Genomic DNA, 144,179 nt, shown 5'->3' on the forward strand with positions numbered 1-144,179 from the left:
TTGTTTCATAATAAATAAAAAAAAAGAAAAACGTACAACATAAATTAACAATAAGTGTCACAGCTAAGTAAGGTATACATTCAAAGAACCACTGTTAACATATACAGAAAAGACGACATTTAACGTAACAATAAGGATGTTAATTACAAAAATAAATAAAATCTCCATTGCATTGTGGGACTGGTGGGCCTGACGTCACGTATGCTTGTTTTCGTCAGCATTAGCAGCTAGCTTTGTGAGCGATCACGTAAATAGTTACACGGCGGTCCGGCCATATGCTGTCTGGGCTTCCTGTACATTACAGTCAGCTTTAGTCAGTGTAGTGTTCTCAAGAATCAGTCTTGAACTGTATGGATCCATCCATTTTCCGCACCGCTTTAGCCTCACAAGGGTCGCGGGCGTGCTGCAGCCTATCCCAGCTGACTCTGGGCAAGAGGCGGGGTACACCCTGAACTGGTCGCCAGCCAATCGCAGGGCACATAGAAACAAACAACCATTCACACTCACATTCATACCTACGGGCAATTTAGAGTCTTCAACCAACCTACCATGCATGTTTTTTGGGATGTGGGAGAAAACTGGAGTGCCCGGAGAAAACCCACGCAGGCATGGGGAGAACATGCAAACGCCACACAGGCGGGGCCGGGATTTCAACCCCATTCCTCAGAACTGTGAGGGAGATGTGCTAACCAGTCGTCCACCGTGCAGCCTTGTTCTGTATTTCTGTTTTTCATTCACTTTTTTTAACAATCGATCAGCACACAACTAGCATCTTTTCGACGCGAAACTACATTCTTCTTCGTGTACATTTCTTTGACTCTTTTTGACATAATATTTTACACCGTGCCCCATTGTGTTCCGTCTGAGATTTCACTGTTGGATAAAATTGTAGTACCTTTATTAAAAGATGACGAACTTGTGTTCTTCTTTTTTAAAATGGTCTCATGTTTTTGATACAAGAAATGCCAAGTTTAAATTGAACTCTATGTATATTTGTGTTTGAAATTGCCTCGCTACACGTTTGTCGACAAGAAAATTCAGTTTCTTGCTTTATGCACAATGTGATTATATGTTGATTATATAAAATAGGAAATCAATTGGTCATTCATTATTAAGTAAAAAGTGTCATTTTCTCATGTGTATTCATAATTGCTCTTTAACCAAGCAAAAATATATTTTATCCTTATACTTGATTATTCTGATAGAATTTTCAGTAGAATACTCAATTACTAATTGCAGCACTACTGAATGCCAATTCGTATTTGTGACAGATCTGTTTAATGTTACTTCAGAAATAAAGTAAGTTAGTTGTTGCATGTCCTCACTGGGTGTGTGTCCCCCCCATCCCATCCACAAATAAGAACACAATTTGACTGTTTTAATGTTACATGTGGTCAAATATATAGAGTGTCTAACTATTTATTGCTCAGCTGTGGTTTGCACCCATATTCCCCTTGTCCGTTCGATCGGCCTGTGTCTCCTAAAAACCATTTCTGTCCAGCTGCATTTTCAATAAACATCAGAATAATTAGTTTTTAAAATAAGCAGGTGGAGTATTTCAAACATCCCTGTTGCACAGCTAAACTGTTCCAGCGCAAAAGGTATACAGATCCACCATTCTGCATTGCCATGCAGTTGAACAGGACAGGGTAAAAAAAAAAAATTAAGTGAGAAAAAGTAAGTCATAGCATAGCATTTTCATAGAATAAACTGAAAACCTACTATCGATCGGCTTAAGGGGCTATAAATAAAGCCCCCCTTGACGATTGGCTTTGAAGGTGCAAACATTTTGATCAATCTCCTAGTTTTCTTATATGCACTTGTTCATGAAATTTGTTTTGATAAATAAATGTGGATTTTAAAATATATTAAATATGCCTCACAGTTCTGAGGACGCGGCTGCGTGGGTTTTCTCCGGGCACTCCGGTTTCCTCCACATCTCAAAAACAGGTTGATTGAAGACTAAACTGACCGTAGGTGTGAATGTGAGGGCAAATGTTTGTTTGTTTATATGTGCCCTGCAATTGGCTGGCAACCAGTTCAGGGTGTACCCCTGCCTCTTGCCCGAAGATAGCTGGGATAGGCTCCAGCATGCCCGCGACCTAAGTGAGGAGAAGTGGTAAAGAAAATGGATGGATGGATACACAGTAAATGCAGTATTTAATACATACATATTAATTAAATACTAATCCATCCATTTTCTGTAAATATTAAATATATTAAAATGTTTTTGTTTTTTGGTAAAATGACTCAAAACTCCAGGTGTGGGGCCTGCGACTTGACCCGGAACTTGCATGTCTCGATTTGAGAATTGAGTCGGGACTTCCCTGTCTCGACCTGGGACTTGACTCGGGACGAGGGCAAAGACTTGAGACTTACAGTACTTAAGAAGAAGAATCATCTTTTATTGTCATGAACATGCATGCATGCACACGAAATATGTTCTTTGCATTTAACCCATCACAGTGAACACATACACATGTTAGTGGAACACACTGGAGCAGGGGGCAGCTGAAGCACCCGGGGAGCATTTCGGGGTATCAGTGTCTTGCTCAAGGACACCAGAGCTGTGCGTCTGGGGGATGTTGGCAGATGGTCCAGTCGGGGTCTTGAGCCTAGGTCCCCCACAGTGACAGGTGACAGGTGATGATCTTAACCATTGGGCCACGGCTGCCACTTACAGTGACTTGCAAAGCAATGACTTGTTCCCACCTCTGCCATTTGTCCATTTCAGGTAAATTTAGGAAGAGCCTGCTGTTTTTTTCTGTCCCCACCCTCTTTCAAAATTTTACTCACCCTCCTTCAAACCTCTGTGACTGTTAAAAATCTACTAACCTTGTTTTTTTTTCTTTTGCATCCATCACCCCACCCCCACTGACCCACACATAAAGTAATTTCACTGCAGTTGTGGTTATTGTTGGAGCCTGCCCCTCAGCTGGTGGCAGCTTGAGGATTAGGGCATAGTTGAGCGCAGACACAGCAGGATGGCACACTGAGTCATGAGGTAAGATACCGTGGAGCATTTTTGTTGATATATAAAATAAATCGAGGGTATGTTTGCATCTCTCAATTGCAAGTATCTCTGTGTGTGTCTGATGTATTTTTTCTTGGTGGAACGGGTGCACCGTGACCCCAGGCCCTCTACTTGCTCTTGCTTGAGGGGTTGTGTTGTCTTCTTTGGCCAGGCTCTGTGGCATGGACATCACCTATGAAAGGAGACAGGTTGCAGTACAGAGTTTTGCACTGCAGCCTGACATTTTGACATGAAAGACCTGGGTGATTTTGTCAACGTTGTAGCATCGTCCATGAACAATGACTTCTAAACTACCCCATCTTTTGGTTGAATAGAAATTTGGAGGTAAGCGGTGTTAGAATTAATTCTAGATGCATGTTTCTTTTAATCAAAAGGAGTGCATTGAGATTCAGTGATTAATAGAGCTCCAGTCAATGATTGTGAAAAAAATTATATATATATATATATATATATATATATATATATATATATATATATATATATTTTTTTTTTTTTTTTTTTTTTTTTACCCTAACCCTTTGCTAACCACTATCCCAACCCCTCTTTTTTTCTGCTACTTTCTTTCTCAAGTGAAGCAGCAGAAGTCTTTGTGACATTTAAATCACCCTCTTCAAGTACCTCTTCATTTCTTTTCCAAATCTTCTAACCTTCTAGCTCAGCTTTGGCTTTTATGTTCATACTATATGCAACTGTTTAGTATATCAGTTCAGTTTTTTAAGATGGCAACATGCTCAAATCTACCGTTCCCCCTTCTTTCTTTTGTTGGATTCTTTTTGCACCACTGGTTGTGTGTGGCGTGCATGTGAACGCATACACAACTTTTGTATAAAAATGTCATAAATTGCAAATTTGGTAGACTTCCACATTGAGGAGAGACTTTTCATAGAGTACAAAAAAACAAAACTTGCACGTGGTCTATGATCCATCTTGGTGAGTAGTCCACCTCGCTGTTTTAAGCAAGCATTGCCTGTTGGATATACTGTATTCTGAGATGAAGAATGACAACTTCTTGATTGTATGTGCAAATATAATTCCTTCCTGTATTTAAAACCAGCTGGCCAGGTGTTACACCATTTACTGTTTGGATTTGCGAATTCTGTCTTTGTTATCGCCGACAAGCTTGATTGCTTGAAGCGTGAAGTTGATATACAATTAACCCAAAACTATTCCATCATAAAACAGATTTGCTGTACAAGGAATGTTTTGAGTAACCTTTTCAAAATGGAAGTGTTGAGGAAAACGTTAACTATTCTTAGTTGTGCAACGTTAAAACACATACTTACTCTTAAAGATCCACCAAAGACTCAACCAAAGACCAACTCCAACGACTATACACAATGGGGCACTTTGCCTAAAATAGGGGCACTTCTCACCAGCCAACACACCCTCAACCCTGCCCCATTCCGCGTAGCGTAGCTTGTTGTCTAACTGCATGATGCAGCGCTGATAGAAAAGGGCCAAGGAATTACTATTAAGTAACTCGAAAATTCCGGTGAATGGCCATATTCCTGTTGTCAGCGCTCGTTAGTTATATAGTGTGTGTCTGGGGGGGGGGGGGGGGGGGGGTGACAGAAAGTATACACCCCTGCCCACTGTCGTCATGGGGCTAGTTTTCTGCCCCGCCCCAAAAATCCGTCCAACTGAGATGGTGAATAAGAGTTTTAATCGATATCTCAACAATTCCGTTCTAAATTGTTCCCAGTCTATGCATGTTTTTAGCACTTACCTTCAAACACATTTAATGTATTTAGAAAGAAAACATGCAAATGACTTTGGTGCAACCTTAAGCTTTTGACAAGCCTTAATGTGGAGAGGGACAGACGGCTCACTTTCGGATTCAGCCTTCTGTTCCTCTTCTTAGAAGATACTAATGTTTTGTAGCTGTACAATGTGGAAATCCTTCAATACATATAATAAGGAAATCATTAAACTGGGATTTGCTGTACGGAATGTTATACAAACCCAATATACTGTAGATGCATCATAGGCACACACAATTTATCTAAGGAGAATGGGGGCGAATCACTAAATGAGGGTTTGCTAAATTTTGTCACTGATGGTGTAGCGTTTCATTCGCCTGTCTTCCGTGCAGTCAGTGTGTGTTAAATGTGAGTTTGAAAGGTTGTTTCTCTCTATATGTGCCCTGTGAATGATTGGCGACCAGTCCAGTGTGTAGTCTGCCTTTTGCCCGACGTAAACTAAGATCAGCTCCAGCTTCCCATGACAGAATAATGGCTAAACAAAGAAACACAATCACATATTGATTAGTCAACCAGTTCAGGGTGTACCCCGCCTCCTGCCCAATGATAGCTGGGATAGGCTCCAGCACGCCCGCGACCCTAGTGAGGAGGAGCGGCTCAGAAAATGGATAGATGGATGGATATTGATTAGTTAAAGCATGTCTGTGAGTTTTATTTTTTATTTTTTTTTTTTTAAATCACGTGTGGTATTTGTATACAACAAACCCTGGCTCACAAGTGACTTGAAGGACCTTCTCAATCAAAAGAAGAGGACCTCACATCTGGCAATAAGGATACAGCGCCAACTCAAGGTGAGACCGAATGAGGCCAAGGACTCTTTGGCCCCATCCACACGGAAAGTTTCCTGTAAACATAGAATTGTTTCAAGAAATGTATATGTCCACATGAAGACGCTGAAAAGCTGTCACATATACAGTATATATGCCAGGCCTGAAAAGCGCTGTGACGTCACCAAAATGTGGAAGTCACCAAAAACAGAGAATAAGAAGCCCACAATTGTTGTGTTGTTGTTTGGCGGTGTTCCCGCGAGAACTGGCACAACATGTCATCGTCTCAGCAAAAATGCTTATGTATTTTTAACATGGAAACACGAGAGCAGCATTTTGAGATCTATCCACTCTGGGGCATGGTTTAAAACATTTTTGAAACCTTTCGGGAACCCAAAATACCAACTCGGTGTGGACGAAACGTCAAAAAAAAAAAAACTTTTTCGGATAGGTACAGAGCATATTGTTGCAAGATGGCGATCAAACTCCCGTAGAACGACATCAAAGAGGTGTGGAGATGGATGAGGCAGATCACAGCCCTGAACACAAAGGACCTTCGAAAGCAGGTGGGCACTCTGGACAGGGCTAATCAGTTGAACTGCCTTTTTAAACTGATTCAGTTCTGTACCCCCTGCTGTTCCTTCCCACCCTACCGTGACACCCCCCTCCCCCCTTCAGTCTCCACTGCAACCACCACACTTCACCACACCCCTGATTAACATAGATGACAACCCCCAACTGCTTTCTCCTTCTCTGGATTAACATGCCCTCATATGAGAGTGAAATCTGACCAGGTGGGAAGACAGCTGGAGAAACACGACCAAAACAAGGCTGCAGGAACTGACCACATCAGTCTAGGGTCATTTATGTCTTTTGCCTACCAGCTGTTTGGCCCCCTGCTTTGGATATTTAACCAATGTTAGTCTGATGAAGGAAAAAATGCCAGTGCTATGGAAAAACTCCTGTCTAATACTAGTTCCGAAGAAAGCCACCTCATTTGGTGTCAACGACTACAGACCTGTTGTGCTGATGTCATATATCATGAAGGCAAAGGAGAGTCTGGTTCTGGTCCACCTGCAACCACAGGTGAAACCTTCCCCGGATCCTCTGCAGTTTACCTACTAGCATCATTTTGGTGTGAATGATGCTATCATCTATCTGATGCATCATGCTCACTCACACTTGGATGATAGAGGAGGTACTGTGAGCATCATGTTCTTTGACTTGTCTAATGTATTCAATACCATCCAACCTTTTCTGTTGAGTGACAAGCTGGATGGGTCATCATGCAGCATCTCCTGGATCACAGACTACTTATCAGATAGACACCAGTTTGGGTGCTTGGGAAGCACCCTATTGGATGTTGTGATCAGTGATTTTGGACCACATCTCCAGTTCTGTTCACCCTGTACACCTCGGACTTCCGCTACAACTCTGGGTCACGCCACCCGCAGAAGTTCTCTGGTGTCTTTGCGCTGGCGCAATGTATTACGAATGGACAGGAGATGGAGTGCAGAGAAATGTTGGACATCTTTGTGGACTGGTGCAGAAGGAATCATCTAGTCCCCAACACTAACAAAACTAAGAGGCTAGTTAGGGACTTTAGAAGGACCAGGACCATCACACAGCCCATTACCATCGGGAGGACATTGAGATGGTGCAGCAGTACAAGTACACTTGAGCAATTGACTGGAATTGAATATCAACATGGATGCTGTGTACATGAAAGGAATAAGCAGAGTTCTTGAGGTAGTTCATTCATTGTGTACAAGAAGATTTCAGAGATGTTCTACCGGTCCATGGTAGCAAGGGCCACGTACTTGCTGTTGTATGCTGGGGTAACAGCTTCAGTGCCATGGGCGCCAGACACAAACTAATTGAGGATGCTGGCAACAACATGAAACTCTATCATGGACAATCCTTCACATGCTATCCACGAAACTCAGCAGCAGCAGAGGAGCTCTTTCAGACTTGACTGACTCATTTAGCTTTGCTGCCGGAAACAACGGTTTCGATAATATTTAATACCATTCACTTATCACTTATTATACCTATGTAACAAATCTGCACAGTGTGTGAGAAAAATACTTGTGCAATAAATGTTATACATATATGTGTACAATAAATATTAAATGTATTAATCCCTGATAGGACAAGCTGAAAGTCACAACAGCAACATAAGTACGATACACTGTCTATGTTGCTATCCATATTTAAACCTCTCAATTTGTACTCATTGTTCAAATATGTTATTTAATGTGCAATATTATGCATACATGTTATGTATATCAACAATTTCATACACTGTATATATTGGTTGGATTATAATTCATCACTGTATTGTGATATATCATTGCCAATGTACTTCCCACTTTGCACAAATATTACTGTAGCATAAGACTATTTATCCATCCATCCATCCATTTTCTACCGCTTATCCGGGCCGGGTCGCGGGGGCAGTAGCTTTAGCAGGGACGCCCAGACTCCCCTAAATAGTCTTTAATAAATAAAGACTATTTATTAATTACCAAATACAATCATCGTAATCATCAGGCTTTTTTTCTTGCTTAAATTAGATTTAAGTTTATTTTAATTTCACCTCAATGCTGCTGTTGTATTTGTTCTTACTTTGTTGGTTGTTTCTATATTATTCATTCGAGTGTACAGTATGTGTGAGAATTTTGCTGCTGTGACAACTTTATTTCCCTCACGGAGGAATACGTATGTAAAAGTATCTATATGTCTCTCTATCTAGCCACTGACTTCCCTGGCATACTTTTTCCGGCTATATATTATTGTCAAATACTTCAGATATCAGATAAATTTGCGTTTACTGAGTGGGATGTGCAGCAGAAATACTCAGCTTGCTGGTGAATTGCCAAAGTTTGAATTTGGCCACAAAAGTAAAAATCCCTGGACATGGCAGCCTCACTCTAACGCTAGCGCTATAGCTCTGTTAAGACCTCCTCCACACCCATATTTTATAACAATAAATGACCATATTTACTTGAAATGCATGTGTCACTAGGATTACCTGTAATGTGATCTTCAGGGTACAGTAACTATGATGAACTACCACCAAGTATCTTGACGTTGCTCACGTTATTGCTTTAGTGTTTTGCTGTTTTCATCACCACAAACAGAAAATCATAAGGTTTGTGGGGTTTTGTGACAAGATTAGCGTTTCTTTTCCTGGACACAATGAGTTCCTTTTTGTCTCTTAAGGGTCAGGCCTTACCCATCTTGTATACACAGTGAGACTATTGGACTGTTGTTGCGACACTTGGCCATTGTGGAAATAGGGAGTACCCACTCCCCAACCTAAAGGGATTAATACCAACCACTCTTCGATTCTGAGGTGTTTCGGTAGTTTTTTATTTAGTGTACATGTAGTATTTTGTTTAAAAAGTGACAACTTCGCATTTGCACACGCATTGTAAGCACAGTGCCATTGGTGCATATTGATCCGCAACCCGTTTGTGTCCATGCGGCCTATTTGTGAGCCACAGCTTATCACACGTCTAGTTGTGTCACAATCTTTCAGTGCATGAGATGCTTTGCGTCTGTGTCAGAGTTGTATGTGTGTCAGTGTATGCGTGTCTGTCGGTGTATGTGTGAATGTGAATGAAGTTTATCCCCACTGGCCCAGATGCAAGCTAAATCATCATCACCAGCGGTGCTGTGCAGTACAGCTAAGCTGGAACATTTGGCACCAAGTCAGCAGTAAAAGAGAAAAAAAAAGGAAACGGACAAATACAGGACATTGAGTTGAGGTATTCAAAGGAAGTGGAAGTTGGACCCAGGAGCAGAACAGTAGATCTTCATCTGGCTGTTTGGATCTTGGTGGTGGCGAGGACAGGGCGTCCGTCCCTCTTGGTCTGATCACTCACTCCTCATCAGTGACATGGAGCCGTGTGACGACGAAGAGGAACTTGGGGGGTTAACCAATTTCAAGTGAGTCCTAACTTAGCTTTACCATTTTGGAATTTATTTGACTCAAAGCTCCCTCACTGATTGACACCTCATATCCTTTCCACGTTCCCTCTCTCTTGCTCTTGTTGAAAGTTTCTCATGTGATTGTGTGTGTGTCTTTAAATTTGCTGACTTTTGGGAGGTGGGAGCGGATTAGTTACGTGATTCTTACTGTCAGTTTTCCTTAAGTACTCCATTCCTTAATGAGAAGTACTGGGGAAGGTTTTTTGTCATATCTGCATCAAAGCACACAGCATCACTGTGCATCATGTCATTGTTAGGAATGATAATACAGCACAAAGTGTGTGCTCTTTCCAAATACTGAGTTGGGATGCTCCACCAATACTACTGAGGCTGTGGCCATTTGATGAATCTTGTTTTCTTATTGTCTGTGGTCTACCTAAGCTTATTGTGCTTGTCATGCCATATGTCACGTGGATCGTGGAATTGTCATGCACGTGAGTGTTACATAAGCCTGAACAGGCTCCAAGATGCAATGCAAACAAAGTTCTTGTAATTGCTAAACGTACTCTGAGATTGGTGGCGAAGGGGGTGTCGATGGGAAGTGTGGTTGCTTGTGTCTTTGTAAGTATATTGTTACTTTGCACATATTCAAACGTATGTTCATATGCCTTGCAATGCTTAACCAGTTTAGTTGACCACCTGTCATAAAATTAAAAGGAGACCCATCCAGCATCATGAAGTGCTTAAATGCACACAGAGTTTCAGCGTGTGCTTGACGTTTTACTATTTCGAACATGGGAATTAGGAAACTTCACCTTCTAAGACCCAAATTTGAGCGGGTTTATTGGATCTGCTTCTGAGAAGTCACAAATTAACCAAGCATAACATGCAACCACTAAAACAATTTTCTATTCAGTGATGCAAGCAAACAATTTGACATCTTATTCAAAGAATAACGGTAGTAGTAATAATAAAATAATAATAACTACCGGTAATCAATATATATAATAATTATATTTTATTTTATTAATTTTTATTCTCACTAATAATAGAGCTTCTACCTCCTGGTGTATGACCCATTTGAGACATCAAATGTCAGAAATGATGCAGTTAATTTAGGCATCTGTGCCATAAACAGTACTTTGAGTCATCATCTAATAAATGTTAATTACTGTAATAATTTATACAGTTTGTATGGATAATGTGCAAACACTGCATTGCATTCAGTGTTGAGATTCTTTTGTCTGTAAATAAATCTCACCAGAGAATTTCAACTTGAATTGTTTTAATGACATCCCTCTCTGACTGTAGGGTGTCGGGCTTGCTGGGACTGATTATCATTTGGCGTTACAATCCACCTGTACACACACAGGTGCACAAACAAAGTGTACAAACCTTCAACAGATTTACCAAAAAACAGACTTCTGGCAAACCCGACAAACAACACATGCTGCTGTCCCTGTAAGATTCAACCTGCCTCAGCTCCTCTAAATTAAATTAAAGCTTAAGTTAACGTATAATCATTACACATTTTTTTACCCCTTAGCTTGCCTGCATGGATTGCAGCATGTTTTTCCGACACAGAGTGTAGCTGTGGTTCGCAAGAAAAGTAAAACACAAAAAAACAAAAACACTATACATAAACAAAGCTTTATTCTTTCTTGCTTTGAACCTAATCACGAAGCCCTGCAGAATCTGTTGGTCAGCAGTGGTCTGTAGGATTGATGAGGCGCCAGATCGCAGCATCATTGTCGAAGGATTACAGCAGTTGGGCGAGAGGTCATTGGCCAGGAAACATGTGGCCCAAAAAGCAGAGAAATGAAATTGGTGCAACTGATGCGGTGGAGCTGAGTCTGTGTTGGAGAGACGGCAGGGCTACTTCTTTTTCAATCTTGCCACCTGCTGTCATGTCTATTCTGTGGCATCAATACTCCAAATATTTGAATGTTGACTCAGCAGGAGCTCCTGTGTCCCCTTTAGACTTTTAATGCAGTAGCTGAACAGTTGGGAAACCTCCATAATATACTATACAGTATATACAGTAGACAAAAGCATTGGGCACACTATTTAATCAATTAAAACACCCCTATAAACACATTTCTATGGTTCTAACAATTTGGTGACGGTTTTTTTCTTGCGTGACTGTGCAAGGCATGCTTGGATACGTTTGGTGTGAAAGAACCTGAAAGTCCTGATCACAGCCCCATCAAGCACCTTTGTTTTGGAATGAGTTACCGTTGGCGATCAGCGAAAATTTACGGTCTGCACCCCCCATAAACCCCCTTCCCTCCCCCATTGACGATATACCAGGGGGGCCGCCATCTGGGGGCGTCGCAAAGGGCGCTGTTCAAGCCAGCCGCGACTGGTTGGCATCAATGCTTCAAGGGGAAATTGCAGTCTAACTGCAAGCAAGATTTGAATGTAACCTCACATCACTAATCGCTCACATGCTCAAGCGCGATTCTCAAACAAGGCCATTCATAATGGCATGCAGTTACGAAAGTGCGTAGTTGTGGTATTCACAGAGAACACTGTCCAGGTTCAACAAAATAACAGTGCTAACAATACTAAGCTAGCACTATAACTGTAAGCAAACCCACATTAGCCACGGCTGCTAGGCTGGTAGCATGGCATAATCGTAATGGAGTGTTACTATGACACTAAATGTCATCAGTTTTTTTTTTTTTTTTTTTTTTTAAATGTACAATCAGTTAAAAATCAAAAAGGTAATAGATGCAAGTGTCGAGCAGAAATGTTGCTTATTCCACATCGGTTCTGAATCCTCTCAGGTACCTGAGGTCCCTGCCCCACTGGTTCTGTTTGCTATAGTGTTATGCCCAGTTGTTGGCAAATGAGGGATGGGGGATGGGCTTTTTCTATGTTTTAAAAAAAAAAACATTCTGGAGGTGGCTATTCCTTCAGCAAAGCTCCTGAAGCACTGTGTGCCCACTCTGAGTGTGCCTGCGAGTGCATGGCAAATGATTAATACCTCGTCAGTCACCCCTACTGAAAAACAAAAACAAAAAAAAAGTAACCTCTACTGTCTCTGACTGGTTGTTTTTCCTCTGGCGTGGTTTCTTAAAAATCAAATTAGAGGTACAAGATGATGCAAGAGAGGGCTGATTTTTTCCCCCAAAGCTCATTTTACTAATGGACTGCTATCAGGTCATACATACAGTTTTAACAAATATCTGCCTCACAGTTCTGAGGTCCCGGGTTCAAATCCGGCTTCGGAGTTTGTTCTCCCCGTGACTCCGTGGGTTTTCTCCGGGTACAACGGTTTCGTTCCACATTCCCAAAACATGCATGGTAGGTTAATTGAAGACTCTAAATTGCCCGTAGGTGTGAATGTAAGTGCGAATGGTTGTTTGTCTATGTGTGCCCTGCGATTGGCTGGAGACCAGTTCAGTGTGTACCCTGCCTCTTGCCCACAGTCAACTGAGATAGGCGCCAGCATGCCCACGACTCTAGTGAGGATAAGCAGGTACAGACAATAGAATGTAAAATATTGAAGGCAATGTATGTAAGAACAATTTAAAAACAATGACCATTTTAAAAAAGGACAGTGTATTCGACTTTGGCAGTAGTAATAGTTTCACTAGGGCAAAAAATATCCATATAATATGCAAAGATACAGGCATTTGATTATTCAAGTACAAACATTCAAGTGATCAGGATTACATAAGAAAAAACGACGTGGCTCAGAGATTGTTATGTCTTTTGTTCAGGAGTCTGATGGCGTCGTGCAGTGTTCTATTTTATGTACATAAATTTTGCCCCTCTGTCCTTGAGAGATGCAAATTTCTCAATGACTGTATGGTTAAAGTCAGGGTTGTTTTTGACAAGATTCTTCTCCATCGAGAGCATGGCCAGTGCATTCAGACGATTCTGTGACACTGTGTTCCTGAGGAAGGTCTTGATTCTCTTCAGTGTTGAGAGACACCTCTCAGATTTAGCTGTGGTCATCGGAGTTGTGATGAGGATCTTAAGCAGAGCCATTGTTTCTGAGAAGATGTTCTGAAGGTTGTTCTCCATGAAAAGCTGCGACAAAGCTACAGCACCACTGCAATTCTCTGATCATTTCTGTAGTTAGAGTCAGTTCAGTTTTCAGCCTGTTCTTGTTCAGCAATAGCTAAGCCTCCTTGGTGGTGTTAATTGCTGCCTCAGGAAACTGGCTGTGGTATTCCTGAAATCTGGCTGCCCTCAGCAGTGAAGCAGTAATCAGATGCGAAGCCAAATCTTTCTCTTGCAAGCCCCATCAATCCATCCTTCCATCCGTCTATCGTCGTCACATATGATCATCTCAAAATTACGACGGTGTGTGGGGTGGAGCGGTGGGTTGAGACTAACTGCAATGGTTGCCTGTTTAATTTGTCTCTCGTTTTAATGCCACTCATTATAACAGTCATGGGCGCCACGGTGGACGACTGGTTAGAGTGTCTGCCTCACAATTCTGAGGACCGGGGTTCAATCCCCGGCCCCGCCTGTGTGGACTTAGCATGTTCTCCCCGTGCCTTCGTGGGTTTTCTCCGGGCACTCCGGTTTCCTCCCACATCCCAAAAACATGCATGGTCGGTTAATTGACAACTCTAAATTTCCCGTAGGTGTGAATGTGAGTGCGAATGGTTGTTTGTTTGTATGTGCCTTGCGATTGGCTATCTATCTATCTATCTATCTATCTATCTATCTATCTATCTATCTATCTATCTATCTATCTATCTATCTAGCTATCTAGCTATCTATCTATCCATCCATCCATCCATCCATCCATCCATAGCATTGTTCCCCACTTTCCTGCCAAATAGCATTACTATGATTAAATACATTTTAAAGACTTAAACTATATATTTAAGTTCTATCTCACCTCTGTAGCTATCTTCTGAAGATCACCTGGGCCCAGTGTGCAACGTTTCTTGGCCTGCTGCGATACACCACCTCTATGTTCTCCAAAGAGAGTAGGGACGGAATCTCTGGACAGAAGCAGAAGAGAAAAGTTAAGCTTTAGTTTCCAAGTAAAACAAGAAGAAATGTGAAGCTGTCAAAGCATCATAGGGATTAACACAATGTCAGTCATATTAAGTAGCACAACCTAAACATGTATTTATCTGATCTTTTGTCTGTTTTCTGTGAACGTCTGCAGAATTTCCTGAACAAAGATTGAATCAATGGTCCGCTTCTGTAGCTGGCTGTAGAAAATGTCCACATGAGGCATGATGAGATGGAACTGTTTAAAAAAGAACCTGAAACTGTCATCCTCGAGTAGTCTCACAAATCCTCTAGCTTCTCTCACAGTGGTGGGATCCAACTCTCCTGAGTCCCTGATGGTTCCAAAAAAGGTCTTCTTAGTGCTCAAAAACAGTGTTCACAGTTCAGCTGTTGAAGTTCCACCTAACTGTGCTTGTTCTTGGGAGTCTGTGGGCCACCACGCTATCAAGCACACCAGTTCTCTAAGGAGATCTTGAAAATAAATTTCTGGGATAAGTTACAACCCCAATTCCAATGAAGTTGGGATGTTGTGTTAAACATTAATAAAAACAGAATACAATGATTTGCAAATCATATTCAACCTATATTTAATTGAATACACTACAAAGACAAGATAATTTAATGTTCAAACTGATAAACTTTGTTTTTTGCAAATAATCATTAACTTCGAATTTTATGGCTGCAACACGTTCCAAAAAAGCTGGGACAGGTGGCAAAAAAGACTGACAAAGTTGAGGAATGCTCATCAAACACCTGTTTGGAACATCCTACAGGTGAACAGGCTAATTGGGAACAGGTGGGTGCCATGATTGGGTATAAAATGACCTTCCCTGAATTGCTCAGTCATTCACAAGCAAAGATGGGGCGAGGTTCACCTCTTTGTGAACAAGTGCGTGAGAAAATAGTCCAACAGTTTCAGGACAATGTTCCTCAACGTACAATTGCAAGGAATTTAGGGATTTCATCATCTACGGTCCATAATATATGAGCATTCCTCAACTTTCTCAGTCTTTTTTGCAACCTGTCCCAGCTTTTTTGTGTTGCAGTCATAAAATTCCAAGTTAATGATTATTTGCTAAAAACAATCAAGTTTAGCAGTTTGAACATGAAATATCTTGTCTTTGTATTGTATTCAATTAAATATAGGTTGAATATTATTTGCAAATCATTGTATTCTCTGGAGTTTGCATGTTCTCCCCGTGCCTGCGTGGGTTTTCTCCGGGCACTCCGGTTTCCTCCCACATCCCAAAAACATGCATTAATTGGAGACTCTAAAATTACCCGTGGGTGTGACTGTGAGTGCGAATGGTTGTTTGTATGTATGTGCCCTGCGATTGGCTGGCAACCAGTTCAGGGTGTACCCCGCCTCCTGCCCGACGACAGCTGGGATAGGCTCTAGTGAGGAGAAGCGGCTCAGAAAATGGATGGATGGATGTATTCTCTTTTTATTTATGTTTAACACAACGTCCTAACTTCATTGGAATTGGGGTTGTAAGTCACATGCTGCATGTTGAGGTTTATTTGGTGAGCATAGCAATGGACATAGTGAGCGTTCCCATATATATCCTGAACCTTCTTTTGCACACCACTTGTGGCTCCTCTCATGACATCATATGCTTGGGAAAAGGAACTTTTTCTTTTGGTCATCAGGGAGAATGGAGCTCCCAGCCTATCCAAAGTGCTGTGGCAATTTAATCAGGTGTGGGTCTTTGCAGAGGTATGAACTAAAAAAACTCCTCTCTTGGACATGATGGCCTCTGTCCGTGTAGCTGACCATGATCAGCAGTTGACACTGAGTGGAAATGTCCATTGTTTCATCAGCCTGAAAGGCAACAAAATCTGCACTCCTGATTTCTTCAGTGATGCAGCCTCTTCAAACTGACAGCATGCCCTCAAGGAGTTTAATCTGTACAGTCTTAGATGTTCCCTTAAACACAATGACAGTCTGCTGGTGCTCGTGTAGAACTGTATCCAGTGATGCCACAATATCCACCAATCCTCTAAAACACCTGGATTTTCTGAGCCTTCACCTTCATCAAATGCACCATAGAACTTTACACAGTCTTTTATTTTAGATTTGTATTTGTCAACCTTCTTATTGTGGTTATGGATCCCTATTATTTAGCCTTCATCAAGCTGGGAATAAGTGTTTACTTTTCCAAACATGGATAGAGACAGTGAATTTGCCGTGTGGATCACAGAAGGTTCATGCTTTTTTGCCATTTCAGCAGTCTTTTAATTCTGCCATACCTGTTCTTGTCCATGCGGGCTCCTCACATCCTGACGACAGAATAAGTAGGCAGGGGAAACAAAACCAAGCATTCATCTCGCTGCACGCCTTTATATTGGCCTAGTTGCTAAACCACCTCCTGGAAAAACACCTCTTGTATCCTCCCCCTCTGTCTTTCAACTTCTGGTTGATTTTAATGTTCGGCTGGTCTTTAACGTTGAGCTTCGGTTGGTACGTTCTCCTCTCAAAATGTGTTGTTTTAAGAGACTTCACTGAGTTACTTAGAGTCTCTGCCGCAATTTTTCAAACTCTGCAGCACGTAGCTCCCCTCTGAGGCTCCAATGGCCACATGCTGAGTGAGTGAGCAAGAGAGAGAGAGAGAGAGAGAGAAACAGAGAAACTGAGAAACAGAGAGAGAGAGGGGTGGGGGATCCTGAAAGACTGGAAATGACATCGACTGACGCAGTCCATTTATGGCGGATTGCATTTCTTTTTAAGCCCATTAAACATTAAACGGGCGGTGGAATGCGATGCCCTCCCTCAGCAATATCTCTTATATTACACTAGGACCCAATGCACATGTCATACATAAGTTTTAACGAAAAACATCTGAGCGCCCCTACACCAGTAGTTACATGGTAGAACGAGACAGCAGCAATAAATAAATCATTTTTATTCTTCATGAACGGCATGCAATTTATCCTGCTCAACTAAAACTCTATCCATCCATCCATCCATCCAATTTCTGTACCACTTATCTTACTATAGGGTCACAGGCGTGCTGGAGGCTACCCCAGCTATCTTCAGACGAGTGGCGGGGTACACCCTGAACTGGTCGCCAGCCAATCGCCGGGCACATATAAACAAACAACCATTCGCACGCACATTCAAACCTACGGGCAATTTAAAGTCTTAAATGAACCTACCATGCATGTTTTTGGGATGTGTGAGGAACGCTGGCATGGGGAGAACATGCAAACTCCACACAGGCAAGGCCGGATTTGAACCCAGGTCCTCAGAACTTTGAGGCAGATGTGCTAACCTTATTCAAGGTATTGACTCAGCTAACCGGTAGTGGGGCCCACTAGCGCCCTTATTGACTAGCCGCCAGTGATTGCTATCATATAGGCCTGCCGTTGCGCACCAACATCAACACAACACAACCCCAATATCATGGTCAATTGCTAATTTATTACACTGTCATTGATTAAAATGGTTTCACACTGTGGCCATAGATATGAAAAGGTAGATACAACACGCCCTTTTTGAGCTGCGTGCTTATGGTGACGCTAAGATAGGAGGGTAAAGGCCTTTTGACACTGCACTTGGCAATGCGAATGCCGGCCTTGACTTTCCCATTAATTGTGTATGTGCTTAGAGGGCAGCAGCGTGGTTTGCCGTGTTACAGGACGGCACAGCAATGCAGAGGGCGGCTGACGCTCCGCGGCATGTCTTTGAATAGAAAAATGTTCTATGTCCTCACTGACCAGGCTGACTTACTGAAAGTGCTCCTGCGCAGAGGAATGAGACAGTCACCTCTGACAGAGCCTCGAGTGACACGCTCAGAGCTGTTTCTTTGGCTGATGAACTCAGCCAGAGGAGCTGGGGCCAAATCATGCAGTACTTTATAAATCAAATTTAAATCTGCAAATATGTGAAGACGGTCCCAGTTTAAAAGACTGTATTTTTTTTAAAATTGCACAGTGATGATAGTGCCTTGGTTTTTTATCCATCACTTTAATTACTTGTTTGTACAAAACTTCCAATGGTTTTTTTGCATTCTGACCAGCCTGGGACCAACTGGTTATGCAATAGTTAAAGTGACTAAGAATCATCGAATGCAGGGTAATTTTTGCAGCTTCAGTTGACATTTCATTCCGAATTGCACGAAAATTTGCGAGGTTTAATTTGATATTTTTACACAATTTGTCAATATGGGCTTTAAAGGAAAGCTGTGAATCTATTATTAACCCAAGATATTTGTATTGGCTGACAATTTGCATTTTTTTCTCCATTAACAAGTATGTCGGGGTCAGGTGATACTCTATTTGTTTTAGTGAAATACATGCCTACAGTTTTAGAAACGTTTAGCTGTAGACAGCACTCCTGCAACCAAGTTGTGACACAGGACTGAGAGTATCCAATTAAATTACTTTCATTTGCAAAATATACAAACTTTCAATCGAGGGCCACTTTCAAAAACTAACAGCTGCATATCATATTTCTTATGTATCTATACATCGGACTGCTTGGACTATTTAAATTTTAAAACTTGTTTAGAATATGTGTACTAGATTTCAGATGCCGTCCCTGTTATACTGCACATTCAGTTGTGCTGATGTTGTGCATGTGCAAAATGCTGTTCCTGAAAAAGCTGACCACATCATTGACCAGCAAGGCGGTTGCATCAATAGCTTGTTCGCACATGAACTCGCACCAGAGTATGTTTGTGAGATGGCACATTTTATTGACAAGGCACCATCGTGTTTGCGTGGTCAATAGTGTTTTTGTTGTGTACGCCTGGAGGCTAATGGAGGCAAATGATTATTATCTCAGAGGGCAAAACTAGTAACCACATTAATATAAATGTCCATGAAAAGAGCTACTGTTGAGAGAGAAAAAAAAAAAAAAAAAAACTGGTGTAGCACAAAGTGAGCATTTGTAATCCATTGCCTACTTTCACACATATCAGCTATGAACAAAACAAGCTTATTGGGGACAACTGCTAAGCGACTTAAATGCAGATTTGACAGTGATCCAAACAAATCATTGAAATTCATGTATGACGTTAACAACTCTGTGTTTCACAATTTGCAATGCCATATGCAATTTAACGTTCACGGGTGGTGGCACCTGAGTCCTTCCTTATTTAAATGCATAAGCAGATGGTTGAGACTCAAATGAAGAACTCAATGATTTATATCAATGATGAATGTTGAGCCTTTACCCTAGGTGCACTGAAATTTGAGGTGGAATGGATTAGAATATAAAACATACAGTATCTAAATTTGCATAATAGATTTCGAGTTTAGTAACTTTAGTAACATTAATTTTATATGCATGTGTGGGTGCTTGATGTTGGGCTTGTAAAATATAAAACTGTATAATAAACTAACTACTGACAGTCGTCTTTGCATGCAGGTTAAGCGTTTTTGTTGGGTGTCTGTTTACAGCGTCCAGTAGGCTTGCCTCGATGACCCTTCTAAAAAGCTCAGGAATGCAGCAGATTACTAATTTTCTCCTAGTAGACATACAGTATCACTCCTGCTGCTTCCCTTTCCTGAGGAGGGTATTTAGCAAGCTGACAGCAGGGGGTACAGTATGAGGTAGAGCAGAGAAGCAGTAAGCTGATCTGAGCTGGTCAATGGGTAATATTCAGACTCACATATTCATAGAAAACATACAAACTGAATACTCTTGGATTTGTTGACATAGGGCTCTAATATATGAGGGGGCATTAGGGACATTATTCGGGATTAGCTCTCACACTTACTATTCAAATCCTCTTTCACACACAAACTACTGAAAGGCTCTCATATACACAACTCAAACACTCTCATACACACAAGTCTTGCTCTCATAAAGACTACTCAAACACTCTCATACACACGAGTCTTGCTCTCATAAAGACTACTCAAACACTCATTAACACAACTCAAACACTCTCATTCAGACGAGTCTTGCTCTCATAAAGACTACTCAAACATTCTCATTAACACTACTCAAATGCGTTCACGCGACCACGTCAATCAAATTCTCACACACGTCACTGACATTCACGAGTTCATGTCAATCATGCTCATGCACACGTCGATTATGCTCACACGTGAATAGTGTAAATCTTTTATTAGGTAGTTCAATTCAAAAATTTCAATTATAGAGATGCACTGCACATTGCTCACACCCAAGAGTGAGGTATTTCATATTTAAAATATGTATGATTTTGAGGATTATAGCACATAGCAAATAAAAAAATTCCCCATATTGAGAAACTAAAATAACGTCAAACGAAATAGTGAATTAATTCAAGAAATAAAGTGATTTTTAACGTTGCAATGAGGCTGGAATTTGCGCACTGAAAAGTACTTCAGTTTTTAATCACTATGAGTACTGAACTATATTCAAATTTATTGAGATGTACCTATATTAAAAAAAGTCATGAAATATTTGACTCTGAGTGTGTTTAGTCTGGAGTGCAGATCTATGACACGAGTTTCACTACGACAATTAAATTCCTTCATTCCCTTTGTCCATCTCATTAGGCGCAGGGGAGCTTAAATGAGACTATACGGCCATCCTGCCTGTAACGAAGTTGAAACTCTGTCTTGAGTCCAGGAGTAAACACACGTCCACTGCGCTTTTACCCGAAAGGCACATTTATTCGGCACCATCCGCGTCCGGTTAATGGCGTCTTGCTCTTGATAGACGAGCCAGCCTAGCCTGTCATACACGACACGGCTTCTGATTGGCCGACCATTACGTCATATCCTACAGCACTTACACATTAAAAGCAGGCATTTTAAATCAATGAGGAAAAGCGTTATTGTAACACAATAATCAACAAGTATATGACATATATACATTATAAATATATATGTATGTACTATACAGTATAATGCGATGTAACGCTACTGCTTAAGTTAGGCTTACTATTGTACTTTATGGCTGCTGGTCAATGCCATATTTTATTTTGAAACCACTTCGTTTTCAACTCACACGCTCACATAAACATGTCAAATGTCTACACACATACAGATCAAATAAGCTTGCATAAACATGTCAAATCTATTCACATACCATCCTCAAATGCATTCATAAAATATACTCAGATCCTTTCACATTTCCATCGTAAATGCTCGCATACATACTTGTGAAAAAAAAAAATCTTGGGAGATTTCTTTTAAGATAGATAGCTAGCTAGCTAGCTAGCTAGCTAGCTAGATAGATAGATAGATAGATAGATAGATAGATAGATAGATAGATAGATCGATCGATCGAAGCCGTCCTGATGTCTTCCTCCATGGCCTCACCGAACTCCTCCCAACGGGTTCGGGGGATTGCCGCCACGACAGGCACCAACCACCTTACGGCCACAGCTCCGGTCGGCTGCCTCAGCAATGGAGGCGCGGAACTTAGTCCACTCGGACTCGATGTCCCCCGCCTCCCCCAGAACATGAGCAAAGTTCTGTCGGAGGTGGGAGTTGAAACGCCTTCTGACAGCATAATAATAATAATAATAATTGTAGGCCACGGTGGCCGACTGGTTAGAGCGTCAGCCTCACAGTTCTGAGGACTGGGGTTCAATCCCTGGCCCCGCCTGTGTGGAGTTTGCATGTTCTCTCCCGTGCCTGGGTAGGTTTTCTCAGGGCACTCCGGTTTCCTCCCACAGTGCGAATGGTTGTTTGTTTGTATGTGCCCTGCGATTGGCTGGCAACCAGTTCAGGGTGTACCCCGCCTCCTGCCCAATGATAGCTGGGATAGGCTCCAGCACGCCCGCGACCCTAGTGAGGAGAAGCGACTCAGAAAATGGATGGATGGATGGATGGATTATAATAATATTAATAATAATACAATGTGGACTCAATCAGAATTTCGATAATGAGTGACAGGAGCAGAGATGCACATGCTGAGGGAGGAGGGGCTAAATTTAACTTTTGGACATGTACATCTACGTAAGTTCCTTTTATCATCACAATTTCCATTTAGCCAGTGGTGGTTTGGTCAGGGGCTGACCCAGAGAATATTCAGTGGAGTGGCTTGGGTGAGACCAAGTGTAATTTTCGGGGTGACACATAACGCTTTACGTGTATACAATAGGCAGGGGGAATAATTCAAGGATTAATTAAGGCACCTACACATATACACTATAATGCTACATTTCTTAAAAGTTCCGACAGTAGTGGAATTATCAAATACATATTCAATGTATCAGTTACTTGCAATTAAGGTAGGAAGCTTGCTAAGTAGAGTAAAAGATTCCCAACCTTCTGCATTACCACTAGTCTAGTCCAGACTAGTGTACATATTTAAATTTATTTTCCAATGAAAAAGCAGGGACAAATGGTAGACAAATTGCAAACAGCCTTTGGCGCCGCGCATTGTTGTTGTTGTCATCATGGTAACGGGTGTATCTGGTCACGTTGAACGGTGACATGTTTTCTGGTTCCGCCTCTCCGACAGTGTTTATTTGACAAGATAAAGCCCAGTGATCGTTAAAGACGGGATTCGGTGGTATCGGAATACACGTCGTGGAGTGTTGCCACTGTCTGCCCAACATATGGCAAGATTTGATGGCGGTAGTCTGACATAGTGCAATCGTGAAAGACCAAATTTGTCTTGTTCTCTGATCCAGACATTACATACATGCCTGTTCCCATTCTTGCACCCTGCCTTGTTTCCAACCCCCCTTTCCCTCCTCACCCAATCAGATTAAGCCACGGGGTAAAGTGAGAGATTCCTGGCAAATTATAGGCGGTGCAGGAAAGAACTCTCATTGTTAGAGCAGTTGCCAAGTGTGTGCGTGCATTGTGTGTGCACAAAATTGTGGTGACCACCTTACCTACTGTCATGATGGAAAGGTATGTGCCCTGTTGCATGGTTCGATATCAAGCAAATGTCTTGGATATCATTTCAATTCCATCATCCTTGGCCTCCTTGGACATCAGTATAGGTTACTGCTGACAGACAGGGCTACAGAAAGTGATGTTATGGAACAAGGAGATTTAACTTTCTTAGCTTGTGTTGATGGAGTTCTAACTCCATTGTCACACACGTTGCGTATCTGTCAGTGCGTTTAAATGCACACATAATCGTGTTACTGATAGTTTGTTCTCTTCTATGTCTTAGACTATTCTGTGAAGTACCACGAGTTTACATGCACTGGGTGTATTTTGATTTTTGGCCAAAATGTCTGCCTCTGCAACACAAGGTGGTGATGATGCTTCTTTCAGCTTGCTGAGCTGTGGGGATTTGTTGTTACAGTGATAACGTTACAGCTCTACTTATGTGCAATAACGTCGCTTTGCCTTATCTCTTGTGGTAACGGTGATACTCAAGGGCATAGAAAAAGAAATGCAGTCCTCCAGGGATGGGCGAGTGTACCGATACCAGCTATCGGTATCAGGCTTATTGCAAGATGTCGGGTACTCGTGCAGGCTGCCGATACCAGCCACAAATACTTAAAAGACCTCTCAAATGCTGTAAACATTGGCACTTAAAATATTCCATAGTTCCCCACCCACATTTTGGTAAAAAAAAAAAAAAAAAAAACGACACATCAGCCAGTGACGTCAGCAGCGGAAGACAATGACATTTCTTCATTTAACTACTTTGTATTCTGAGGTGTAATTGTCACCTATGTTTGAAAGTCTGAATTTCTTTTCAGACGGTAACGAATGAAAATAGTGCGGTTAGATACATTTGAGTAAGCTTGTTTTTAAAAAATTGATTGCTCTAATGCATCGCCGCAGAAGCGAGGCAGTCCATGAGGTAAGGGCATGGAGATTAATTTCCGCCTATATACACAGGTTTTTGTCAGTTAAATTTTATTCAATGAATCACTAATGGCTCTAAAACCTTTGAAAAAGAGTTTAGAAGATGACATGACATAAGTGTTTTCTTTTTAAGGCTTTTTATATGGCGTTGATGTCGTTTGACTGCGGCGGTCTTCGATGGGCAAAGCAGGCTGGTCTGTTCGTACCATAATAATCGATGAGGCCATAATAAATGATATATTAATTTAGCAATTGAACATAATTTTAAGGTCCTCTTGTGTTTATGTGAGTGTGCAATGCTAAGCAATATAAGGTATAATACCAACTTCAACAAAGCGGCGTTTGGAAATTCAAGCAAGATGTTGTTTTTTCTTTTCCTGAAAAGTTGTCATTTTGGAAGTGGGGGGATTCCGCTCGACAGCACCGATAGATAAAATATACTGTGAGGAAATACTGCCACTTTTTAATATAGTACATTCCTTTGTCCACACCGGCTATGCATCGAATTTGGTTTCCAGCTCCATCGCTGATGTCACACCAAGACATGGTTGCATATCAATTTTGGTGATGAAAAGGGCTGTCCCAGGGCAATTAGTTATTTACAGATTGTTCCAAAACAGATTGATATTATTGGAAATGATTGCCAATTTTATTTTCCTGAGCAAAAAATACATAAAGAGAACGTGTTAATTAAATATAGGCCATCTAGAGGTCCTAAGGTCCTTTAAGGCAAAGGCAAAAAAAAAAACAACAACAAAAAAAAAACATCTGACTTTGAGTAAGTTGACAATAGTAGCTAAACTACATCATATTTCCAACTACCACTGCAAAATGTATTGGACTAATGGAGTGACAACCATGTGATATTACTATCATAAGTGAACAATGTATACTATATAAACAATATACTGTATTATAGTTTCAGATATGGTCATTGTTCTCCTCAATTAAATGTATTATTATTCTTTTTTCATTTATCAAATACTGGTACAAATTAATTATTTCAATATATCACAACAATCTGGTTTTGTAGAGAAAATAACCTACACTAACATTTCTGGCAAACATAACCCAGTGTTATACTCTCATTTTTAATCTGCCTTTAATCTAGTCTAAATTCGCTTCACACCCACATGCACACATGCACTGTTTAATTCTATTGCTGCCAAAAACATATTGCTAGCTAGTGCTATGTTGGCTGTTGATGTTTGCTGACTGAGTTGTGATAATTAACTTAGCTGGGCATTGTTGTGTTAATGCAAAATATCTGAATGCATGTCCTTACATTCCTTTTGGACATCTTGGATGTAGAAACACGCTTCCTTTTGGGGTTGTACATTAAACACCGGAACGTACGTATAACTGTTCTTTGAATGTGAGGACTCGGTATGTCACATGATGTTCATAGTTTATAATTCAAAATTTTGAACTAAGTTCACTGTTTCAAAAGTTAGTTAGTTATACTTAAAATACTGGTATTTCACATCCTCATTGTTGCCGCCCATTCAGTCCACACTAGTAGCCAGCAGCAGCTTTTACCCTATAATCTCAAAAACAAGAAAAAACTTGTTGCTTAAATAGTCCTTTTTAAAATGAGGAATTAAAACAAAAACAAGACTTTTGTCCTTAATGTGTAAACATAAACACGCAACACAGTATGAGAGAACGATTGTGAAAGGACGTTGATAACTTTGCATTCCTTGCAGCTCTGGCTGACTATATTGACAATATATTTTATCATCTATTCTTATATTACGAAACAAAATAAATTCCATATTTTGACAGTGTGATCACACAGTGTTTTATCTATAGTTTTCTGATATAAATAATAATTTTCCTTGTAATCAATTTTTCAATGTTGTACATGTACTGCAATACAAAATAACCATCCATCTATCCATCCATTTTCTTTACCGCTTATCGGCCAAAGAACACATTTACTACAAGGTACCGAATTGTTGAAACAAATTTGTGACGGGATTCGCCAGTCATTAAGCCTTTTTTTTAAATTATTATTATTTTTGTCAAACTAGGTGATCATCTCACTAAACAAATGTTACCAAGAGTCTTGACTGTCTGCAAGTGCCAGTGTCTCTTTGTTTGAGTTTTCAACACAGATAAATGTACAAATAGTGTAGACAAGCACATTGCTTTAGTGTTCCCCACAGACTGAGAAACATCAGCCTTCTTGATTTGTTTTGGGAGCTGGCGACTGTTTACAAGCAATCTACCAAAATCTACAGGATGTGTCTCTGAGTTGGTCCATATTGTGTCAATTACTCATTAGCTTTGACTTTCTGTCACAGGCTATTAGCTCAGTGTGAGTTGGAAATTAAAGCAAAAACTTCTAAAATCATACAGTGTATGCCACTTTTTTTCTCCGTGTACTCAGATTTCCTCCCATTTTCGAAAAATGTGCATGGTAGGGTAAGTGAAGACTCTAAATTGTCCTTAGGTGTGAATGTGAGAGTGAATGGTCGTTTGTTTACATATGCCCTGTGATTGGCTGGCGACCACTTCAGGGTGTATACCTGCTTCTCGCCACTCCGATAAGCTCCAGCAAACGCGCAACCCCAGTGAGCATAAGCAGTACAGAGAATGGATGGATGGACGCCAGTTTAAGGGCAGTTTTGCCAGATTAATTATTCATTTTCCCGTTGAAATAAAAAATTGGAGTGGGACAGATAGGTAGGTATATATATATATATATATATATATATATATATATATATTGAGAGAGAGAGAGAGAGAGAGCGCGTGTGTGCTGAAGCAAGCCTGACTAGTCAGAATTTCTTGACCTCGCACACCAGCTCAGGCTCTTTCCCTGCCAGAGAGGTGACATTCCATGTCCCAAGTAGCTAGCTTCTCTTGCCAGGGATCAGACTGCTGTGGTCCCTGCCTTCAGCTACCACCAAGCTCACACTGCACACGGCCCCCTTTGCACCCTCCCACTGGTGTTGAGCCCATGGGAAGGGCCACATTGCCTCTTCGGGCCTTGCCCGACCTGGCCCTATGGGTGCAGGCCCAGCTGCTCGCCATCGAGTTCCACAACCAGGCGTGGCTTCAGAGGTGGGCCCTGGTGACCCGTTTCCGGGCGAAGGAAAACTGTCATATTATTGGCAACAGTGCATTATAGGGGTCTTTTGAGCCGTACTTTGTCTGCTCCCCCACTGAGGACCTGTTTTCCATGGGTGACCCTACCAGGGGCATAAAGCCCCAGACAATGTAGGATCATTGGGACACACAAACCCCTCCACCCCGATAAGGTGACGGCTAAGGTAGGGGTCATTTGGAATTGTACAACAGATCTATAATTGGATACATCACTGGCAGATTATTAAATTATGAAAAAAAATCTTTTCAATTAAATTATTTAATTTGTTTGATATTTTTATGTTTGTGTTTCAACAAGTTTTCACTTTTCCATCCCTTCCCCTCCAGATGTATTGGAACAAAGAGGTCTATTCATTTATTTTTGCTGTAGACATTTGGATTTTATATCAAAAGAGCAATGTTAGACATGATATTGTGGCGATGTTGCAGTTGACAAGACAGGAGTCGAAGATGAGTTGACTCGACTGTTTACTCTCCACTTCACAAAAATAACAATTGATAATGGCTTGATGATGTACTATATGTTTTTGCTACGTAACCCACAACCAGACTAACGCCTCCAAACCCGGAACTGGAGGTATGAAATTACTCCGTCTGAACATATGGTCACACTAGACAAAAGCAATTCTGAGGCCTTATCCTTGGTTGTTAAATCAATACCTCTCTCAAAACCTCGTCTTTTCTGACTTTTTTAGGCAGATTTGGATTAATCTCTTGCATTGGCTATCATAACATAGCTACTATTTCACTGTGTGTTATGAATCTCTGAACGTGACTCGATTATGATGCTTATTTTGTTCGACATGCACCGCCTTGCTATTCCAAAGGCAACAGAAAAGAGAGATGTGTACAGAAGAAGGTTAATGATTATATGCACACGTCAACCATCACCAAGGGGTTGAATAGCTTCATAATATCAATGCACAGCACTCTCTCTCACTGTCTCGCTCACACTTACGTTAGTTACATTGTGACCTTGGGTTGTATTATTATTCATGTGATGTCGCTGTCCACTCCCCACCCCAGCCATCTGTCCTCACTGTAATAAGTACCACTGGTTTAAATCAGCCAAGTAGAGGGATGGCACAGCAATCTTGACAAATAAAATAATTGTCCCACAAGCAAGCCAATCAGGAGCATTGACTTTAAAAAATACATCAATAGAACAGATACTATTTTGTGTTAATATCAGGAAAAGCAGATCTTAATTTTAAGTGTTTTAAGTGATCTTAAGTGTTCAAAGATGACATCACACACCTCACAATGACAAAGTAAAACAACATTATTTTTCCCAAATGACAAATTTGTAATGAAAAGATGTTATGCTTATGTGTAATTATAATTGTAAGCATGAAGCTAAATCAACATTAAAAAGGGATACATATAATTCTAATGTTGCATTTGGCACAGGTTGATCTTTTTTAACTCAACATCAATTAACAAAACAAAGCATTTGATAAAATAAACCATGAAATATTAATCACCAAATTAGAACAATACGGAATTAGAGGACTAGAGTGGGTGAAAACTTGATTGGACACTGCATGTGGGTGTCACAAGGGTCGGTGCTGTGTCTGTAATTATTTATCATGTACATCAATGTCATATGCAAGACATCACAATTACTCATTCATGTTATCTGCATGTGACACAAACATATTTAGTGCAGGTGAAAATGTACAGATAGATAGCATTACTTCAGAATTGCCCAACATCAAATACTGGTTTGACAGAAATTAACTGTCATTAAATTTGACCAAGACAAAAATTATGGTGTTTGGGAGCAAAAAATAAATAAATAAATAAATAATCATCAACCATGAGTACTGATAGAATGGTTGTTTTGGAAAGGGTGCATGAAATCACATTCCTTGGAGTGATACAGAAAACACAAATGCACTAAAATATCTAGAAACATCTTTTTAATGACCAAAAGTGAAATAATTTTTTAGATAAGTCACTCCGCACTCCTAACCTTATCTAAATTACTGCGCAGAGGTTTGGGGCAATACATACAAGAGTTTGCTATATCCACTTTTCATACTGCAAAAAGCGCCATTAGAATAGTCCATAAGGTAGGTTAGGTAGGTAGGTAAGGTAGGTTAGGTAGGTAGGTAGGTTGAACACACTAATCAACCTTTGGTAAATTATAAAATCATTTTTAAAAATGATGTTGTAGAATTTAAAATAGCACAACTTATTTACAAAGCAAGGAATAATTTATTACCAAGCAATTTACAGATATTTAAAGAGAGAGGGAGTATGGATTAAGAGATATGGCAAATTGTAGGATACCAAAATGCTGAACCACAATAGAGAAATTCTGCATAGCAAATAATGGAATGAGACTATGGAGCAGGCTGAGGGTGGAGCTAAAACAATGTCCAAGCATCAACCAGTTCAAAAACACACACAAAAGACCTTTCCCAAATATGAGGAGGCAGTCGTATGACTATAACTATAAAGCCGATTAAATGTATTTATATAGCACTTTTCGTACATTAAAATGCAACACAAAGTGCTTTCCAGAGATAACAACAACCCAGAGAAGTAAAATTGCAAGAAATTTACAAGAACCCACTCATCCCATCCCCGCACACACACACACATACACACAGCACGCTGTGATTAATAGTGTAGAGATAGCAAGGCACTGGGTAGTCATCATCCATCCATTATCTGAGCCACTTCTCCTCACTAGGGTCACGGGTGTGCTGGAGCCTATCCCAGCTATCATCGGGCAGGAGGCGGGATACACCCTGAACGGGTTGCCAGCCAATCGCAGGGCACATACAAACAAACAACCATTCGCACTCACAGTCAGTCACACCAACGGGCAATTTAGAGTCTTCAATTAATGCATGTTTTTGGGATGTGGGAGGAAACCGCAGTGCCCGGAGAAAACCCACGCAGGCACGGGGAGAACATGCAAACTCCACACAGGCGGGGCCGGGGATTGAACCCGGGTCCTCAGAACTGTGAGGCTGACGCTCTAACCAGTCAGGCCACCGTGCCGCACAGCAAACACCCACTATGACGAAATATACATTTAGCACATAAAAAAGACGAGTATGAAGAGTCATTGAGCAATGAATGCATACCACAAGTGTGGTGATACTGATAAAATGGCAATTGTGCAAATGATGCAGTCCTCAAGCAATTTTGAGCAGTTTAAAGTAACCAATAGTGCAATGATTGGGTACAGTGATGATTGTGCAAATGTTGCAGGGAATTCTCAAACCCATGAGTGGCCAGTAGTAATCAACAACAGAATGCAAATAGTGTAGCATGATTGAACAGTGAGTGTACGAATAACGAAGAAGTGTCCTGACAGAGATGTGCAAAGTTGGCAGCATGTTGCAATGAAATTGTAAGTTAACTCTTCAAGAAGTCAATGGCAAGAGGGTGCAGCGTGCTAAAACAGTTAGTATACCAATCATGTAGAAGTGTCCCAACAGAGTAAGTTAACTGTTATGGATGGATGTTTAAGAAGTTTATGGCAAGAGGGAAGAAGCTGTTGGAATGTCTGCTAGTTTTAATTTGCATTGTTCGATAGCGCCAACCTGAGGGAAGGAGCTGGAATAGGTGGTGACCAGGATGTGGAGGGTCCAAGAGGATTTTGCGGGACTTTGTTTTAGTCCTAGCAGCGTGCAAATTCTCAAGAGTGGGTAGGTGGGTACTGATCCGCAGCCTTGACTCTCTGTTGCAGTCTGATTTTGTCCTTGTTTGTGGCAGCACCAAACCAGACTGTGAACACAGAACCGATTGAATGACTGGTGTGTAGAACTGCCTCAACAGCTCCTGTGGCAGGGCGTGCTTCCTCAGAAACCGCAGTAAGTAATCCTGTGCTGGGTTTTTTTGAGGATGGAGTTGATGTTGGTCTTCCACTTCAGCTCCTGAGAAACTGTAATTCCCAGGAACTTGAAGGTCTCAACAGTTAACACAGGGCAGCTGGACACCATGAGAGGCATCTGTGGTGAGAACGAGGAGGAGAGTTTCCTGAAGTCCACAATCATCTCTACCGTCTTGAGCGTGTTCAGCTCTAGGTTGTGTTGGCCGCACGACAACTCCAGCCGCTCCACCTCCTGTTGATACGCAGACTCACCTCCGTCTTTGCTGATGACTGTGATATGATCTGCAAACTTCAGGAGTTTGACTTTGATGAGTGTGTTGAGGTGCAGTCATTTGTGTAGAGAGAGAAGAGCAGCGGAGAGAGGAGACATCCTTGGAGGGCCCCGGTAATGATGGTGAGTGTGGATGAGGTGGTGTCCCCTAGCCTCACGTACTGTATCCTACCCGCAAGGAAGCTGTAAATCCACTGGGAGATGACAGGTGAAACGTTGAGCTGGAGAAGCTTTGAGGAGAGGAGTTTGGGGATGTGGTGTTGAACGCAGAGATGAAGTCCAAGAACAAGGTCCTCGCATAGGTCCCTGTGCTGTCGAGGTTTTCCAGGATGAAGTGCAGTCCCATGTTGATTGCATCATCCACAGACCTGTTTGCTAAAGAGGTAACTGCAGGGTGTCCAGCAGGGGTCCTGTGACGCTCTTGAGGTGGTCCAGCATGAGGAGTGTGTAAACACCGGCAAATATAAATGAAGCAAACTCATGCAGCGAGTAGAATGACTTGCAGTTCAAAAAGAGTGACTCCAAGTCCGGGCTGCAGTGTGTGCTGAGCTTCGTGACGTCAGTACACCATTTTTCGTTGATGTAGCAGCATAATCCGCCACCTTCCGCCCCCAATAGCTCTGTGTCGTGGTCAGCTCGCTGAAGTTGGAAGCCGGGCAGTAGTACGGTGCCATCGGGGATGCGTTCAGAAAGCCCAGTCTCCGTGAAGCAAAGGGCGGCAAAACATGCAAAATCTTAGTGGTCCTTGCAAGGAGATGAAGCTCGTCCATGTTCTTGGGTAGAGTGCGTCGATTTGCCAGGTGAATTGATGGGAGCGGCATTTGAAATCCATGCTGTCGGAGCTTAACCTGCACTCCGGTATGCCTTCCTCTGTGACATCGTCTTTGTCTTCTCTGTCTTCTCCATGCGCCTTAGAGTGGCGTCACTGTACTCGTTGCACCACTCGTGAGTAACTCCGTGAAAAACTTTGTTGATTTGTGAAAATTGGCAGAAAAAGGTCTGGAGGTTGCTCCCCAGTCCTCAGCAATTCTTCTGTCGTGGAATTAAGTTGCCTCATGTCTCCAAAGACGAATGAAAAGGACAAAATCATGGTCAATACTAGAGCGCACATTACCGATAGGGTTGGGCATTGTTTGAATTTCAGCAATTCCGGTCCTGATTCCGGTTCCTCATTTCGACTCTGGTTCCAGACGATTCTCGATTCCGATTATCTTAAGGGGTTGGTTCCAAAAAGTTTGAATGTTTTAAATCAGGGGTGTCCAAATTATGAACATCCATTTTCTTAGCAGCCTGCAGCATCAACTAAAATGAACATTTGACGCAGGGTTCTTTATAACCAGTATCAATATCAAACCTATGAGCTAGTTATATTATATTTAAAAGCACATCATACTACACATCGCGAAAGCATCCTTTGCACAATATAATCTTATTGCACTGAGGCGACTGGTCATGCTTCAATGCTTCTATATCAACGAAAAATGGTGTACGGACGTCACGGAGCTGAGCACACACTGCAACCCGCATTTGGAGTCGCTGTTTTTGAACTGTAAGCCATTCTACTCGCCGCGTGAGTTCGCATCATTCATCCTGGCTGGCGTGTACATCCTGCCTCAAGCTAACACGAACACCGCACTGCTAACGCTCGCCGAACAAGTCAACGAAATTGAAAAAAAACACCCGGACTCACCCCTCATTATTCTCGGGGACTTTAACAAAGCTAAACTCAACCACGTACTCCCTAAATACAAGCAGCACATCGACTGTCCTACCAGGGAAAATACAATTTTAGACCACTGCTATACCATGCTAAATAATGCATACCGTGCCGTACCTCGTGCAGCTCTGCGCTCGTCTGATCATTGCTTGATTCACTTAATACCAACATACAGGCAAGAACTTAAATGCCCAAAATCTACGGTGAAAACAATGAAAAGGTGGACCAATGAAGCAAAGATAAAACTTCAAAGCTGTCTAGACTGGGTGTCTTTGAAAATTCAGCTGGCAGCCTGGATGAATATACGGACACTGTCACATCCTATATCAGTTTCTGTGAAGATGTATGTGTACCAACAAAGTCATTTCGCACATTCAACAACAACAAGCCGTGGTTCACTGCCAAACTTAAGCAGCTTCGCCAAGCCAAGGAGGACGCATATCAGAGCGGGGACAGGGCCCTGTATAATTGGGCTAGAAACCTGCTGACTAAAGAAATTAACATTGCAAAGAGGAACTATGCGGCAAAGTTGGAAAAACAGTTTAGCGCTAACGACTCTAAATCAGTCTGGCATGCATTCCAATCGCTGACAAATTACAAGCGATGATCCCCCCAAGCTGAGAACAATAGCACACTAGCCAACGACTTGAATACCTTTTACTGCAGATTTGAAAAGGACACTTTCACACCCCACACCCACCCAGCCGCACCACCGAGCACTATCACACCTCTGACTTCTGTGTTAAGGATGTGAGACGCATCTTCAAACAACAAAAGATTAACAAAGCGGTAGGCCCAGACCATGTGTCCCCATCCTGCCTCAAAGTCTGCGCGGACCGGCTCGCTCCGGTCTTCACACAGATATTCAGTAGATCTCTGGAACTGTGCGAAGTATCATCCTGTTTCAAACGCTCCACCATCATTCCAGTCCCCAAGAAACCTACAATCTCGGGTCTAAATAACTACAGGCCTGTCGCCTTGACATCTGTGGTCATGAAGTCCTTTGAACGTCTCGTGCTGGACCACCTCAAGAGCATCACAGGTCCCCTACTGGACCCCCTGCCGTTTGCCTACCGAGCGAACAGGTCTGCGGATGATGCAGTCAATATGGGATTGCACTTCATCCTAGAACACCTCGACGGTGCAGTGACCTACGCGAGGATCCTGTTCGTGGACTTCGCCACTGTAATCAGCCTCATCAAGGACGATGACGAGTCTGCATATTGAGAGGAATCAACATTGTCCCAGATTATCGCACTACTCGCTTGAAGTCTCGGCGCCCTTTGCACAATGGTCATTGCACCGGACTATTGCAATATCAGTCTTTCAAACTGCTCTAAGTGCGAGAGGACTTAAGAGGAGGAAATAAGAGGAAATAAATAAATAAATGTACCGGCATTACCAGATAACTAGCAACCCTTTATTGCTCAGTGACTGTTTTTTGTCAATGTCTTTATGTCTCAAAAGTCTGTTGTCGTACTACAGCGGCTCCAACTACCGGAGACAAATTCATTGTGTGTTTTTTGGACATACTTGGCAAATAAAGATGATTCTGATTCTGATTTATTTTAACAAAGTTAAGAATCACTTTTGTTCGCCGCCACTGTTTGGCACAAGCACGTCTTTGTGTGCGTTCTTCTTCGTTGGTTTTCGCCACTTTCTTCTTCGGGGTCGGCGGACTGTAGGGATCGAAACTTGGAACCGAATTTTTAAAATTTGAACCATTGTGGGAGAATCAAAATGTTAATCCCAGTTCCAATGGGTTCTCGATTCTCGATCCCCAACACTAGATACCTAGGTAGATACCACCCATGTAGGTGCCATCTTGGTTAATTATTTATTAATTTTAATTATTTAATAATTGTATTTAAAATGTTTTTAATAATATTCGTTAATAATAAATGATAAAAAAATTCACATTTACTTTTTGATTGCATGTTTACAAATAATTGTGCCTACCCACTAATCAACTATCAAGTGTGAAATTATACAACTAAGTAAATTTTTTTGTCATGGTTATATCCAAAAATGTGTTGTTCAAATGTTCCACTCAGTCTTTGTCTCAGTTGTGACATGACAAGTGACCTGCAAGCAACTCTAGCAACCCGGGAAACCAAAATATTGCTTGCGCTCTCACCAGGACGATGTCTCGGAGAAATCTCCAAACAAAGTGACAACCAATTCACCCGTAAGTCACTGATATAGGCCTACATTACAGCTGTAATTCATCCATCCATCAATGCATCCATCCATTTTCTGAGCCGCTTCTTCTCACTAGGGTCACGGGTGTGCTGGAGCCTATCCCAGCTATCATCGGGCAGGAGGCGGGGTACACCCTGAACTGGTTGCCAGCCAATCGCAGGGCACATATAAACAAACAACCATTCGCACTCACATTCACACCCATAAGCAATTTTAGAGTTGTCAATTAACCTACCATGCATGTTTTTGGGATGTGAGAAAACCCACGCAGGCATGGGGAGAACATGCAAACTCCACACAGGCGGGGCCAGGGATTGTACCCCGGTCATCAGAACTGTGAGGCAGACGCTCTAACCAGTCGTCCACCCAGCTGTAATTCTTTAAATAAATATACAACTTGTGTTTTTGTACGTGTGTGCGTGTGTGTGTGTGTGTTTAAAAATACAGTGATGGAAATTTAATATTGACTGATAGTATAGAGAGAGCGAGACATCGGTTTCTATGTGTAATTTACTAATGCAGACACACAGACTTAATAACAGCTCGCAAGTCAGATGATCTCATTTCAAAGTACTTTTAATGTATGGTCTAGGCATTTAATCAAATTTTAATCGTAATTTCAATTATGGCTTCACACAATTATAAAAACATTACAATTGAAGAAAAACGAATAATGTGTGGCAGGTGCAGTGCTTGTTGCGTGCAGGTGCATAGCTGCAGGTGCAGCTGGAGCTTGCCTCTCACTTGAGAGTTCGACAGCGAAAAGAAATTAATATTTATTAAGCAGTCAACTCTTTTGCTGTCAAACTCTCAAATAGGCAACTTGTCCTTAAGTTTCACTGGCGTCCGTGCTCCGGTGCCTGAGCACGGACACCGGTTAAGTCCGCTATAATTTTAACATCCATAAAATCCAAAATACTGGGTCGTTGTTTTGATATTTTCAGAGGTTGAAGTGGGCATCAGTAAAGATGTCCACATACATGTCGGTGATGATTGATCGCAGTTTTGTGACATTAAGCAACATTAAGCTTTTTGTCTCGATTAAGCGTATGGAGAGAAAAATGGTTAAAATCCCCAATATTGGTGTGGTCGTTCTGATATTTTCAGAGGTTGATGTGGGCATAAGAAGAGATGGCCACATAAATTTGTGACGATTGATAGCAGTTTTGTGACAATAAGCCACAGATGTCAAACTCAAGGCTCGGGGGCCAGATCCAGCCCACCATATCATTTTATGTGACCAGCGAAAGCAAATCATGTGTGTCAACCTCCATCATTCTCATCATTCTCCATCATTCTCATCATCAGGATACACCCTGAACTGGTTGCCAGCCAATCGTAGGGCACACATAAACAAACAACCATCTGCACTCACATTCACGCCTATGGGCAATTTAGAGTCTTCAATTAACCTACCATGCATGTTTTTGGGATGTGGGAGGAAACCAAAGTGCCCGGAGAAAACCCACGCAGGTACGGGGAGAACATGCAAACTCCACACAGGCGGGGCCGGTGATTGAACCCCGGTCCTCAGAACTGTGAGGCAGACGCTCTAACCAGTTGTCCACCGTGCCGCGCTATATATATATAGATATATATATCTATATATATATAGGTAGATAGATAGATAAAAAAAATCTTGGGAGATTTGTTTTAAGATAGATAGATAGATAGATAGATAGATAGATAGATAGATAGATAGATAGATAGATAGATAGATAGATAGATAGATAGATAGATAGATAGATAGATAGATAGATAGATAGATAGATAGATAGATAGGTAGGTAGGTAGGTAGATAGACAGACAGACAGACAGACACAGACAGACACAGACAGACAGAAAGATAGATAGATAGATAGATAGATAGATAGATAGATAGATAGATAGATAGATAGATAGATAGATAGATAGATAGATAGATAGATAGATAGATAGATAGATAGATAGATAGATAGATAGATATTTGAATATGACTGATGACTGAACAACAACCATCATTAATTTCTTTATGGTTATGTTTTCCATCCATCCATCCATCTTCTACCGCTTATCCGAGGTCGGGTCGCGGGGGCAGTAGCTTTAGCAGGGACGCCCAGACTTCCCTTTTCCCAGCCACTTCATCCATCTCTTCCGGGGGGATCCCGAGGCGTTCCCAGGCCAACCGAAGGATGTAGTCTCTCCAGCGTGTCCTGGGTCGGTGGGACGTGCCCGGAACACCTCACCAAGGAGGCGTCCGGTAGGCATCAGAATCAGATGCCCCAGCCACCTCATCTGGCTCCTCTTGATGTGAAGGAGCAACGGCTCTACTCTGAGATCCTCCCGGATGACCGAGCTTCTCACCCTATCTCTAAGGGAGAGCCCGGACACCCTGCTGAGGAAAATCATTTCGGCCGCTTGTATCCGGGATCTCGTTCTTTCGGTCACGACCCACAGCTCGTGACCATAGGTGAGGGTAGGAACGTAGATCGACTGGTAAATCGAGAGCTTCGCCTTTCAGCTTAGCTCCTTCTTTTCCACAACGGATTGATACAAAGTCCACATCACTGCAGACGCTGCACACTCGGCTGCGAACTGCTCCAATGAGAGTTGGAGGTCACGGCTTGATGAAGCCAACAGGACCACATCATCTGCAAAAAGCAGAGATGAAATACTGAGGCCACCAAACCGGACCCCCTCTACGCCTCGGCTGCGCCTAGAAATTCTGTCCATAAAAGTTATGAACAGAATTTGTGACAAAGGGCAGTCTTGGCGGAGTCCAACCCTCACCGGAAACGAGTTCCACTTACTGCCGGATATGCGGACCAAACTCTGACTCCGGTTGTACAGGGACCGAACAGCCCGTATCAGGGGGTTCGGTACCTCATACTCCCGAAGCACTCCCCACAGGACCACCCAAGGGACACGGTCGAACGCCTTCTCCAAGTCCACAAAACACATGTAGACTGGTTGGGCAAACTCCCATGCACCCTCGAGGACCCTGCCAAGGTTGTAGAGCTGGTCCACTGTTCCACGGCCAGGACGAAAACCACACTGCTCCTCCTGAATCTGGGATTCAACTTCCCGACGTACCCTCCTCTCCAGCACCCCTGAATAGGCTGAGAGGTGTGATCCCCCTGTAGTTGGAACACAACCTCCGGTCCCCCTTCTTAAAAAGGGGGACAAACACCCCAGTCTGCCAATCCAGAGGCACTGTCCCCGATGTCCACGTGATGTTGCAGAGGCGTGTCAACCAGGACAGCCCTACAACATCCAGAGCCTTGAGGAACTCTGGGCGCATCTCATCAACCCCTGGGGCCTTGCAACCGAGGAGCTTTTTAACCACCTCGGTGACCTCAACACCAGAGATAGGAGAGCCCGCCTCAGAGAACCCAGAAACTCTGACAGGGGATTCCCCTAGACGTTCCCAGCAGACCCTTACAATACGTTTGGGCCTGCCACGTCCGACCGGCATCTTCCCCCACCATCGGAGCCAACTCACCACCAGGTGGTGATCAGTTGACAGCTCCGCCCCTTTCTTTACCCGAGTGTCCAAGACATGCGGCCGCAAGTCCGATGACACGACCACAAACTCAATCATCGAACTGCAACCTAGGGTGTCCTGGTGCCAAGTGCACGTGAGGACACCCTTATGCTTGAACATGGTGTTCGTTATGGACGAATCCATGACGAGCCCAGAAGTCCAATAACAGAACACCGCTCGGGTTCTGATCGGGGGGGCCGTTCCTCCCAATCACGCCCTTCCAGGTCTCACTGTCATTGCCCACGTGAACATTGAAGTCCCCCAGCAGAACGATGGAGTCCCCAGCGGGAGCTCTCTCCAGCACCCCCTCCAAGGACTCCAAAAAGGGTGGGTACTCTGAACTGGTGTTTGGTGCAGAGGCACAAACAACAGTCAGGACCCGTCCCCCCACCCGAAGGCGGAGGGAGGCTACCCTCTCGTCCACCGGGGTGAACCCCAACGTACAGGTGACGAGCCGTGGAGCAATAAGTATACCCACACCTGCTCGGCGCCTCTCACCGTAGGCAACTCCAGAGTGGAAGAGAGTCCAACCCCTCTCGAGAGGACTGGTACCAGAGCCCAAGCTGTGCATGGAGGCGATTCCGACTATATCTAGTCGGAACTTCTTGACCTCACACACTAGCTCGGGCTCCTTCCCTGCCAGAGAGGTGACATTCCACATCCCTAGAGCCAGCTTCTGTAGCCGGGGATCGGATCGCCAAGGTCCCTGCCGCCCAGCTCGCACTGGTCGGCCACCGCCCAGCGCGCACTGCACCCGACCCCTATGGCCCCTCCCACAGGTGGTGAGCCCATGGGAAGGGGGACCCACGTTACCCTTTCGGGCTGTGCTCTCCTTCGAGCCCCAACTCCAGGCTTGGCTCCACAGGGGGGCCCCAGTGACCCGCGTCCGGGCAAGGGAAACCTGAGTCCATAATTTTGTGCTTTGTCTGATCCCTCACCTAGGACCTGTTTGCCATGGGTGACCCTGCCAGGGGCATAAAGCCCAGACAACTTAGCTCCTAGGTTCATTGGGACACACAAACCCCTCCACCACGATAAGGTGACGGCTCAAGGAGGGGTGGTTATGTTTTGTTTAATTATAATGCTTTTCTGAAATGCTTGACCGTTTAATTTGAATCCCATTAAAATGAAATTAAATGTGTTTCGCCTGGCCCTTCATATTTTCTTTAAAGAATTGTACACATCTTACAAATTCTGCCTGGGTAATCAAACATATGAGCACAACTCATTCTCATTTACAAAATAAAAGTAGGGCTGTGAATTTCAAAATAAGAGCAATTAAATAAAAATAAAGTATTATGTGTTCAAATAAAGTGCTTAACGTCAGAATAATTATTTGAAAAAACAAACTAAATACAGATAATACTTAATGTTTTGATAATATGGGTAGAAGCAAAATCATGCATTGTAAAAATGCATAATACATAGGTTGAAGGGTTTTCCAGAATTTTGAGGTCAACTTTGGGGTTGCGCATTGTACATGGGTACGCATTATACATGAGAAATTACGGTATGTATGTTATAGCAATGTGTCCATTGCATGCACTGGATGTACATATCCGCACAGTAGGGGTGATGTAGCGCCGCCTCAATGAGGGAAAATACAATCAATGCTTTTACTGTCTGTCAGGCTTTAACCTAGCTTTTTTCTTCCAAAGTAAAATTCTGATTCAGGGCTAAAAACAGCTAATCATCATCATGGTAATACATAGCCCTTCTCTCATTTGGCCCACCCTGCAGTCGACGGGGTGAGTTGAGCAGTGACTCATGTCAATGAGACATAATAATAGCTTAACTGCAATAGAACAGCTTATTTCAAGAGGGCTGTAAAAAGAAGATAAGTAAGTAGTAATTATTGATTCTTAGAGTATTTTCAGAAAAGCTTGCCATTTTACGTTGTCCATCCTCCAAGCTTTTTGACCAGGGAAGCGTTATAGTGTGCATGTGGGTAGCTTGTCTGCCTCAGAGTCAAAAGCATCTGATCCGGGTTCAAATGTCAGCCCAAGCCTTAATGTGTGGATCTTGCATGTTTCCCTTTGTTTCTGTCAGTTTTCTCTGGGTACTCCAACTTTCCTCCCACTTTCCCAGAACATGCATGTTAGGTTAATGGGCTTGAAATACGTCAAAACTTTTTCCAGTTTGCGTTATTCTACATACCGTGTTTACAGGACTATCACTGACATACATCATCTTTGTAAAGTCCTCCTCCAAAACGTCGAGCACCAAGTTAGAGAAAAGCTTTAATGTATTCCTCTTCTTACAGCTGCAGATATGAAGGCTAAAGTCAATATTATTCCTCATGCCTGAATCAGACTACAAGACAAATTTGGGCTTGCACTATGTCAGACTACTGCCATAAAATCTTGCCATATCTCGGTCAGACAGCGGCAATACTACACGACATTTATTCCGTTGAGGTCTAATTGCACAACACACATTCCAATCTTTTACGATCACTGGGCTTTATCTTGTCAAATCAAACACTGTCAGGGAGGCATGACCAGAAAACGTGTCACCTTTCACCACAACTGGATACAACCGTTACTACAGCGACAAGAAGTTGTGTTCAAACAATGGATCATGGGTGCTCAAGAGATGATGTTTTGGGCTAGCCATTCAAGGACATACTTTTAATACGATAGGGCTCACAAGCAGGCAACAAAATCCTATGTAGCCTAGCAAGCTCGTGCTAGCACTAAAGTTTGGACGTAAACATGCCATTGTTCTGTCGAATCATACTTTAAAGCTTTGGTAAACGTTGACTCGTGCATCGGTGGCCGACTGGTTAGAGCGTCTGCCTCACAGTTCTGAGGACTGTGGAGTTTGCATGTTCTCCCCGTGCCTGCGTGGGTTTTCTCCGGACACTCCGGTTTCCTCCCACATCCCAAAAACATGCACGGTAGGTTAATTGACAACTCAAAATTGCCCGTAGGTGTGAATGTGAGTGCGAATGGTTGTTTGTTTGTATGTGCCCTGCGATTGGCTGGCAACCAGTTCAGGGTGTACCCCGCCTCCTGCCCGATGATAGCTGGGATAGGCTCCAGCACGCCTCCTAGTGAGGAGAAGCGTCTCAGAAAATGGATGGATGGATGGATGGATGATTCGTGCATGTGAATAAATGTTGACACAGGCACCCAAGTATGTTGACAATGGCAAGCACGGAAGTCGATGCGGCGGGCGCAATACACAACCCTACTGGTCGATGTCAAGGTGTGCTGTCGGAGCGTTGTCGTTGATATGTCACACTACACAGAAGATATCCAAAAAAATTAAACATGCTACACTTTTCATTTTGGGGTCATTGGGCTCTTGTATGGCCAAATTGTTTATGTTCATGGATTATCCATCCATCCATTTTCTGAGCCGCTTCTCCTCAGTAGGGTCGCGGGCGTGCTGGAGCCTATCCCAGCTGTCATCAGGCAGGAGGCGGGGTACACCCTGAACTGGTTGCCAGCCAATCGCAGAGCACATACAAGCAAACAACCATTCGCACTCACAGTCACACCTACGGGCAATTTAGAGTCTCCAATTTATGCATGTTTTTGGGATGTGGGAGGAAACCGGAGTGCCCGGAGAAAACCCACGCAGGCACGGGGAGAACATGCAAACTCCACACAGTCGGCACCGGGGATTGAACCCAGGTCCTCAGAACTGTGAGGCTGACGCTCTAACCAGTCGCCCACTGTGCCGCCTGTTCATGGATTATGTCACACTAAATTTTGTTGTTCCCGACAATCTGGGAAATCGCCTGCGATAATTTATCGGGACAATATTCGGGCGAAAAACTAGTAGTCTGATCGCGGCATAAAGTTGTGGTTATGTTAGATATAGGTTATCAATATGCAAATAAACACCACCGGTTAGTGGTAGAATATGCGAGTGCTAATGTGTTAATTTTAATAGCCTATGAAAATTTGAGTTATTTAAACTGAAAATATCTTACATTTTGTTCTATGTGTATTTACAGGGTAAGTGGCTGGACTTTCTGCTTCAGATCCATGAAGAAGCACATAAAACCTCACAGTCTAAACATAACTTAACATTACCATTGCTTAATATTGCTTAACATTATGGGCAGCTTTTTCCCATTTTACCTTGTATAGAATATAATATCGTTATCGTATCCGACAAATCTTTGTAATCCCAAATTTTAGTTAATTCTTTGTTCTTGTATTTCTTTTTTTCTCCTCATAATTTAATATTTTCATGAAGGTGCCGACAGAGCAATCCATGTAATCATGAGTTTGTTCAAAATCACAATGGAACGACAACAACTATATATCGATATTTTGTAAGACTCATACTTGCCTCTTTACTCAAAACTATGAATACACGGCTGTCATATTAAGCAGAGCTGGAAAAGGTTGAGCTGATAAGCAACAAAAATGACGTCATAGCAAAGAGCCCATTGTAGACTCTAATTTGCCCATAGGTGTCAGTGAACCAGTCTAAATGATTGTCTGTATCTGTGCCCTGTGAGTTAGGATAGGTTCACCAGTGACCCTGGACAATATTAACAATATAACATGGATGCATTGCATGATGTGTGGGTGAGAATGGTTGAATCAACTCTGCTGGGATGTTTAAGGCTTAAAAGGCTGTGCAATGGCTATTGTAACAATAATTGCCTGTGGAATGTTCAAAACAGGTGTTTGATGAGCATTCCTCAACTTTCTCAGTCTTTTTTGCCACCTGTCCCAGCTTTTTTGGAACGTGTTGCAGCGATAAAATTCTAAGTTAATGATTATTTGCTAAAAACAATAAATCAGAATCAGAATCATCTTTATTTGCCAAGTATGTCCAAAAAGCACGCAAGGAATTCGTCTCCGGTAGTTGGAGCCGCTCTCGTACGACAACAGACAGTCAATTTACAGAACACTTTGGAGACAGAAAGACATTGACAAAAAAAAAAAAACAGTCACTGAGCAGTAAAGGGTTGCTAGTTATCTGGTAATGCCGGTAAAAAAATAATTTTTTTGACAATTGTGCAAAAAGATGCAGAGTCCTCTAGTACTTAGTTTATCAGTTTGAACATTAAATATCTTGTCTTTGTAGTGTATTCAATTAAATATAGGTTGAACATGATTTGCAAATCATTGTATTCAGTTTCTATTTATGTTTAACACAACGTCCCAACATCATTGGAATTGGCGTTGTACAACCATCCATCCCAAAGTGGCTTTTACGTGTTGGAAATAAAACGACAACAACAAATTAAATGATTAAAAAAAAAAAAGGACCCACGGTTATTCGTCTCTCTACTTGTGCTTCAGAAATCTGTCGTCACACACACAAAATTATGAAAGGAAAAGGTATTTTCATGTCTGATGCACTGGCAAGTCTTTTGTAGGTGTGTGTGTGTGTGTGTGTGTATATATATATATATATATATAAATGTGTGTGTGTGAGTGTATGTGTGTGTGAGACGCCACTGAAGGGACAAGTTTCCTTAAGGAATCGTGTGTGTGTGTAGGTGTGTGTTTTCTCCAGGCATGATGACGACCTGCCTCTTACACATATATTGCCTTTTATCAGCATACAGTAAATGTCTTCAGGGCCAAGGTTAACTTTTATTTTTGCTAACTCAGCACATTAATGCTACATTTGTCAAGACATGTGAGCTCATTTGGTAGGTGAAAGGATTCCTGTCTATCCGGAAGTGGAATGCAGGTCGAAAGAAAACCATTTTGGACATACACTCAAAGGCACCTACAAAACCTAATGATATCTAATTTGAGTGCCATATCCAAATTATGTCTTTCCAAAGATAATAAAGCTAATTTTTGTGAAGTGCCAACTACATTTCTGGAAACTTTCCGTAAACCTTTCATGACACTCCAACTTTTGGAAGTACTGTACTCAAACGTTAAACATGGTTGGTTAAAAATTGACATTGTGAACAGTACTTTAATTAGGTTATTTCATTAAATAACAAAAAACCCTGAATGTTCTATATTCCCTATGTTCATAACTTCATATGCAATAATATGACCTCAATGTTGCAGGATTTTACAAAAGGTCTGTACATCTGATGAAGGAATGTGCAGCATATGCAGGAAGTGTGTTCGCATTATCTCTGCAGTACATTTTTTGATGTGTTTTTGGCATAACGGATGTGCAGTGGAATGTAGAAATTAAACATTTGCATAAAATTTGATTGTTTTAAGCAAGATCATGCAGCAAGATGTTTTTTTTCCCCCACAGAAATTGAAGTTTCCAGTTTTGATTGACTTGTATTAATTTATTGTTCATTACTTTGCTTGTGGTTGCAGTTTGCAGTTATAGCTACTGTATTTGACTGTATGAATGGCTTTACTGCATTTATGTCTCATTATTACTGTATTATGGTTGTTAAAATTAACAGCAACCTGCAGCTCTGCAGCATCTGGAAATAGCATCATTGTGTTGTTTCTCTCTTGATTGCGTGCATCACTGGTCTTAAATAAATTGGCTGGAACAGTGGTGACAAGACTAGTGATGTGCTAGCTAAGAGATTATTAAGTAAGCCTGTTTGTATGTATTCCAGTTTAGCCTTTTGCGATTTGCACATGCATATACTCAAACAATTAAATATTCTATTTGAGAATCCATTAAAGCTGATTTATTTCGGTATGGCAGACATTTTCTTTTGATAATAATACATCACAGTTGCATAGCTCTTTTCTAGGTACTCAAACATGCTTAACAGCCAGCTGACGACAAACGCAAAACAGTCATTTTAAATGCATGAAATGGAAAATGTTTGAATATTTGAGGATCAAGTCAGCAGAGGTGAGCTGGAGCACGGGAAAGCATGTTTAGCTTGGAAGCGGGACTTGTAGATGGTGAGTAAGACCTTGAAATTAGGGCTGAGGGGGAGAAAAAAGTCGAATAACTCGGCTACTTCAAAAATGCTCGACATAAAATTTCTGCCTCGAAGCTCCACCAGGACCAAAAATAATTTAAAAAGTTCTGCCCAGAACCATATTTGCACCGCCGGAACAGACATTTATTGCAGACGGACGCAATGTTGGGCCAATGATAAACTTTGGCAAAAAATGACAAAGGAGCATCTGTAAGTGATTTTTAAGACACTGTTAGATGTGTAATGTAGAATTATAAGTATGAGTTAACAGAATGGTGGTTTGTGTTTTTTTGCTGTGTGGGTGATGTCCTCTGTATTGACGGCAATCTGTGGGCACAGGTAAGCATCCATTGGAGATGGCAGGGTAGGAGCAGACTGTTCCAAGCAGTAGTGCTTCGTGGGGCACATCACAAGGCTGTTCAGCCACAGAGTACGGAGGGAATTCAGATACAGGTGAGCCCTACCGGCGAAGCTAGCTTCTGGCTAAATAGTGGCGAGGCAATAAGCTGCAGACAGCTAAAGGCTGTTTAACTACTGCTTTGGGGTTGTAGTGTGTTAGATCGAGCAAGCCGAGTCTGACAAATTGGTTTAAAGTCATATGAGATCATGAGTAAATCGCTAAAAATAGGTACAAATATTTATTTATTTATGTTATTTTTTACATTTTTTTTATTTATTACCATGGGTGGACAACTGGTTAGCACATCCACCTCACAGTTCTGAGGACCTGGGTTCAAATCCGGCCTCGCCTGTGTGGAGTTTGCATGTATTTTTCCCGTGCCTGTGTGGGTTTTCTGCGGGTTCACCCACATCCCAAAAACATGTACGGTAAGTTAATTGAAGACTCCAAATTGCCCATAGGTATGAATGTGATTGCGAATGGTTGTTTGTTTATATGTGCCCTGCGACCGTTCGGGGTACACCCCGCCTCCCGCCTGCAGTTAGCTGGAATAGGCTCCAGCATACCCGCGACCCTAGTGAGAATAAGCGGTGTAGAAATTCGATGGATGGATGGATTTATTAGCACATAAACACACTCAAAAGTATTGAAAATTGCTACCATTGAGTACCGGTATCAATTCCCCAGTACCATACCGGTACTATCCCTACTGAAATGATTGTGATGTGTCGTTGGATAAATCTAACATCACTGTATGCGTGCAGCATTTCTAGCAAGCGACGATATATAAATATTGACTTTGATCAAGTTAATTTGGTTTATTAAGTAGTTAATGAATATTTAGGTTGAAATGTTCAATTCCTATGGATTTAAGGCCTAAACAGGGTAGCTTTGTCAAATTTGTGTTAGATTTATGATGGGCTGCTGGACGCAAAAAGTTTGAGAACCCCTTACCGAAAGGGTGGAGGTAGCATTTGGTTGACTGGTCAACAGAAAATCATCACTTCCATCTGACACCTGGAACCAAAATGTGTTAACAGCAAAGAAGAAATATTGAATGCTGGATTTTCTCTACGGAGCTGTTGAAGCTGACATGATGTCGCATACAGATAGCAGACCTTAAACTGATTGGCAATTTTCCAACATTAAACAGCTGCACTTACTGTACTGTACTTTCTCTTTCACTTGATGGTAAAAGTCTTTTTTCAAAGACATCTATCGAAGACAGAATGAATGCTTGCATGAGTCATGTGACGTCTTGCAAGCTCACTTAAACTATACTGGAGAAAAACACAAAGAGTCAGCTATTGCTCTGCCAATCACCACTCTCCTCATGGCTCCCCCACAGAGTCATCGTCTTATTCAAGCGTTTGATGCAGTTTCATTTACCCCCCAGCCATCTTTCATGTTCATTCCTTCATCTCAAAGCCTCCGTCCTCTGCTTCCCTCTCTGGCCTCCAAAGGGACTTGTGGCTCAGCACAGCCGGTAAGAGAAGACCAAGCCAGAGAGCATCCATCATGCATTCAACCCTATCTACTCCTTCCCTCTGTCCTTCCCTTCCTACCTCCTGTTCGGTCCCATCCCTCGTCCACGCTAGTTCTCTCCCTCCTCCCTTTTTGCTGCACCTCCCCACACCCTGAGATGGAGAGCACTCACACAGGCTCACTGCAGCCAAACTATGCAAGATGGGATGCAGCAGAAAGGGCTCAGAGAGACGGGACTCTCTTTCCTCACTAAAAAATTAACAGCAGGATTGGGAATTTGGATTTTCAGTGCACAGGACAGCAAATTCAGCCTCATCGATCTTCTGAGTTTGTCCAAGCTGTTACAAGAACTCTTGTCCTTCCCAAAGGCTTTTGTTGACTATTGATATGGATCCGGGTTGAAACTGTGGGAGGAATTTGGATCCGGTTTTTAGCATCAGAATGTGGAGCGTCTGATTTTCGGGACATATCGCATGGTAGCAGGACCACATGGATAAGTTTGGGTTTTCCAAGATGCAAAGTTCCTCTGGGTAAGTGTGTCTTTGGTTTTGCAGCCAAGTCATTTATCACATGCAGGTAGTTGTTTAAAAGCTCATCACACCTCCAAGGAACAGCCCCATAATTGTTCCAATGTTGAGAGAAAATTGACCAAGGAACTGATGGTAATGCTGTGTCAAGCCAGAACAAGTACAATTCTACCGTTGAATAACATCCATCCATCCATCCATTTTCAACACCGCTTATCCTTGTTAGGGTCGCGGGACGCTGGAGCCTATCCCAGCTGACTTCGGGCGAAAGGCGGACTACACCCTGAACTGGTCGCCGTTGAATAACAAGACACTTTTATACACTTTTACTTTATACTATAGCATTTTGTTATGCGTGTTGTGCACTTAGACACATGGGGCCTTAAGCAGTATTTCCAATAAACTAATTTGCTCTTAAAGCAATTCACAGACTCATTAATGTTGTGTATGTTTTAGGATTTTAAGTGTGACATGGTTGAGCAATAATAATAATAAAATATTGATAGTGTGTCTCCAGTTCTCCGTGTCAATTTTACGGTTGTATAATATTAAATGATTTAAATTCAAATGACTGGATTGTATTGGGCGGCACGTGGACGACTGTTAGAGTGTCTGCCTCACAGTTCCGAGGACCGGGGTTCAATCCCCGGCCCCGCCTGTGTGGAGTTTGCATGTTCTCCCCGTGCCTGTGTGGGTTTTCTCCGGGCACTCCGGTTTCCTCCCACATCCCAAAAACATGCATGGTAGGTTAATTGACAACTCTAAATTGCCCGTAGGTGTGAATGTGAGTGCGAATGGTTGTTTGTTTGTATGTGCCCTGCGATTGGCTGGCAACCAGTTCAGGGCGTACCCCGCCTCCTGCCCAATGATAGCTGGGATAGGCTCCAGCATGCCAGCGACCCTAGTGAGGAGAAGCGGCTCAGAAAATGGAAGGATGTATTGTATTGTAATGTATTGTTTTATTATTATTTTGATTATTTTTTTTTTACCAATACAGTACATTATTTATGTGAATGTTTCTTAAAAATAGTCCAAGTGTGATTCATCTTCAAGTTGTTAACCTGTGTCAGGAATTTCATTTCCTCATTGATTTCAAGCATGTAATAGCTGATCCTCATTAGCAAAGGTGAGCAACATGTATGTATATGTATATACATATATGTACTGATTGAGGAAGGGGCTCAGTCAATGTTTTCAATCGCACACACAGAGAAAAAAACAACTATAGGAGCCCTGAGAAAGTCTGAGGGATAATAGTAAAACCACTAAATACTGTTTTTGATAAGTCGACGCACACCTTGGACTGATCAGCAGTCAATCACAAGACTGACACACAAAGACAAACTGTGAGAGAATGCTGGAGTACTTGGATAGAACCCACACAAGCACCGGCAGAACATGGAAACACATCCCAGAATGACCCATGGCCACGGTGATTCATCCCTCTTGTGATGTGAGCTAACAGCCAACAGCCCTTTCGCTGTCAAAAGCCAACCGCTTCCTGAAATGTGACAAAATCGAAGGCCCATTGAGAGACTCAGCCGAGCAATAATGAGAGATTCGGACAAACAATCCCATCTCGTTGTGGTTTTATCCTGTTTATCACAGTTTACGCACAGTTCACATTCATTTATATGATAATTGCATGTCCTCACATTAGTGACGCTGCTCATTGCAAAGTCCTGCATAGTTGTATAATCACATTTTATGTGCTTGGCTTCCAATTTCCAAGAGTTGCATATTTCATCGTTGCGCTATAATGCTTGTCATAAAAACAATTATTCAATGACAGAATGTGAAATAACAGCATACAGATACCAGAGAAGTGGTATTGTTGGCAGTTGCTTGGCTTCCAGATGGCTATTATGTTTTTTTTTTGTGCCTTGTTTTGCATATGGCACACAGGCCAAATGATCCCTCTAAACTTTAATGAGTAGTTGCAGCTTCTTTTATGCTTGTCGCATATCATTCAAGCGATAGCCAAGGAAGCGAGCAGGACCGATGTGTGGTCCTCCGCTCTTACTTTGTCATTGCCACCGGATCCATTGTCAACTCTTGAACCCGCTCACAGAAAGCCAAAAGGCCACATTGGTGTTTGCAGTGGAAGAAGTTCGACTGTATTGTGTTGGCATTTTGCTGCAGAATCAGCCCAGCAGGCCTTGTTTGTGCACTGAATAACAGATTAAGGTAACGTGTGCCAGATTTCCCTCTGCTCTATGCCATTGCATGCTGCTATCTCTGAGGGTAAAGTTCCATTGTACTCAGAACCATCTGACCAAATAATATTTAGAGTAATTACTAGTATGGAGTAAGTCAGAACCATTGTGGCTTTAAGTGTGAAGATACTTTTTGCACAATTGGTTGAACCCAATGTATGTAGTTTATCTTTAATATCCTAGGATTATAGGGGCTGTGCCCAACAACAAACAATCAAAACATTAGTTCTCCTTCACACCCTCAAAGTAAAGACAAAACGTTGAAATGTTGAAGTATTGTAAATAGTTGGGAAGATGAAACATACCAAGCATTAGATAAACTTCCTAAATCGCTATTTTTTTGCATTCCAGTTTGGAGAAAGTCAGCTAGCATTATATAAAACCGGTGTAGACATGGTGGAAAGCAAATACTGTCCATGGATATCGAATTGCCATAAATTCATATCGTTTTTCCTCACATAGCCACAACTGCACTGTATGCATGCGCAGTGTGTCACTCAATATTTCTATCTACAATTTGTAACCCTTCAAGAAGCACAGTGGTCTTGATTTGAAATGGGATAATCCTCCAAAGGGATTTGATTTGCAATAATTGCAAGAGGGCTGCATGGTTTTTTTCATTTTGAATATGAAATATCACAATTTCTCGCTTTGTATGCATCCTCCGGTTTGATCATCTGCTTTTTTTTTTTTTTTTTTTTTGATTCAGCTATTAAACCTAAACACATTTTCTGAACCTTTTTCATTATTATTTCTAAAGCTCTTTTATTTAAAAAATGTTTTAATTGTTTTCACTGGTCCTTAATTGTCACTACTGCCCATGTTCTGTTATGTATGTCCATAAATCCAATCATGTCACACACCAGACATTACTGGAGAGGTGTGCTTTGTGCTTTTTCTTGCCTTTGACAAGAGAATAAATTTGATCTTTTATCCAAATTCCTTTATACATTTGTAAAGATATGAACCTACTACTATGGTTTTATATACAATGATGTCATCTCCTAAACAACTCTTTGATTCCCGATGACATTCCTTCCTGCAAATCAGAAAATATGCCAGATGACTGGAGATTGGGAAAATATTTTCTGGTTAATGTGTGTCACCTTTAGAGGCATAGACAATTTAATACATAACCCTTTGCTTTAGTTTTTTATTCACATAAACAACATTTTCCCTCATGCTTATGAGGGAAAATAGAGGGCAACCAGTAATTGCTCCTCGCAGCTTCTACTTGTTCAGTGAAAAAATTGAATTGCAGCCATATGGTGCTTTGACCTTCAAAACAAATTATTTTTAAGTCACTGAATCAATGTTCTTGAAATGCATAAAAAATTCAGACAGCTATGGCCAACATGAAGAGATATTGGAGGAATTCATGCAAGAGTACGGTTAAAACCACTTAAATAAGAGCATACTCAATAATTGATTACTTTAGCTTGGTTTTACTACACACAGTAAAGTTGGATGGAATGCAAGAACGGGAGAAAATATGCATCTTTTATAAAGTCTCCTACACTTGAAATTGCGGCTAATTGATCAAACATAGTCTTGCCAGTCATCATTAATTCATCAATGAGTCAGTGTTATTTTAGTCACTGAATTAATTTTGCGCTAACTCTAAGTCTGTTTTTATGGTGATGGTATTATTACCAAACAATCAGATTTCCTCATTTCCAAAATGTCATCACACCTTGATACGGGAACATATGAAAGCAGAATTCAAACAGAAGTGGAGATAGTGGCTTTTTGCTAAAGACTGCAGAGGGCGAACAGCAAAATTCAGTTTCATTGTGTTTGGTTTGGTAATATATAGCTGACTCGAAAACAAAATACGGTATATACTCTCTCTCTCCTCTCTGTCTAGCTACCCTAACCCTAATCATGAACTTATTCTTCCAACAAAGTTATTTCTTTCATTGTCTAAAGATAATGGAGAGACAGAACACTAAGTCAAATGTCATTTGCTGATATTCAGCAGGCATACCGCAAGGCTTGTTGACCAGTTAGTTCTGCTCCAAATACCACCATAGTATACTGAAGTGTAGTAGGCATCCACCCATAAACCTGCATAAAGTATGCACAGATTATGCATATGCAACCATTTGGTTGAACGATTAACAATAACGGGTAAAGAAAATGAGCAGCGGCATATTTTTTCGTGTGTTTGTTCGCCCACATTGTGGTGAGCACCAGTATGTGAAATTAACAGTGGACACTGAAACTATGCAAATACCAATGAATTGCCTTTAAACCTGCAGTATGTAACTATTTTCCCTTTGTTAACAAAAAGTCGTTTTCACCCAAGTCACTACTAGAGGAGATGACACAATGCTGATTAAGCCTATCAGCCCATCTAACATCTTCCTGTAGTTCAGTATTTGAATTTTTAAATTTAGTGAATGCCCGATTCATTTCCCGCACTGGCTCCCTTGGTGGCGCACTGAAATGATGGCACAGAAATAATGCATTTTACCTAGAAATAGTCGAAGCGCTGCCCCTTGTCTTTTGTAAAAAGCTCACTAAACATATTATTTTGTGTTCCTGTAGCAGAAAATAATCATACAATAATGACTCTAGAATTGAAAACAACAATAATAATAATTGCCGTGAACAAACAAAACCTCTTTCCGAGGAGGCCCTAGCTGCCCAACAAGGTGCCTGACGTAAAAAATACTCACACCGGACAATGCATGCACAAAACGTAGCAATAATAGTGAATTTACAACAATAGCCTCTTCTAAATAATCAGTCCCCCACTCCCACTGGCTGTCCTTCAAAACATGATAAAAATATTGTAGAATGTTGTAGAATCATCACAGACAACGGGACCCCACGTAGAGTTCTGAGGACCCAGGTTTAAATCTGGCCTCCCTTGTGTGGCGTTTGCATGTTCTCCCCGTGCCTGCGTGGGTTTTCGCCAGGTACTCCGGTTTCCTCCCACATCCCAAAAACATGCATTGTAGGTTAATTAAAGACTCTAAATTGCCCGTAGGTGTGAGTGTGAGTGTGATTGGTTGTTTGTCTATATGTGCCCAGTGATTGGGTGGTGACCAGTTCAGGGTGTACCCCGCCTCTCGCCTGAAGTCAGCTGAGCCAGCACACCCGCAAGCCTAATGAGGATAAGCGGTTAAGAAAATGGATGGATTCTACTATGCAAGAATCAAACTCAAACAAAAGTCAAACATGTCTTACTGTTAATATCCTAGTTGGTTTGTTCCCCTTATTCAGGGATTGCATACAATAATTCACCTTTGCCTCACTTGCACAGTCATTCTTTTCATAAAGTTTGTTTTAATTAATTTAATTAGATTGTGCAGGTTAATATTATTGTGGGTGGTGTGTGAATCAAATTCAACCCCACACCAGAACAGCCTTATCAGCCTTTTTTGTTTTTGTTTTGTTTTAATCTGCCAACAACGCTGTTGTCGGGTAAAGTGGTTGCATGAGTTTTACTTGAATAAAAATAACCTTTAGTGCAAATTTGCGCACTCCGTGAGCCACAGATTTGCTGTCATGTTTTGAGCGGCTGGGCGCAGACACACTTGTCTTTCTTGAACCGTTCCAATTGACCAACTGGTCGATGCCTGAGTGCCATGACGTCACAGGAGTGCAGGCAGTCAACCGGCAATTAACTGGTGGGGAAACTAGCTGCAGACGTGGTACAAAATCCACAAGAAAATGGCGGGGAAAGGCAAAAACTGTAAAGTGAATAAACACAGCCATCCATCCGTTTTCTATACTGCTTGTGTTAAACAGGCATATTATGGCGCCGGAGCCTATCTCAGCTGTGAGCAAAGAACAGACACCCTGGACTGGTCGCCAGTTAACCGCAGGGCACACAGAGACACACAACCATTCACATTCACATTCACCCAGTCACTCACTACGCTGCCTATCAGCAAGTCAGCAAGGGGATCATTAAACGATTGTTTAGCTATGACACAGCGATCCTTTTTTTAAAAACAAATATTATTCCTCATCCGTCCAAATGCCTGGTGTGGTTTATTTTCCTCAACGAGGTAGCATGCCTGCCTCACATACCCGCATGTTAGGTTAATTGAATTTGAAATCGTCCAAAAGTAGCAATGTGAGTGCGAATGTTTGTTTGTCTATATGGTATATATATTTTCATAAAATTTGATCAATAACGGTAAAGAAATGGCTCACTGAATTTTCTAAAATCTATTAATTTTACTGATATGAATATTTGAATTATTGGCAGTTTTTATCATTCAAAAGGTCAAAAAAATATATAAGTAATATTTTTCAAACTTTTAATGCCAAACTGTTTTTACCGTTAGGTGTCCAAAACATGTTTTCTGAAGATGCTAATTAAATTTTTGGATATACTGTTTAGGATTTTTCTCTTGCTTAATATGCCTTTTCCATGAAAACTAACACAAATGCATCTTAGTGTCTTCCTAGTGTGTGTTCATTTTTTTTTTGGGTTATTTTACAAAGGGTCCCTCTTAATAATAATAATAATAATAATAATAATAATAATAATAATAACAATAATAATAATAATGAGGATGATGATGATAGTAATAATAATAATAATAATAATAATGCATACCTCTTATATAGCGCTTTTCAAGGGACTCCAAACGTCAATGCCACTGGAGAGAGCCTCATTATGTTGTTGCAATACACCAGGGGGCTCTGTGAGCTGAAGTGCCAGGATGAGGCAGCCATTTTGCATTCACACAATAGCAGACAGCAAAATAAATGGTGTTATTTCTGAGATATTAATGAATATGTATGATTTTTTTAAAGCGTTGGAACAATTGCATGTCTTTATCATTATTACAATTACATAAAGATTGTAATGCGTTGAATGAGTAGTTAGGATAATTTATGCACTTCTAGTGCAGAGTTTGAAGGGCAACACCATTTTTATGAAGCTGTTTATGTCTTTACCCTGATGTCGTTACTGTTATGCAAGAAATTTAATGAGGACAAACACTCTAGAGAATAGGTATCAAACAGGTGGCCCGGGGGCCAGATCTGGCCCACCACATCATTTTATGTGGCCCGCGAAAGCAAATCAAAATTGCTCACGGTGTTCTGGTGTAATACCATTGAGATAGTTGCAGGCATTTTTCTGTTACCAATCCCACTTTGAAAAGAAATGTAATAGTCGAAAAACATGTTTTTATAGGCTTCTGATTTCAAAACTGGTTATTCATCAATTTGTTGTGTATACTGAATGTAATCACAGTATATGAGGTAATCTTTCATTTAAATAGGTTCACAGTCGTAGCGGCCCTCCGACGGAAGTCATAACTACGATGTGGCCCGCGACAAAAATGAGTTTGACACCCCTGCTCAAGAGAATAGATGGATAGCAAACTATTGAGGAGCTGGGCAATGCTGCGTTCAGTTTTCTATCCATATAGAAGGGCTTTGGTTCATGTTGCCCTTTTATCACTCATGCTGATCCTGTCAATTCAAGTCATTATAAAAGACCAATATGCAGCATAGTTTCAAATCAATCCATCCATCCATCCATTTTCTGAGCCGCTTCTCCTCACTAGGGTCGCGGGCGTGCTGGAGCCTATCCCAGGTGTCATCGGGCAGGAGGCGGGGTACACCCTGAACTGGTTGCCAGCCAATCGCAGGGCACATAGGAACAAACAACCATTCGCACTCACAGTCATGCCTACGGGCAATTTAGAGTCTCCAATTTATGCATGTTTTTTTTTTTGGGATGTGGGAGGAAACCGGAGTACCCGGAGAAAACCCACGCAGGCACGGGGAGAACATGCAAACTCCACACAGGCGGGGCCGGGGATTGAACCCGGGTTCTCAGAACTGTGAGGCTGACGCTCTCACCAGTCGGCCACCGTGCCGCCAGTTTCAAATCAATCCGAAATTAATTATCCAAAGGTTGCCCGCTTACCATCCCACTACCTTTCCCAACGCCTCACCTTTTTTTTTGTTGATTTTAAATGCCAATCATAGAGTAGAGATGCAGGCCTGGGATACTATATTGTCAGTTGCATTATATAACAGGGACACAGCGACCTTATGTTTAATCAGGCCAGCCTGAAGATTGATGCGGCTGACGCTGAACTTATTGACACAACCGTGACCTGTCTAATTTTTGGCTGTGTGTCAGACAGGGCGTGTGTTATGTTTCCCTGCATTGACTGGGAAAAGCAGCGGGCGAGCATGGTCCTGGTCCGTGGTCCTGAACGGATGCCTCAGTGCAGCATCTCGTTTGCCTAGCATAATGTCTGTGTTAGGAAGAGCTTTTTATCATTAGCTTTTAATTGATGATTACATCGTCGTTACAAGTGATTGGGTGGATTTACGTAGTATTTGCAAAAGTAATGGAACACTTGGCCTGAATAAATTTGACAGCGGTTTACTAAGAGACCTAGTCCCACCTCTGACTAATTAATGAAGTTATTATAGAGGATCTTCAGCGGATACAAAAGATGTACATTTCATGTGTAGTCCGTCAGAGTTGATTTAAGACTTGATAGCACAATGCAGCCATAAAATAGCAGAACACTCCCTCAGGTGATAGACTGTAAATAGCAGATGAAATACTAGTTTGCTATTCCTAGACGCTTGCATGGGATATGTAATACTTTATAGAGCCTCAATAAAAATAATATTTGACAGTAAGAATTCATATGCAAATGTGGTTGTGGTAAGGATGAAGTTCAAGATTTGTCTTAGTCATAAAACTGCCCAACATTCATGCTCATTTTTGGCTGAAAAACACAAGGTTTTTATTACTGCATGTGGTGTGAGTTTCCAAAGCCTCTTGCAAATTGAGTTGAGAAACATGTGCACAGCTTCTCTTAGTCCGTGGTTGTTACTCAAATCTTTCTGTCCCAAAAGATGCTTACCGAGCACGAATGAATGCAGCTAACAAGAAAGTTGGTCCATCTGTGTGAGTGCATGTAAGCTAAGTACAAACAGGAATATCCTCACATACCTTTGTGTGTTTAATCCCCTAAAAGCCAAAACATGTTGTTGGCAGGTAGCAAAGCTATATAAAGCGGGAGCACTCAAATGGAACTTTTAACAACGTCCTCCAATGATTCATTCATGAAGACATGATGGAGGTGTAGAAGAACAAGATGGGATGGTGAAGGGCTAACAAAAGGAAAGCATGTAAGAGAACAAAAAATAAAGCTTTTATCTTTTCATTTATTTCATTGTGCAAAGTGAATAGAGGTTTTGCTAAAACATATTAGTTTGATACAGTTAGGTGAAAAAGTATTTGAACAGCTAAATGATAGCTTTTCTCTTATTCTATCACTTTGTCAAAACACAGTGGATGGTTTTTTGATAGAAAAAATGTGACAAAGGTAAATCATTTTAAAAGTTGTTCCAACATTTAGAATTAGAATTGATGTGACATGTAACCTGTACAAAATTGAATTTGTAAAAATCTTTTCAAGATCGAGAAGTAAAAATGAACAACTGGAATAATGTTGTTGCACAAGTGTGCACACCGTCATATAAATTGGGATGTGTCACATTCAAATTCAAATTAAATGGGAGTCAGCACACAATTGCCTCCATTTAAAGTATCTCTGAAGAACAAAAAATAAAGTTCAGATGTTCAAGGAGGCTTTTCCTTAATTTGTTTTTGTTTTGTAGCAGAAGCTTGACAGTTTTTGTGCTTCTGCTGACTGCAAATCTGAACTGTTCATAATTCCCCCCAGCTGCCAAAAACAGCCCCAAGGCATGATGCTGCCAACACCATGGTTCACTGTTAGGTATGGTGTTCTTTTGGTGATGGGCAGTATTGTGGTTGCGCCAAACATACATTTTGGAATTATGTTCTATCTTCGTTTCATCAGACCATAACAAAATCTCCCAAAGACGTGGGAAAATGTGTGTGTACCACTCCAACTGGAGCAGTATTGGCATCCATTTGGAGATGTTGTAGGCAGACAGTCATACAGAGTCGACTTGATTGAACAGATCGGAGGCCAAACTCTACTTGTCTTTTGTTTCTTATGGCAACAGGCATGACTGCTTCCTCTGATCAATGGCTACTCTGCTTTAAGTGGCAACGTGACAAGGTTAGGTTAGATAACTTTATTGATACCCGAGGGTAGATTTGGTTGCAGCGAGATGGCTGCTCACACATACATAACTTAAACCATTAATAAAATGAAAAGATAGTGACATAACAATGACAACAATGCTTAAGACATTGAAAAAAAATTGATAAAACCAAAACTCTAAATCACAAGAGCAGAAAATGCAATACAGAATAAAAGCTATCAGAATAAGTAAAATAAATACATCGATTCAGAAGGCAGTAAAATCATAAGTTAAAAGTTCAGTCCAAACCACGGTACAACAGTGTCCTAATTACTGTTTCGTGTTTTTATGGCCGAGGGTAAAAAACTGCCTCTGTTTTGTATCTTTGCCATCTTTTGGTTTTACAAACCGACATTTTCTACCTACGGCCTGAGGGAAGATGCTGAAATTCTCCATTTAGTGAGTGTGAGCCATCATCAAGACACCAGGCTGTAAGATAAAACAGATTCAATGAAACAGCGGTAGAACATGTTTAGCAGTTTGCAGTCAATGTGAAAGGAGGACAGTTTACTCAGACAATGAAAATGCTGGTTCCCCTTCTTATACAATATACAGCTTCGCAATTCGCCTCATAGTTTAGCTTATTGTTAAAAATGGTCTTAAGGCATTTATAATTTTCCACACACTCCACTGTCTGACCTTTTAAGATGGTGAGTAGCTGAGCCCTGAAGTCAATATGCATGTTTTTTTGTTTTGGAACCTTCATCTGTTTAAAAAAAAAAAAAAAAAAAAAGGACCACACCAGTCAACAAAGTCCTGGACAATGAACCCATGGCCTGTTTCGTTTCCTGGTAGCAGGCTAACTATGTCAGATTCATCTGCATATTTAAGAATAAAACTGTGGAAAGTGGCCGCCATCATTTTGGAATTTTCTAAAAAAAAAATAATAATTATAATAACAATGCAATGAGCACTTTCCAAACACCTCTAAAATCTTCCATAACAAATAAATTCCCGAAGAAAAATCGATTGCTGAAGTACATGACCTATTCTGCTACCCACACTGCTCTTCTCACCAATAATGTTTCATTTGAGCTACTTACAATAAGTCCAGTTTTTAGGATTTTCTGTAGGCGATATTACACTAAAACTTTACCAAAAAAGCATTTTTTTTCTGTCACAAAAAAATTTATATCTTGCCAGAACGCATCATCCGATTTTCAAAATTCTTGCTGCATTGTACTCAGGTTGAAGTGGCTGTTCCAGCCAGACTTAGCATGTAGACAGCCTGTCATTTTTGGCAAATCTTGCCACATTGCTTCTTTAAGGCCTTGAGGTATTCTATATTGAATATAGAGCCAGATTCAACTATGCATTTAATCTCTATATTTAAATTTGTGTCACAGGAATTCTAGTTATTTATTAGGAGTACTTTTATGTGACTGACTTCAAATTTCTGTTGGACAAAAAAGTCTTCAAATAGCCCTGTGCGCATTACATCTCATGACAATGTGTTTTTTTAAAAATGGGTTACTAATACTTTTGTTCTACAATTCTGCCTCGCAACAAGAAAACAAGCAAGTGTGTGACATAACAAGGAAAAGGTTCTGTCAGGCTGTGTCGCTTCAAGTTCGATATTTATGAAAAACAGACATGCAAACACCAAAGGCATGAAATTTCATTTTTCACTATTACAAACTTCAAAGGTTAATTCCAAATGCATCCTCGAGGAAAATATGAAGTACAATATTTTTCTGTTTTTATTGGCCATTTCTTAATTTGAAGTTAGTTCATTCTGTGTTGTGACATAATCCCTAACATCGCTCTGTCGCTTAATACATTTAACATTAACATCCGTAAACTAATTAGATAATTGTAGGCGCGTTTCTTAATAGCGGATCAACTCTTGTCGTCGATGTTACGTGTGCTTCGCAGTTCCGTTGGGACCACAACCAGGGCCGTGACCTGCAGCACCTCAACGTGGAAATACAAAAGACCAGTGCAACAAATATGACACGGGCTGATTTGATGAGCAAAAATGTTGCTTAAAAGTAAGAGTGACAATAGAGGATGTCCGTTCCAGAGGTAGGTAGAGTAGCCAAATATTTTACTCAAGTAAGAGTACCGTTACTTGAAAATAATGTGACTCAAGTAAAAAGGAGTCCTCAAAAAAATTACTTGAGTAACAGTAAAAAGTACACAGTGAAATAATTACTCAAGTACTGAGTAAATAGTGAGTAACTTCTGATTTTTTTTAACCACAGCATTAACATCAATAAATGTGTGTGTGTGCGTGTGTGTGCGTGTGTGTGCAGTCAAAGGTACAACAACACATGCAATTTGTTTTGTAAAGTTATAAGTGAGCTGAAATATCCACGTTTGGGCAGACAGTGTCAGACAAATACTACAAAACATGAAAGCTGTTGTTTTGGCTCGTCTAAATGTAAACAAGAGGAGCGCGCCGTTGTCTTCATGGTAACGACCACCTTCCCAAAATGGTGGCCACTTAGGCACGACGATCAGCTGGGCTGGCTTATCTCGTGTTAATACCCATGCCTGGGAAGCCCAATGGAAGACATTGTGTGAGGTCATGTGACTTTCTTGTGTCATTTGATTGGTGAACTAGACTTAAACGTCACTCGCGCTTAAAATGGATTGGCGCAAACAGCGCTCGATGCGGAAGTCGAAGTCGTAGTCTCGTGCACGAAATAGTTGATAAATAAGCAATAATTGATAAATAAAAGTTGCGAGCGACATTTAGATCATTGTAACGGAATAAAAGTCCCATTACTTCGAAACAGCAGACGCAGCGGAAGTGTTTTTGCTGGTCTCGTCAACTCCTGTGACTTACCCAAATTAGGTCCCGAGCGCAAAGGTGGAACCTCAGGCCAATGCGCTCGCATATTGGTCCGCCGCGGAATGATATTCAGAAATTACATATGTGTGTGGATGGTGGATGTGTGGAATGGATCTCGTTGGCAGGAGTACGAAACAGCCAAACAACTGTGACCCCCCCCCCCCCCCCCCCCCCGCTAATTTATTTGTATGTTTGCATTTTAGGTCTTTAGTTATTCACAGGGATCACATTACCACCACGTCATGTATTTACAGTATATATTGGGCAGTCCACTGAACTGAAGCCATTTGCTTGTTGTAACACTCTCAAAATAAACCCAAATTACATTTTAAAAAAAATAAAAGGTAACAGGACTGTGCTGAGATTTTAACCCTCCAGTCATAGTTGAAATACCATCAATTATACAAAAAAATAAAATGAGCCTTCCCATAGCCTGCAGAGGATCTGAATGATGCAACTTCCTGAGGATCATATGACTTGTGGAATATTCAAAAATTTTCAAAAGGATAAGACATTAGGGTAACGACAAAAAAAAAAAAAATCCGGTACATGACTAAAGTGTAACTGTAGGCTAAATTCTTCTTCTTTTTTCATTTTTTTAAAGAAACTTCATAGTTGGGAGAAGGAGTAACACAAATATGTAAAGAATATAACATTTCGAAGGTATTTCAGTTATATACATATCCTAAAATTAGATCTTATTTTAATTAATATAACATTTCGAAAGGATTGAAGTTATATACATATCATAAAATTAGACGTCCAATTTTGTATATCTACAGTGGGTACGGAAAGTATTCAGAACCCCTTAAATTTTTCACTCTTTGTTACATTACAGCCATTTGCTAAAATCATTTAAGTTCATTTTTTTCCTCATTAATGTACGCACAGCACCCCATATTGACAGAAAAAACTGAATTGTTGACATTTTTGCAGATTTATTAAAAAAGAAAAACTGAAATATCACACAGCCATAAGTATTCAGACCCTTTCCTCAGTATTTAGTAGAAGCACCCTTTTGAGCTAATACAGCCATGAGTCTTTTTTGGGAATGATGAAGTTTTCCACACCTGGGTTTGGGGATCCTCTGCCATTCCTCCTTGCAGATCCTCTCTAGTTCTGTCTGAGCACTCTGGAGAAGGTTTTCGTCCAGGATATCCCTGTACTTGGCCACATTCATCTTTCCTTCGATTCCAACCAGTCTCCCTCTCTCTCCAGCTGAAAAACAAACCCACAGCATGATGCTGCCATCAGAATCAGAATCATCTTTATTTGCCAAGTATGTCCAAAAAACACACAAGGAATTTGACTCCGGTAGTTGGAGCCGCTCTAGTACGACAACAAACAGTCAATTGACAGAGAACACTTTTGAGACATAAAGACATTGACAAAAACAGTCACTGAGCAATAAAGGGTTGCTGGTTATCTGGTAATGCTGGTACAATTATTTTTTTTGGACAATTGTGCAAAAAGATGCAGAGTCCTCTAGCACTTAGAGCAGTTCGAATGACTAATATAGCAATAGTCCGGTGCAATGACCATTGTGCAAAGGGCGCCGAGACTTCAAGGAATGTATGCAGTTTAAAGAGACTAGTAGTGCGATAGCGGCATGGTGGCCGACTGGTTAGAGCGTCTGCCTCACAGTTCTGAGGTCCGGGGTTCAATCCCCGGCCCTGCCTGTGTGGAGTTTGCATGTTCTCCCCGTGCCTGCGTGGGTTTTCTCCAGGCACTCCGGTTTCCTCCCACATCCCAAAAACATGCATGGTAGGTTAATTGACAATTGACATGTGAGTTTGTTTATATGTGCCCTGCGATTGGCTGGCAACCAGTTCAGGGTGTACCCCGCCTCTTGCCCGATGATAGCTGGGATAGGCTCCAGCACGCCCGCAACCCTAGTGAGGAGAAGCGGCTCAGAAAATGGATGGATGGATGGATAGTACTACGATAATCTGGGACAATGTTGATTGTGCAAATGTTGCAGATACTCCTCAGTCAGTGTGCAAGTGGTGCAGATGCTCCTCTGGCATTGGTGGCCAGTATTGGTCAACAACAGATATGCAAATAGTGCAGCGTGGCGAGACTACTACAGTAAGTGCACGAGTAATCTATAATTGGCCCGACAGAAATGAGACAACAAACTCAAGAACTCAAAAATTGGCAGCTTGTTGCAATGGAATTTTAGGTTAGCTGTTTAAGAAATTGATTGCAAGAGGGAAGAAGCTGTTGGAATGTCTCCTAGTTCTAGTTTGCATTGATCGGTAGTGCCTACCTGAGGGAAGGAGCTGGAAGAGCTGGTGACCGGGATGTGGAGGGTCCGAGAGGATTTTGCACACTCTTGTCTTAGTTCTGGCAGCGTGCAGGTCCTCAAGGGTGGGTAGGGGGGTAGTGACAATCTTTTCAGAAGTTTTGATTCTCCGTTGCAGTGGGAGTTTGTCCTTTTTTGTAGCCCCACGAAACCAGACTGTGATGGAAGAACACAGGACTAATTCGATGACCGCTGTGTGGAACTGCCTCAGCAGCTCCCGTGGCAGGCCGTGCTTTCTCAGAAGCCGCAGGAAGTACATCTTTTGCTGGGCCTTTTTGAGGACGGAATTGATGTTGATCGCCCACTTCAGGTCCTGAGAGACTGTAATTCCCAGGAACTTGAAGGTCTCGACAGTTGACACAAGACAGCTGGTCAGCGTGAGCGGCAGCTGTGGCGAAGGATGCCTCCTGAAGTCCACGATCATCTCTACAGTCTTGAGCGTGTTCAGCTCCAGTTTGTGTCGGCCGCACCACAGCTTCAGCCGCTCCACTTCCTGTCGATATGCAGACACGTCACCGTCTTTGATGAGGCCGATGACAGTGGTGTCATCTGCAAACTTCAGGAGTTTGACAGCCGGGTGCGTTGAGGTGCAGTCGTTCATGTAGAGAGAGAAGAGCAGCGGAGAGAGGACACAACCTTGGGGTGCCCCAGTGCTGATGCTGCATGTGGATGAGGTGGTCTCCCCCAACTTCACCTGCTGTGTCCTGCACATCACAAAGCTGTATACCCACTTGCACATGGCAGGCGAGACGCTGAGTTGGAGAAGCTTGGAGGAAAGGAGTTCAGGGATGATGATGTTGAACGCTGAGCTGAAGTCCACGAACAGGATCCTTGCATAGGTCCCTGCACTGTCGAGGTGTTCTAGGATCTTGACTGCATCATCCGCAGACCTGTTCGCTTGGTAGGCAAACTGCAGGGGGTCCAGCAGGGGACCTGTGACGCTCTTGAGGTGGTCCAGCACGAGACGTTCAAAGGACTTCATGACCACAGATGTCAAGGCGACAGGCCTGTAGTCATTTAGACCCTAGATTGTAGGTTTCTTGGGGACTGGAATGATGGTGGAGCGTTTGAAACAGGATGGTACTTCGCACAGTTCCAGAGATCTATTGAAGATCTGTGTGAAGACTGGAGCAACCTGGTCTGTGCAGACTTTGAGGCAGGATGGGGACACATGGTCTGGGCCCACCGCTTTGATAATCTTTTGTTGTTTGAAGATGCATCTCACATCCATGCTTCACTGTTGGGACTGTATTGCACAGGTGATGAGCAGTGCCCAGTTTTCTCCACATCTACCGCTTAGAATTAAGGCCAAAATGTTCAATCTTGGTCTCATCAGACCAGAAAATCTTATTTCTCACCATCTTGGAGTCCTTCAGGTGTTTTTTAGCAAACTCCATCCAGGGTTTCATGTGTCTTGCACTGAGGAGAGGCTTCCGTCGGGCCACTCTGCCCTAAAGCCCAAACTGGTGGAAGGCTGCAGTGATGGTTGACTTTTTAGAACTTTCTCCCATCTCCCGACTGCATCTCTGGAGCTCAGCCACAGTGATCTTTGGGTTCTTCTTTACCTCTTTACCCTTTGTAACCTTGGTCAGATCTGTGCCTTGCCATAATTCTGTCTCTGAGCTCTTCAGGCAGTTCCTTTGCCCTCATGATTCTCATTTGCTCTGACATGCACTGTGAGCTGTACGGTCTTTTATAGACAGGTGTGTGGCTTTCCTAATCAAGTCCAATCAGTATAATAAAACACAACTGGACTCCAATGAAGGTGTAGAACCATTTTAAGGATGATCAGAAGAAATGGACAGCACCCAAGTTAAATATATGAGTGTCACAGCAAAGGGGCTGAATACTTATGGCTGTGTGATATTTTAGTTTTTCTTCTTTAATAAATCTGCAAAAATTTCAACAATGAATTTTTTTTCTGTCAATATGGGGTGCTGTGTGTACATTAATGAGGAAATGAACTTAAATTGGCAAATGGCTACAATATAACAAAGAGTGAAACATTTAAGGAGGTCTGAATACTTTCCGTACCCACTGAGTGTGTGTGTATGTGTGTGTGTGTGTGTGTGTGTATAGATAGATAGATAGATAGATAGATAGATAGATAGATAGATAGATAGATAGATAGATAGATAGATAGATAGATAGATAGATAGATAATGTTCAAATTGATAAACTTTATTGTTTTTAGCAAATAATCATTAACTGGGAATTTTAGGGCTGCATCACGTTCCAAAAAAGCTGGGACAGGGTCATGTTTACCACTGTGGTCCATCACCTTTTCTTTTAACAACATTCAATAAACGTTTGGGAACTGAGGACACTAATTGTTGAAGCTTTGTCGGTGGAATTCTTTCCCATTCTTGCTTGATGTACAGCTTCAGCTGTTCAACCGTCCGGGGTCTCCGTTTTCGTATTTTACGCTTCATAATGCGCCACACATTTTCAATGGGAGACAGGTCTGGACTGCAGGCAGGCTAGTCTAGTACCCGCACTCTTTTACGATGAAGCCACGGTGTTGTAACACGTGCAGAATGTGGTTTGGCACTGTCTTGCTGAAATAAGCAGGGGCGTCCATGAAAAAGATGTTGCTTAGATTGCAGCATAAGTTTCTCCAAAACCTGTATGTACCTTTCAGCATTAATGGTGCCTTCAGAGATGTGTAAGTTACCCATGCCAGTGGCACTAACAGAGCCCTATATAGTCACAGATGCTGGCTTTTGAACTTTGTGTCCATAACAGTCGCGATGGTTCTTTTCCTCTTATGTGAACTCGTCGGACAAAAGAACACTTTTCCACTTTGCATCAGTCCATCTTAGATGAGCCCACAAAGAGGTGAACCTCGCCCCATCTCTGCTTGTGAATGACAATGAATGTCAATTCAGGGAAGCTCCTATTATACCCAGTCATGGCACCCACCTGTTCCCAAATAGCCTGTTCACCTGTGGGATGTTCCAAACAGGTGTTTGATGAGCATTCCACAACTTTCTCAGTCTTTTTTGCCACCTGTCCCAGCTTTTTTGGAACGTGTTGCAGTGATAAAATTCTAAGTGAATGATTATTTGCTAAAAACAATAAAGTTGAACAGTTTGAACATTAAATATCTTGTCTTTGTAGTGTATTCAGTTAAACACAGGTTGAACATGATTTGCAAATCATTGTATTCTGTTTTTATTTATGTTTAACACAACGTCCCAACTTCATTGGAATTGGGGTTGTAGATGAAGTCTAATTTTAGGAAGCGGGGATAGGCAACAAATATTTTTCCAGTGATCTAGTTAGTATAAATTAATCTTTAAAATTGTATTTATTACATATGCATTAAGATGAATGTGAAGGACACTTTGTTTAAATCGACAATTAATTTAATCAAACATTTATTCATTTTATTTCCTAGGGGCGTAATTTTTGATTGATTGATTTGGTGGAATAGCAGGTATATACAGTAAACATGAGACTCTAAATTGTCCGTCTGTGTCAATGTGAGTGTGAATGGTTATTTGTCTATATGTCCCCTGCGATTGGCTGAGGACCAGTTCAGAGTGTACCTAGCCTCTCACCCCAAAATTAGTTGGGATAGGGTCCAGCACACCTGTCACCCTAGGGACAGCACTGGGTGCTGTTTTCAGTCATCAGCTTGAAAGTTTCAGAATTCCTTTGCGTCTTCCACTTTTTCTATTCTTCTGTGACCCTTTTTATCATTTTTTTTAAAAGTTGTATTGAGTGCTTCTGCTTTCTAATTTAAATCTGTGTATCACTCAGTAAAATATATCCATCTTTTATGATAGGGATAATTTGTCTCATTTAGCTCATTCTTGAAGTCATTCATTGCATATGTGATAGAATAATTATAGAACAGTAACAGTAAGGGAAGTTTGATTTTGCGGATTCTTCTCAAGTATTTGCTTTGGAAATTAGATTACCTGTTGTTGAATTTCTTTGTTAGTGCTCCTTGTTTCAGAACCATATGATGGTGCTGATTTTAATTGTGCCACTCAAGGCTTGCGATTTCCAAATGTTTCCCAACTGAACTCTATTTCTGACAGAGAACTACTGTAATTTCCCATGTATAATGCGCAAAGTTGACCTCAAAATTCTGGAAAACCCTTCAACCTATGTACAATGCATTCTTACAATGCATGATTTTGCTTCTACCCATATGATCAAAACATGAAGTCCATCCATCCATCCATCCATTTTCTGAGCCGCTTCTCCACACCAGGGTCGTGGGTGTGCTGGAGCCTATCTCAGCTATCATCGGGCAGGAGGCGGGGTACATCCTGAACTGGATGCCAGCCAATCACAGGGCCAAAACATGAAGTATTATCTGTATTTTGTTAGTTTTTTCAAATAATTATTCTGAAGTTGAGGCGGCACGATGTCCGACTGGTTAGAGCGTCTGCCTCACAATTCTGAGGTCCGCGGTTCAATCCCCGGTCCCGCCTGTGTGGAGTTTGCATGTTCTCCCCGTGCCTGCGTGGGTTTTCTCCGGGCACTCTGGTTTCCTCCCACATCCCAAAAAACATGCATGGTAGGTTAATTGAAGTCTCTAAATTTCCCCTAGGTATGAATGGTTGTTTGTTTATGTGTGCCCTGTGATTGGCTGGCAACCAGTTTAGGGTGTACCCCACCTCCTGCCCGATGATAGCTGGGATAGGCTCCAGCACGCCCGCGACCCTAGTGAGGAGAAGCGGCTCAGAAAATGGATGGATGGATTCTGAAGTTGAGCACTTTATTTATTTACTTGCTCTTATTTTGAAATTTACACCCCTACTTTTATTTAGTAAATGAGAAAACACACAGTTGTGCTCATATGTTTGATTACCCAGGCAGAATTTGTAAGATATCTACCATCTTTTTAAGAAAACATGAAAGACCATGCGAAACACATTTAATTTTATTTTAATGGGATTCAAATTAAACTGTCAAGCATTTCAGAAAAGCATTATCATTAAACAAAACATAACCACAAATAAATTAATGATGGTTGTTATTCAGTCATATTAAAATATATATATTTTTTTTTATTAAAATATTTCACTAATTCTGCTTGGGTATGTAAATTTATGAGCACAATTGTACATATATGCAGTCCCTGTCATATTGCAATGAAAGTGTAGGCTACAACTTTTTCATGACCTCTAGGTGGCATACTAGAATGAAAGTGTACAACTTTTTCATAACCTCAAGGGGGCGGTGGCATAGAGGAATGAAAGTGTACAGCTTTTTCATAACCTCTAAATGGCGGCATACATTTATAAAATGTGAAAGTCTTTTTCATTTTCTCCTATACCTATGTATAATGCGCACTATTGACTTTTGACAATTTGGGGGAAAGAAATGTGCATTATACACGAGAAATTATAATATATTAAGCAATCATGTTCAGGGAAACTTTAAGAGACTGTATCTTCTTCCAGATCTGCTGTGAGGTTCTCAGAGTTGCTGTTACAGTCCCATCCACAACGTATTCTCAAAATCCTAGTACTCTACATATACACTCATGCACAGCTGCACATGTGCACACGTAAATACATATACACACAGACTCTCATTTTCCCTCTGTCTCATACTTACACCCGCACACACATACACACACGCTTGGATTTGTTTTCCCTTTGATGAAAGGGGGATTATGGGATAAAGGAGGCGAGGCCATGGTAGTTTGGTTCAGTTTGGAGCACAGCTGCTCACAGCTGCACAATGACAGACAGATGAATGTCGATCAGCGCTCGGACCCCTGCACCCGATAACACAGTAGCCTCCATTTGTTCTGAGCGCACAACTCTAGCGGTTTAAAAAAGTGGCAGCGGATCTGATGTCTTTTGGATGACAGAAACCGTGGATGCAAAGTCAATACAGTTGTTGCAATTTAAGAATGAATGGCTTTCAGCCTCTTTTAGTTATTTACGGAGATGACTGACACGAGAGAATTTTGCTACACTTTCAGCCTCTGGACAATTGTATTTTTAACCCCTTATGGACAGTCATATGACAAAATGATGCATTCATCATAGACGACACAATGTGGGACTTAGTCGCCTGGATTCATATGGCGAACAGAATAGTTACATGTTCACAGCAGCATCAGCTTGCTCTAGCTAATTTGAAGTCATGCTAGTACTGTACGTGGCTGTTACGAGTAATTGTACTTCTCTTGCTTAGTTTACCCAGCATCATTGGTACTGAGATCATTCTGTAGAAACCTTTCCCGAGCCCCCTTTCCCCATTCACATAAAATCCTAAATGTGATTTTAGGCTAGTTTGTGCTCCCGCTGTTTATCTGAGATTTTCCAGGGAAACCTTTGGCATTAAATAAGGACATGCTTATTACCTAGATTATCAAGACAGTTCTTCATTTTAATAGCAAATTCTGTGATGTGTTTAAAATGTTCATGAGCTCTCAAACTTTGCATTGCAGTCACAAAAAGAAGACATCTGGCTGGCCACCCCCAGGCTCCTGGGGGCCACTGCAGGGCCCGCCATACAGCTGGGACACCATGAACTGCAACAGGGAGGGCCAGAACTGCCTAACCAAGTATGTAGAACCAGAATATCCATGTATTCTTTGCCACGTGTAAAGCCCGGTACACACATAAAGACAATCAGGCTGTTTTTGTCCCGATTCTGCCCTTTCTCGACCAAGCATGTCAAATGCCAGACAAACTTATGTCTTATAAGATTTTCGTATCAGATTGTCCCCAGGTCTGAGGTGTGTTAAGAGTGGATTTGTCCTGATTTTGGGGTCCAAAACAAGTCGGGGCAGGAAATCTTTAACAATAAACGCGTTCAATATTTACAACCAAAACTCTTCTTGTGTGTGGGGAACGCCAACATCTCCTGAAAATTGTGACGTGAAACAGAATATAGCCAATCAAAAAAGCGTCCAAGACTGACAAACTCAGAAATGACTGTAAATGAAGAAGGAAAAAAAAACGCGTCTTACCCAATGTCGTTTTATGTACAGTAGAAGATGGGTAGAAGTATTCACCACCTCCATTCCTTTTGGGTTCACTCTGCACAGATCGGTGCATACCCGGAAGTGTCTGCCCGTCTGTGTTTATTTTGAGATCATGCGAGATTTCGAGATTGGTCGTGGAGCAGAATCTTTAGTTGTGTGGTGTTATGTGTTGAGAATATGAAATTATCATTATGCCTGATTTTTTTTATCTTTATGTGTGAGGTCTAATGCAGATTTAAAAAAAAACGTTTTTAAGATCTGAAAAATCTTTGTGTGTACCAGGCCTGAGCTATTTTCCTCATCTCCGAATCAAGTGGGTCGGCAATTTTTGTGCTATTTCAACAGCCACCTTTGGATTCAGGCAAAAATGTGTGCAAAAATGAGCAAAGATACCAGCTGTCACTGCCCATTTTTGCAGGCAAAACTAGTTGGCTTTCTTAAACTTGTATTTGCATCACTGATGGCCAAAAATATCCTGAAATTTTAATACTCTGTTACTATCAAAACTGTGGCATATCTGAGCTGGAAAAGCGTTGGGTAATCATTTGGCACCGACTGACAAACATCCATTCACAACTTGGGCAGACCTGCTAACAACTATTCCAAACTTGGAGTATGAATCTCTGCTCTGCCTTTCTTCTGTGGGGTTTTCATGTTCTCCCCGTGCTTCTCCCACATTCAAAAAAACATGCTTCTTTGGTCAACTGAAGGCTCTAATGGTCCATAGGTGTGAATGTGACTAACCTGCCCTGCAATTGGCTGGCGACCAGTCCAGGGTGTATCCTGCCTCTTGCCCAAACTCAGCTGGCTCGATGCTCCAGCTCTACCCTGATTTTTCATTTCTTTTAATTTTTTTATTTAACCTTTTTTTGTTGTTGTTTACCTGGTAGATCAATTGAGAACCAGTTCCCATTCACAGTGACGACCTGGCTAAGAGGCACCATAAGAAATCAATACAAAACAACCAATCCAACGTCATACAGAAAAAAACAGAAATACACGAACAAAATACACAATATACACAGCGATACATGTTAATAAGTGGCTAAAAGCATGTGCAGTGTTCTTGAACAACTTTTTGTAAGTTATTAAAAGCAGAAAGAGTGATGAATGAACTGAGCTTTAAATTCTGCTGCAGATGACTCCAGTAATTCAAGAGAAGTAGCCAAAGGAAGTTTGAGATTTTTGGATTGTGAGCCTGATAAAGTCCCTGGAGCGTATACTGCGAGTATTGCGATAGATATTTAACAATGACTGTCAACAAGAGAGAGTTTTGAAAATGAACAAAAACCAGCAATTTTGTCTGCGAGAGTGCAGTGAGGGACAATTTACCAAGGAGTACAGCTGGCAGTGGTGAGTCTCAGTCACAAAATGTATGGTAGAATGGTACACAACATCGAGTTTGTGAAGGAGGGATTTGGAGGCAGACCTGTTGATTTTGTCACCCTAATCAAAGATTTAGATAACTTACATTTTGACCAAAAGTTGTTTTGTAGAATGTGTTAAAGAGGATTTGTTACAATAAAGAAAACCAACTTGGGATTTTACCTTTGTGAGCAAGATCTGTGTGTTTCGAATGACAGTGTGCTGTCAAGCCAGATACCCAAATATTTGTAACAGGTGGAAAATCTACCTGAGGGCTGAGGAAGGTTTTAGTTAAAAAACTGAAATTTTGTTTGATTTGTGTTTAAAAGCAGGTGGAGACCAGCAAAAACAGGCTGGACACTGCTGAAGCTAGCCTGCAATGAGGACAATGCAGTAGTCAGAGAGGAGATGGATGTATAGATAATTGTAGAAGCTGCACAAACTAATTATGTGCAGCCTGTGCAAAATTATTGACATAAAAATTGTCCAGTGTTGGACCTAATATGGATCCCTGAGGAACACCTTTCTGCAAAGGAAGGGGATCTGAGAGAAGACTCAACTGTCACTGACTACAAGTGACCAAAGCAATAACTTTCAGTCTTGTCTCATGAGGCCAAGTGGTTTAAAAAAAATTATGCATGTATGTATGTATGGATGATACATTTTTAATCAAATATGAATTTAATGACCAATGACGCAGTTTCAATTGAAGGTGCTACAGGATCAAATTTCAATAACATTGATAGGAACCTGTAAGTTAGTTTAAAGGCCATTCCAAGTCATATTACTAGGAAAGCATTTGGTGTAGCCCATCACTTAAAGGAGTTATGGTGTCTTCATGGTCCATATTTCACTAACAAGTTGATTTTGTGTATTTTTTAATCAAGAAAATGAAACTGGCAGTTATTTCCAATAATATCAATCCATTTTGAGGCAATTGGTAAATAATTGATTGCCTTTGGATTGCCCCTTTTACAACCCCAATTCCAATGAAGTTGGGATGTTGTCCATCCATCCATCCATTTTCTGAGCCGCTTCTCCTCACTAGGGTCGCGGGCGTGCTGGAGCCTATCCCAGCTGTCATCGGGCAGGAGGCGGGGTACACCCTGAACTGGTTGCCAGCCAATCGCAGGGCACATAGAAACTAACAACCATTCGCACTCACAGTCATGCCTACGGGCAATTTAGAGTCTCCAATTAATGCATGTTTTTGGGATGTGGGAGGAAACCGGAGTGCCCGGAGAAAACCCACGCAGGCACGAGGAGAACATGCAAACTCCACACAGGCGGGGACGGGGATTGAACCCCGCACCTCAGAACTGTGAGGCTGACGCTCTAACCAGTCGGCCACCGTGCCGCCGTTGGGATGTTGTGTTAAGCATAAATAAAAACAGACTACACTGATTTGCAAATCATGTTCAACCTATATTTAATTGAATACACTACAAAGACAAGATATTTAATGTTCAAACTGATAAACTTTATTGTTTTTAGCAAATAATCATTAACTTAGAAGTTTATGGCTGCAACACGTTCCAAACAAGCTGGGACCTTTGCTTAGTACTCAGTAGAAGCACCCTTTTGAGCTAATACAGCCAGGAGTCTTTCACAAGTTCTTCACACCTGGATTTGGGAATCCTCTGCCATTCCTTGCAGATCCTCTCCAGTTCTGTCAGGTTGGATGGTGAACGTTGGTGGGCAGCCATTTTCAGGTCTTTCCAGAGATGCTCAATTGGGTTTAAGTCAGGGCTCTGGCTGGGCCATTCAAAAACAGTCACGGAGTTGTTATGAAGCAACTCCTTCGGTATTTTAGCTGTGTGCTAAGGGTCATTGTCTTTTGAGGTTATGAGCACTCTGGAGAAGGTTTTCATCCAGGATATCCCTGTACTTGGTTGGATTCATCTTTTCATCGATTGCAACCAGTCTCCCTGTCCCTGCATCTGAAAAACACACCCACAGCATGATGCTGCCACCACCATGCTTCACTGTTGGGACTGTATTGGACAGGTCATGAGCAGTGCCTGGTTTTCTGCACACATGCCACTTAGAATTAAGGCCAACAGTTTCTATCATGGTCTCATCAGACCAGAGAATCTTATCTCTCACCATTTTGGAGTGCTTCAGGTGATTTTTCGCAAACTCCATGCAGGCTTTCATGTGTCTTGCACTGAGGAAAGGCTTCCGTCGGGCCACTCTGCCATAAAGCCCCTACTGGTGGAGGGCTGCAGTGATGGTTGACTTTCTAGAACTTTCTCACATCTCCTGACTGCATTTCTGGAGCTCAGCCACAGTGATCTTTGGGTTCTTCTTTGCCTCTCTCACCAAGGCTCTTCTCCCCCAATTGCTCAGTTTGGCCGGACAGCCAGCTCTAGGAAGGTTTCTGATCGTCCCAAACGTCTTCCATTTCAGGATTATGGAGACTACTGTGCTCTTAGGAACCTTAAGTGCAGCAGAGTTTTTTTTGTAACCTTGGCCAGATCTGTGCCTTGCCACAATTCTGTCTCTGAGCTATTTAGGCAGTTCCTATGACCTCATGATTTTCATTTGCGCTGACATGCACTGTGAGCTTTAAGGTCTTATATAGGCAGGGGTGTGGCTTTCCTAATCAAGTCCAATCAGTATACTAATCAAACACAGCTGGACTCCAATGAGGGTGTAGATCAGAAGAAATGGAAGAAATGAATTTTTTTTCTGTCAATATGGGGTGCTGTGTGTACATTAATGAGAAAAAAATGAACTTAAATGATTTTAACAAATGGCTGCGACATAACAAAGAGTGAAAAATTTAAGGAGTCTGAAAACTTTCCTTACCCACTGTACCGTTGCGCTCCCACATAAAAACAACAGCTATACCACATCAAAATTATGTTCAATTACTAATTTAAAATGCTAAAAAATCGCTAATTAGGGTGTCATCATTAAAACGGTAAACATGGCGGTGGCCGCAAGACACCGTTGTCACTCGCTCATGCCAAGCAATCATATACCACCCCAAAATTATGCTCATTCGCTAATTTAACATGCTGCAAAATCACTAGTTTACTACGCGGTCATTGATTAAAATGGTAGAATACGGTACTATAACCATCCATGTATAAAAGCAGTGCACATCAAAGTCCGCCTGTGTCACACAAAGCTACCATGCACCCTACAGAAACGGCTGTGTCACATCCTCCATCTGAACACTTTTCAAACATCTTAGAGGCATTTGTGATGCAATCAATACAAAATTGAGCTGACAAAACTTGTTTATGAATTAATCTGCAAGCACTTACCTTATGTGGGATGACATGGCTGTTTGCTTTCCTCATCGAGGCATTTCAACGTTTTTTGTTTTTTTTAAACAAGCCATCAATATTTTCACTCATTATTGTTACCCCCCCCCCCCCCCCCCCCCCCCCCCCCCCAAAAAAAAAAATAAGCATCCAGACTTTCAAAATAGACATTAATTACACCGCAGTACACATCGTAGTTCAATGAAGAAATGTCCACGCCTTTTGCACTTGACGTGTCACGCCGTGACAGACTGATGGTCAAAATTAGGGTGAGACAAAATCTGGCTGAAAATCAAATATTTCATCAGAAAACAAGCCTAAAATAACTACTGAGTGCATTTTGGGGGAAATTATTTCTGCATACCTCATTTTTAAGTCCAGAAGAATTGAATGAGTGCCAGAGAGTCCCTTTAATTCACTTTGCTTTCCCTCAAATATCCTAGCTATGGAAGACTGTAGCACGTAAATAAATGTCATTAACTATTTGACCTTTGGAATTCAGCCTTCCCTTGACCGTGCGACTTGCTCTGCCCTCTGGTTGGATTAAACCCGCTCCGACCCTGATGAGAATGGGAAGATCACAGATTGGAACATGCTTCATTACAGGCAGATTTAGTTTACGATTTTACCATTGTATGTACAATACAGATACATGTGATAATGAAATAAGGGTGGTGGGGGTGGTGAGGAAGAAAAAAAAAGTGAAAAAAAGACTGAGGCAGATCAAAGTTGCCACTTCTCGTAGAACTGTGTTCACCGAAACACTGATGTGTCCATCACCATTTTTATTGCTGTTTCCCCTTTCTGATATCTTCCCAGCCAAGTGTCCCAGAGCAGCTCCCTGGAAGAGGTACATGTGGATGGACTCCCACCTGTGCCCCGCTTGGTGGAGATGAGGCGTGACCCAGTCCTGGGTTTTGGGTTTGTGGCAGGCAGTGAGAAGCCAGTGGTGGTCCGTTCGGTCACGCCAGGTTTGTCGGAGCGATCACCATTACATTCTACACTAACTGATCTCATGAATGGTCTACTTAGAGCTGTTGTCCTAGTGACGTGTATAAAATACAATGCAATGCATTTTCACAACACGACATGACACCTACAAAAAACCTAATTTGTTTAACACAGCACAGTATTTTCCAAGCAAAATTCTATCTGATTCAATATTCCATGTGTGTATGTGTGCATGTGTGGATGTGCGTGCATGCGTGTGTGTCTGTGTGTGTGTGTGTGTGGGTGGGTTGGTTTGTGCGTGCGTGCGTGCGTGCGTGTGCGTATGCGTGTTGTAGGTGGCCCATCAGAAGGGAAGCTCTTACCTGGTGATGAGATCATCATGATCAATGACGAACCGGTCAGTTCGGCTCCAAGAGAACGAGTCATCGACCTTGTCAGGTGGATGGAGGAATCTTAGAAGCACTCTAAGAATTAACAATTGTTCAGTTTGTCAGATGGTGGATTAGCCAAAGTGATATATACAGTACAAAAGTTATATATAGGATATTCGGCTTTCGGCCTTTGGAATGAATAAATAAATAAATAAATATTAGGGGAGTAACAATTCATTTTGATCTGATCTGATGTTATTTTTCAACATAGAAATAACAAAACTCTTATTGTAATTGAACACAAAACACATAAAGCACAAATGTCCAAATTATATTTATTACTACCCACTCACTAGTCATGATGTGTGAAGTAGTGGTTACGTAGTTCTGAGAAGCTCGTGATGTCCAAGTTACTATCTCCCATGAGTGAAACACTCTACAGCAGTGGTTCTGAATGTGTGGCACAAGTACCACTCGTGGTATGTGGGCTCACACTAGTGGATTGCAAGAATCACTGAATTAAAGGTTCAAACTGTGCATCATGTTAGTGTCTTGACCTTTTTAAGAACAATTTTGAAGTAATTGTATTTAACTTTTAAGAACAATACATTTGCATTTCTTATATATATATATATATATATATATATATATATATATATATATAAAAAGCTTTTAAGACATTTCCAAAGTACAATGTTTATATTTAACTTTTATGTATAATACATTTTAATGAAATCATGAAGTAGATTATTATTTTCCTATATTTAAGTACAGTGTTAATGTTCAAACTGTGCATAATTTTACAGTGGCCTACAATATTAAATGATATACTGTAAATAAATACTTTTTAGCAATAAAACCACTCTTGTTTTTGATGAACACTTTTGCCCACTGTATTTTAATGTTGGTCATGATGGTGGTACTTGGAGTGCTATGTATGTTTTGAGGTGGCGCTTGGTGTAAAAAGTTGGAGAACCACTGCTCTCTAGTATGCCTGCTTGATGCTCTCTTTCACTACTTGATCTTTGTCTCTTAGTGAAGTGTTGATGTTTTTCTGAAATACATTATGTCCGTGATGGAATTTTGTACCATGGCTCATTAAGTGTGTTCACAAGACTTTTTGCTCGCGATCGTCCTATCATTAAGAAAACCTGGTTGAAATGTCTCACAAATTGGTGTTTGGCCTTGCTTGCTTCTTGGTTCCGGGTGATTTCGGCTTTTCATACTACTTATATTCCACGACTTGTCGACGACTGCGGTCGGCAAACAGTGATTGTATGCCCGTCATGTTTTCTCCTCGATCGTGTTTTGTTACTGCAAAACCAAAATGCGTCCATACTTCTGATTTAAGCTTTGCAGGATGGTCCCCAATGTCTTTAACAAAAAAGAACCGTCCAGATGCCTTGATTCAACCTTTGCAACCTTTGTGATTTGCTTCTCAAACCGGCCCACTCAATAGTACCAGAATAAAAAGTACACTGTTTGATACTCCCATGATCCCCTGCGACGTCATGGACAGGAAATCTGAATCGAGTACTTTACATCTTTATCATTAAAAGTGCTAAAAAAATAAAGTATGCCTTGTGTATAATGATATAATGAATGAATCCTTACACAAACCTCCAGATCAATTTGTCCAACTTTGTCTGAATTTCCATATTTTCAAAATTTTGTTAAGAAAATTTTTCTGCAACAGTCATAATCACAATTGTTAATACATTATGGGTTCAATATTTGTCATTTTAATGTTTTTATTACAGTACATCAACCTTGTAATAGTGGACACAGTTGCCGCCTGACTCAAAGTACCAGTATATGAGATTTCAACGTTCGATCATCAAAAATATCTGTGTCTATGGATTAATTCACCATTGCCAATTCGGTTTTCAACCTGGGTAAGAACAACAACAAAAAATTAAAGCAGATTAATTAGATCTCAAACATCAAAATGAAAACAGCAACATTGCAAACAAACAAATAACATTGCTGATTGACTGAATTGGATAGTTTATGCATGAAAAACAGTTTTGGTTTCTATTTTGTGCAATGTACTTCGTACATGTATGAAAAAGAAATGTAATTACGTCTTCTCTTGCATACTATTTATACGACATATTTATAGTTCCTATATCCATAATTGCTGTTGAAACGATGTAAATTTCCCCTTTGCGAGACTAATAAAGGTTATCTTATATTTCATATATTTAATAATAATAATATACTTTTAACCTGCCCACGTTCTTAAGTGATGTGTACAGTGATGTATTAGTTTATTTCCATTTCAGATGCGGCGTCCTGTGTGGACGTGCTTTATTTTGCTAAACACGCATTAATTGGCATGTTATTTTGTTGTTCAAAGTTGGTTACTCTCCACAGAAACGTGGCTCCAGCCAGACCCACAGTATGTAACAAGTGTATTGTTTCACCAAATCACTTATTTTGATGTTTTGTGACTCCTTGTGACGATAGCTTAGCAATTAGCATGGTTTTCCCATTATCTTCACCCATGCACTCCTCGTCCTCCCTTCGTGACACTTGTAAGAACCATGGTAACAATTGTAGCTAATTCGCTACCATGGAGGCAATGATGAGTGACTTACAATGTGTTGACACTGTACGCAAACAGCCGGGGGGGGGGCGTCATAAAAAAAGCGTGCACCAAGTAGCTCTTCAATGTGGACATGCCGGTAATGTCAGACGCTGGATTTTTATTTATTTTTTTCCATTATCCAGAACAATCAGTATTACAACAGTACCCAACCGACGTTCAGTGATTTCCGTAACAAAATACGGACATTCCGTAACATTTAGCAGCTCTGTATATATAATCACAACATCCACGGTTTGGTTCGTTCGGTTCATTCGGTTTTGTGGTTAATGGTTTTCCGTACACATTGACTCTTGGGAAAATCTATTGTCTTGTATAGTTAGGTTAAAAGTGAAAGTATGATCACAGCATTATTATTAATTATTATTGTTGTTGTTATTGTAGTATAATTATTATTATTTTTTAATTTATTCATCAGAAATATACCTTTGCTGTTTTATCTATGCCAGCGGTGTATAGTGTCAGGCACAACAATTACTCTTCCATTGGATGGCAACAGGTACAATAAACCTGTGTATCCACCTGTTGCAATTTATACAACAGAACAAGTCATGGTTTCTTGCAACTATAGTATGTCAGCTTTGTGTTCAACTAAACAAGCCCAGACTTCACACTAAGTACTGTATGTACATTTGTGACTAAATCGAGAAAACATTTTTTTCAGGATTCATACTTTTTTATATTTTTGTCTGGTGGTTGACCATGACATTTTTCTAATGTGAAATATGTACCTTGTCTTAATAAAGTTCTACTGGTGATAATCATATGAATGAGCTCAGCTCATGCATAAAGTTCACTCGATAAACTTCCTCTTTATGTAACTACCAGCACTGATATATTCTTCCAGTCAGGTCCATCAATATTGGGACATGGACACAATTCTCATCCTTTTGGCTCCAAACACCAATGGATTTGTAATGAAACCAACAAAATGTGCTTTAACTGCAGACTTTGTTCTTATTCGAGGGTATTTACCTCCAAATCAAGTAATCAGTGCAGAAATTAGAACAGTTCGTGTTTATGCGTTCCACTTTTAAAGGCTAGCTTGCTGCATGCTGGCATCGTGTATGCTAAGGTGCAGCAAAGTTTCCATAACACCTCACGAACATAGCTATTTCCAGCATGTTGTAATTTCAAGTCATCTGTTATATGTAACAGAGATCTTGTGTTGAAGAGATAAAGACATAAGTCCACTACAGAGACTGTATCTCTGCTCTCCAACGCAAGATCACTGGTGACGTGCCCCAGTGCAATATGATTGGCTGCTGCATCGGTGGAAGGCATGACGCAAATGTGTCAGTGCCACCATCTTGGCTAACTTGCTACTGTGTTCTGGTGTGTACACGCTTCTTCGCCTTATTCGTAAAAAAAAATAAAAAATGTTTAAAATGAGTTATGAACCAAACAGGACACATGCAGCCCAGACTGAAACAGCTGAATTGAACCGTTTGAACAGTTTTATAAAACCTTTCCACCCCTAACACACACACACACACACACACACACACACCTATGCACACACACTTACACACACACGCATACACACATGCACGCACACACACATGCACGCACGCACACACACACACACACACGCACACACACACACATATATATATATATATATATATATATATATATATATATATATATACATACATAAAAATCTCTTTTTAAAAAAAATTGCTATCATGTCAGGCTGAAACATAACATATTGAAAGAGAGCAAGAGCAATTGATAACACAAAATAATTTTACAAATTGTAGAATGAAAAATCTGCACTATAGCGGGACCACAAAGCAACAGCCACATAGCGGAGGATTACTGTATCCGTATTCCATGATGATAAATTGCAGGGACTCATTGTTCCAGGGCTAGGACTCATTGTTTCCAGACATTTGCATCATGAAACTAACATAATCCATCCATCCATTTTCCGTACGGTTTATCCTCAGTAGGGTCGCGGACATGCTGGGGCCTATCCCACCTGACTGGGCGAGACTGTCAATCAATAATTTTTTAAAATCAGATTAATTACACTTTTGAATTTTGATTAATCACGATTAATCACAGGCGCCAACTATAACACACACACTACCCCATGTTGCTTTGAGATGGTATTTTAAACCTGTGCTTCGAAGAAAAGAGAGTTCAGCCCTGCACTATATGGTATCTATCTGTGTTTTATCGAAAGTCCCATCGGGGTAACTTGAAGCAAAATTTGCCGCCGAGCACAGCAGTCTGAGTCTTCTCACTTATCTTTCTACTGGCGTAAGCATTGGCCTAATCACTGACCTTAAAGTAACCTGCACTGCATTTCAGATATCCGTCCGCGGTTAAGGTAAAGGAGCGTGAGTGGTGTAAATAAATTGTGTGATTAATATGAGTTAATACATGATTAATTATAGCATTAATCATGTATTAACTCATTCATTTGTGATTAATCATGAGTTAACACTAACTTTGACAGCCCTGATATATATATATATATATATATATATATATATATATATATATATATATATATATATATATATATACAGTATGATATATGTACAGTATATAAAAAGCATGAATGAAAAAATTAGGTCTGTTTTTGTGTCCTCTAGTTTTATGTTTTATCTGTGATTTGAGTTAATTCCCAGCCTCTTTTTTCTTTCCTCTTCTTTGCTGTTTATTCTGGGATTTGCTTTTTCCCTGCTTCAGGAGCTGCAAAGAATCCATCCTATTGACTGTTGTCCAACCATATCCCGTGAGTGCATCAGAACCTCTTTGTTAAGACGGCAACATTTCTAGAAAGCATGAAATTTCATCAATCATAAACTATGCACTATAAAATGTTTTTATTTTCATTTTTACTTTGTTTTTACGCTTTTCTGCGCCTCGCCTTCCCTCCCTCTATTTGTTCTTCCTCCCCTCTTTTTCCACTTACTCCTTTCTTGGACACTTGCCTCCTAGTCCCCTAAATCAGCGTTCATCAGTGCAGCCAAAAAAGCAATGCTCAAGTCCAATCCAGTCAAAGTGCGCTTTGCCGAGGAGGTCATCATAAACGGCCAGGTTCCAGTAAGTTCTCTCTCGCTCTCTCTCTCTCTCTCTCGCTCTCTCTCTCTCACACAAACACACACACACACCTACACGCACACACACATGCATGCAAACACACAAACAGACACATATACGGAGACAATATAAAACTTATATAACTAATGCCAAATGTAACTGAATCATTGCTAATTCAACCTCACATATCAGTAAGGGAATGCAATAATGAAATGTAATATTTTGTCACTTTTCAGAACCCGGTGAAAGACAACTCTCTTTTATTCATGCCAAATGTCCTGAAGGTCTACCTGGAGAATGAGCAGACCAAGTCTTTTCGCTTTGACAGCAGTACCTCCATCAAGGTGTGTTTGCAATACATTTTCTGAAATTGTCATATCATGTTATTTTTCCCCACACTATTTTTTGTCTATTATAGTCAATATAGACATACATACATTACTTTGTGTTGAACACCACAAATAGAACCAGATCACTCACATGCAGGAATGCAAGGAGAAATTCAGATTGAAAGAAGTGCGCAGAGTGTTGCACCACTTGAGCTGGGGTGGTGATAAGGACAATGCCTTGCTCAAAGGGCACATTGACAACAACAACTAGTTGCCATTTTTCCTTTTTTTAATTTTTATTTTTGTGGGTCTCTAACCTGAGCCTTCTGTCTCCAAAGTCCAAGTCCCTACAGACTGAGAAACTTGGGGGGGGGGGGAGTTTGGTGTTATATTGTAAGTGGATAACGAGAAATCCAGAACTTACGGCTCTTCAGAGACCCAACTATTTGTATACGAGCAATTAAAAAGTGAGTAATAATATGTTCCCTTGGATACATTTTGTTTCTCCTCATATCAAACAGATGTTGGTATTGCTGTTTAATGTTTGGCTGCAATTTTTATTCTTGGTCGATGGACCTTAAAGTGCTGCCATGAAATGGATTGTATATAAAAGACAGAACCATTAAGTGGGGCTTTTTCACGGCATTCATTTTGACATACCTTAATTTAACGGACTATTAGGGGTGGGTGGCGGGGGTCATCCGTCATCGCCGATTTTTCATTATATTGAAACACCAGTCGGCACGGTGGATGACTGGTTACCACATCTGCCAACTAGTCGGCACGGTGAACTACTGGTTCACACATCTGCCTCACAGTCCTGGGGAACGGGGTTCAAATCCCGGCCCCACCTGTGTGGAGTTTGCATGTTCTCCCCGTGCCTGGGTGTTTTTTCTCCAGGCACTCCGGTTTCCTCCCACATCCCAAAAACATGCGTGGAAGGTTGATTGAAGACTCTAAATTGCCCGTAGGTGTGAATGTGAGTGTGAATGGTTGTTTGTTTCTATGTGCCCTGCAATTGGCTGGCCACCAGTTCAGGGTGTACGGTTTCATGGGCCAGGTCGGTTTCATGAGTCGCAAGGAATTGGTGTGATTCCTATTTCCAAATCCGTTGCCATAGACGAACGGCTTGGGAAAAAATTTGTTACTCTACCAAAAAAATCATGTTCCATGTTAGTTGCATTGCTCTTAATGTTAACACCGCAGCCATATGCACTCTCTCTGTGCAGAGCACTATGCAGCACTAGATCTCCTGCAATCATGCCAGCCACATCAATGCAAAGCCTGGAAAGGTTGCCACATTCAACATGGCCACCACGTGTCAAAGCATGCCTTTGATGGAATGTCGCCACTTTCAACATGGCCGCATGTCTATTGGTTGGATGTAGTCATATTGCATATCTATGACCCAGAAATATATGTGTCCCAGTCAAGTTATTAGGATTTCCACAAATTTCCAGGCAGGACACGCCTCGCTGCAACATTATTGGATCCTGCGTCGCGGGAAGGTCAGGTTATGCAGATGTAACCAGATGACCATCCCAAACATGTATCACAGTTGTACGAAATAAAAACAAAGAAGTTTGTTATGGTTAGGTTTAGGGCCTATGTTTGGGGCTTCAGGCAGTTTAGGATGGGTTAAGGTTAGGATTAAGGTGGGTCAGTGTTAGTGGGGAAACATTAACACCAGCACACTTAAGGCGCATAATTCTTTTACAGTGTGGAAGCAGTAGTGCGTGTTCTGCCTGGATACAGCAGTCAATCATAGTGTAGCGGTGAATGTCCTGGAGCAAGTAATATTGGAACAGGGCACGTCCTGCCTGGAAACTATGTGGGAATCTTAATAACGTACCCCAGTGTCAGCTTATAATGCACCACAGCACCAGTAAAGAACAGAGGCCAATTCTGGAACTAACAAACTGGTTTAAAGGTATGCTGTGTAACATTTTCAGTTGTTTACTGGCCTAAATGGATGTCTGCCTTTATATATGTGTTATCATTGGTGTATAATGTTGGGTTTTCTCCGGGTACTCCGGTTTCCTCCCACATCCCAAAAACATGCGTGGAAGGTTGATTGAAGACTCTAAATTGCCGGTAGGTGTGAATGTGAGTGTGAATGGTTGTTTGTTTCTATGTGCCCTGCGATTGGCCGATGACCAGTTCAGGGTGTACCCCGCCTCTCGCCCGAAGATAGCTGGGATGGCCCGCGACCCTGGTCAGGCTAAGTGGTGCAGAAAACGGATGGATGGATGGATGGTGTATAATGGTGAATCTGTATCCCAGATTCAGCACATAGATTGAGAGACAGGAGGAGAAGATCAGCTTATTACCATACCCCGGCAAATCTGCACTACTCCAGCAGCATAATGCAAAACCACAGATATGTGCAATGGAGACAGTTACGCCATCGACGAGAAAGTAAAAAAGGCAACTTAAGCAATGGAGCATTCAAAAGAGGCTAGACATTGGGCTAGCTTTCCCCAGGTGGAAGGAGCTCATGAGAAAAAAGGGACGCTGAAGTTGCCAGGTTTCTCCTCGAAAAGTAAGGGCTTGGAAACGTGTCGCCACGCTGCATTGCATCGCCATTTTGGGTGCTACGGGTCTCTTGTTTACAACTAAAGACGTGCTTGGTCGTGGTGTTGCCTCATTGTTAGCTTCATATTTTGTCATTTGAATTTAAGAATGGTGAGAAGTTGCTGTGTTACATGGAGCAGCACCTTGTCACATAGTGCAAAAGGGAAAAAAAACTCAACAAGGGACGAGGTTTTACAGCTGTCCCGCTTGGCAGCAGCAAGAAGGTGGGAATTGGTAGTAGTTTCAGATTACGTCGGACGGCTTTGATGTCAGCTGTAAAATGAAAAAATAAATTTAACCTTTGACAATATCACACCAATGACAAGTGTTTGCTGATGAGATTTTCATTACGGTAAGTAAAAAAGTATATCTGCATCCTGTTCTTTTTTACATTCAACAAAGCATGTGGGAAGTGTCGTTATCTAACAGCTGCGTGTATTTACATCGTTATATCAGAATCATTCATTCTAGCTGGATTGCTGATTAACATGTGAGAATGCATATATATATATATATATATATATATATATATATATATATATATATATATATATATATAGCGGCACGGTGGACGACTGCTTAGAGAGTCAGCCTCACAGTTCTGAGGACCGGGGTTCAATCCCCGGCCCCGCCTGTGTGGAGTTTGCATGTTCTCCCCGTGCCTGCATGGGTTTTCTCCGGGCACTCCGGTTTCCTCCCACATCCCAAAAATATTGCATGAATTGGAGTCTCTAAATTGCCCGTAGGTGTGAATGTGAGTGCGAATGGTTGTTTGCTTGTATGTGCTCTGCGATTGGCTGGCAACCAGTTCAGGGTGTACCCCGCCTTCTGCCCGATTATAGCTGGGATAGGCTCCAGCATGCCCGCAAACCTAGTGAGGAGAAGCGGCTCAGAAAATGGATGGATGAATATATATATATATATATATACATATACATGGGTGTGTGTTCCGGTTTTTGTCTTCCCCCTGTTTCATACACCCCTGCTCCTGAGAGCATCTTCAGCACCTGTGCCTCGTTCACTCGAATTACCACTTGCATTTAACCTCGTGTCTCATTCTTTCTCGTCGGCAGTTTGTTGTACCTTGTCGTCGCGTTCCAGCATTCCTTGTTTCCACGTGACAGACTCACAGTAAGACTAGACCCTGTTCCGATTATCTACCTCGCCTTTTTGCCTCACTTTTTGGATACTGTTCCCTTTTTTGTATTGCCTGCATGTGTACCGACCTCTGCCTGTATATTAAACCTCTCTTTTTGAAACTGTCCATTTGTTTTGGAGTCGTGCATTTTTGGGTCCTATCCTCAGTTCCGTTCATGACAGAACGAACTGGCCATGGACCCAGCAGACTCAGACCCGCTGCGCAAAGCCCTTCAAGAGCAGGGTCAATACATCTTGAAGCAATACATCATCTAAAGGGACTGTCAGAGCATCAGGACACTATGATGAGACAGGTGGCCTCACAGTTTGAAGTGCTAATGAATATGCTTCAGAAGAAGGAACCAGAGCACCCGATGCCGCCACTGTACCACCGTTTCCAGGTGAAGCAGTCACCATGCAGCCACCTGCCACCTCCGCTCCTGTCTGCCCACAGCTCTCTCTCAGGGAACATTAAGCCATTTATCACTCAGTGTAAACTCCACTTTGAGCTGCAGGCAGCTGCCTTCTCCACCGAGCGGGCAAAGATCGCTTTTGTCATTTCCCACCTAACTGGTCGTGCGGAGGCGTGGGCTACTGCTGAATGGAGCTGCAATTGCGCCGCGTGTCATTCGTGGGCTTTTTTCGTAAAGACTATGGAGCAAATTTTTAAGTTTTTCACACCAGATCGTGAGGCAGCTCGCTCCCTAGTCGCCTTACAACAAGGCAAGCGCAGGGTGTCAGATTACGCGATTGAGTTTCGCATTCTAGCAGCTGAGAGTCAGTGGAACAACAGGGCATTACTCGATGCACTATCCCACACCGTCAAGAATCATTTGGTCCCACTAGACCTGCCGCCCGACTTGCACACTCTCATCGCTCTCGCCGTAAAGATCGACCAAAAGGCTTTTGGATCGCGAGCTGGATGGATATCGGCGGAGGGATGCATCACCGCGCACTTGGAGGACGAGCCTCGGTGACCAGCCAAACCAAGGCAGATCCCCTGTTGCCAGTCTCAATCCACTGGCTAGCGTCACCACGGATGAACCCATGCTACTGGGCAGGTTCCGTCTCTCCCCTGAGGAACATCAACGCCGGCTGAGGGAAGGGCGGTGCGTCTACTGCGGGCAGTTGGGTCATTCCGTGAGCAACTATCACGTCAAAGTTGCCGGTGCCGGTAACAAGGGAACGGGAGCGGTGAGTCTAAATATCATTCAGGAAGACCCTACCCAGGTTCTTCCTAAAGTGACACTATGCTCTCCAGATCAAGAGATTCATACATCTGTATTTATTGACTCTGATCCTGACTTGTCTCAAGTGCCCACCTGTTACCATGACGTTAAAGAAGTTTTTTCCAAATCCAAAGCTAAATCCCTTCCACCCCACAGACCTTATGACTGTGCAGTTGACTTGCTCCCTGGAACCACACCTCCACGGGGGAGGTTGTTCTCTCTTTCAGGGCCGGAACACAAGGCCATGAAGGAGTATGTGGAAGAATCACTGGCAGCCGGGATCATTCACCCATCTTCATTCCATGCGGGAGCAGGATTTTTCTTTGTGGACAAAAAGGACAAGACCCTGCGACCCTGTATCGATTACCGGGGTCTCAACGAGATAACTGTAAAAAACAGGTACCCTCTTCCTCTCATCTCTACCGCCTTTGAGTTCCTGGAGGGAGCCAAGGTTTTCACCAAACTAGACTTAAGATATGCATATCATCTAGTCAGGATAAGGGAGGGGGATGAATGGAAAACACCATTCAACACACCAACGGGACATTAAGAGTATTTGGTAATGCCTTTTGGACCCACTAACGCTCCAGCTGTTTTCCATAACCTTGTCAATGATGTCCTGCGTGACATGTTGAATGTGAATGTTTTTGTCTATTTGGACGATATTTTTATATTCTCCCCGGATGAAGAGACTCACATTATTCATGTCCACTCTGTATTGCAGCGGTTACTGCAGAATGAACTATATGTCAAGGCTGAGAAATGTGAGTTCCACAACGCGTCCGTTTCTTTTCTGGCTTTCGTGCTGGCTCAAGGTGAAGTCAAAATGGACCCTTGCAAAGTCGATGCCGTGATTAATTGGCCTACTCCCACGTCACGCAAAGATGTACAAAGGTTCTTAGGGTTCGCAAACTTCTACAGAAAATTCATCAGAAATTTCAGTTCAATAGCCCCGCCTTTGCATGATCTTACCTCGCCACACAGACCCTTTGTGTGGAACCCGGTTTGTCAATCAGCTTTAACAGAAACTAAAATCGAGCTTTACCTCTGCTCCCATCCTCCCTTTGCCAGATCTCAAACAACAGTTTGTGGTAAAAATTGATGTGTCTGATGCCGGTATAGGAGCCGTGCTCTCCCAGAAATGTCTCAAGAATGGTAAGTTACATCCTTGTGCTTATCTCTCTACAAAACTGACTCCAGCCGAGAGAAATTATGACATAGGTGACCGTGAACTGCTGGCAGTCAAGGTGGCTTTGGTGGAGTGGAGGCACTGGCTAGAGGGGGCACAGACTCCGTTTTTAGTATAGACAGATCACAAGAACCTTGAGTATATTAAATCTGCTAAAAGATTAAATGCGAGGCAGGCTAGATGGGCTCTGTTCTTCACTAGATTTAATTTCATGTTATCCTACCGACCTGGTCCTAAAAATGGTAAGCCAGATGCTTTATCACGTATTTTCTGAGAAGAGAATTCTTTGTCCGACCCTAAGACTCTTTTGCCCAAGTCATGTTTCATTTCTGCTTTTGTTTGGGATGTTGAAACTGCGGTTAAAGAGGCTCTGAAGAACACTCTTAGCCCTGAAGATTTCCCTGAAAACAGGCTTTATGTGGTTCCGACCTTAAGGGGAAGAGTCATCCACTGGGCTCACACTAACCGGACCATATGTCACCCAGGCATTGCCAAAACGCAATCTGTGCTCGAACAGCGCTTTTGGTGGCCTAATGTTAGGAGGGATGTTATCGATTACGTCAATGCTTGCCAGGTATGTGCTGCTAACAAGCCCTCTCGTCAACGTCCTTCTGGGTAGTTGCGACCCCTGCCAATACCACAGCATCCTTGGTCAGACATTTCCGTAGACTTTGTTACAGGATTACCGGCCTCTAATGGTAATACCACCATTCTCACAGTTGTTGACAGGTTCTCTAAGATGGCACACTTCATTGCACTTCTGAAACTCCCCTCAGCTAAAGACGCTGCCGAGTACATGATTAACCAGGTATTCAAGTTTCATGGTTTTCCCAAGAATGTGTATCTGATAGGGGCCCCCAATTAATTTCACGATTTTGGAAGGAGTTTTGCGGTCTAATAGGTGCTACCGTCAGTCTGTTATCTGGATTTCATCCTGAAACCAACGGACAAACCGAGAGGCTGAACCAGGACCTGGAGACTGGGCTCCGATGTCTCGCTTCACAGGAGCCACAATCCTGGTCTCAGAAGCTGGTTTGGGTCGAGTTCTCTCACAATTCCCTCCCCTCTGCATCCACTGGTCTATCGCCTTTTCACGTTGTGCATGGTTACCAACCATTTCTATTTCCTGCCATAGCCCCAGAATCCACAGTTCCAGCGGCATTGACCTTGGTGAGACGCTGCAGGAGGACCTGGGAGCGAGCCCGCCAGATGCCGCTGCGCCAGGGACGGTCCTACAAGACCGCAGCTGACCGTAGGAGGACACCGGCCCTGAACTACAAAGTGGGTCAGTGAGTTTGGCTCTCCACCAAGCATATTCCACTCCGGGTGGAGTCCCGGAAGCTCGCTCCCAGGTTCGTTGGGCCCTTCCCCATCACAAAGATCATCAACCCTGTCACCATGAAGCTTAGGCTCCCAAGGTCGATGTTGGTACACCCTGCTTTTCACGTCAGCCTGCTCAAGCCAGCCCGGGAGTCGCCTCTGGTCCCGCCTTCCAGGCCCCCTCCTCTCCCCAGGTTCGAGGATGGGGCCCTGTCTTCACTATGAGGCGGCTGTTGTCGTCTCGTCGGAGGGGGTTTCAATATCTGGTGGACTGGGAGGGCTACGGGCGTTTATCATGGATGACTCGCTCATTCGGGACTTCCACGTTGCACATCCAGGGGATCCGGGGCCGTCTGGGGCAGGCCGTTAAGGGGGGGGTACTGTCATGTGTGTGTGTGTTCCGGGTTTTGTCTTCCCCCCTGTTTCACACACACCTGCTCCTGTGAGCATCTTCACCACCTGTGCCTCTGTCACCCTAATTGCATTTAACCTCATGTCTCATTCTTTCTCGTCGCCAGTTCGTTGTACCTTGTCGTCGCGTTCCAGCATTCCATGTTTCCACGTCACAGACTCACAGTAAGACTAGACCCTGTTCCGATTATCGACCTCGCCTTTTTGCCTCACGTTTTTGGATACTGTTGCCTTTTTTGGACTTCCTGCATGTGTACCGACCTCTGTCTGTATATTAAACCTCTCATTTTGAAACTTTCCATTAGTTTTGGAGTCGTGCATTTTTGGGTCCTATCCTCAGTTCCATTCATGACAGATATATATATATATACATTCACATACATATATCTTAACTGAAATTTTAAAACAGATGTATAAAAAGCAAACACACGATCAACGTATCTCCGAATGATGCGTTGGCATTGTTCACCGGTCGTGTTAAGGTCCTGCACCGACACGCCGGTAAACTGCACATAAGATGCTAGAATTTATAATTCTTAAACTGCTCTTAAGTGTTGGCACACCACACGAGGTACGCAAATCAGCTGCACACAACAAAGGCAGTAAGGTCCGGCCGGTCGCAGCTCCACTCTGTATTCGTAATTTTGTACTGATCCAAACTGTTTATACTGGGTGTATTTTTGCCAGGTATCTATCTCTGGCTTCGCGGGCTGGTTTTTCTTTGTATAATCCCATCTGTTTCTTGCATTTTTCAGTCGTGGAAAATACACAGCGAGTATAGCTTGCTTAGTTACCCATTGCGGCCGCCTCAATCCACATTTCAAAGCAGTTTCCAAGCCCTATTTAATTCGGTTGTGTTAGACAGTGATGTTTATCTTAGGCAACATAGCACAATAGGGGCAACTGTCTCGTATTAGCCGGTGTTTCATTACCTTTTCCTATCCTCAAGGGTTTTTAATCTTCGACGGCTACTGTTGGAGTTCGTATTTGGAAAACTGAGGCGCGAGATTGCACTATTCGTTTGGATGTAAAACACAATTTCAACGCTAGATGGGAGTAATTACTACACAGTGTCCCTTTAATTGATAACTGGAGACTATTTTTGGACACATGTACTGTCCAGAGAGTACAGACAGTTACTTCCGAGAGCCGTTAAATTAGGGTCTGTTAAAACGAGGCTCGGCTGTACTATACTTATTTTTCACTTTTGCTTACAGTTTGTCCTGAATGGAAGTCTAAACACAAATGAGTTTGTAGTTACACGTAGGCCTACTCTTTATAATTTACTAAAAGAACAAATCTAGCTGTAGCCTAACACTTTTGGATCATGGTAGGCTACTGTAAGACAATGATTGTAAGACAATCATTTGCTTGATGTATGTTATCATGCTTGTTGCACCATTACAGACAACTAATAAGACAACTATCTGTATGCGTGTTTACTCCAGGATGTGATCCTGACCCTGCAAGAGAAACTCTCCATCAAATGCATCGAGCATTTCTCCCTCATGTTGGAGGAGAGGGTGGAAGGCTCTGGAAACAGACTTCTTTTGCTCCACGAACAAGAGATGCTTACTCAGGTCAAATATCCTTCCTGACTCCCCAAGTGTTTCCCCCTAATGCTATATCTCTCTCGAGTTTGCACATTTTTAAGGCTTTTTGAACACCGTTTAAACTAAAGTGTCATTTATCAGCAGCGAAGGCTTACATTGCACTTTCCTGCCAGAAATGCGCACACTTGACACACATGCATGCACGCACACGCACACACACGCACACTTTCTTACAATTCTCAGTGCCTGATACATTCTAATGAGGTTCCAAGAGGTCAACTTTAATATTCAGACCTCATCATACAGATGGAAGGCCAGGACAAACAGAAACATTGGCACACACACACATTATACATACAAACGTTTTCAGACACACTTTGACCTGTTATTTCCCATTAATTTAAATTATTCATCTTAAAAGATTTGTTGCGACTTTCAGCTTGCCGCATCAGGACAGCGAGTCATTTGCATTGTTTGTTTGGCACACTTTTTTACACCAGATCACCTGCCTGTAGCAACCCACCCATTTTATTTTTTTTTTGCGTGCTTGGGACCAGGCATAGCTGGGTATTGGCTGGGAATCGACACGCGGTGTCAGCGTGAAAGGGAGCAGCGTGTCATGTACCACTACACCACCAGCGCTTTTCACCTTGTCAATACACTTGGACAATTCTATGCGACCAACTTTATCCCTTTTTTTCCAAGCATGAGTGCGCCCTAGTGTATAAAGCAAAGTCCCTAAAAGCATGATTAGATTAGCTTGGTGTGGAAGAACTTTCAATTTTCAAACATTTCCTCACCCATTCCTTCTCTACTGTAATACCCAATTCAACTTTTGCTCAGTCTCTGCCATCACATTGATCTCTTTCCACCCATCCTCCCTCCACCCTCGGCCCAACCAACACCGCCTTTTCACTCTTTAGGTGACTCGCAAGCCCGGTTGTGACAAGATGAAGTGTTTCTTTCGAATCAGCTTCATGCCCCACGACCCGGTGGAGCTGCTGCGGAGAGATGCTGTGGCGTTTGAATACCTCTATGTGCAGGTACGAGATAGGTTACAGTAGATTAGGTAACTTTATTTGTAGCCGAGGGTTTGATTTGGTTGCAGCGAGTTGGCTGCTCAAACATACACAAAAATCATTTAAACCATGAATAAAAGGACAGTGATATAACAACGACAGCAGCGCTTCAGACATTAAAAAACATGGCTAAAACAAAAAAATCAAAAGGGCAACAGATGCAGTAAAGAATAAGACCTATCACGGCAAATACAGAAACGAGGTCAAAATCAATAAGTAAATTAATTAATTAAGAAGGCTGTCTAAGTTAAAAGTTCAGGTCCACCAATAGCCTCATTCCTGTTAATGTTCAATGTTTTGATGTGTGAGGGTGGGTACAAAACTGCCTTTGTATCTCGTACCTACGGCCTGAGGGAAAAAGCTGGAATTCTCCTGGGTGGTAGCCATCTTCTAGAATTGACCCAGATAGCACCTGTAACTACTTTTAGTCTGTAACAGGGATTCTAGATTAAGCTGTGATTCTCCAACCCGTCTACTAGCAGCTAGCCCACCTCACAATTTAGTTGAGCGAGTTCTTATTTTAAAGGGATGTTGATGTTGCCATCATCCTTGATCAATATAGGAACCCAGGGCTAGCCAATAATGCAACTTGGGTCAAATTTAAAAGGGAACTAAACCCAAAATGTCAAAAATTTCTGTTGCATTTTAAATGTACATATCATCCTTATCTGATACTGATTACTAAAATCTACAAAGTATTTCTTCTAAAAAAAATATTTTAAAACATTGCATCTACTTGCCTACGGGGGCTGCCATTTACTCTATACGTCTTTTCACTCTCGCAAGTGTGTGAATTTGTGAGAATGTGACATGTATCAGCCCTTCCTGCCTGCTTAATTTACTGACAAAACCAGACAGAATTGGTAAATATTCAGCAACAACAAGCTACACTTTGGTCAGATCCACTTATCAAAACCAGCTAAATGGCGGACGCACGACTCACCTGCCTCGCAATGGCTGTTCTTATTGTTAGGCATCGTTGGAGTTAGTATCCCAACGTATATTGACATTACTGTTGCCACAAACGTCCATCCCCAAATCATGTTCAATTGCTAATTTAATAGGCTAAAAAGTCACGAATTAATTACCCTGTCATTGTTTAAAATTTTAAGATACGGCACCAGTCGCCAGTGTTAGCAGCTAGCGGCTAGCAGCTAACTGCTTGCCGGGCAGCCATTCGGCCAGAGCCACCCTGCCGGCGAGCACGGCCGGCAACCGCGCCTGGCACTGGCTGCGTGTGCCCATTTGGGTCATGAAAGCCAGCGGACTGCTTTTCAAGGGCAGTTTAATCGGCGAAAATTAATCTGCACACTTCCCTTTGATGCTGACAGCTTGACACAGGTCCTACCGATCAATTTTTAACCAACCAGGCTTCCTTAAATATGTTGTAAACAAGACAAAAGTGCTACAGTAATTGTGAAGTCACGTTCGAGCTGCAGCTGATGACGTTATCGCCCAATATGGCGCTGCCCCTTCGTTGATGAATAATTCCATTTCATTCATATTTTCCATGCAATATTAATCAGAGTACCATGTTTTGAGTAGTGCTGGCAACTACAGTGTATTCTTGCAGGGGGAAAAAAGTGGGTTTAGTACTCCTTTAATTGGGGTGTTATTTGCCAGGTGGTTTGTAAAGGGCATTTAGTGAATAACTTGACTAGAATAGAGTGAAGATCCAATACTGCTTCCCCCCTAAATTGCTCTCATCAATTAATACATTTCTTCCCCAAGGAACACACCTGGTAATTAGTTGAGTAGACCTTTCCTTGTAAGACGTTAAATATACACTCTGCTTTCGGTTCCTCTTCCAGAGTTGCAATGATGTGGTGCTGGAGCGGTTCGGCTCAGAACTGAAGTACGACGCGGTGCTGCGACTGGCGGCGTTGCAAATGTACATCCTCAACTTGACAACCAAGCAAAGCCAGAAGGTCTCCCTAAAATATATCCAGTAAGTGTGTGTGATTGTATGAGTTGTGCTCATTAACATGACACATGTAGTTATTTATTTCTATGAAGGTGGAGAAAACCTACTTTTTGGAAGTGTCTTATCATGTATTTATACTAGTAGCATGCGCCTGAGAGTAAATTCGGTAAACTAGAGCATGTCATTTCCTCAGAAATCGGGTGTGCTGCGAATACTGTGTCACAATGTCAATACAATAGTTGAACTCAAGTTAAATCTCAAAACTAAATATAGAATTCACAACAAAAATAATATATAGGCATTTTCCCGATGGAGACACAAGAGAACCTAACATGAACAAGCTTTTTTTTGGAAAGTCCTGTCTAAAGAAGAAATGTTAAACAGAACCAGGACACAGGGCAGCTATCGGCCTCTGTTAGTTTGAGATAGAGTGACAGAAAATAGGGAGAGACAAAGAATAGAATTAATTGAGGCCTATAACGCTGGGTAATGCACCACAGCATACTATAAGCAATCCCTGCATACTTATGTACTGTATGTGTAATTATGGGCCTGGCAGAGCTGTGAGCATTATCGGGCATAGGTAATAATAAACAGATTAGACACTTATTATGTGCAATTGTCTGGTGATGAAATGATATCATAGCGGGTAAAATAACTGTCACAATATGTTGTTGTGGAGATGAGGAAGAGTTGGTGCAAATGCAGACAAAAAGAGTCATGAGTGCAGGCACGAAATACCTAAAAAATACTAACTGAAAATAACCAAACAAACACAGAAGCAAAGGCCAAGGAGGTCAAAGTTCAAAAGGGAGCACATACTGAAGAGAACAGGAAATACAGTACACATCATGGAGGAAGAAACAAGAAATGAACAAAAGCTAGAGATTTGACAATAGCCTGAATACACATGGCCAACTGACATGACAAAGTTGCTGGGAAGGACACCATGCAGCAAATTGGTGAACACAGGAAGAGTCGAGTAGAAAACGATAGAGGGAGGCATGAGAAAGCAGAAATACATACTAAAAAGTACTAAGTACAGGTATGTTAAAAAAATTATAATAAAAAAATCATAGTCAAAAGACAAAAAACATACACACACACACACACACACACACACACACACAAAGACTTGTATTTATTTATTTATGTATTCATTATATTTCATTGAGCAACGAAGAAGCTATCGGTGTGTTTGCCTCCTGGTCGGCTAAACCATGTTTGGTTGCACAATAACAGTGGGAATGCTTGACTCTGCCGTACATTCAAAATAATATTTTTGAGTAGCATCATTGGTGTTACTTGTCTCCTTACCAATTCCGAAATAAATATTTTGGCATGAAATAACATTAATATTTATGGTCAACATTTACACTTTAAACTGCACTAGCACGTAACCCGATCTGGTCACATTACTACATGACGTCTTGTTACTGTGAGCTTGTCTGCAAAGTCCAGTAGAAGTATTGTGCTCCAAGGGCGCCTTTTGGTGAAAGTGTATCTCCCCTCTACAGAAAGGAGTGGGGCCTGTCGCTGTTCCTGCCTCCTGCTGTGCTGACCAGCACAAAGGAGAAAAACATCAAAAAAGCTCTGACGCACATCCTCAAAACCAACCAGAACCTCGTGCCTCCTGGGAAAAAAGTAACAGCATCCCTTTCTTTCTTTGCCCTTGTTAGCAAACTTCTGACACACGCACACAAAGTCACCGTCCTTCTGTTTTCGGATGAAGTTGCCGAAAATAGACCTGCTGCAGCTCACCCTTGTAAAGGTTCTCATCCATGTCAAATTAAGCCATTTTGTTATGCTCTGCCTTAAATGCTAATGCAAGTAGTTTGACGACGCATGCTAAAAAAGCTACTCCACAACTGTACTTTCATAATTCATAAATAGATGCTCATTTTTTGAGCTGCCTTGTGGATGCTTTTTCCAAAATTATATGTAATTTCAAATGTTGTGTTGAAACCACATGATTTATCTCATATTATCATTTGTTTGTGTGAATGCAAACATCTTTACTCTGATGCACACAAAAGCAAGGGGTCTAAGACTTAAAATAAATATGTGTCAGTTTGCTGGCAAAAGAACTGAGGCAGTTCAAGTCAATTCAGCAGTAAAAAAAAATAAAATGCTGCATACCCCAAAAGGCATCCCTAGTGTTCAAATGACAATGGAAACATAGGAAATCCATCCATCCATCCATTTTCTGTACCGCTTATCCTCACAAGGGTCACGGGCATGCTGGAGCCTGTCCCAGCTATCTTCGAGCGAGAGGCAGGGTACACCCTGAACTGGTCGCCAACCAATCGCAGAGCACATATAAACAAACAACCATTCGCACCTACAGACAATTTAGTCTTCAATTAGCCTACAACGCATGTTTTGGGGATGTGGGAGGAAACCGGAATACACGGAGGAAACCCACGCAGGCACGGGGAGAACATGCCAACTCCACACAGGCGAGGCTGGGATTTGAACCCCGGTCCTCAGAACTGTGAGGCAGATCTCCTAACCAGTCGTCCACGGTCCCGCCACAAAGGTAATCAAGAAAGTATATCAGTTTAATGCCATTTTGGCCATTCAATGATGGTTGTAACCCAGACGACAAAATATGTCAAACTTTTGGTCCAGTGTTAAAAATGCCAGTGAGACGAAAGAGTGACACAAACATGTAGATTTCTGCTTTGGCCTGGTCAGAGTGCAAGCACGTGCACACATAGACCCCAACTGGTGCCTGTCTTTATGCTCTGCGTGAAAAAAGAGCCCTTGTTTGCTGTGACCCATTTTTTTTTTCAGTCATCAACATTAAAAAAAAATAATAATAATTACTCTGTGTGTCATCAATTCCACCCAAAGTGTTTTAATATCTGACAAGCGTTTATTTGAGGCCTTGGGAGAACTATACATATAATATTATATGATATATGATACTTTGGATTTTTTTGGTACCCTTCTTCTGAGTAATACCTTTGAACAATGAGATCCCTCTGATGCTGAGGAAGCTCTTTGCAGACCATGGCTTGTGTTGCAAGATGTGATTACCAAAATATTAGGAAAAGCCTACGAGAGCAGCTGAGATTTATTTGAGGTTAATCAGAAACACTTTAAATGGTGGCAGTCGTGCGGTGACTTCTATTTAACATGAGTTGTAATGTGATTGGTTTAAGTCTGTACACAGCCACGTCCCCATGTATAAGAAAGTGTGTGCACTTGTGAAAATACATTATCACGGTTGTTTCATTTTACTTGTAAATACCTACTTTAAATGCAGGATCTGAGTTTGTGATGACTAACATTCCCTTTCTCTGCAGCTGACTGCTTTGCAGGCCAAGGTGCATTACCTTAGGTACCTCAGCGAGCTCCAACTTTATGGCGGGAGAGAGTTTAAATCAATACTTTTGGTAAGTGTATCAGTTTTAGATCATTCAAATCTAAGCTTGAATTTGTACTTTTGCTAAAAGAAAGACAGTTTGGGCATTTGAATTTACTTCTACTCAATCAACTTTTTGCAGCAAGGTGAGAAACAAACCGAGGTGACATTGTTAGTGGGTCCTCGTTATGGTATCAGTCATGTCATCAATGCACGGACCAACCTAGTGGCCCTCTTGGCCGACTTCAGCCATGTGAACCGAATTGAAATCCTCACCGAGGATCAAAACAATGTCCGGCTGGAGCTACATGTTCTGGATGTCAGGGTAAGCCGTGTCCCGCAAAAAATAACTAACTTCTGTGCAATTCCTGTATCTTTAATCATAGGTTTCTCTTTTTATTTTGCTTCTTCCTTTTTGTTCCTTCTTTCCCCAACTGTGTCCTCTAAAAGCCCATCACGCTCATCATGGAGTCAAGTGATGCAATGAACCTGGCCTGTCTTACAGCGGGCTACTACCGCCTCCTAGTGGACTCAAGGAGATCTATCTTTAACATGGTGCACTGCAGCAACTCTACAGAGGATGACAATGGTAAATCGTGTTTGCAAAGCTTTACTGTACACTCGCCATAATCTTCATTAAGTGCAGTTGCTAAATTTTTAATGAGAAATAACAAATGCTCTTAGAGATTGAAGCTGTAGTTTAGTGGTATAAAATTGCACTGCATCATACTGACAGCTGTTTCTTTCTAATTTTTATTATTTCATTTAGCTACATATGATGGAAAAAAAAGTAACTTTTTTTTTTTCATTAAATCCAGTTTGTGCGTGCTCCAATGTAAAGTTTATGTCCACAGGAAGCTGTTGCAAAAACCACGTTTCCATTCTGTTGTTCTACTTCCTTAAAGAATCATAATCACATGCATTGTAAATCATCTACAGGTCAGGATCGCATCCTGGAGTGGCCATATAGCACATCTTTTGGGGACAGCGAGGAGCTATCACAGAGCCAGGCGCAGCTCTACAGAGACTCTCAATACTCAGACAATGAGCAGAGAGAAAACAGTCTCTATCCCTACTGCCATCAATCCCAAAACCCTGACCGAGCCCTTCAGACCCAGAGTCCGGTGCCGCCTCCTCTTCCCCCCTCGACCAGACACAAACCTCAAGACTCACCTCGTAGTGCCAAAGTGTCATTTATTTTTGGAGGAGACCCACCTTTGAACAAGCCCAGGAGCTTAGTCTATGAACGACTTCAGGAGAGTGCTGAGGTAGCCGAGCACAGACCAACCTACTTGCACAATACTGACTTTGGGGCACCGGACAGGGGGTCATTTCACTTCAATGACCTGACGCATGTCTATAGTAACATAATAAGTGAGGAAGGGGGTGAGGAGCCACTATTAAGAGACCTGTTTTATCATGACACAACAGACGATGCAGAGGATGAGGACGAGGCTTCTTGTGAAGAAGACTCCACTGGAGGAACACCAGTGGGTGACAGAGAAGCGAGCGAAGGAGTGGCCACTGCAGCTTCTTTTCTCATGCTTTCTGGACCTACCGATGATATAATCGACCTCACATCGCTGCCTCCACCTGAGGGGGATGACGCGATTGATGACGATGAGGACGACTCACTGCTGCAGACGCTTAACCTCGCAATTGCAGCCCCTCCAGCAGGCTTTCGAGACAATTCAGATGAGGACGTGATGCCTGAGCGAAAGCTTCTGAGTCCGCACGACAACGATGATATTCCAGTCTCATTAATTGATACGATCCCTAGTCAAGAAGAGGGAGGAGAGGAGGGAAAGAGGCAGCTGGAGAACACAGTAGTGAAAACCCTGCAGGCACTTGAAGCATTGTCCGTCTGTGAACAGAGGCCTCCACCACCACGTCCACCACCCAGCAGAAACAATCCAGGTCTGTTTGTTTATAACTAGAGTCATCGATCATTTTTGTATGTGCCGCCTGTGTAAAATCACTCTGACTCTCAATTTCTTTTGTAGGTGTTTATACATCTCAAGGCTATAGCCCGGAGTCTTCCTCAGACTCCGGAAATGAAACAAACTCCTCAGAAATGACAGAACTGTCTGAGCTGGCCGCTTGTCATCGACTCAATGAGAGCCACATGCGCCTCCTGGTGGCCACGAGGGAGGGGTACCAGCCTTTACTTGAGGAGAAAACAGAGTTCCCTGTTTCACCCAGCACTGCAGGAATAACCCAAAAGAAGTCCCGTAGTCCACAGCACCTCCGACCACCTGCCGTCCCTCCAAGACGGAGCCCACATTTGACCACAGCAGCATCAGTACGGCCAGACTGCCTCGGAGAAAGATCTCAGACAAACCTCTCCTCTACTCTTCAGCGGCCAAACTCCACAACGCCAGGAGGCAAGCATCACAAAAAGTCTGCAGATTCAACCGGAAAGTATAACACTTTCAGCACAAGGGAAGGGTACCGAGGAGGGAGTGGTGGAAGCATCCATCTTGAGATTAATCAGCGTACTTCATTCTGTGATCCAGGAGGAAGCCAAAGAAGACTCAACTTCTTTTTGGAGGAAAGCTCCCATGCGCAGGACCAGGATGTGAACAGCCACAGTGACCATCCCAGAATTCCCTGTCCCGCTTCCTCTACATCTGATGGCCTTTTAGACGTGGCTACTCTCAGGGACTGTGCTGCAGATAATAAAGCTGTCGAGCAAGATGAACATCTAGTTGTAGCGTCGTTACTGTCCCCAAATAAAAACAACCAATTGGTGGGTTCTGACCAAGGATCAGACATACATAATGACCATCATCCTATTTCAAGACAACAAAGTGTCGCACGTTTATGTGAGTACCATCTTGCAAAAAGGATTTCAAACTTACAAGGTGAAGCTCACAGTTCTCTACAGGGCTCCCTGTGCTCATCACTGGATGCTGGTGGCAGCGCAAACAGCAGTGTCTGTGCCACCCCAACTGACTCACCACTTGGTCCAGGGGCGATTGAGTCCAAACACCACCGTCTACAAAGGCACCCAATCTCAAGTTCTTCTTCATCTTTACTCAGGGTTTTAAACTATGAAGAACTTAAACCTGGAAAGAGTCCCCAAACAAAGGATTTTCACCCTCATGCGGACCCTGCCCTCCTTCGAAAAATGCTGCCCAACATCCACACACCTGCTGACCCTGGCCGTCCATCCTCAGCCACACCCTCTAAACACAAAGAGTCAATTACAAGCAAAAAGCCCTGTTTTAAAGGGCCCACCCAAAAAGAAGGCAGTGAGGCGTACAGACAATTGATCAACTACCTAACTGTGAGCCAAATGCACCAAGGTGGAAAGTTACACAGTGCAGGCATGGGGGGCGGTGTGAAAAAAGACACTCGTCGCTACATCACAAGCAACCTTCAGCTTGTCGATATGGTTAAGAATCGAGGGAACACAATCTCTCGATGCCAATGTATGCCATCCTCCATATCATCCCCTTTTGTCCGCCCAAATTTGGTAAACCCAAATGCCATGCAGCTGATGACTAAAGATCAAAAGTCATACCACTCTGCCACACTTCCTGCCAAATTTAAAAGAAGTCCTGACATGCACACTCAGGCTCCAAATTATCGGTTAGATGTGAACCAGCCAAATGCAGAGAGAAGGAGCTCCTTTTCTGGATTGCAAAGTGAGCTTGAAAGGAGCGGTATGGACCCTGATCAATTTCTATCACTGTATAAGAGAGATGGCTACATTACCCATGAAGGTGGGGGGGGAACCACTAGCAGGCCTCCACCTCGTTCAAGAAGCCAACCAAGTTGTGGCACAGATGACTGGTCCAGATCAGACCCAAGAGAAAGGCATGCAGTCCTTCAAACTTCTACCTCCTGTCTAAGTGGTCAGCGAGCAGACCTCAACAACTTCTCGCTTGGAAGGGGTCCTTCAGCTTTCACCAGACAGGTATCAACAAGTACCATGGCTGGCATTTCCTCTCCATCCCCACCAATCCATCCACAGTCCCCCCCACCTCCTGTATTAATTCCAACACAAGCCAACACTGCTTCCAGCAACTCTCGCTACACACAAGATGCCACCCATTCAACCCTGTCAAGGCCAACTCAGAACCACATTCATGCTGTTAGCCCAATGCCGTCACAGTTGGATCCTTTCAATAATTACTTACAAAGGGGGCGGGAACTAAAACGCAGCTCGAGCAATGTCACCAATAGCTCCGGTAGCGTGGAGGTTCTGTTTGAAAAGCCCAGCCAAAGCCAGAGCCAGCAATCCTTGTCACCATCTGTGCCCCAGCAAGGAGAAACCAAAGTCCAAAGGAGGCCAACAAGGAAAAGGCTATCTAAGAGTTACTCCCAAGGCTCAGTGTCATCCCACACCACATGTTGGTCTTCAGGCACCAGGATAGACAGCAGAAGGGCTTCAGTAGCGTTACCTTTGCAGAAAGATAATAAACAAATGAAGGGTTCACAAAAACTAGACACCAGTCCTTGGAGGTGCAATGGACCTTTCAGCTATTGTTTCTTTAAACGTAAAAGTGAGGGAGAAGATGATGAGAGCGAGTGGGACACACCAAGACGAAGTCGTGGTGGGTGCAACCTAGAAAATGACTGTGCTGCATCATTAGCCATCTTCCCCTGTGGCTCAGCAGTGGATGCAGCAGGAGAGCAGCTGTATGGTGAGGTACTTAACAACATGAGCTTTAGCGACCGCCTGGCCCGTGTCAACGTCCTTAAGGACCGCATGTACAGCTTCCCTTCCGGCTTCACAGATGTTCGGCGTGATGCCAGTGAGCTCATTGCATTGGTGAGGTCCAGCATAGGTCGCTGTGATCGAGGTGTCCAAATGCCAATGCAGGAAGTGTCACAATCCAAGCAACTCCTCTCAGTGGAGTCCAAAGAGTTAGGCCGGGCATGTCGGCGGATGGCGCAGGCGCACAGCAGCCCTGAGGAGATGCTGCTGGCTGTGACGTGCAGTTTCCAGGTGCTGTGTTGTCTCTGTGAGGCTTGTATGTGTCTCGTAAAGGGGCTTAGCACCTCAGCCTCACACCAACAGAGAGAGGTTGTCGCAAAAGTAGATGAGTTGTTATGAACTACATCTGTTTACTCAAAGCAGCTGAGGCTGCAACTGTGGGAGCACCGGGAGAGCACAGTGTCAAGGCGCTGGTGAGTCATTCTAGTACCATGTCAGCCATCGCTAACGCACTCACGCGCTCTCTTAAAACGCTGCTGAGCAAGTAGGGTTTCCTTTACTCCTTTTCATGTCTCGTGTGGCCTATGCAGTCAGCAGAAGTCTGTTTTTAATCATCTAGTTCTTTTTGAGGCTACTGTAGGACTTGTATGTTTTTAGCCGTTACAATAAACATCACTAACTGAAAAAAATGCTAAAAAAGCAGTCAGTCCTCACTTAACTTGATTTTTATTTCAATGTATATTACAAAGCCATACAGGTGTCGACCTTTATATGATATATGAATACCTAGTAGATTCCCCTTTACCTGTGCATTATGTAATTTATTTTCAAATATATACAGTATAATTATTCTGTATACACTGTATTTTGTACGATTCAATTATGTTTTGCTGAAGCAAGTCCAGTCAGTTCATTAAGTGCAGTTTTGCTACTGATGTATATCATCTTGAAATTCTCCAAATGTAAACAAATGTGAAGGGATATATTTTTTTTAAGTGCTGAATTCAAGGTTGTATTTGTGAAGTCAGCAGATGGTGTATAAAGTATGTTGCGATCTAATCTTATAATCTGAGAGCAAGGATATATATAAAGTTGTGAGAGTGGCTCTACAGTTTTACCATATTTACCACTGCTTGCTATTTCACCATTTAATTTATTGTTTAGAATTATAAATATTATATACTGTAACAAAAAAAATGTATGTAATTTCTTTTGGGCCATGTTTGATATAAGACTGTTTTAGCTATATTCAAATTATTTTTACCTTTTTGTGTATTATCTGTTTTGAGATCACCTTTGTGCTTGAACGTTTCAACTCAACACTATATAGCTAATGCAGTGATGTCTGATGACAAAATATAATTTTTTTTTTTTGATAATTCACAATCCTATTAAAGCGAAATATTTTAAATGTTTGTGCGTGTGTTTATATGAGATTAAGTATAAAATGTCTAAACCTACTTGCTGTTGGATGTGTTGTTTGTAAACACCAGAAATAATAACGGCGATCATGTGTGTTTTTTCATGTTGATTACCCGGGTGGAGAAGAAGGGGTAAACCCAAAGCCACGTACTGTACAAACGGGGCGGCGTGGCGCAGAGGTAAGTGTACGCTCTGAAACCGGGGGGTCGCCAGTTCGTATCCCTGCCAGAGCACATGTCGTCGTTGTGTCCGTGGGCAAGACACATATGAATGAATGTAGTTGGACGTTTGGTGGTGGTTGGAAGGGGTGTAGCCACAGAATGGCAGCCACACTTAACGTCAAACTGCTCCAGGTCAGCTGTGGCTGCACAAGTAGCTTACCACCACTAGGGTGTGACTGTGGAATGAATGAATAGTGCGTGCATTTGTAAAGCGTCTTTGAGTCCCTTGAAAAGCGCTATATAAAGAAAAATGATTATTATAAAGAAAGTATGGAACACTATGAACTCACCACACTGCTCTGTCATTGGTTAAATTGTCATCACATGGTTTAAGGGCACCATCTTGTTGCCCATCATCTCCATTTCCTCCAAAGGCGTGCAGTTAACTGCGGTGGAGAGAGAGAGAGAGAGAGAGAGAGAGAGAGAGACACGCACACTAAATTATGAGTCCTACTCATGGCTTTTACTGCAACCTTATTAAAATCAAGGCATTATAATTGCACATATTAATATGAATGCTTAAAATAATAAATCAATTACAAAATTATTAAAACTATTTATATTGCACTGACATTGCAACAATGCACAATATAAAATAAAAGCGGTCCACAAACCTTTTAGCGCCACTGACTGTTTTCACATGAAGGCATATTTTGAAGGCAAGGCATCGAAACAAAAACAAATGAATAAAAATATCACTTAGAATTACGCTTAAACGAGCCGGTCTTATTATGAACATCTTCTTGGGCGGCTGTCAACTTTACTTGGATTTGAACCCATATCCTCAGAACTGTGAGGCACATGTGCTAACCAGTCGTGCACCATTCCACCTGATAGAAATTACTGGCTGTATGGTTACACATCACTGGATACACTTTTGTTTGATACATCCCATTACAGATACACACCCAGATATCCTTATAAGCATATAATTGCATTACAATTTGTCGCACCGACACAACAAACGCACAACATATCAACATTGGGTGCGTTGGGAAATTCACTGTGTGTGTGTGTGTGTTTGTGTGTGTGTGTGTTTGTGTGCGTGTGTGTGTGTGCACGCGCGCGTGGGTGTGTGGCACTCAATACAAGTAAAACTGACACATTCAATATGGTGGATGTACTCAGATATCCCTAGCAATAGCCAACACGTTCATTAGTAATGTTATAGAAAATGGAGAACGCTCTGTCTTTGGGTGCCGCGGTCTCGGGGCGTGATGGGAACATCGGACTGAATTTCCGAACGGACCTCATACACTGAGGTGAAACTAGGATTGGTCCGAGGCTGCGTGACGTCACGAAGGAAGCAGTTTTGAAAAAAAAGCAGACAAGAACTTCTGCGGTCTCTTCACCACAGACGCTGTTCTGAGCCACGTGCGGAGAGCCCAGCGCTGAACATTCACCAACCTTATTGTTTGACTTTGTACTTTCGAATAAATTGTTAAACTTTCCATACGGCCAAATTGTTGAAGTATTACCTCGACCAGAAAAAAAGTACCAGGCAATTGAGGTTTGTACGGCCGGCAGGATATACCCGGGCTTCTCTTTTCCTAACCTCTAACACACCCATCTATGGAAAACACTGTTATACTAGTCCGAAATAAAGCCATGTCATTGTCCAACAAATGAAACATCCAATTGGATTATTTGAATCTAACTAACGACCTGGCATCTTTTTTTGGGAGCTCACAGATTTTTTCACAACACCAGAAAGATGGTACTCTAACACACCTCTATCAAGAGGTTCTTTTTAGTTTAAAATGGCTTACTTTTTTTATTATTTGTTTTTATTTTTAAACCTGTCCGATTAAGCTATTAGGTCAAGCAGAATCTGTATCCCTTTGATGCCGGAACAGTTTTACAGTGCAACAGTGGAATTTTTTTATACTGCCACTGTGTTTTGTTGTTTTACGATGGATATGCATTGAAAAGTTCAGTTTTAAAGGGAAGTGACAGAAAGAAAAAGGAGATGACAGAGAAAAACTAAACAATAAAAGACATGACACTAACTATAAGGAAAGTAAGCAAAATAAAATCAATATATGCATAATACAATGACACACTGGATACGGGTCATTAGTACTACACCCTGTGAATGAAAAACATGAATATGTAGGATACGATAGGACAGGACAGGAAGGACAGAACAGGCGGGGAAGAGAGCAGGACAAGGGTAGTGTACCTCGAGTGTGGCGGCAGTGGCTCTGTACATTTTAGACATCTATAGAAACAGAGTGCAAGTGAGGGGGTCCTCCAAAGAAGTTAGGGAGGTCATAGAGTGAGTTACAGCAATTAGAGAGTGGCCCTACACGAAGCAATTGTAAAATAGCTTACTTTAACCAAGATCCCTCGCTGTATCATGGCCATGGTCTGTTTTGCCCGGTCTCTTTGCCATAAAATGTGTAAATCCATTTTGGCTGAGAATTTTTGCTGAAGGTTAGCTGCTAGCTGCTTGCAATCATCAGCCACAATATGATGAATTGTTCTTGCATAATTTACACCAATTAATTCTGCCGCTATCGCAGTCAGGAACATCCGTGCAGTCTTCGGGCATGGCCATCCAACGCCTCGTTCCGCGGAGATTATCGTTGACGGCAAAATATCCATCTGTGACTCATGATAAACTACAGGACTTGGAGGCTACAGTACAACTGCACAGATGCACATGCCTAGTATCAGAATCATCTTTATTTGCCAAGTATGTCCAAAAAAAACACACAAGGAATTTGTCTCCGGTAGTTGGAGGCACTCTAGTACGACAACAGACAGTCAATTGACAGAGAACACTTTTGTGACATAAAGACATTGACAAAAAGAAAAAAACAGTCACTGAGCAATAAAGGGTTGCTAGTTGTCTGGTAATGCCAGTTTGTTTGTTTTTTTGACAATTGTGCAAAAGATGCAGAGTCCTCTAGCACTTAGAACAGTTCGAATGACTAATAGTGCAATAGTCCGGTGCAATGACCATTGTGCAAAGGGCGCCGAGACGTCAAGGAGTGTATGAAGTTTAAAGTGACGAGTAGTGCGATAATCTGGGACAATGTTGATTGTGCAAATGTTGCAGATATTCCTCAATCAGTGTGCAAATAGAGCAGATGCTACTTTGGCAAGAGTGGCCAGTATTGGTCAACAACAGATATGCAAATAGTGCAGCGTGGCGAGACTACTACAGTGAGTGCACTGAATCTAACTAACGACCTGGCATCTTTTTTTTCACGTCAAGTATGTAGACATGGCGGCCCTAAAACAAAGGAAGTAAATATTGCAGGGCAGTATCTTATAGTATGTTAGTCTTCGATTGGTTTTAATTCAAATATCCCTTACATATGGTGGAAAATATCGCTTACACGTGGTACATTTTGGAAAGAGTCATTTGCGTTGCTTTGCATTAACAATGTAACAATGGTGTCCTTCCTGTCACCGTCCAGACTTTGGGTCGACAGACAGCTGTATAGGTATATTAGACACGCCCACTTTGAACTTCGTGCCGACGGCGAAGCTACGCAAGGGAGGTCATAGTCGTCAGCGCATTCCATGTATGTGGATGGCAAGAAACCCAAAAGACCAAGGATGCATTGCGCATTCATTCATTTTGACAAGGGAACTGGGAGCCCGTTTCACATGCAATAATGTTTTTGTTGTTGTTTTCAAATGTTGTGTATCGATTGCATGCGCTTTGGCGTTGGCAACACAGCAACCCACAGGAAATTCGGGTGAAAAATGAGCAAGTCACGACTTTCCGTGTCCATGGTTTGCCTTCTATGGGAACGTCGACCTCCCAAACATGGCCGCCACGTAGCCAGGCTGCTACAGCGCGCTGGTGTTTGTCGTGTTCAAATCTATGTGGGTAAATCTACCCCACCCCTCTGCAAACCACACCACATTTGCGAAGGGCGCCTGGTCACGCGCGCAGCCAGGTCCACCAATCAGATGGCGGCAAGCCGTAAAGCACGCCTGCGCGCCCTCTCGTGTGGCGCGCTTTAGCAGTATTGTTGTTGTCTTGGAAGGAGTCCACAAGTTTATGATAAACTCATAACTCGACTGAACTTTGGGGAATTCTCTTCTATACACTTTCGCTTTACAGTGGATGTCGACGAGCTCGAAAGCGACGCTGGAACTGAGCAGGTCGAGTTGACGAAAGCTTCGACCACTGTAAGGGAAAGTAGTGGTTAGACGCCCCCCGTGGGCTTTAAAGTTGTGCTAAGAGTAGCATCACTTGCTAGCGTCAGCAGCAGCAGTTACACCGCTCCAAAGTGTGTCCACTATGGCGACGGCGGCTGCTTGTCAACCACGACGTGCCTTGGTGGAAATACCTGCTCCACAGCCCAAAATTGAGGGTAGGTCTCAAATGGTCCCACTTTGATTTGAAAGGCGTTGAAAGGGCCCCGCGTTGCAAGCAAGTTAGGTAACCTTTGTGCTCGGCATTTAAACATGTCATTGTGAGTGAAACGCTTACTCTCAATTTCTTTTCAATTTGCCGCAGCTGGTATGAGGAGGTCCTACCTGGATATCTTACGCTCCCGTTCGCCTCCATCTCCAACCCCGAGGGAGAAAAACACTTCCACGTCCAACACCGGCCCGGCTCAGTCACGTAAACGCCAACAAACATTTTGACTCAAATAGTACAGAAAATGGATGGATCGTTGTGAGGTGCAACGTTTGTATGACTAATTCCAACAACTATCACGCAGTGGATTTTGCCATTGATGGCGAATGGAGTGGGAACGTCGCCCAGTGTAAGAAGATGGATGAAAGCCAAGCACCCATGTCTGAGCGGCAGCTCGTCCAATTTATCAGATCCCTCATCTTGGTCGAGCAGGTTTATTTCTCTTTCATACTTGATCTCGGGGTTTTCTAGATGGTCTAGGATGGTGCCTGAAAAGAATTTAATAGTGCACAATTGAACTGAAATGTATTTCATTGTGTCATAGCGCCAAGAAACCAGGTTTCTGACCTCAGGTCTGAAGTATCTTCAAGATGATTTACAACTCAAGAAGACGAATGTTTATAGGTCCATTCCGTACTCCCGCTTTGGCTCCAACAGGGATGCTCACTGCTACAGAAAGGCATACCCCCACCTAGTTGCGTTCAAAGTGAGTAAAACGCATTTGTTTGGACAGCCTGTATCTGTACACTTAACAGCTTCCACCGTAGGGACTCATGCATTTTATTTGCCACAATAAGAGGCATTTGTAATATTTGGGTCGACTGAAACCACAATAGGCTCTCATCTTATTTGGGTTATCTATTAGTGAAGATAGGCGATATGTTTTTTTTTTATTTTTTTTTTTTCCAGGGCCAAATGTGATTATTAGTGGTCGAGGAGGCCAATAACTGATTTTGGAGCTGATATTCATTTCCAGTCAAAGAGAAAATATTGGCATCATTAAAAAAAACATCAACACTTAAATTAAATGCTGTTAAGCAAATGGTTATTAAACAGCATTTCAGATTTGCAGCATGTTATTTATTTTTTTTTATCTTAGACAATAGACGTCTTTGTTTTAAAATTCTTAACGAAAAGTGCAGGAGCTCTCAAGCTCAGAAGCATGTTTTAAACAAAAACGTCAACAAAACACTCCCTGAAGTTTTGTACAGGAAACAAAGTTTTTCAAAATTTAAATCAAACTGAAATGCTGATCTTTCACTTATGTTTGTTTTAAGTTCAAACAAAAACAAAAACGTGCAGATTTCCTAGGGTAAGCAGCATCTCTTATAAAGTTAATGGAAAATTAAAATAAATGCATAGAGTTCCGACGTTGACCCAGTTTAAATTTATCTCTTATCGGTCGTCCAATTTTTATTTATTTTTTTAAATATTTTTTTTAATAAAAAGGCGGCGATAATCAGCCCCGCAGATAACTGGTCTATCCCTTTCTATTAGTCAAAGCCAATTTTAACTAATCTGTTGCCACTTCATGCCTCACACCCAGGTTACATGTCAGGAGTGGGGCCAAGTTCTTCTGCAGAACAAAGAGTGGGATGCTGTGTTAGAACACACCCTCTTGGCGTGGCGTTATACCAGCGAACTGCCACAGTGGGACATGGCAAGCCACAATACTCTGCGAGACCGGTGTTACAGCATTATGGCAACGCACAGCCTCACTGCGCTCCAGCACCACTGTCCAGGACTAAGAAGAGGACATGAGCTGCTAAGGAGGTAGTGCCTGAGCCACCCGCATATCCAAGAAATGTCTGAAAAGTTTCATTGTGTGTTAAACATCCATCCATTTTCGGAGCCGCTTATCCTCACAAGGGTCAAGGGAGTGTTTAAGCCTATCCCAGCCATCATCGGGCAGGAGGCGGGGCAAACCCCAAACTGGTTGCCAGCCAATCGCAGGGGACACATAAACAAACAACCATTCCCACACACATTCACCCAAACAATTTAGTGTCTTCAATTAACCAACCATGCATGTTTTTGGAATGTGGAAGGAAACCAGAGTGCCCAGAGAAAAAACCCACGTAGGAACGGGGAGAACATGCAAACTCCACACAGGTGGGGCCGGGATTTGTACCCCGGTCCTCAGAACTGCGAGGCCGGCGCTCTAACCGGTCGTCACCGTGCCGCGTGTATTAAACACATCTATTAAATTGTGTTAAACTTATTTTACAAGTATTGCGCATAGCAATAATCCCAACTGAAGTAACATTTGGGTCAAGCCAATTGTCACTCCTCACACGCTCTCCACCCCCTTGATAATAACAAACTTTCAGTTTACCTCAATAGGCTTTTTTTAAATTCAAGTTTTTGAAAGCCATTAGCAGGTGGTGGTTAGGTTCGCAGCGTTACGAGGAGTTGGTTTGGCATCCAACAATTTTGAAAAATTCTTCCAAGTATGGCGAGGAATGTACAAGGGTTGGCTGGCCTTTGTGGCAATCAACCTCCTCTCTGCTGGTAGTTGGTTGGGAGTTTTGGTATGCGTTCTCTGCCACGGCCATCTTCAGGGCTATGTTATAAGTCTTGAGTTTTTGAACAATGACAAGCCAGAATGAACACAATCCAAAATAAAATAGAATTAGGCTTTTTTAAGTGTAAGGAGTAGAAACTATAGATATTTGCGTGAAAATGTAAGGAGTAGAAGTAAAAAGTAGGCTGCAAAATAATAACACCAGTAAAGTATAGATACTCAAAAGTTCTACTTAAGTAAGGTGATGAAGTAGGTGTACTCCGTTGCTTGCCACCTCTCGAGCAATGCTGGTAAAATATCCAAGATCTCTTAAAAGTGCCTTATTAGGTGCCTATCTACCATTTTAAAGCTGAAGTATGTAACATTTTGGGTTTAAAAAAAGGTCATTTTCACCCAAGCCACTACTAAAGAAGAAGACACAATGCTCATAAAGCCTATCAGCTCTTCTAACATCTTTTCAGTATTTGATTGTTTATATTTCGTGTCAACCGGTGACATTCCCGCACTCTGTGTTTCGTGGCGCACCGGACATGACATGGCCGGAAGTGGCACATTTTACCTAGCAGTTGGTGGCGCGTGTCCCCTCGTCTCCTATTTGTAAAAAGCTAACTAAACATATTAGTATGCATATCTGTAACAGGGAATCTTTGTTAGCACACCCCAACCTGTTAAAATGGAACTTAGCCATGGGCTACAATCTTGTATATTTATCCTTTTATGTTTTATGAAAATATTCTGTACCTTTTTCAAAATAAATAAAAATGCAAATTCAAAAGGTGAGCTCCAAATATGTAGTTACAGTTGAGGTTTAATTTATTAACTTTATTGTTAAATGTGGTGATGGGTGTTTTTTGTCTCGAAATGTTGACTTTTGCTGCATTATCTAGCGTCACACTAAATGCGCACTCTTTTGTCTTCAGGATGAAGATGGCTCAGCTGCACAGCCAGTCAATTGTACCTTGTATTCATGAGCTGCAGAGGATTATGGGATGCGATGACAACTCCATGGACTTACAATTACTTGAAGACTGACAGAATGACTGATTTTGATGATGATTTTTGATGAAAATTGTTTGGGGTTTTTTGGAAAAAATATCCAAATCGAAAATATGGATTGCCACAATACTACATCACTGTTACATAATTTGACATTTGCCAAAACTACCCTGAAATTCCTCAAAAGTATTTCCCGCAGTGTTTTCTTTTTAGAGCATCACTTAGGGCATTGCGATGTGGTTGAATAAATGCAATAGAATATGTTTTTTATAACTTTGCATTGGCCATTTTAGAAGTACAGTGTACTCATTTTGTATGTGTGATATATAAGTGTCCATTCGTGTTTGTTGTGTTACTGATTGCACTGGTGCTGTTCAACCTGGAAACTTGAAAAATAAGAGTATTTAAATAAAGTTATTTTCTCCTGCAAAAATGGTTTCTGTTATTAACGTATGTATATTTAATAATCCTAAAATGCTGTTTTTCACAAAAATGGAACTTTGGGCAGATAACGAGGGGATGGTATTTTCAATATGGCTCCAAATCGTTGGCATTGTCACTGACTGGTGCTGAAAAGGTCCTACCCTTGATTGTTTGTAGATACTCAGTTGTAAATCAGGAATGGATTTGGTGGGATAATGAGTGTTTATTTTGCGGGATTTAATGAATTGTCTTGTGGTCGTTTGCTTATTGAGTTGTCCTCTTTTGCTTCCTACCGTTGTACCTCACAAGATGGGGTACGTGTTCTGCAAATTAGAACTAGGAATATTCATCCATTTTCTATTCCAGTGATTCTCAACTGTGGGCCGGGACCCAGAACTGGGTCGTGGACTAAAATATATAGGAGCTGGTACTGACAGGACATTTCAGGGTTCCGCATGGCATCCAATAGTCTGTCACATGGCACAACAAGGCACCCTCGGTTACCGTCGTACTGTGTTTTTTATTTGTTTCATGTTTATGGCCTGTAAGTTTTTTCATTTTTACTGTAATTATGAGTTGACTACTCCGTTAGCATAGGTTTGTGATAGACTACTGTCCCTGTTGGGAGTAATAATTACGTGTAACGAAATTATGTAATTGAATTACAAAATTTACATAGTTGTAATCCACTAATGTAATCCTGACATTTTTCCAAATAGGATCTCCAAGAGCCACCTTGTGGTGCTATCTATTAGTTCGTCTGAGATTTTGAAATGGTTAGACTCGTAGTTTCACTTGAATACATAAAAGATTGACTTTTGAACACTTTCATGTTGATAATTATGGACTTTTTATGGCGCATTCACTCATCTGGGTTGTCATATGAAGCAATATTGTCTAAATTGTGCACATTTGTCATTAGGTCTACACAGTATGGTATGCTGGTAGTGGTATTGATGTTGCAATTTTCCAATGAGAAAAGATCAATGCTGAGATATGTTAAATTTTAAAATTTTACTTTATTCATTTTCATGCATGGAGTTTTCGTGTCTGCTCTCACTTTCTTAATGTGCTCTGAATTGCTCTTTGATTAAGTAAGCATAGTGCAGTTATAGGTAAAATTGTAATATAGCCTTTTCTGAGACTTATTTTTAAACAATACATTTTCTTTATATTTCTTAATTCCTAAATCAGTGGGTTTCGACTTTGCAACCAGGTGCGTCGAACAGCGGGGAAAAATTGGACAACTGTCCCAGGGCCCTGAGCATTTTGCGGTGCCCCTGGGTGTCAGACAGCGGGTCCTATCCATAACTTCGGCCACCATTCGCCTATTGCGTCATGAAAAAAAATGGGGGGGAAAGCACTGAAGATAGCATTGAGTTAGCACTAAAACTAAGCTTCTGCTCGAAAGCAAAAACAAACAACAATAAAAAAAAACATCAGGAAAAGTCTAGTAGAACAGCTGGAATGTATTTGCATTTAATCTCAATGCACTTTAAATGGTGGCAAGTGTGAGTGACTCCCATCTAGTAACATGACTGAATTTATTGGATAATTCTGAACGCAGCCAAATCCCAGTTATTAGAGGGTGTGCACACCTGTGCAACCGCATTATCTCAGGACTCTAGTTTAGTTTTACTTTCTCTCTCAAAATGGTAAAACGTTCAATTTATTTGTAATGGTGGGAATTTTTAAAAGTGATTTATCCTCGTCTCAATTTTTATAACACGAAAACCTGGAATTTGAGCAGGGGTGTGTAAACCTTTTCTATCTACTGTATGTCATGCGCTGTCATCTGTGTCTGCCTAAAATGTCACTTCAGCCTACAAGAACTCTGCTTGGGACTTGAGCAAGATACAAGAGACTGTCTCGGTCTGCATTTGCAAAATGTAATGCTCTGTGGAATAAAGCCAACAGGTCAACTGCAGCACATGACTGCAAGTTGCAGTTGTGCAAATTCAGAATGAGCAGGGATCAAAAGCAATCACAATTTATGCACAGACCTGAAGATGAAGATGTTAGTTGGCAGAGCCTAATTGTTTTTGAAAATTGAAAGAGATTTCAACATTGCTGATAAATGTGGGTGAAACAACCTGTCGAAGTTCAATCTAATCAAATTATATATGATTATACTGTATAATAATATCTGCCTAATGATTCTATTGTGCAGTTTCACGTGGGTAAACAAATAGTTAAGTTCAAAAATGTATTGTGGCTAAGTTAGGCATTGGTGACATGGTGAACAACTGGTTAGCACATCTGCCTCACAGTTCTAAGGACCTGGGTTCAAATCCGGTTTCCCCGTAGTTGCGTGAGTTTTCTCCAGGTACTCCGATTTCCTCCCACATTCCAAAAACATGCGTGGTAGGTTAATTGAAGACTCTAAATTGCCCGTAGGTGTGAATGTGAGTGTGAATGTTGTTTGTTTATATGTGCCCTGCGATTGGCTGGCGACCAGTTTAGGGTGTACCCCGCCTCTCGCCCGAAGATAGCTCGGATAGGCTCCAGCACGCCCGCAACCCTGGTGAGGACAAGCGGTACAGAAGATGAATGAATAAGTCATGGCTTAATTTATTTCATTAAAAAAAAATGTTCGTGCTTTTGGGCAATAGTTAAATTTGCCTATTCCTGTTTTAAATATTTGTCTATTTGACGTTCATGCGCAATATGAAAAGATTATCAGAAATTCCTCACCAGTTACTCTGTACTTAATTTATTTTTTTATCCCCAATAAGTACTTATTGTTACCCAAGTAATTATTCGGAGGACTACTTTTGTCATTGTTACTGGAGTAATTTTATTCGAAAGTAACGGTCCTCTTACTTGAGTGCAATTTTTGGCTACTCGACCCACCTCTGTTGTGATGTGAAACATGTTGATAGCCAATTAGGAAGTGATCAGAAGGCTGCTCTATTGCCAGAAACAAATAGAGGAGCAGCTGGCTATGTGTTTGTGTCTCACAAGTCATTCACCACAATAAAATGACGAGGAGAAGAGATTGCATCTGAGATGTAGCGACCAGGCGGCACAGTGACCGACTGGTTAGCACATTTGCCTCACAGTTCTGAGGACCGGGGTTCAATCCCCGGCCCCACCTGTTTGGAGTTGGCATGTACTCCCCGTGCCTGCGTGGGTTTTCTCCGGGTACTCCGGTTTCCTCCCACATCCCAAAACATGCATGGTAGGTTGATTGCAGACTCTAAATTGCCCGTAGGTGTGAATGTGAGTGTGAATGGTTGTTTGTTTATATGTGCCCTGCGATTGGCTGGCGACCAGTTCAGGGTGGACCCCGCCTCTCGCCCAAAGATAGCTGGGATAGGCTCCAGCACGCCCGCGACCCGAGTGAGGATACGCGGTACAGAAAATAGATGGATAGATGTAGCTAGCAGAGAGCTAACAGTGGCATCATGCTGTGTGGAAGCATAGTTGTGGAAGCATATTCTCTATTGTGGGTTGAGATATGGTGCTATTGTGTGTTGGGTGGGTCATCTACAGTAAACCAAAACCTATAAGAGCAATAAGCAAAACTTGCTATTTTTATTCCTCATCATGTGTAGGTTCTTTCATATAAAAAAATCGGTATTTGACTAGTCTACCTTGCTTAAATTTCAGTTTTCACTTCCACACATCTATATGTTGGGCAGTTGTTTTAAATAGTTCATTCAATTAGAAAAGCATTTAGAGGTTTGGGATGAGAATAGAGCCTTGGATGCCTGGACAGCTGCATTAAAAAAAAAATCTTAAAAAAAAAATAGAATACGGACTAGACAGTAAATTACAGGAAAAATATTGAGGGCCTGTAATGGTAAAGTGGGATGCCCTGATTCTGTCGTCAGCCGTCACTATGGTTAATGGCCCTCTGCTGTCTGTGCCTTCATCAGCCATTCTGAGTGAGATTGAGCTTCAAGCACTGAGAAATTGTTTGTTAGAGTTAGCTCATCATTTTGCTATAAAGATGGTCTGCACATTGTGACTTGCAAATTCATCCTCTGTGCTTTATTCTGCGGCACGGTGGACGACTGGTTAGAGCGTCAGCCTCACAGTTCTGTGGACCCTGGGTTCAATCCCCGTCCCCACCTGTGTGGAGTTTGCATGTTTTTCCCCGTGCCTGCGTGGGTTTTCTCCGGGCACTCTGTTTTCCTCCCACATCCCAAAAAACATGCATTAATTGGAGACTCTAAATTGCCCGTAGGCATGACTGTGAGTGCGAATGGTTGTTTGTTTCTATGTGCCCTGCGATTGGCTGGCAACCAGTTCAGGGTGTACCCCGCCTCCTGCCCGATGACAGCTGGGATAGGCTCCAGCACGCCCGCGACCCTAGTGAGGAGAAGCGGCTAAGAAAATGGATGGATGGATAGTAAAGGGACTATTTTTCTGTCTGTCATAATCTTCATCTAATTTTCCAAATTTTCAAAGGTAAAAGTTCCCTTTAAAAAGTAAAATAAAATAAATACAAACTCTTTATGAGGTCCATGTTTTTAGGTCAAAATGACACATTTAGACCATGAGACACACTAGGAGGCGTTGAATATCTTGTGTGAAAGCTCAATGGTAGGCTGGGAGTAGAGAGGCAAAACATAATAAAAGCTGCCAAGATCTAAAATTATGCAGGAAGCTTGACAAGGAAATGATCATAGGCAATTATGCAGAGGCAAGCGCCCTCAAAAGGGCACCTCCTTTATCTCAGAGGAGAGAGAGTTGGACACACAAATAGCTGTCAAACTGAGTGTCTTTGAGATGTTTCTTTCACATTGTTTTGTCACATTACATACAGTATGGTTATGATCACACCAATGCACATTATTTCACAGTTGATACCTCCTCACTGCTCGATGGCTACAACTAGTCTTTACATTTCATTTTCTTACACTGTATATGTAGAGTCAGTTATCACACCTACATAACCGTCATTGTTGAATATAACCCTACCTTGACTACCTTGACTAAGAATGTCCAATCTCCCTACACAGTCAGGAAGTGATTGCAGGAACTTTAACATATCCATCCTGGTCGTTTCTGTCAACACAATTTGGCTGGGTCACGAGGAAGCCAATGTTGTTTTCCCCCAATCTAGAGGCATTTAGTATTCTTTAATTCATTGTTGGCCTCTTTTTCTCCCCTTTAATATGTTTTATGCTGTGCCATCAAAATTCACAGTCGCCTATGTCGAGCTGTTTTGGCCTTTCTGTCAGTGATCTAAAAAATAATGGCACTTTTAATTATTGTTATTTATGTCTGCGCATTGAAGTCTGTTTGTATAGCAGTGGCTCTATTCATTAGCCCCTTCATCACTTGACTCGTGTACTCCTACTCCTGGTCCGATACAAAATGTTGCTGACACGGCATGAAAGTATTAAACATACCTGAGTCTGAGCAATCCAGAGTGTGAACAATTGTCACAGAAGAGAGAGAGGAAAGGGGGAGTTAATGGACCCTTGTTCACAAGGCTAAGTGCTTAGAATGGACCCTCGGTGGGAAGATTGTCTGTCAGGGCCCCCAGATGGAGGATGGTGCCCAAAGGAAGAGGATAAACTGTCTGATAAGCGCACAGTGAGGTGTAGGGCTTCTGCTGGCAGGCAGGCTCTTGAGACCAAAGGAGATGAGGCAAAATAAGTCAAGAGGAGACTTGCAGCTGATGATTTCCCATCTGTGTCCAGAGACAAGAAGGGATTCTCGCAGACAGAGGGAAAAAAAATATTAATCTGCCTCTGACCACCCAAAAATGCCTTCACCTTGCATCTCGTGTGGCTGTGTCTCTCCGAATACGCAGCGTAGAACATTTCGCGCACACCTCGGTAATAATGAGCCTTTATGAATGGCATCAATCCTCAGCTTCAAAACAGGAGACAGCAGCTGTACCAGAGGCAATCGTTTATTTAATCAATAAAAATGGCTGCTACCACAGGACAATGAGCGATTGAGATGGATAAATGTAATATGTTTTATGACAAACAGTGGTGGCTCTGGCTCTGATGGCTAATTTACACTCGAATTGATGTGTTGTCAGAGTTTCCAGTGGAATCCGTGCCAGCACATATTACATGTTGAAAGGGGAAAAAACATCACTGGGTTGTGCACAGTGTGAGAATTTGCCTTCTCCATAACTTTCATGTCTCTTGTGTAGCCAATGGCCATTGCAATAGCACAGTGCACTGGAATATTAAATATGTTCTTATGCCAATGTGTTAGTTTTTTTGTATGAAATTAAAAGAACTGTACATTGTAAATGAACATATTTTGGGCATTTGTGTTTCATGAATAAATGGATGAAATAATGTGCCTGAATTCCTAACCACTTCGAAATGATGGTAATGTAATAGAGGGTTTCTTTTGAAAAGAAAGAAAAAAAGTCATATTTTCAGCACAGCATGACTGCTACTTTGGGAGTGCATTGCTGTAGGGTTGACATATCTGCAGGGAGCTTGCTTGAGTGCAGTGTCTCAACTTGCTGGGAAAATAGCCCATTTATGAACATAATTTACTATTAAACCTTTTGTACAATAAAAGGTAAGAACATATTAATCACTCACACTTCATCTACTGAACTCACTCTCCAAGGCATTTTTCCAATGAATGTTCTCCATTTGTGACTTTCTTCCAAATCTTCAACCAAAGTGGAAAGGGAAGGAATCTGTTTCTGCAAAACTGCTTCAACACAGACAGTTACTAATATTCTGGGACCACATTCTATTAGGATGAAGATCTTCTTATTTACAATTTTATTAATCCTGCTAGTGGAAATTCTCTTTGCGCTCCTCCACTGATTACACACAAGCTTTCAGATTTCAGGGTGAAGGTGAAGTGCAACAGTGTTGCACCCCTGAGTTTCAGGAGTTAAGTGCTTTTGCTCAAGGACACGGGGAGCAGATGAGCTTCTCTGCAACTGACCATTCCTAAATCTAATACAATTTCAGTCTGCAGCAGTAATCAAACCTGTCCATGAGAATGAGATGTGTATTGATCCAAAAACCAGCTAGGCATCTATTCAACGTCTTTTTCCAGGAGATGAAGAATTTCTCCTCTATCCTGTCCTGGACATTGATAGTGCAGTAATGTACAAACCCCAATTCCAACAAAGTTGGGACGTAGAATAGAATAATACTTTAGACTTTTTACTAAGTACTTTCTTACTCTTACTCAAGTAAATACTGTGTTTGAAGGACTACTTTTTACTTTTACTTGAGTCATATTATTCTAAAGTAACAGTACTCTTACTTGAGTACAATATTTGGCTACTCTACCGTCCTCTGCGTTTTACACAACATCCAAACTTCAATGAAATTAGGGTTTGTTGCGCTCACTGGCATAGTCTTGACATTCATTCCAACTGTGGTTGCCAATGAAGAGTGAAGTGAATGAGGATTGTGTCTTATTTGTATTTAATGCCAAAAATAAAGGGAGTTAAAAATGCCATTTACTGTACTGTTTCATAAAAGGAAGTGTGCCCGAGTCATTAAGTTTTTAAATATATCTATACTAGCCAGGTAGCATGCAACACACACACGGTTGATATTGCAAGTCCCAGAATGCAATCATGAAGATGAAAAAAATCAGCAAACAATGATTAAATAAGATTATTTTCAATTTTATGTCGCTTGTCCACAGGTATCAAACACGTAGGCCAGGGGCCAGATGCGGCCCCGCCACATTTTATGTGCCCCCCAAAAGCAAATCAAGTGTGTCGATTTCATGTTTCTTGCTAAAATACCAAAATTGAAAATTGTCTTAACCTTGAGTAATGTTGATAATTGCACGTCTTTTTTCTTACCAGTCCTCCTTTTTAAATAAAATGAATAATAGTTGAACAGTTTTCATTAGCTTTTGATTTGAAAAGTACGTTGTAGTTATCCATCAATTTGTTCTGTATCTTTAATAGTATGAGGTGATTATACATTTAAGGTTGGGCTGCAACTAATGATTATTTTATTAATCGATTAATCTGTCATATATTTTTGATAAATAGATGAACTGGATAAAAAATGTTTTTTAATTACCATACCTTAATCCCAAAATAGGACATTATTTCAAATTGACAGTGCAGAAAATGCACAAACATAAATTGATGACGATTCAGTTACTGGTTCGGTCCGTAACTTTCGTCAAAAAATTGGCAAAAAATGTTGATCATTGTTTTACAAAATAAAAGCAGATGTTTTGCAAATATCTTATCTTAATTCAACACAAAGATATTCAGTATGCTTTCATGGAGGAACACAGAAAGCGGAGAATATTTACTGTTGAGAGGTTGAAATTTTGAGGATTTGGAAACGTTTTGTTCAACAAGGTCTCTAAATGATTAATAATAATAATTAATTTGTTTTTAAAGAATTTTTACTTGTTTCAAGCTAATTTGTACTTGAATAAGTACAAAAAAATAGCCAGTTAAGTAAAAAACATACTCCACTGGCATTTTTCCCCCTACTTATGTCAAGTAATGATTAGCTTAAAACAAACAAAAATTGTCTAAAAACAATGTACTTTTTACGTGATGTAGCGATTATGTATGGAATAAGAATTGTGCTTAGAAGGAAAGGAAAGGATGAGTTGGAAACGGCGCCTGCGTCACTTCCGGGTTATTGTCATTTTAAGTTACAGCGTTATAAATCAAGCTACGATATATATGAGGGGAAACACGTCAATTTTTACTAGTTTAACTTTAGGCGAAATGACGACAAACCTTTTTAATCAGTCTCTTATCGGAAGGTGGGTACACTTTAGAAGCTTTGAGTTCTCGACTTTCCAGCGGTTTTGTTCCAAACCTAAACACACAAAACAATGATGCAAGTGGTGAATTTTATAGATAATTTTATAATAAAAAGGGGTTTCTACAGGATAAAACAGGGACTGAGATCGGGCCCCCAAGCAGAGTAGCTCAGAGCGCTTGGAGGAGGCTCTGCAGCCGGGGATCACCCGATGTCTCCTTGCCACCTCAGGTGAGGTGGGCGTCCTGCCTGGCCCGGTCGTCGGCGAGTTGGTCGGGGTGAGACCAAAGGAAAAACTTCTCCACCAAAATCTCCAAAACTTCTCCAAAAACTGATCCCACCTCCGGCCCCTTTTATGGCCGGAGCGGGACAAAAAGGGGGATTTTGCCCGGAGAAAAACCTAGGCAGGCACGGGGAGAACATGCAAACTCCACACAGGCTGGGCCAGGGATTGAACCCCGGTCCTCAGAACTGTGAGGCTGACGCTCTAAGGTTTAAAACCAGTGGAATAAAATATTTGTTATTGGATTTAAGATAACGAGGCCATTTCCTCACCTTGTATTGTTCCACGCTCATCCTCTTTCATACCTGTAATGAATGTTTCAAATGTTGTGTGGTGTGGAGAACATTACTATTTTACGTGACATTTGTAGTGCGGGGTGAAACATTTCATCTGGTTCAGATATTTGACGTTAGACATTCAAGTTTGCAGCAATACAGTCACTAGTGGCGTTCATGTAAAGTTCTTAAAATAGTAACTCCCAGTCGAGTCACAGACTGTCTTATGAACCCATGTCTGTAGTGTCGTTCCGTCGCACTTGGGTGTCGCTGTTGCCGGTTCCAACTCCCAAGTGGGGGTGGGCAACAGGGTGGAGGCGCCTTTGTTGGTGCAATCCTTCGACTGGCGGGAAGTTAATTAACTTACCGTCCGGGGGCGAACTCGGCATCCTTGGGTCCCCGCTTTGAAGCGTCAGGCAGCCGTAATTCAATTAGCGTCGGCATGGCAAAGCAAATGTCTGTGTCTTGTTTTTGATGGTTTATGGTTGATTCATTTAGCGTCTGCGTATGACGTTGCGGCTCGCCAGCAGTTAATTGTCTACCTCGGCGGGGAGCGGCGGTCGTGCGAGGATGGGATGGTGGCATCTTTGCGTGGCGTGTCCGCTACAGTGATGAATCTTATTTTAATTAGTTAAATACTTCTAAAATTGTGCTCCAAATGAAAACCAAATATGGAAGCTACTGTATATCTAACTTGAAAAAAAATTCTCAAAACAGAACTACCAATCAAAATGGCATGTAATTAATAAAGGAAGACAAAGGACAGAGATTAACCTGAGCCTGCTTTGATGATAGGTGAAATTTCCTCTCAAGCCTGCCCCACACAGAGCGACATGACTGAAACCAATGGAACTGTTGTGTAGTGTGCAGGATTTGGTAGCCAGTATTCATGAGTGGCCGATTGTCGATCACTGGTTTTGCTGTAATTTACTATTTGAATTACCAGTGATCGGATTTGCAACGTTGCAGATTTAACAGCTAATCAAAACTGAGCTTTCACAAAACAACAACAGAAAAAACTTTTCCAGCTTCTACTGTAAACGTAATGAGACTCAGCCAGCCGGCACCCACTAAGTATCAGTAAAGCATATACAGTTAATATATATTGCACTTTACAATAATTCTAAACTATATTTCTAATTTCAACTGTGCCTGTGGCTCGAAAGCAGAGCGTGAAGAGTCGCTGTCACCGAAATACACAGGTGCAGTCATTCAAGGGGGCGATCGATAATTGCCAACAGCCTCTCAAAATAGCCACACTCTCCTTTATTATCGCCTGTTTCCTCTCTTTGTGGCAATTCACTTTGTTCCTTGACAATCGTGCCATGTCACTGTCTCTGTCACCGAAATACACAGGTGCAGTCATTCAATTGGGCAATCGATAATTGCCAACAGCCTCTTAAAATACCCACACTTTCTCTTTTATTATCGCCTGTTTCCTCTCTTTGTGGCAATTCACTTTGTTCCTTGACAATCGTGCCATGTATTTGTGGTTATAAAAAATAAAATGTGGTACACTAAACGGTATCTGGAGCCTCAAAACCCAACAGCTTCACTTTTTCTTGTGTTGCTTGTTGTACAGATGGGCTAAGACAACCAGAACAATCCAGTTGCAATTGATTCAGTGCCCTGAGAACACAATGGCCTGGATGAATAAGAATATTCACAGGCTGGAGATTAACGTTTTGCTTCAAACATCACGTCAGAATTCAGACTCCAAGGTCAGTGCCTCAACAGCCACAGACTCCACCGCACGTCACTAGCTGGTGCATTGTCATTGAACTTTTTAGTGTTGTAACACTCAAGACTGGTCTTTGTCTCAAGACGACATTTTGAAGGTCTTGGTCTTTTCTCAAACTTGACACCCAATTGTCTTCGTCTTGTCTCAGTCTGGGACTGGCCGGACTCAGGATTTTCCGTCAAGACCAGCACTGATTTGCTATTCTTCAACTTCATTAATAATAATGAGAAGCAAGTAAAGAAACAAAATACCTTCAATTCATGTGTTAATAACCCCCCACTAAACCCGTAATGACTGCAATCTTCCTTAACGACAAAAACTTCATGTATAAAACAAAATGCAAAAGACAAATTGCTGTGGTTTGCAAATTCTGCAGTCTTCCACTCATTGAAACGGCGGCGAAAACGTTGAACTTTAGCTGGCATCTCGAAAGAAAATATAAACACAGGTAAGCGAATGTTAACTGTAAATAATACCAATTTTGTCTTTCTGAGATGAATATTTCTGGAAAGAGGTTTTAATTCCACCTTAAATTGGCATTATTATGAAACCCCACCGCGCATGTTTAGGTCACAAAATGCTGCAGTCTCTTATGTTTCTTAAATGCAACTGAGCTCCTCTTTAAATTGTCATTTTCAAATCCTTAAAAGGATTTATTTTTTGCAATAATTTAGGTTGAAAAAAATCTCAAGATTTTAGATTTTTGCATGTTGTTCCTTGAAAGAGTTGAAGACAGCATTTTTGGCTGTCAAATGTGTTTAAATCAAATAAAAAATAAAGGGAAAATGCTCTTTAGCTGTTCAACCTTGTAATTCTTTTTAAAATAGATTTTCATGGTCTTGGTCTTGTCATGGTCTCGGCTTGTCTCGGTCTTGGGCTTGACTCCCAAAATTCCTGGGGCTGCACAAATTCGTGGCATACGTTCTTTTTCACGGCAAAGTTCAGAGGTAGCAAGAGTGAAATGACCGTGGAAATGTGCGGTGCCTCACGACAACTTCATGCCTGGCGTACCCACGTTTCTGCAGCTCTTGGTGCTTTGGCGACACTTAGAGATGATGCTGGGAAACTGTTATCAGAATCAGAATCATCTTTATTTTGCCAAGTATGTCAAAAACACACAAGGAATTTGTCTTCGGTAGTTGGAGCCGCTCTAGTACGACAACAGACAGTCAATTGACAGAGAATACTTTTGAGACATAAAGACATTGAGAAAAACAGTCATTGTGCAAAAAAAAGGTTGCTAGTAATCTGGTAATGCTGGTACAATTTTTTTATTTTTATTTTTTGGACAATTGTGCAAAAAGGTGTAGAGTCCTCCAGCAAATTAGAGCAGTTTGAATGACTAATAGAGCAAAAGTCCAGTGCAATGACCATTGTGCGAAGGACGCAGAGACTTCAAGAAATGTATGCAGTTAAAAGTGACTAGTAGTGCGATAATCTGGGACAATGTCAATTGTGCAAATGTTGCCGATAAAAGGCACATGAGTTGCCAGTATTAGTCAACAACAGATTAGCAAATAGTGCAGCGTGGCGAGACTACATCTGCAAATCAGAGATTCCTGAACAATTAGAACTGATGAACAATTAATGCCCGACAACATTTGATTTCAACAATGTAAAAGAAGCAAGGACTCGGAATTCACTTGTTAATCAGTTCATTAACTGAATCACTGATATTTGTGAGGACGCCTATACATTTATCAAGGCGATCATTTATGGTGTCTATTGCCCTCACAATCACCTCTTGCGACTCCAGCACAGCACGGGTGAGGACACGGCTAGTTGGGCCGGCAGCAGAAGCCGGTTGTTGGAGTGTAATTGAGTCGGAGACGCTGGGGATGCCGGAGGAGATGCCAGGAATGGGGGATGAATCCTTCACGTCTGTGACACTAGAGGAGTGATTTCCAACATTTCTGGAGCCAAGGCACATATTTTACTATTGAAAAATACTATGGCACACCAACAAACAAAAATGTCAAAAAAAGTGAATACATTAATTACTGTATGTACTTCCTGCCATCTAATAGAAGAGCATTTATTTGTTCTGTCTGTCACTATGCCTCTAGCATAAATAGATGAACAGATACCTTTTTTCTTGTAAATAATTTTTTGAGCAATTAAGTAAAATGTTATAATTTCCCACGGCAGACCTGAAGAGCACTCACGGCACACTGGTTGAGAATCACTGCACTACAAACACCGGGGACGGTGGACGAATCCCCCGAACATGTAGCACGTGGCTGCGACTGCGTGTCCTCTCCTGTGTATTAAGATAATTAATTGAGTAATCAAACAGGAGTCAACATTTTTGATAATCTCTTTGATATGCTGCTTGTATTTGAATTCAAAAGATTTATTGCAAATACCATACATACAACATTTACGCATGAACCTTTCTTTCATAGGGCTGAGTGTAGGTTACTGTATGAACACATTTGTTCTGAGTTAGGCTCCAGCATGCCCGCGACTCTAGTGAGGATAAGCGTTACAGAAAATGAATAGATGGATGGATGGAAGTAAGAAAAATAGAATCAGCCTAGCTACCCTTCAGAACGGTAAAGCAGTGGGGGGACTTGACGCACCCAACTTCAAACACTATTACTTCGATAGCCAAATACAATACCTCATTAAATGCTTACATTCAAATGTTGAACAACAATCTTGTCTGGAACTAGAACAAATAGACTCCAATAGCACCAAACTTCTCAGACCTCCCATTTATCGGCACAGGTCTCAATAGTCACAATTGTTTTAAGAATACGATTATTTCTGACACTTTATCAGCTTGGTGGAAATGTCGAGATACCACGCAATCTCAGTTAGCACCATATCTTTCCTCCCCAATCTGGCACAAAAAAGATTAACAAAATACACCTTTACTGCAGCACATGGGAACAAAGTGGAATTGACCGCCTACATCACTTATTCAAAAATAATGTATTCATGTCACGTGAAAGCTTAGTCCAAGAATTTCAAATTAGAGGTAGTAACTTCTTTCAATACTATAAAGTTAGAACAGCAATGCTAAAAATATTCTCAACACACGCGAATACTTTAGAGCAGTGGTTCTTAACCTTGTTGGAGGTACGGAACCCCACCAGTTTCATCTGGAGTTCACGGAACCCTTCCTAATTTGAATAATACAAAGTTTGCATGCTCTCCCCGTGCATGCGTGGGTCTCTGGTTTCCTCCCACATCCTAAAAACATGCATGGTAGGTTAATTGAAGACTCTAAATTGTCCGTAGGTGTGAATGTGAGTGCAAATGGTTGTTTATATGTGCCCTGCAATTGGCTGGCGACCAGTTCAGGGTGTACCCCACCTCTCGCCCGAAGATAGCTGGGATAGGCTCCAGCACGCCGGCGACCTTAGTGAGGATAAGCGGTACAGAAAATGGATGGATGGATGGAAAATATCATTTATTTCAAACTCAAAAGATGTATATATTTTATTGTCTGTGTCAATTCTCAGTCATCCAGGTCATCCAAAAATTGAACCACGCATCAATTACACACAAAGTCATTGTGTTAAAAGAACAAAACCAACAAAACTTGACTATCACACAAAAAAACAAACCAAAAATTCATCCATCCGTCCATTTTCTGTACCACTTATCCTCACTACGGTCGCGGGCGTGCTGTAGACTATGCCATCTATCTTCGGACGAGAGGCGGGGTACACCCTTAACTGGTCGCCAGTCAATCGCAGGGCACATACAAACAAACAACCATTTGCACTCACATTCACACCTACAGGCAATTTAGAGTCTTCAGACAACCTACCATGCATGTTTTTGGGATGTGGGAGGAAACCAGAGTCCATCATCCATCCATTCTCCAAACCAATTATCCTCATTAAGGTTGTGGGTGCGCTGGTGCCTATCCTCGCGGACTTTGGGCGAGAGGCGGGGTACACCCTGAACTGTTTGTCAGCCAATCGCAGGACACATGTAACCATTCGCACTCACATTCACACCTACAGATAATTTAGTCTTCAATTAACCTACCTCCCTAAATATCGGATTATTAAATTGCAGTCTCACTTATGTCCATCCATCCATCCATTTTCTGAGCCGCTTCTCCTCACTAGGGACGCGGACGTGCTGGAGCCTATCCCAGCTATCATCAGCCAGGAGGCGGGTACACACTGAACTGGTTGCCAGCCAATCGCAGGGCACATACAAACAAACAACCATTCGCACTCACATTCACATTCACACCTACAGGCAATTTAGAGTTGTCAATGAACCTACCATGCATGTTTTTGGGATGTGAGAAGAAACCGGAGTGACCGGAGAAAACCCACGCAGGCACGGGGAGAACATGCAAACTCCACACAGGTGGAGCCGGGGATTGAAACCCGGACCTCAGAACTGTGAGGCAGACACTCTTATCAGTTGACCACCGTGCCGTCTCATTTATGTGTCACTGCTATTTCAGTGCCAACAAATTAAACTTTGTTAAAGCGACAAATAAAATATTATTATTCCTTATGTCTATAAACCTGTATAATAATAAGAAAAGCCCATGGCATGTATTTTTAATCTATTTATGAGAGTGACAGTACCAACACATCCTGCTGTGCTGTCGACTATAAAAAATAAACTCCTTAACTAATGAAATCCTACAGTATATTCACACTCCTCACTCTTGTGCCTTGGATTGAAATAGATGATGGCTCATAGCAGAATCTTTCTGATGACATGATGGAGCAATCCATCTTCTCTGCTTCTAAATATACGCCCCCCCCCCCCCCCCCCACACCCTCCTCCACCAATTCTCCAACCCATCCGCCACCCCTCTGCGCCAACTCCTCATTTTTCACTCTCTTGGGTTAACATATGTACATCTTCAGTAGCCCGAATATTATATGCATGAAAAATTTGCTGCCCCTGCATTTTCTTGCCTTATATGTGGCAGCCGATAAGTTGATGGATCGAAGGTGTCACTTGGTGCAGTGCTCGGGGCGAGAGGCGGCTACTTGGAGGAATCAAAAGATGGAACACAAAGGCCACAGACCCAACTGCTTTTATGGTGTTAATGATAGCTTGACAGGGGAATAAACTCATGCGATGAACACTGCTGTGTTTCTACAGAACAATAATCTGTCTTTTGTTGTGAGATTCTTATGAGAAAATACCTCACCACATTCTGCAATTGTTTCGGACTACTAACCCAAAAGATTGCCCATTAACTACGAATTTCATTAGATTTGCTGTTATTTCTGGGGATGTCCCGATCCAACATTTTCACTTCCGATCCGATGCCGATATTGCAGCCTTGAGTTTTCGCCGATATCGATATCAGTCCGAGCCGATATTAGCAATAATCATACATACTGTACTTATTTTATACTATGGAATGTTAGAAAAGGTTTGATAAAGTGATATTACTCTAACAGAGAACAATAATCAACAACAATAGGTAGGCTTGTGACCAGTTCAGGGTGCACCCTACCTGTCTGTTAGTTTGTTTCACACTAAACAACAGTCACACAGAGAAATGCATTACTAACATTTTCATCATTTATGTTTTGGGGGGGGGGTTGTATTGTTTTTGTGACAGTGGCCTCTTGGAAAAGTAATCTTGGCCCTCAGTATGTTCCACATATATTGAGGACTGACAATAAATGCTACCATATTTAAACAAGAGAGGAGACTTGGTCTTTGCTCTTTCTGTAGCCAATCACTAAGTCATGAGAGTAAGGTAGCACCCGATGTTAGCATACTTACAGTACCTTCAAAATTATCGATGTGCAAGAGATGTAAAACTTGAAATAAATAAAGTATTTAAGTATTTAGGTATCAATATTTTGTCAAAACTCACAGAGCCAACCAATCTAAATTACACACCACTTCTGGAAAAAATCTCAGCTGACTTAAGACGCCGGAATAACTTACCTATATCACTACTGTGAAGAAGAGCTACAATAAAAATTAAAACCTTACCTCAAATAAATTATTTATTTTCAATGATTCAATGTAAGACTACATTTAAATGGTTTCAAACCTTAGATTCTGCTGTAATACATTTTTATTTAAAAAATGAGAAAAAATAGAATCAGTCTATCCACTCTTCAGAAAAGTAAACAGGAGGGAGGCCTAAATGCTCCCAACTTGAAACACTATTATTTAGCTAACCAATTACAATACCTCATCGAATGGTTGTACCACAATGAGGAGTGTCATTCTTGGCTAGAATTGGAACAAGTAGATTGCAACAACATCAAACTCCCAAAACTCCCATTTATTTCTACTAGTCTTAAACGCCATAACTGCTTCAAGAACCCAATGATCGCATCCACCTTGACGGCTTGATGGCAAAGATTAGAACCCACAGGATCTCAATTAGCTCCCAGTATGCTCTCCCCAATCTGTCATAATCCAGATTTCGAAATTACTAATATACAATACAAGCGGATACAAGTGGCCGAAATGAGTTTCCTCCGCAGGGTGTCCGGGCTCTCCCTTAGAGATAGGGTGAGAAGCTCGGTCATCCAGGAGGATCTCAGAGTAGAGCCGTTGCTCCTTCACATCGAGAGGAGCCAGATGAGGTGGCTGGGGCATCTGATTCGGAGGCCTCCCGGACGCCTCCCTGGTGAGGTGTTCCGGGCACGTCCCACCGGGAGGAGACCCCGGGGACGACCCAGGACACGTTGGAGAGACTACATCCTTCGGCTGGCCTGGGAACGCCTCGGGTCCCCCCGAAAGAGATGGATGAAGTAGCTGGGGAAAGGGAAGTCTGGGCGTCCCTGGTAAAGCTACTGCCCCTGCGACCCGACCTCTGATAAGCGGTAGAAGATGGATGAATGGATAATATACCCCTTCATTTTAGTACATGGAAACAACATGGAATTGACATCCTACAACAACTATTTAACAATAATGTTTTTAGGACATGTGATGAATTGTTCCAAGAATTCCAAATAACAGCCGGAAACTTTCTTCAATACAATAAATTAAAAGCAGCAATAAAAAAAGAATACCAACACTCGAGAGCACCCTCGAACTGATTGAGTTTGTCAAGCAAATAGCGAAGCTTCTCCCGCAAAGTAAAATAAAAAGTTTTTAAATTAATTTCATGTACGAAATCAATGCACTTACCAATCACCAAATAGGAAGAAGACCTATCCATGTCTGCTGACCATAGCTACTGCATACAGATTTGTAACAATACGTTTTGAATGACAAAAAACACAAATCTACAAATTTTACACTATAAGGTGCTCCATAGAACACACTTTACTCAGTACACTATGCATAAAATGGGCTTCTCTCCATCTAATATATGCCCGCAATATACCCAAAATACCCCAGACAGCTATTTTCAGGCTATATAGTATGTACACCAATTCAATTCTTTTGGTCTTCGGTTGTACAAAAACCCTCGTATATTTTGAACTGCAGGATTCCACTTTCCCCAAGATTGTGCATACTTGGCGACTTAAGCATAATCGACCTCCCTAATAAATATTCACAATCATTACTTATCGCCTGCGATTGGCTGGCAACCAGTTCAGGGTGTACCACGCCTCCTGCCCGATGATAGCTGGGATAGGCTCCAGCACGCCCGCGACCCTCGTGAGGAGAAGCGGCTCAGAAAATGGATGGATGGATGGATTACTTGTCGCATTAGCTACCGCTAAGAAAACAATTCTATTAAACTGGAAAAACAAACATGGTATTAAAATCAATCAGTGGCTAAATCTCATCATAGAATATATTGTTAGAAAAAATATTGGCGACACGGTGGACGACTGGTTAGAGCGTCTGCCTCACAGTTCTGAGGAACGGGGTTCAATCCCCGGCCCCGCCTGTGTGGAGTTTGCATGTTCTCCCTGTGCCTGCGTGGGTTTTCTCCGGGCACTCTGGTTTCCTCCCACATCCCAAAAACAAGCATGGTAGGTTAATTGAAGTCTCTAAATTGCCCCTAAAGGTGAGTGCGACTGGTTGTTTGTTTTTATGTGCCCTGCGATTGGCTGGCAACCAGTTTAGGGTGTACCCCGCCTCCTGCCCAATGATAGCTGGGATAGGCTCCAGCACTCCCGCGACCCTTGTGAGGATAAGCGGCTCAGAAAATGGATGGATAGATGGATGGACAGAAAAAAATATCAGCAGAACAAAAAAATCAATTACATATATATGTAGCTAGCTGGTCACCTTTCCTCAACATGCTAGACTCTTCCTTTGCCTGGGTAGGGTGCCATTTGACAATAGCAAGACTATTTTCATAAGTGTGAAAGTAAACAATGGAATTCTGTATTATTTGATGTCGAGGTTGTTGTGGTTTTATTATCCATCCATCCATTTTCAACACCGCTTATCCTGGTTAGGTTCCCGGGGCGCTGGAGCCTATCCCAGCTGACTTCGGGCGAAAGGCGGACGACACCCTGAACTGGTCGCCAGTCAGTCGCAGGGCACATATAGACATGGCCAACCATTCGCACTCACATTCACACCGTCACTGAGTGGGAACTGAACTCACGCTGCCCGCACCAAAGTCAGGCGAGTGTACCACTACACCAACAGTGACCTGTTTTGTTATTATTATATTTATATATATATATATATTTATTTATATATATATATATTTATTTTTATTTTTATTTTCACACATTTTAGATCAGTTTGCATGGTGAGAGGACACATGCATGGAGTCGGGATCTTCTTCTCTTGTCCCTGTGTTTGCTGTTCCGGTGTCTGTGGGGGCGGGACTTTTTTCACTCCTTCCTGATCTCGGGGGTGGGGGAGAACCACTGGGCCGACCTCCTGGGGAGTATTGGTGGTGCGATGGTGATTCGCCCGTATTCCGTGGGTGGTGGAGCGGTGCCAGCTGGCGCCCACCTGGGTCCCCCGTTCTGGCTGCTGGTGGGGGATGGTGTTTGTCTTGATTCGACTCCAAGCAGCATGAAATGTGATTTGAACCATAAGCAGTTGATTTGCCAAGACAGTATATATAAGTTTATATAAAGTATAAACAGTCATTCTATATGCTTGACCTGTGAGTATCCATCCATCCATCCATTTTCTGAGCCGCTTCTCCTCACTAGGGTCACGGGCGTGCCAGAGCCTATCCCAGCTATCATCGGGCACGAGGCGGGGTACACCCTGAACTGGTTGCCAGCCAATCGCAGGGCATATACAAACAAACAACCATTCGCACTCACATTCACACCTACGGGCAATTTTAGAGTCTCCAATTCATGCATGTTTTTCGGATGTAGGAGGAAACCGGAGTGCCCGGAGAAAACCCACGCAGGCACGGGGAGAACATGCAAACTCCACACAGGCAGGGCCGGGGATTGAACCCTGGTCCTCAGAACTGTGAGGCTGACGCTCTAACCAGTCATCCACTGTGCCGCCCCTGTGAGTAGAGAGTACAAAATTGGGAGTATTTTATATTAATATGTGATTTTAAACCCATTTTATGGGTCAAAATTCTAGACTAGATTTAAGCTGATGGGTGTGGTCTTGTCTGGTCCTCGGTCCTCTTTGAACATGCCCCCTGGGTATTTAACCCCTGACACCCGCTGCCAGCAGCACTTCTTGGTTCTTCGCGCTTGTCTTTCTTCCTGGCTTGCTATCAACTCTAGAGCTACGGGGCGACCTTCGGCTACGTCTCCCCCTCCCCTTTTCTTTATTTGGACACGCGGCTTGGTAACCGCGGGCCTTCGGGATAGAGCTCAGGCTCCCTAGCCTCAGTGGATCGGCGCTGCTAAGCCTCCAGAACAGTTGCTGCTGAGCTACCAGACACGCTCCCAGCCAAACGTGAGTTCTCTGAACTTGCTTGCAGATCCCAGAGACAGGTGGGGAGAGGTGGTCATGTTCTCCCAACGAGGCGTGATGAACAAAACATTTTCTTCTTCCGCCTCTTTTTTTTTTTTTTTTGTGCATCTTTTTCATCAACCAAACTTACCTCCTCGCGTGCCGACACGACTAAGACAGACCATCCCACCGACCAGCTGTTCTACATTCGTGAGTAAACACTGCAATTGTAGCCAGGATGTGCAATATTAGTGCCTTATTAATTTTGGGGAAATTACTAGTTTCACACAAAATCCCAACTTTGCTCTCTCTCACTCTGACTCAACGCATTAAACACTCACATTCACATTTTTAGCCCAGCAGCACACAATGTCCTATTTCCCTTTTTACATGCCCATTTTTCTCTTCTTTCACCAGTATTAGTGTTATTTTTCTTCCTGAAGTTAGCCTCTCTGTGTTTCCCTATAGAGCCCTCGTAGATTTCATTAAATATTCTATAAAATTCCACTCTTGGTTGTGTTTTGTGTGTGTTTTGAGTTTAAGTAAGCCTCTATCATCTAGAACTCGTATTTCATAAAATATAGCAACCTTTAGATTGAGGCCGATAAAAGGTTTGTTGTCACTTTCTCCTAAATGTTGATATATAAGTGATGTAGTGCCCCTATAGGAGACAAATTAGTTTGATTTTAACGTTGAAGTGTAAATCGAACTAACCCGGAAGTATCTTTTCCCAAATTAATTACATTTTTATCCAAACCAATACAAACTACACCCCTACAGTTGGAAAACACCCACCAGGCCCCCTTCTTAAAAAGGCACCACCACCCTGGTCTGCCAATCCAGAGGCACTGTCTCCGATGTCCACGTAGTGTTGCAGAGGCATGTCAACCAGGACAGCCCTACAACATTCAGAGCCTTTAGGAAATCAGGGCAGATCTCATCCACCCCTGGGGCACTGCCACTGAGGAGCTTTTTAACCAACTCGGTGACCTCAACACCAGAGATAGAAGAACCCACCTCAGAGTCTCCATAGTCTCGGTGGAATTGAGGAGGTCTTCGAAGTATTTGGCCCACCGACTCACAAAGGCCCAAGTTGAGGTCAGCAGCGCACCATCCCCACTATTCACAGTGTTGAGGGTGCACTGTTTCCCCTTCCTGAGACACCGGATGGTAGACCACAATTTCCTCGAATCCGTCCGGAAGTCGTTCTCCATGGCCTCACCGAACTCCTCCTACGCCTGAGTTTTTGCTCAGCGACCACCAAAGCTGCATTCCGCTTGGCCAACCGGTACCCATCAGCTGCCTCCGCAGTCCCACAGGCCAAAAAGGGCCAATAGGACTCCTTCTTCAGCTTGACGGCATCCCTTACCGCTGGTGTCCACCAACGGTTTCGGGGATTGACGCCATGACAGGCACGACAATCTTATGGCAACAGCTCTGGTCGGCCACCTCAATAATGGAGACTCGGAACTTGGTCCACTGAGTCTCAATATCCCCCGCCTCCCACGGGGCATTGGCGAAGTTCTGTCGGAGGTGGGAGTGTCCAAGACATGCAGTCGCAAGTTCGACGACACGACCACAAAGTCGATCATCAAACTGCGGCCTTGGTTTCCTGGTGCCAAGTGCGCATGTGGAGCATGCAGTCCAACAACAGAACACCACTCAGGTTCTGGTTGAGGGGGGAATTCCTCTTAATCACAACCCTCCAGGTCTCAATAACATTTCCCACGTGAGGGTTGAAGTCCCCCAGCAGAACGAGGAGATCCCCAGGGGAAGCGTTCTCCAGCACCCCCTCCAAGGACTCCAAAAAGGGTGGGTACTCTGAATTATTGCTCGCTGCGTAGGCACAAATAACAGTCAAGAACTGTCCCCACCACCCGAAGACGGAGCGAGGCTAACCTCTCGTCCACTGGGGTAAACACCAACGTACGAACACAGAGTCGGCGGGCAATAAGTATGCCCACACCTGCTCGGCGCCTTTCATTGTAGGCAACTCCAGAGTGTAAGAGAGTCCAACCCCTCTCAAAAAGACTGATACCGGAGCCCAGGCTGTGTGTGCAGGTGAGTCCGACTGTATCGAATTGGAACCTCTCAACCTCGCACACCAGTTCGGGCAGCCGTGGCCCAATGGTTAAGATCATTGCCTGCCACCGTGGGGGACCTAGGTTCAAAACCCCGACTGGACCATCCGCCAACATCCCCCGGATTCACGGCTGTGGTGTCCTTGAGCAAGACACTGATACCCCGAAATGCTCCCCGGGCGCTTCAGCTGCCCCCTGCTCCAGTGTGTTCCACTAACATGTGTATGTGTTCACTGTGATGGGTTAAATGCAGAGAACAAATTTCGTGTGCATGCATGCATGTTCATGACAATAAAAGATGATTCTTCTTCTTCTTCTTCTCTTTCTTTGCCAGATAAGTGACATTCCACGTCCCTAGAGCCAGTTTCTGTAGCCAGGGATCGGACCGCCAAGGTCTCCACCTTCGGCCGCCACCAAGCTCACAACGCACCTGACCCCCTTGCACCCTCCCACAGGTGGTGAGCTCATGGGAAGGGGGACCCACGTTCCCTCTTTGGGATGTGCCCGGCCGGGCCCCATGGGTGCAGGCCCGGCCAACAGGCGCTGACCTCCGAGCCCCACCTCCAGGCCTGGCTCCGGAGGGGGACCCGGTGACCCGCATCCGAAGAAGGGAAACTTGGGTCTGTTTAGTTTTATCATCATAAGGGGTCTTTTGAGCCATGTTTTGTCTGGTCCCTCACCTAGGACCTGTTTGCCATGGGTGACCCTACCATAGGCATAAAGTGCGAGACAACTTAGCTTCTAGGATCATCACAAAAAACCCCTTCACCACGATAAGGGAGGGGCTATTGGAATATTTGAGTTAAAGTTTTTGTGGCAAAATATTGATTTGTAAGTACAGCATGTTTGTTGCATCAGTGCTTCCAATTTTGTGTGTGTGCCAGAAACATTGTGCATGCACATGGAGATTGTGCTGGCACAGTGAACATTTGTGAGAAGTAGTTAGTTTATAGTTTTGTCCTATTACGGATGTACAATAGAACCTCAACAGAAACCTGTAATCTACTTAACACAATTGTGAAAACCCTTTGCACTCAGTCACCTTATTAGTGACATGCATGTACTGTATCTGTCCGTTTGATGGAGTACCATTAAAGTGAACTCCGTTTCCAATGATGTTTGGTATGTATGATCTCTTTCAACTTGAGTAACATGACAATAAAATACAACTTTCGATAATCATTTCCAGATTTATATATTTTTACAAATCGTAATTTCAACATTGTTTTTTCGTCACAGTGCATTCTGGGTAGTGATGTCAAATGGGGATGTGCCCAACGCCAGGAGTTTTTAGCAGTAGCCACAGTAGCAGCCCCCGGCAGCGGTGAACGCTGTTCAGCCATTGAAGTTCGAGCCAGAATGTGATCAGGGAAAGGAAGAGAGTGAGGATGAAGATGACGTGTGTTAAGAAACTCGAGTTGATCATTTTTAGTGGTGTATTTGCAGCTACTACTAAAGTGGGCTGATCAAGGTACATGGCCAGCGCCTCCTGTCTTTCGCATGTCACACGCGGCCGTTTAGGCTCCTTGTGAAGAAAGAATAAAAATAAAGAATCTGGGCTGAAGTAAGGAGAACACAGCCGCGGATCTTTCGGCAGCTCAACTCTTCCGACTGCATTCTTCCCCTTCCCACCGTTTCCTCTTCTTTGGAAAAGACTTTTTGGAAAAGTTACGAATGCTTATCTCTGTCATGAACGGCACAGAGGATAGGACCCAAAAATGCACGACTCCAAAACAAATGGACAGTTTCCAAAAAGAGAGGTTTAATAGACAGGCATAGGTCGGTACACAGGCAGGGAATCCAAGAAAGGCAACAGTATCCAAAAACATGAGGCAAAGAGGAAAGGTCGATAATCGGAACAGGGTCAAGTCTTACTGTGAGTCTGTGACGTGGAAACAAGGAATGCTGGAACGCGATGACAAGGTACAACGAACTGGCAACGAGAGGGAATGAGACACGAGGTTAAAGACAATAGGTAATTAGGGTGAACGAGGCACAGGTGGTGAAGATGCTCACAGGAGCAGGTGTGTGTGAAACAGGGGGGAAGACCAAACCCGGAACACACACACACATGACAATCTCCTTTTTTGCATTCCGTCCTGATTGGAAATTGCATCCAAAAGTGGCGCAGTATGGCATTCTTAACTCTTTTCGCTGACGATAAAAGTTGTTCGCAAGTGGCTAGCTTAGCTCGGCAGAGAGCAGCAACGTAACAAATTTACAGTCATTCTACGTCATCATTCCCAGACAGCTTTGCTCACACTAAAACATGGCGGCGACAGTGTATCAAATTATGGTCTACATTTTTTTTTTTAAACTTATAGGAGTAAATGACAAATATATACAACTGTATTTCAGTAGTAGAGTTCAGTAGTTATAAAATTAAATGTATTTGTCATTTAAATCGGAGCTCACTTTAAGTAGAACAGAGGTCATGCACACTAAGGTGTACAGAATAGAATAGAGTAGAATATATTATTGTCATTGCACATAATGTGCATTGCAACCCCTATAGATTGGCATCTTTGTTAAATGCATAGATAACAATAATAGTAAATACAATTTAAATATAAAAAATATGTAGATACAACTGCAGACAAATGGCAGCATTCCATCCTCCGTCGCTGGTCGGTTCCTGCTTCATTACCTCTAAATCTGAAGCGACAGGGTGTCGCTGGTATAAGCCTATCAAGCAGATGATGGCTTCATGCCCCTCTCGATCACTCCTTTGTTCCATTCGCCTCCCAGAGCCGCCACAAGGTAAAGGGCGAGTTATGGCAGCCATCAGCTTTATGAGTCTCTGTCTGCTTGTGTCCTGTCAATAAACCATATATTCAATAAGGGCAAAGTCAGAGCAAGTGATGGAATATTGCACACCAGAGTAGCTCATTTGGTTGCAATGTTGGACTGATTAATACAATGACAGACCCTGATAACTTTTAATCATTTTAATATCATACTGTTGGCGGCACGGTGGACGACTGGTTAGAGCGTCGGCCTCACAGTTCTGAGGACCCGGGTTCAATCCCCGGCCCCGCCTGTGTGGAGTTTGCATGTTCTCCCCGTGCCTGCGTGGGTTTTCTCCGGGCACTCCGGTTTCCTCCCACATCCCAAAAACATGCATTAATTGGAGACTCTAAATTGCCCGTAGGCATTACTGTGAGTGTGAATGGTTGTTTGTTTCTATGTGCCCTGCGATTGGCTGGCAACCAGTTCAGGGTGTACCCCGCCTCCTGCCCGATGACAGCTGGGATAGGCTCCAGCACGTCCGCGACCCTACTGAGGAGAAGCGGCTCAGAAAATGGATGGATGGATGGATGGAATATCATACTGTATTTTATATTTGACTGCTGAAAGAATGTTATTGACAGCACTCCATCACAGGAATAGAAATTCAGTTTCCAGACAGCTTTTCAAGTGTTATTAGTCATAACTCAGTTCTATCCATCCATCCATCCATCCATTTTCCGCACCGCTTTAGCCTCACAAGGGTCGTAGGCGTGCTGGAGCCTATCCCAGCTATCATCGGGCAGGAGGCGGGGTACACCCTGAACTGGTTGCCAGCCAATCGCAGGGCACATACAAACAAACAACCATTCGCACTCACATTCACACCTACGGGCAATTTAGAGTCTCCAATTCATGCATGTTTTTGGGATGTGGGAGGAAACCGGAGTGCCCGGAGAAAACCCACGCAGGCACGGGGAGAACATGCAAACTCCACACAGGCGGGGACGGGGATTGAACCCGGGTCCTCAGAACTGTCATATTATTCCTCTCACGTTCTTGATTTGAAACAGGTCAAAGATTAATTGTTAAACCTGCGGACAGATGACAGCTATCGTGTTACTGTACCAATGTTTCAATATTTTCCTTCACTGACACCATCCATCCATAGCGCTTGTCTTCATGAGGGCCATGGGTGAGTTGAAGCCTATGTATCAGACCTCACTTTTGGCTATAGGTGTGGTAGACTCTGGACTGGTTGCCAGTCACTCGAACGGCAAATAAAGCCAGGCAGACAGTTTTCTCTTCGTCCTCTGGCTTCTTCCCACATTCCGTATGTGGAAGTAAGATGTCGTACAATCCATCCATCCATTTTCTGTACCGCTTATCCTCACTAGGGTCGCGGGTGTACTGGAGCCTATCCCGGCTATCTTCGGGCGAGAGGCGGGGTACACCCTGAACTGGTCGCCAGCCAATCGCAGGGCACATATAAACAAACAAGCACTCACATACACACCTACAAACAATTTAGAGTCTTCAATCAACCTACCACCCATGTTTTAGGGATGTGGGAGGAAACCGGAGTACCCGGAGAAAACCGACACAGGCACGGGGAGAACATGCAAACTCCACACAGGCGAGGCCGGGATTTGAACCCCGGTTCTCAGAATTGTGAGGCAGATGTGCTAACCATTTATACACCGTGCCGGCAGATGTAGTCCCATTAAAAAAAATAAAAATAATAATCATAAATATTGTTCGGGGTCTTGTTCACGAGTGAGGGAAGAATGGAACGGGAGATCGACAGGCGGATCGGTGCAGCGTCTGCAGTGATGCGGACTTTGTATCGGTCCGTTGTGGTAAAGAAAGAGCTAAGCCGAAAGGCGAAGCTCTCAATTTACCGGTCGATCTTCGTTCCTACCCTCACCTATGGTCATGAGCTGTGGGTCGTGACCGAAAGAACAAGATCCCGGATACAAGCGGCCGAAATGAGTTTCCTCCGCAGGGTGTCCGGGCTCTCCCTTAGAGATAGGGTGAGAAGCTCGGTCATCCGGGAGGATCTCAGAGTAGAGCCGCTACTCCTCCGCATTGAGAGGAGCCAGATGAGGTGGCTGGGGCATCTGATTCGGATGCCTCCCGGACGCCTCCCTGGTGAGGTGTTCCGGCCATGTCCCACCGGGAGGAGACCCCGGGGACGACCCAGGACGCGCTGGAGAGACTACATCCTTCGGCTGGCCTGGGAACGCCTCGGGATCCCCCCGGAAGAGCTGGATGAAGTGGCTGGGGAGAGGGTAGTCTGGGCGTCCCTGCTGAAGCTACTGCCCCCGCGACCCGACCCGGATAAGCGGTAGAGAATGGATGGATGGATAATCATAAATAAATAAATAACATTTTATTTTCCCTGGTAGGACAGTCGTGCTGCTTGTATTTAGGGAGTTTGTGGTTTAGTTTAGCTTTGTTAAAGTCCCCGAGAATAATGAGGGGTCAGTCTGGGTGGTTCTTTTTTCAATTTTGTTTACTTGTTCAGCGAGCGTTAGCAGTGCGGCATTTGTATTAGCTTGAGGCAGAATGTAAACACCGGCGAGATTGAAACATGCGAACTCACGCGGCTGCAGTGTGTGCTGAGCTCCGTGACGTCAGTACACCATTTTTCCTTTATATAGAAGCATATCCCGCCACTCCCCCCCCCCCCCCCACCTCGATAACGCCATGACGCGGTCTGCCCAGTGAAGATGGGACCCGAGAAGCATTACGGTGCCATTGGGGACACCCTCACAAAGCCAAGTCTCTGTAAAGCACAGGGTGGCAGAACGTCTGAAGTCTTTACAGGTCTTTGTCAGAAGATGAAGCTCGTCCATCTTGATGGGTAGGGAACGTAGATTCGCGAGGTGGATCCAAGGGAACGCCAATCTGTATCCTCTCTTGCGGAGCTTCACTTGGATGCCAGCGCGCTTCCCCCTCCGTCGCCTACGTCTCCATGGATTTGCGAAAGTTGGTGAAAGAAAGTCTGGGGTAGACTTCCTGACGTTTAGCAAGTCTTCGCTTGTATGTATGTGAGTCGCGTATTGTCTCCAAAGACGAACGAAAAACACAAAAACATAGACAGTACTAGAGAGCACGTAACCGAGGCGTCCACACGGATAAGCGCCATCTTAGTTTTATACTATATATATAACTAGATTTCGACACAAACCTTACTTATAAACCCCATTATGAAAGTTTGCCGACTTACTGACTGACTGGCTTACAGTCTTACTTACTTACACAAATGCTACGAAACGCAAGATCTGTTCTAAAAAATGGTAGCAGTAAAATTAATGTCATAGTCTGTGACATTTGAAGTCCAACCCCCACAAAATAAATAAACAAATTAAAAGATGGTCAAAAGTGTCAGGCTGTCAAAATATCAATCTCAGAGGAGTAGTAATGACAGATCAGAATGCTTCATTTGCATAACTGACACCTTCTAGACCAGAAAATGCATTCAGAGTGACTCTCCTGGCATTCTGATGTGTCATTGACTGTGAGATTAGTGCAGATAATGAGGCATTTGCAATATGTTAGGTAATCTCACTTCTAAGTGTCTTTCAAACAAAGAAGCAGTACTCGCTCCACAAAGGTCACTTGTTTGCGGGCAGTTGGAAGAGCATCTCACTGGACCTTGTTATTAGTATCATATTTGATTATATTAAAACTAAGCTTCTACAGTGCAGACATCTTTGTTAATTATTACATTTGTTATGTAAGCAATACTTTACTTTTAGATAATGTATAATTACTTCTGGATCTATCAGAATACAATCAAAAAAGTCCATTGAACCTTTGTAAGAAAACTAGGGGGCTGACCAAAATTTTAACACCTTCAAAGCCGATCGTCAAGGACGGGTGGGGAAGGTGGGGGATTAGTTTTTGCTGCTTCAAAACAGATTGATAGTACGTTTTCAGTTATTCTATGAAAATGCTATGCTATACTCTGACTTATTTTGACTCACTTTTTTATGAAGTTACATGAAACAGACCTGTCTCAAATGAGATTTTGCATCCTGTAGTGCTGCAATTAGTAATCGAGCAGCCTACTGACAATTCTATCGAATAATCAAGTAATTGGATTAAATATAATTTTGTTTGGATAAAGAGCACTTTTGAATACACAAGAGAAATGAGACATTTCACTTAGTAATGAACAACCAATTGGTTTCCTCTTTTAGATAAACAACAGTATTTATCTTACATTCACATTGTTCACATAGAGTACGTAGCAGGAAACTGCATTTTCTTGTCTACGGACATTTCTAGTGAGGTAATTTCAAACATAAATACAAATAAATAAAACACAAATATAAATAGATTTCAGTTTAAACTTGGCATTTCTTGTGAGTATCAAAAACATAAGACATTAATTAAAAAAAAAAGAGGAACATCAGTGGCGTAATTTTATCTGGCTGTGGTATTACAGTGAGAACACTTGGGGCCACTAAATAAAAATATTATGTCAAAAAGAGGCAAAGAAGAAGAAACGGACACAAAGAAGTGTGTCTCTTCATCTTGAATAGAAAAAGAGAATTTAAAAAATAAATAAATACAAGACTGATTCTTGAGAACACTACATTGACTCAACCAGACTGTAATGTACAGGAAACCCAGACAGCGAACGGTCGGCCCGTCGTGTAACTAGTTGCGTGATCGCTCACAAAGCTAGCTGCTAATGAGAACAAGCCTACGTGACTTCAAGCCGCGCGATTCCCACAATGCAATGTGGATTTTTTTGTTGTTGTTGCAATAATTAACATCCTTATTGTTACGTTAATTGTTCTTTCTGTGTATGTTACCAGTACTTCGTGCAATGTGTACCTAATGTAACTGCCACATTTATTTTGGATTTATGTTGCACTGTTTTTTTAATAAAACCATTACATTCATGAGTGTCTGAAAGAGTGACCTCCTGGTCAATTCCTCTACTTGAACATGCCCAACAGGGCGTTAACTATTAAAAGAAATAATTTCTAACTAAGCTTTCGTATGGTGGGACAAAGTGATATCTGTTGACAATGTCAGCATGGGTTACATTGTGATAAAATTCTTCAAATTATGGGTCACATCATTCTGAAGTTCTTGTGGTAAAATAAATATTGGCATATTGAGCTATTGAGCGAGAGCTGCTCGTGCCATGAGTCGTTGCTGTTCAAGTCACACTCAAGTCCAACTCTCATGAGTGCTGTTCAAGTCCAAGTCGAGTTGCAAGTCTTGTGACATATTGTCAAGTCGAGTCTGAAGTCATCAAATTCATGACGCAAGTCCAAGTCATGTGACTTGAGTCTATACCTCTGGAGAATACCATTATAAAAGCCATAGCTGGCAAGTATTGAATGTGACCTGAACTTCCCCTTTACCGTATTTTCATGACCATTGGGCGCACCGCATTAAAAGGCGCAGTCTCAGTTATGGGGTCTATTTCTGTATTTAACACGTACATAAGGCACACCGTATTATTGGGCGCAGGCATGGTAAAACATATGCTAGCTTAAAACATTCGGTAGCATGCATGCACGCTAAAACAATGCTTTTAAAAAGGCAGCGGGAACAAAATTGAGTTCGGTTGTACTTTATTGAAGTATTTAACAATGTACTCATGTTGTCTTTTGATCAATCCTCATCCACAAATCCATCAAAGTCCTCATCTTCTGTATCCGAAATGAACAGTTGGTCAAGTTCTCCAACAAACAC

General features: G+C 42.2%; 2 protein-coding genes and 1 long non-coding RNA gene across 4 annotated transcripts; 2 read left to right on the plus strand and 1 right to left on the minus strand.

Annotated features, from left to right (window-relative positions):
* Window positions 1–2,462: 2,462 nt before the first annotated feature.
* LOC133489268 (uncharacterized) lies at window positions 2,463–17,062 on the minus strand. The gene is made up of 3 exons (XR_009791851.1): window positions 16,734–17,062; window positions 14,362–14,467; window positions 2,463–2,615 (listed from the first exon to the last, which is right to left on the minus strand). It is a non-coding gene; the product is annotated as an uncharacterized LOC133489268 (long non-coding RNA).
* On the plus strand, window positions 2,923–104,275 carry LOC133489261 (FERM and PDZ domain-containing protein 4-like). The gene is given in 17 exon segments (XM_061798162.1): window positions 2,923–3,004; window positions 69,964–70,080; window positions 75,963–76,114; window positions 76,430–76,532; window positions 81,777–81,822; window positions 82,029–82,133; window positions 82,367–82,474; window positions 91,768–91,899; window positions 92,796–92,915; window positions 94,763–94,899; window positions 96,393–96,519; window positions 98,187–98,276; window positions 98,388–98,570; window positions 98,696–98,834; window positions 99,185–100,162; window positions 100,249–103,299; window positions 103,302–104,275. Coding segments are annotated over 17 exon segments (5,751 nt in total). The 5' UTR covers window positions 2,923–2,999; the 3' UTR covers window positions 103,460–104,275.
* Window positions 104,276–108,439: 4,164 nt separating this feature from the next.
* On the plus strand, window positions 108,440–112,888 carry LOC133489272 (uncharacterized). Of its 2 annotated transcripts, none has more exons than XM_061798190.1 (6): window positions 108,440–108,959; window positions 109,038–109,145; window positions 109,246–109,373; window positions 109,486–109,647; window positions 110,488–110,714; window positions 112,386–112,888. In XM_061798190.1, exons 2-6 carry the CDS (start codon window positions 109,043–109,045, stop codon window positions 112,495–112,497), a joined length of 732 nt encoding a protein of 243 aa, XP_061654174.1. In that variant the 5' UTR covers window positions 108,440–108,959; window positions 109,038–109,042; the 3' UTR covers window positions 112,498–112,888. The 2 variants fall into 2 exon arrangements, with proteins under 2 accessions (XP_061654174.1, XP_061654167.1); XM_061798183.1 differs by having other exon boundaries at window positions 108,441–108,891.
* Window positions 112,889–144,179: the final 31,291 nt, after the last annotated feature.

The sequence above is a fragment of the Phyllopteryx taeniolatus genome, chromosome 1 (genome assembly GCF_024500385.1).
Source record: "Phyllopteryx taeniolatus isolate TA_2022b chromosome 1, UOR_Ptae_1.2, whole genome shotgun sequence".
Taxonomy (NCBI): domain Eukaryota; kingdom Metazoa; phylum Chordata; class Actinopteri; order Syngnathiformes; family Syngnathidae; genus Phyllopteryx; species Phyllopteryx taeniolatus.

Bases quoted from the DNA above. Each gene is read 5' to 3' on its own strand.
- LOC133489272 (XM_061798183.1), top strand. From the start codon at position 108,819: ATGGCGACGGCGGCTGCTTGTCAACCACGACGTGCCTTGGTGGAAATA. The intron at 109,374-109,485 runs GTTTATTTCTCT...ATTGTGTCATAG, and splicing joins CCCTCATCTTGGTCGAGCAG to CGCCAAGAAACCAGGTTTCT. The intron at 109,648-110,487 runs GTGAGTAAAACG...CCTCACACCCAG, and splicing joins CCCACCTAGTTGCGTTCAAA to GTTACATGTCAGGAGTGGGG.